General features: G+C 42.1%; 3 protein-coding genes across 6 annotated transcripts; 1 reads left to right on the top strand and 2 right to left on the bottom strand.

The window, feature by feature from the left end:
* Positions 1–31,136: 31,136 nt before the first annotated feature.
* LOC132885894 (uncharacterized) lies at positions 31,137–33,062 on the top strand. The gene is made up of 2 exons (XM_060920419.1): positions 31,137–31,358; positions 31,963–33,062. The coding sequence occupies exon 2, from the start codon at positions 31,978–31,980 to the stop codon at positions 33,055–33,057; it is 1,080 nt and encodes a 359-aa protein (XP_060776402.1). The 5' UTR covers positions 31,137–31,358; positions 31,963–31,977; the 3' UTR covers positions 33,058–33,062.
* Positions 33,063–51,810: 18,748 nt separating this feature from the next.
* LOC132885893 (C-C chemokine receptor type 4-like) lies at positions 51,811–59,794 on the bottom strand. Its single transcript, XM_060920417.1, has 3 exons — positions 59,743–59,794; positions 59,331–59,409; positions 51,811–53,790 (listed from the first exon to the last, which is right to left on the bottom strand). The coding sequence occupies exons 2-3, from the start codon at positions 59,381–59,383 to the stop codon at positions 52,776–52,778; spliced, it is 1,068 nt and encodes a 355-aa protein (XP_060776400.1). The 5' UTR covers positions 59,384–59,409; positions 59,743–59,794; the 3' UTR covers positions 51,811–52,775.
* Positions 59,795–79,261: 19,467 nt separating this feature from the next.
* On the bottom strand, positions 79,262–120,871 carry LOC132885891 (C-C chemokine receptor type 4-like). Of its 4 annotated transcripts, XM_060920416.1 has the most exons (9): positions 120,789–120,871; positions 120,122–120,180; positions 119,708–119,784; positions 96,739–96,979; positions 91,835–91,904; positions 89,883–90,116; positions 88,623–88,778; positions 81,518–81,610; positions 79,262–79,731 (listed from the first exon to the last, which is right to left on the bottom strand). In XM_060920416.1, exons 5-9 carry the CDS (start codon positions 91,874–91,876, stop codon positions 79,408–79,410), a joined length of 849 nt encoding a protein of 282 aa, XP_060776399.1. In that variant the 5' UTR covers positions 91,877–91,904; positions 96,739–96,979; positions 119,708–119,784; positions 120,122–120,180; positions 120,789–120,871; the 3' UTR covers positions 79,262–79,407. The 4 variants fall into 4 exon arrangements, with proteins under 4 accessions (XP_060776399.1, XP_060776396.1, XP_060776397.1 ...); XM_060920413.1 differs by lacking the exons at positions 79,262–79,731; positions 81,518–81,610; positions 88,623–88,778; ... (1 more) ...; positions 91,835–91,904; positions 96,739–96,979 and adding an exon at positions 105,398–106,798; XM_060920414.1 differs by lacking the exons at positions 79,262–79,731; positions 81,518–81,610; positions 88,623–88,778; ... (1 more) ...; positions 91,835–91,904; positions 96,739–96,979 and adding an exon at positions 105,398–106,798 and having other exon boundaries at positions 120,122–120,442; positions 120,789–120,848.
* Positions 120,872–144,179: the final 23,308 nt, after the last annotated feature.

Below are 144,179 nucleotides of genomic sequence, written 5' to 3'. Positions count from 1 at the left end.
CCCTTTTTGTGACCCGGGTGTTGTAAATGTCCTGTAGTGGGGGGAGGACAGCTCCACAGATGAACTGTGCCATTTTAATGACACACTGGAGAGCCTTTCTGTCCTGAGTTGTGCAGTTCCCGTACCACACAGTGATGGAATTTGTCAGGACGCTCTCCACTGTGCACCTGTAGAAGTTGCTGAGGAGTTTGGTGGACAGTCCAAATTTCCTCAGCTTCCTCAGGAAGAAGAGTCTCTGTTGAGCCTTCTTGATGGTCTGCTGTGTGTTGTGTGTCCAGGTGAGATCCTCACTGATGTGAGTTCTGAGTAATTTAAATGTTTTCACCCTCTCCACCTGTGTCCCATTGATGTGCAGCGAGGCGTGCTGGTCTCTCCTCCTCTTCCTCGGGTCAATAATCATCTCCTTGGTCTTCTCAGCATTCAAGGAGAGGTTATTTTCCTGGCACCAGGAGACCAGCTGAGCCACCTTCTCCCTGTAGGCGCTCTCATCTCTGCCGGTGATCAGCCCAATGACAGTGGTGTCATCAGTGAACTTGATGATGGAAGTGTTGCTCTGGGTGGGGGTGCAGTCGTAGGTGAAGAGCGTGTACAGGAGTGGACTGAGCACAGCCTTGGGGGGTCCCTGTGCTCACTGTCTTGGTGCTGGATGTTCTGGTGCCGACTCTGACAGCCAGGGGTCTGTTTGTGTGAGAGTCCAGGACCCAGCAGCAGAGGGAGGATGTCAGTCCAAGGGTGGAGAGCTTCTCTGTCAGTCTGCTGGGGATGACCGTGTTGAAGGCTGAACTGTAGTCCACAAACAGCATTCGAACATACAGGGAGTGCAGAATTATTAGGCAAGTTGTATTTTTGAGGATTAGTTTTATTATTGAAAAACAACTATGTTCTTGATGAACCCAAAAGACTCATAAATATCAAAGCTGAGTATTTTTGGAAGTTGGAGTAGGGCTTTCTTAGTTTTAGCTATCTTAGGAGGATATCTGTGTGTGCAGGTGACTATAACTGTGCATAATTATTAGGCAACTTAACAAAAAACAAACATATACCCATTTCACTCATTTATTTTCACCAGGGAAACCAATATAACAACTCAACATTCACTAATATACATTGCTGGCATTCAGAAACAAACAAACAAAAAAAACAAATCAGTGACTAATATAGCCGCCTTTCTTTACAAGGACACTCAAAAGCCTGCCATCCATGGATTCGGTCAGTGTTTTGATCTGTTTGCGATCAACATTGCGTGCAGCAGCAACCACAGCCTCCCAGACACTGTTCAGAGATGTGTACTGTTTCCCCTCCTTGTAGATCTCACATTTGATGAGGGACCACAGGTTTTCTATGGGGTTCAGATCAGGTGAACAAGGAGGCCACGTCATTAATCTTTCTTCCTTTAGACCCTTTCTGGCCAGCCATGCTGTGGAGTACTTGGATGCGTGTGATGGAGCATTGTCCTGCATGAAAATCATGTTTTTCTTGAAGGATGCTGACTTCTTCCTGTACCACTGCTTGAAGAAGGTGTCTTCCAAAAACTGACAATAGGACTGGGAGTTGAGCTTGACGCCATCCTCAACCCGAAAAGGTCCCACAAGCTCATCTTTGATGATACCAGCCCATACCAGTACCCCACCTCCACCTTGCTGGCGTCTGAGTCGGACTGGAGCTCTCTGCCCTTTGCTGATCCAGTCACGAGCCCATCCATCTGGCCCATCAAGACTCACTCTCATTTCATCTGTCCATAAGACCTTAGAAAAATCAGTCTTGTGATACTTCTTGGCCCAGTCTTGACGTTTCATCTTGTGTGTCTTGTTCAGTGGTGGTCGTTTTTCAGCCTTTGTTACCTTGGCCGTGTCCCTGAGTATTGCACACCTTGTGCTTTTTGACACTCCAGTGATGTTGCAGCTCTGAAATATGGCAAAACTGGTGGCGAGTGGCATCTTGGCAGCTTCACGCTTGACTTTCCTCAGTTCACGGGCAGTTAGTTTGCGCCTTTTTTTTTCAACGCGCTTCTTGCGACCCTGTTGACTATTTTGAATGAAGCGCTTGATTGTTCGATGGTCACGCTTCAAAAGCTGGGCAATTTTAAGAGTGCTCCATCCCTTTGCAATATATGTCACTATTTTTGACTTTTCTGAGTCCGTCAAATCCCTCTTCTGACCCATTTTGCCAAAGGAAAGGAAGTTGCCTAATAATTTTGCACACCTGATATAGGGTGTTGATGTCATTAGACCACACCCCTTTTCATTACAGAGATGCACATCACCTGGTATGCTTAATTGGTAGGAGGCTTTCAAGCCTATGCAGCTTGGAGTAGGCCAACATGCATAGAGAGGGTAATGTGGTCAACATACTCATTTGCCTAATAATTCTGCACTCCCTGTAGGTATCCCTGTGTTCCAGGTGTGACAAGGCTGTGTGGATGGCTGCACTGACGGCATCATCAGTTGAACGGTTCTGATGATATGCAAATTGAAGGGGGTCTATTGTGTCTGGGATGCCCTTTTTGATGTATGACATGACTATCTTCTCAAAACACTTCATTACAACTGAAGTGAGTGCAATTGGGCGATAGTCATTCAGGCATGTTATATTGTTTTTCTTTGGGAGGGGCACTATGGTGGTGGTCTTGAAGCATGTGGGCACAGACGACATGGAGGACAGGTTGAAAATGTCTGTGAAGACCTCTGCTAACTGTGTGGAGCAGGCCCTCAAAGCACGGTCGGGGATGTTGTCAGGGCCGGCTGCCTTTCGGGGGTTAGTCCTCCTGAAGACCTTGCTCACCTTGGTTATGGTCACAATAGGTGAAGAGCTCTGTGCTGCCTCTGTTGGTAGAATCCCTCTGTGTTGGTTGGTGTTGAGGGTGTCGAAGCGAGCATAGAACTCGTTCAGCTCATCTGGTGATGTGTTGTGGTTGGCTGTGACCCTGCTGTTCTTCTGCTGGAAATTGGTGATGTGTTGCAGGCCCTGCCACATGCATCTGGAGTCTGAGGTGTTGTAATAACCTTCTAGCTTCAGTCTGTACTGCCTCTTGGCTTCCCTGATGGATCTGCGTAGGTCATATCTGACCTTTTTATATCCATCTGCGTCCCCAGAGGCAAAAGCGGTGGAGCATGCATGTAGCATGGAGCGTACTTCACTGTTAATCCAAGGTTTTTGGTTAGGATATATTTTGCAGCGCTTGGTGGGGACAATGTCATTTAATACACGTACTGATGTAGCTGGTGACCACAGATGCATATTCCTCTAAATCCACAGAACAGTCTTCTCTCAAAGCAGCAGTCTTAAACACATCCCAGTTTGTAGAACTGAAGCAGTCCTGGAGCACTAGATCAGTCTCTTCATTCCAAACTTTAACAGTTTTACTCACTGGGGGGCTTGTTTGAGAAGGGCCTTGTAAGCTGGGTAGAGGAACACAGAGATGTGGTCAGAGTGTCCAAAGTGGGGGCGGGGCACAACCTTGTAGCCATTTCTCATGTTGCTGTAGACATGGTCCAGGATGATGATGTCCCTTGTCGGAAAGCTCACGTGTTGATGGTACTTTGGTAGCACAGTCCTGAGGTTGCAATGATTAAAATCCCCAGCCATGATGAACACAGCATCTGGGTGTGTGGTCTCATATTTGCCGATGATGTCATGTCCTAGCGCTGTAGTGCGGTCGGCCCGTGGGGGGATGTAAACAGCCAGCATAAACACAGCAGTGAACTCCCTCGGTAGATAAAAGGGTCTGCACTTCACCATCAGTACTTCAATGTCTGCACAACAGTACACAGATCTGTGACCTCCTCAACCCCTCTGAACACCTTTGGGATGAAGTGGAATGCTAATTGTTTGCCAGGTCTTCTTGCCCAAAATCAGTGCCCAAGTTCACCAATGTTCTTGTGGCTGAATGAGCAAATCCCCACAGTCACACTCCCATATCTTGTGGAAAGCCTTCCCAGAAGGGGGGAGGTAAATCTGGAAAGGGATGATCAACAAACACACATTGGTGCAATTGGTCAGGTGTCTACATACTTTTAGGCCATACAGAACCTTTTTCATGCCCTTCTCTTCTCATTCTCAGGCCATTTGCAGAATTACATAAAGACTTTGCGCTTTAGGAAATGTGTAACAGTCGTGCACTAATTGTGATTCCAAAGAGGTATGCTGGAAATGCCAATGCATCATCAAGTAATGGGATATTTTCCCTAAAATAAACAGACGATATGAAAAAACAAAACCTGGCAACTCAGGAACCTATTTTAACTTGCAGCTGAATGTTACATGTCCAAACTGACTTGGTGGAGCTATAAACCTTATAATGCTTTCCTCTTGTGCTCTATTAAATAACGATTTAAGACATAACTCTTCATGTGTTTATCACTTCTTTGTAAAGATATATGATTCAAAGATTAAAGGTTAAATTGCTGTCTAGAAAATTGCTAATTAATCAACAAAGCATCTTATTTATATGCCACAGCCTGTTCTTATTTAAAAATACACTCCAGCACACCTTGCAAGTTGAATGACATTTCAGGAGAATTCTCATGAACTGTTTTGGATACAAAGTTACAAATGTTTGGTTAGTGCACATTGCATTAATTGTGATTTAAATCCATAGGCGATCCAATGAAAATTACAGCAACACAAGTGGCATTCTTCACATACTCGCTTAAATATTGTTTTTCCATCTCGCGAACATCTACTAGATGGCATGTCAGAGCCAAAAATCCACGTCAGTCAGATTTCCAAGTGTTTTCATGATTTCAGAAATTTTAAGCACAATGGACCTCATTTATCAATCTAAGTGTTGCTTTCACACCCTACTGTTTTTTATATATATATCCAGTTGGACACAAATGGACTCTAAAAGTGTGAATACAACACTGGGGAATTTGCGGTGTAAATATTCTCATTTTAGAGACTGTGCCCCTAGACTTAATGACATGCAGATGCATAATACAACCAAGAAGAGAAACAACTTCACCCTTGAAACAAAAGCTCTAACATCACAAGTCCATTCAATGAATTATTTCTATTTGGCAGCCTGAACAGTAGCATCATATGAAGACAGAAAAATGCAGTATGGAAAGAAATCACTGCTGCGATCAACAATGTTGCTGTCAACAATTGAACTCTAGTTGATATTTTAATATTTAACTCATATATTCTTGTATAGCCTATACACAAGACATAATAGTATATGTCGCAAAATTTTAGGCTTGATGAAGAAAAAATGGCCAGATCTCAAACTCATCTCCAGAAATCATACAGTTGTGGAATTTATTGATTTTCCTCATTTTAATGATGCTTCAGAGCAGACCTGGGCATTTTACGGCCCGCGGCCCGCATCCGGCCCTTTGGTTCATTCTGACCGGCCCGTGTAAGGTTAATTAGAAATTACAAAATAAACGTATTTTCTAATTTTACCTCATGCGTGGACTGAATGTGCATTGCTTTTATTTTGAAGTTGTGTTCAACAAAAACGCAATGCACGCGACATGAACATGACATGAAATCCCATGAAACCTAATCCCGCGATAACTACTTCCGTAATTTGTCCAGACCAACCACAAACTTGTACGTCATCCTTCAAACGGTCCAGCCAATCACATAGTGTGACGTTGTTGCGAGCAGGTCACAAGAAGACTTTCGCCCCCAAAATGTCCGCAAAAGGAAAACTGACGGCCGCTGGACTGTGAATGGTCAGGAGTTGCTGGTAGGAAGTGACGGAGTAGGAAGTGTAGGATGGACGAACCTGAGCGCGGGTATGGTGAGGATGGGGGACCCAAGCATAAAAAATCAAAAGGGAATTCTTATCAAAGGATAATTATGGAGGATATGGATTCATCTGTGAGGAAGGAATCGTACAAGGTATTTTTCAGTTTTGTAAATGAGGGGGAATCTTTTGCAGGTTGGAGTCCCATCCAATTGACGAAACAGGTGCATAAAGAGTTGGGCGAAGTTGTACGTGCTAGTAAGACAAGGTCTGGGGCACTTCTGGTAGAGTGTGTGGATGAAGAACAACAATCGAGAGCAGTAAAGATAACCGAGTTTTGCGGTCAGAATGTAAAATGTGTGGTTGGCCGAGATAAGGAGCTGATTAGAGGAGTAATAACGGGAATCCCAGTAGGGATGTCCCGATCCGATCACGTGATCGGAAATCGGGCCCGATCACATGGTTTCAGACTCGATCGGAATCGGGCATTGCCTCCCGATCAGGGATCGGATATATATGTATATAATATATTCTCATTTTTAACACATCAATAGCTATGGGTTGGCACAGAGTGAGACCAGACCTCTTGTCTCAACACAGCAACATCAACGCGTGCAGCATGACATCACTTTGTAGTGGAGACGCTATTGGTTATTGGCTGCCTGTTGCCGGCAAAGTTGAACACGGAAGCAGTTCGAAGTGGAAAGCAAAGCATGAGATCATTATTTTTTTCGTTGGATGACAAAAGAAACGGGCTCAAACCTGAAAGGGTAGAAATGCTTGTTTTCATCAAGAAAAACGTTCATTTCCTTAATTGAAATTACTGTACACCACTGTGAGATGCGTTCTTAAAAGCAAATTACTGGCACTGTGGCACTTTTTTTTTTATTTGTTTACATTCCTGCCAGGTATTTTAAGATTATTTTTTTTAATTTGTTATTTATTGTTCAAACTGCCTCACGTAAGTGCTCTGTTTGCTAACGGAGTTGTTGGATGTTAAAATAAGGTGTTAAATAAAAAATGAGGAACATCCTGGATCCGTTTCTTTCCTCGTCTTTATTTTTTATGGATTATAAGAAGTATCGGATCGGGACTCGGTATCGGCAGATACTCAAAATCAAATGATCGGTATCGGATCGGAGGGCAAAAAAACCTGATCGGGACATCCCTAAATCCCAGTAGATGATTCAATGGAGGAAATTGGTTGCAAGCATAAGAAATGTCAAAGTAAAAGAGGCAAAGTGCCTGAAGATGAAGAGGGATGGTATATTGAAGGACAGCCTGTCCGTGTTACTAACTTTTGATGAAATGAGGCTCCCGCAAAAGGTCTTTATTGGTTTCATGTGTTATGATGTTAGGATGTATATCCCTCCTCCGCTGAGGTGCTTCAAGTGTCAAAGGTATGGGCATGTAGCGGCCGTATGTAATGGTAAAACGAGATGCAGCAAGTGTGGAGGTGAACACAAGTATGGAGAATGTGCACAGGGGGCAACTCAAAAATGCTGTAATTGTGGGGGCAATCATAGTGCAGCGTATGGAGGATGCAAGGTGTTTAAGCGAATGAGAGAAGTTCAGAGAATTAAAGTGGAGCAAGGAATGTCATACGCAGAAGCAGTAAAGCGAGTTCCCAGACTAGTGCCTACAACAAAGAGCAACAACAACAGGAAGGAGGTAGAGTGCACGACATGTAAAAAAATACAAGATGATTCTCTTATTGTTAAGAAACTTGATTTTGTGCTCTTTATGACTGATGTTATTAACGGAACTGCTCAGTATAGGAGCAGGACTGACAGGATTAAGATTATAGTTAAGTCTGCCAAAAAGTTATTGGATATTGAAGGTCTGGAATGGGAAACTGTTGTAGAAGCTCTTAATGAGCCAACTGCTGGTAATGACGTGAACACATCTCAATCGCAATCATGCTTAGAGCCATTAGTTACATTTTGATGGTGCTGCACATCCTTCAATGGAATGCAAGGAGTCTGATTGCTAATGGGCAAGAATTTAAGAGGTATATTGAGAAGCTGGAGGTGAGGCCTAATGTTATATGCATTCAAGAATCATGGCTGATCCCCAAGCTAGACTTTGTTATAAAGGGATTTATTGCAGTGAGGAGGGACAGGGACTCTGGCAAGGGTGGAGGGGTTATCACCTTCATTGAGAGGGGTCTTCAGTTTAGTGAGGTAAGGAAAGGGGAAGACCTGGAATACGTCATTATTGAAGTATGGTCTAAAGAAGGGAAAGTGTTGATTGTGAACTTTTATAACCCTTGTAGGCAGCTGGAATTAGGGTCACTTGAAGGAATTGGTAAGGAAATGTCTGGGAAAATAATTTGGTGTGGAGATTTTAATGCACATAGCACATTGTGGGGTGACAAGAATGATGTTAATGGTAATGTGCTGGAAGAATACATGGATGAAGGATTAGTTTGCCTAAATGATGGGTCAGCCACCAGGGTTGACATCTCTAGAGGGACAGAATCAGCAATAGATTTAACCATAGTGTCCAAGAATGTGGCTGACAAGTGTGAGTGGGTGGTTTTAAATGGGAGCACAATGGGGAGTGACCACTTCCCCATTAGGGTTCAGGTTGGGATAGAGGTGCAAAATGAAGGGGTTACAGGAGGGGGCAGATGGTTACTGGAAAGAGCTGATTGGGAGAAATATACAGAACTGAGTGATGAATTCTTATCATTGGTTGATGAAAATGGGAGTGTAGAAGAGTTGTGGGGGGAAATTAATTCAGGTATAGTGGCTGCTGCAGGGGGAGCTATCCCAAAGTCATTATATCATTATGTCATATCCCTAAACAGGATAGTGCCATGGTGGACAAAAGAATGTCAGAAGGAAGTTAAGGAGAGGAACAGAATGTTTAGGTTTTTGAAAAGGTCCCATAACTATCAGTGCTTGATTGAGTACAAAAAGGCACAAGCTTTAGTGAAAAGAGCAGTGAGAAAGGCAAAAAAGGAGTATTGGAATAATTTTTGTAACTCGGTGGGGCATACAACCCCCATTGAGAGAGTGTGGGGTACAATTAAGAAAATGAAAGGTATACAAAAAAGTTATGACTATCCCTTGATCAGGGATGGAGAGGAAGTGGCAGCTAGAAGTCATGACAAGGCAGAAGTTATTGCAAGAACTTTAGCCAAAGTGCATAGTTCTGAAAACCTGAGGCAGGAGGAGAAGAAAGGAAGGGAGGATACACTTTTACGACACACCGGTGTGAATGTCAGTGATGATCAGGCAGAAGGGAGGATGAATGCCCTGTTTACAAAAGCAGAACTAAATAAGGTGCTAAGGAAGGTAAAGAAGTCTGCCCCAGGGAAGGACACAATATGCTATAAAATGCTAAATAAGTTGAGTGACCAGGGAAAAGAAAAGCTACAGCTGCTGTTCAATAGAATATGGGTAGAGGGGGTAATTCCTAGGGAGTGGAAAGAATCTCTAGTAGTACCCATCAAGAAACCTGGGAAGGACCCTCATAATCTGAGTAGCTACCGACCAATAGCCTTAACCTCCCAGGTGGGAAAAACCATGGAAAAGATGATAACTGAAAGAATGAATTATTGGGCGGAGACTGAGGGAATTCTCCAAAGCTATCAGAGTGGTTTTAGGAGAGGAAGAAGCACCATGGACCCAGTCATTTGTTTAGAGGATGCTATTAGGAGAGCTCAAGTAAACAAAGAGTCAGTGGTTGCAGTGTTTTTTGATATTGAAAAAGCATATGATATGCTTTGGACAAGAGGCCTGGTAATGAAGTTGCAGCAATTGGGGCTGGGGGGCAGGATGCTTCAATGGGTAGAAGCATTCCTGACTGAAAGGCGATTAAGAGTCAAAATAAATGGGGAAGTTAGTTCCAGCTATATTGCAGAAAATGGCACTCCTCAGGGGAGCATAATTAGTCCCCTATTGTTCAACATCATGATTGACCAAATATTTTAAAATGTGCAGGGGCCTGATGGGGTAGCTTTATTTGCTGACGATGGAGCCATGTGGAAGAGGGGGAGGAATTTGAAATTCATTATGAAGAAAATGCAGGAAGCTGTAAATGAAGTCCATCAATGGGCAGTTCAGTGGGGATTTAGAATCTCAGTAGAGAAAACAAAAGTGATGATTTTCTCTAGGGGAAGTGTAAATCCTGAGCTAAAAATCCTCCTGTCAGGGAGTGAGTTGGAAAGAATGGATGTTTTTAAATATCTGGGGGTGTGGTTTGACAAGAAGTTGACCTGGGCCTTCCATATCCAGAAAATGGTGGATAAGTGCAAAAAAATTCTAAATGTCATGGGGAGCATCAAGGGGAGCACTGAGAGCAATTTATACTGGACTAATGAGGTCAGTATTTGACTATGGATGTATAGCCTATGGGTCGGCCTCTAAGTCAATGTTGCACAAGTTGGATCTAATGCATAATCAAGCCTTGAGAATATGCTGTGGAGCAGTCAAAACCTCACCAGTGAACGCAATTCAGGTTGAGGTGGGGGAAATGCCCTTACAGTTGTGAAGGGAGCAGCTTGCCCTGGCATACTGGGTTAATCTCGGGGGTCATGATGAGAGTCACATAGTACAGCCAGTCCTGACTCATTGTCAAGAGCGACTACATGAGGGAGGGAGGAGCTTTGGGTGGACTGTCAAGGACAGGGTCGAGAGCATGGGGTTAAGTGGACTTGATATCACCCCAACAGTGTCATACCCTATAGTTCCCCCTTGGACATTGGAAGAATTAAAAGTGGACTTTGGGCTGCTTGAGGAAAGGCAAGAGGGTGAAGTGGACAAATGGAGAGTGAGTGGGTACATATCAGAACACTACAACCAGTGTATGATTTTGTACACAGATGCCTCAAAGGGCACAGACCAAAGGGTGGGAGTGGCGCATGTGGTCCCTGAACTTGGGTTGGCCATATATAAGAGGCTGACAGACGATCTGGTGGTATACACAGCAGAACTGGTAGCCATATGGTTTGCCCTGCTTTGGTTAGAGGGTAATGACATGAGAAACAGGCAAATAGTTATAGCATCTGACTCTAGTTCAGCCCTTCAAAGTATTCAGCTCTCTCACTCAACAACCAGGGATGACATTCTATTTGAGATTCTTCAGCTGGCAAGTGCATTACTAAAGGCGGGTTTTAAGTGTTCTTTTTTATGGGTTCCTGCTCACATATGGCCCTTTTCCACTACCCTTTATCAGCTCACTTCAGCCCGACACGGCTCGCGTTTCGACTACCTTAGAGCAGCACGACTCAGCTCGCTTCAGCCTTACTCGGCACCCAAAACTCGCACGGTTTTGGAGTGGGGCTGAAGCGAGCCAAACCGAGCCGAGTGGGGCTAGGGGCATGAGGAGACACTCCCCTGTGCACTGATTGGTGAGGAGGAGTGTCCTCACATGCCCACATGCCCCGCGAGCACGCTGGGATCTGTAAACACCGTAAACCCAGAAGAGGAAGAATTACGAGAATTATGAAGCCTTATGCGCCTCGCCTCATCTATATGCTCTTGCCAGTATCTGTTGGCGTTGTCGGTGACAACAAGCCACAGCACCAAGACCAGCAACACTAACGACTCCATGTCCTCCATGTTTATTGTTTACTATCCGGGTCGTGAGACTACCGCTTAAAAGGTCACTGATATCACTGCGCCGCCTAACGACATCACGTGACGTCCACCCACTTTCACTAACTCCACCCAATGTGTCCACCCACTTCCAGCCAGCACGGTTCAGTGCGGTTGTAGTCGAAATGCAACTCCAACAGCCCCACTCAGCTCGACTCAGCCCAACTCAGCCGCGTTGGTAGTGGAAAAGCGGCAATCGGGGTTGAGGGGAATGAGATGGCAGATAAATATGCCAAAAGAGCAGCAAGCAAAGAGAATATAGATACGCACATAAAGTATTGCAAGGCATAAGTAAAGAGCATAATAACCAAAATTAACAGTAAATGGCAGCAGCTCTGGGAGAGTGGGCCCACTGGGAGGCATCTTTTTAACATTCAGCCTCAAGTCTCGAAAATTGTTGGTGATGGGGGTGCAAGGCAAGAAAAAGTGGTGTTGGCCAGTCTGAGAATGGGGCACACAAAGCTGAATAGCACGCTCGCTAAAATGAACAGGCACGCTGATGGTAACTGCGAATTCTGCATGGGAAGCCCAGAAACTGTAGAGCATGTCCTGATTCACTGTAGGAAATACCAGCAAGAGAGACAGGTTTTTATTGAACACGTAGAGGCCAATGATACAACATTCAGACTAAAAAATATTTTACAAAGAAGTAATGGGAAGATTTTATTTTTTTTGTTTACTTTTTTGAAAGAGACAGGTCTAATAAGATGCATTTAATTTTTTAGAAGAGGCAACTACTGTTCCACACTCCAGTCCAGCGGTGGCGGTAATACACCGAAGTCATTGTCAACCGCCATTCAAAAAGAAGAAGAAGAAGAAATGTCCGCAAAAAGAAGAACGGTAGATGCCGAATGCAGGGCTTTCAACAAAACATGGACTGCTAAGTATTTATTTACTGAAGTCAGAGATAAAGCCATGTGTTTAGTTTGCGGAGAGCAGATCCGAAAAACTGAAAAACACCAAATGAGGTGATTAGACTACAAATGTGGGCATCATTATTATAATATGATGTATCTTGTTTGATATTTGGAGTAGAAAGACAATATTGTGATGTCTTTATTGTGTTTTGGGGTGAATGTGACTGAAAAAAATGGTACAAATGTTCACATTTTGTTAACCATTGTTTTGGGAAATTTGATTGAATAAATGACATTTTTTGTAAGGCAATCTCGTTTTTTCCATACTCTTACCAGTCTTAGCAGCTTGTAAAAACAACGTTATTTATTGCTTTATATAAAGAAATACAATTAATATTATGCAGAATTTAGTTCAGCCTTTTGGTCCGGCCCTCCATAAAATTTTCTGTTTCTCATGTGGCCCCATGGAAAAAATAATTGCCCACCCCTGCTTCAGATCATTCAGAGTGAGGCAACAGTGTTGTTCAGCTTTCAGCTAGACAAACTAACCTGGAGCCCTACAGAGCCAGGCAACCTCTGTCTTTTTTCAGTCAGCATGAGTCCTCCATCTGCCAGGCTGCTACACCATCATCCTGGATGCCCTGGGAGATGAAAGTGACTTCATAGCCACTCATCATGCTCCATCTTATGGATCCATAGAGGTCTTCTAACAGAGCCAGATGTGCCATTGCCAAGATTTGATGACTGGCAAAACTGTTGTTGTGTGAAAATGTGGTTGAATAAGCATCTCATCGATCATCTTCCAAATCAGTTAGCCTACCCTTTGCTTTTAATTGCTTCATTTTTAATAAGCTGGAGCCTATCCCAGCTGACTATGGGCGAAAGGCGGGGTACACCCTGGACAAGTCGCCAGGTCATCACAGGGCTGACACATAGACACAGACAACCATTCACACCTACGGTCAATTTAGAGTCACCAGTTAACCTAACCTGCATGTCTTTGGACTGTGGGGGAAACCGGAGCACCCGGAGGAAACCCACGTGGACACGGGGAGAACATGCAAACTCCGCACAGAAAGGCCCTCGCCGGCCCCGGGGCTCGAACCCGGACCTTCTTGCTGTGAGGCGACAGCGCTAACCACTACACCACCGTGCCGCCGTGAACAAACTTATTTAATGTATTTATTTATTTGATTGTTGGTTTTGAATATGCCAAGTTAAATTTATTACCTGTATTTGCCATGAAATGGCCACAGCTGCTTAACTGGCAATAAACGAAAACAAACAAACAATTGCTTCGTTTTAATTGCTTGAAATTATGTCACTGGTAGCTTCTTTCATCTCAAAATAAAAGAGGAATTAATCTTACATCAAAAAAAATGTTAACCCTATTAATGGCAAACAGCCTGAAAATACCTATTTAACCTACATGACAGTCATTGTAGACCTTCATAAAATACAACCCCAATTCCAAAAAAGTTGGGACAAAGTACAAATTGTAAATAAAAACGGAATGCAATAATTTACAAATCTCAAAAACTGATATTGTATTCACAATAGAACATAGACAACATATCAAATGTCGAAAGTGAGACATTTTGAAATTTCATGCCAAATATTGGCTCATTTGAAATTTCATGACAGCAACACATCTCAAAAAAGTTGGGACAGGGGCAATAAGAGGCTGGAAAAGTTAAAGGTACAAAAAAGGAACAGCTGGAGGACCAAATTGCAACTCATTAGGTCAATTGGCAATAGGTCATTATGGGTATATCTTGGAGTGGCAGTGGCTCTCAGAAGTAAAGATGGGAAGAGGATCACCAATCCCCCTAATTCTGCACCGACAAATAGTGGAGCAATATCAGAAAGGAGTTCGACAGTGTAAAATTGCAAAGAGTTTGAACATATCATCATCTACAGTGCATAATATCATCAAAAGATTCAGAGAATCTGGAAGAATCTCTGTGCGTAAGGGTCAAGGCCGGAAAACCATACTGGGTGCCCATGATCTTCGGGCCATTAGACGGCACTGCATCACATACAGGCATGCTTCTGTATTGGAAAATCACAAAATGGGCTCAGGAATATTTCCAGAGAACATTATCTGTGAACACAATTCACCGTGCCATCCGCCGTTGCCAGCTAAAGCTCAAAGAAGAAGCCGTATCTAAACATGATCCAGAAGCGCAGACGTCTTCTCTGGGCCAAGGCTCATTTAAAATGGACTGTGGCAAAGTGGAAAACTGTTCTGTGGTCAGACGAATCAAAATTTGAAGCTCTTTATGGAAATCAGGGACGCTGTGTCATTCGGACTAAAGAGGAGAAGGACGACCCAAGTTGTTATCAGCGCTCAGTTCAGAAGCCTGCTTCTCTGATGGGATGGAGTTGCATTAGTGCATGTGGCATGGGCAGCTTACACATCTGGAAAGACACCATCAATGCTGAAAGGTATATCCAGGTTCTAGAGCAACATATGCTCCCATCCAGACGACGTCTCTTTCAGGGAAGACCTTGAATTTTCCAACATGACAATGCCAAACCACATACTGCATCAATTACAGCATCATGGCTGCGTAGAAGAAGGGTCCGGGTACTGAACTGGTCAGCCTGCAGTCCAGATCTTTCACCCATAGAAAACATTTGGCACATCATAAAATGGAAGATACGACAAAAAAGACCTAAGACAGTTGAGCAACTAGAATCCTACATTAGACAAGAATGGGTTAACATTCCTATCCCTAAATTTGAGCAACTTGTCTCCTCAGTCCCCAGACGTTTACAAACTGTTGTAAAGAGAAAAAGGGATGTCTCACAGTGGTAAACATGGCCTTGTCCCAACTTTTTTGAGATGTGTTGCTGTCATGAAATTTAAAATCACCTAATTTTTCTCTTTAAATGATACATTTTCTCAGTTTAATCATTTGACATGTCATCTATGTTCTATTCTGAATAAAATATGGAATTTTGAAACTTCCACATCATTGCATTCCGTTTTTATTTACAATTTGTATTTTGTCCCAACTTTTTTGGAATCAGGGTTGTATAATATTTTGCCATATACTACCTATTTTTAAGTGATGAATATATGGCTGCATATGCTTAGATACCAGTGAGAATATATGTAATAATAATAATAATAATAATAAAAAAATAATAATAATTCTCCACTCAGCCAGGTTTACTATACCACACTCCATGTCTACACTGACTCGAAAACTTGCATACATGAGTTGAGGCTTGATGTGAGATTTGGTCATAGCCTCTGTTCATGTCCACATTAATAAATGCCAAGCTTTGCATGGAAATGACTGTAGTCCTAGTTCTCTCTCTCCAAACAAAAACTACAGTCATAGCTTCAAAAGCTTTTTACGAATCTATACTGAAACACAAAACAGACCATTTGATAGGCGTGAAGGTTCTATGAGAAGTTTTTAAAATGCAAAAAATAACCGTAATAGGGAAGCCGGTTTGTGCTAATACTGAATAATAGTAGAATAGTATAGTAATTAAGTATGTGATTGAAGAGTCCAGAGGCAAAAGTAGTTTAGTTTTCTGGAAATATTGTATTTTTTTTTGTCCAATTTCCCTGATAGACTGGCCATTTCATATAGGGGCAATCTGAATTAATTAATTAATTAATTAATTAATTGTTATGATCTAAAAAAAATCCTCAATCTTTATTAAAACAAAACTAAAGAGATTTCTGAAATCGATTTTTCACGCACTGCTATGATGTGCTTATTTTGCTTGTGAGGGAGCAGAATTGGCAGGATTAGGTTTATTTTTATGCCAGCTCGTGATAAGTCACTTGTTCATCAATATCATCAAAGTTTTCCACGTTTTAATACTATAATTTCACAAAATAATGTAAGCTTATTGAGCGAACTGAGAAAGATCAAAATATCATGGGTGCAACCAGATATGATGGATGATGTCATGGGGAAGCCATGGCCTAATGGTTAGAGAAACCACTTTGAGCAAGGCACCAAACACCCAACTGCTGGGGGCTGCTCTGGGTATGTTGTATGTCGCTCTGGATAAGAGCATCTGCTAAATGCCATCAATGTAATGTAACGTAATCACGAGCTTCGGAACACTGATTTGCTGAAATGGAATTGTTGGCATCTGCAAAAAATGGGAGATAGATGGCACCATAATCAATGCTCCAATGGGTATTGCTTTAATTTTTTTCCAGCTTGGCACTTGTCAGATTTGAGGCTTAAACTATTAATCTGAGATATAATCCTACCTTGTTTAGTTGACCATATGGTACTATACTATCCCCATTGTTGATATTGGTCACTTCTGTGGACGAGGATAAACAGTGCTCGAAATCCATCTATTGTATTCTCTTGTACTCAAACCTTATACCCGAGTGGAGGGTGGTTAACTGGACTGAGTATGTAAAATAATGATACAATTCACTGGAAACTCAAAGTCTGTTCTCAACTTTACTGAACAACTTCAAAAGACTCCTCACATCAGACACAAGCAATCAATAACACTCCCTGGCAATGATCTCATACTAAGGCAACTCAGTAGAACACAGAGTGCTTATTCTAAATCCACCACATCCCCCTTTTTCTAGCACAGGACATGGCTGGCACCTTTAAATCATACTTATTCAATTTCCTTTTAAGTCTTTACCTGTAATTCACTAACATTAGCTACAAGCATCTTAGTAAGGCACCATACCATTTGCACTTTGCACTTTGTGAACACTGGTAATTTCATTCAAAAAACATTCATATGCGTACGGTGAACCTTAATAGATAATTAGAACATTTCTATGCATACTGTAAGCAAATAACAGCTCAAGAACATTCAGTCAAATACATGTCTCTCTCTCTCTATCTTTCTTTTCTTTTTTTTTACTTAGAGAGAAATAATGCAAAAAAAACCCTGTAAAAACTAAAACTCTTCCTGTGATATCTCCATGATGAAATTCTTGTATTTGATAGGGCATATAAGTGCTCCACCACTTCGAGTGTGGCACACTGAAGAGTTGTCTGCTATCGCTGGAGGTATCTTGTGGCAGCTGGTCAGCTGACAGTGTTTGGGGTGGTGCTTCCTCTGAATGTCCATCAGGATCCATGTCTCTGAACAGACTCTGGTGAATCTTTCTTAGGTGATGCCTGTTCCTTCTGAAGGTCTTTTCTGCAGGTGTCTGCACAGTGTAAGACCGCAGTTCTCCTCTCTTGCGTAGCACTACAGCAGGTTCCCACCCACGCCTTGTGTGCATGTGGACAGTGGAGCCCTGGACCAGCTCTGGCATGGGCTTGGTGTTGCGGTTGTTGTAGCGCTGCTGACGGAGCTGCAGCTCCTGTAGTCTGTTGTGTATATGCAGTGGAGTAGACTGCTGAAACACAGCACTGGAACATGGGAGTGTACTTCTCAAGACCCTTCCCATCAACATCTGTGCAGGAGATTCCTTTAGGCCTGTCACTGGTGTGTTTCTCACTGACAGTAGTACTAGATGTGGATCTGTACCTGTTTGCATTGCTTTTTTCAGGGCATATTTCACAGTCTTTACTGTCCTTTCTGCAAGTCCATTGGACTGTGGGTAGCCCGGACTGGAGTGTGAGAGTGTGAACCCCCAAGATGAGGCAAATGGCTTCATCTCATAACTGCTAAATGGCACACTGTCACCCACAATCTCTTTAGGGATACCATGCCTGGCAAAAACAGACTTCATCTTTTGTATCACTGTGTGTGCTGATTTATCAGGCAAGTTCAATACTTCTGGAAATTTTGTCAGGTAATCCACTAACAGAAGATATGACTGGCCCCTCAGTTCTAAGATATCTGTTCCTACCTTCATCCAAGGCAATTCAGGAATGTCATGTGTGATGAGTGGCTCCTTTTGATGCTGTGGTTGCAGCTGCTGGCATGGTGCACACTTTTTTCAATCATCAACTCTGTCACGTGTCATTCCAGGCCAGTAGAGAACTCTTCTTGCTTTGGCCTTTGTTCGCTGGATGCCTTGGTGAGCTATATGTAGCTTCTCTAGGATGACCTGCTTGAAGCTCTGAGGTATGATGATCTTGTCTCCAACCATCATGATGCCATTCTCCATGCTAATGATGTGTTGCATTGGCCAATAGCTGTGTAAGTTGTTGTCTATGCTGCGTCTCTTCCTTGGCCAGCCCTTTTCCATTGTCTCAAGTAGAGCCTGTAGCACGGGGTCTGCTGCAGTAGCTTCTTTCAGCTGACTGAGTGTCTCTGTGCTCAGTGCATCTGTGGTTTCCAGGCCATTCACAACCTTTTCATTGCAGAGGTTGTCAACATCTTCTGCCTCTCTGTTTCCAGTTGCACGAGGCAGTGAGTCTGCGATTGTACATGTGCTTGCCTGGTGTGTAGGAGATATTAAGATCATACTTTTGCAGTTGTAGGAGCATTCGCTGCAGTCGAGCTGGTGCCTTGCAAAGCTGTTTCCTTATGATAATTTCCAGGGGCTTGTGATCTGACTGCACTGCTACTGTCTTGCCATAGATGTATTGGTGGAATTTCTTTGCTGCAAAGACTATAGCAAGCAACTCCTTCTCTATCTGAACATATCTTTGCTCAGTCTCAGTGAGCGCTCTCGAGGCATAATGCAGAGGGCGGCCTCCTTGGAGAAGACAGGCTCCCAAGCCGTCTTTCGACGAGTCAGCTTGTATCGTCAGTGGCAGTCTGTGATCATAAAACTTCAGTACAGGCGCTTTTGTGAGGGTAGCCTTCAAGCTTTCCAGTGCAGCACTGTGATGTGGACTCCACTGCCTCACAGCATCTTTCCTCAGCAGCTGTCTGAGAGGTGCTGTTAGCGAAGCTTCGTGTGGTATGTACTGTGCTAGGTACTTGGTCATGCCAAGCAGTCGCTGCAGGCCAGGCTTGTCAACTGGAGGTGGCATGTTGGTGATTGCCCTTATCTTGGCGTCATCAGGTCTTTGTCCCTCTGGTGTGATGATGTGTCCCATGTACCTCATGATGTTGACCTTGTACTGGATCTTATCGCCATTAAACCTCACGTTGGCCTCTTTTGCTCTTTCCATTACTTTGCAGAGGATTTCATCGTGCTCTTCTTCTGATGATGCGGCAATAATCATGTCATCAGCAATCACGTGTACACCCAGGATGTCTCCAAAAGTCTCATGGTTCTTCTGCTGGAAGACTTCACTTGCAGACTTGATGCTGAATGGGAGCCACAGGAAATTATATTGGCCACATGGCATGTTGAATGTACACAGCTTTGACGATGGCTCATCGAGCTTGATCTGCCAGTATCCTTCCTTTTCATCCAGAATGGTTAAGATAGACTTCCCTGCCAGGTTACTTCACACGTCTTCAGGAGTGGGGATGGAATAGTGCTGACAGTTTATTGCTATGTTCAGGCCCCGAGGGTCCAAGCACACCCTCAGTGTACCGTTCTTCTTTTCTGTGATCACTAAACTGTTCACCCACTCTGTTGGCTCTGTAACAGGCATTATCACAGAACGTTGCACCAGGTCTTGTAATGTCTCTTTCAGCTTGTTGTGGATGGATAGGGGAACGTTTCTGCACCCATGGACCACAGGTGTGACTGATGGGTCAACATGTATGTGGTGGACCCCAGGGAACTCACCTAGCCCCTTGAAGACATCTGGATGCATCTCTAACAACTCCTCTCTGGTGACCGCAGACTTTGTGGCGACTGTCTCAATCCTTTACACCAGCTGCAGATCCTCACATGCAGCTCGGCCAAGGATTGGCATCTCTGATTGAGCTGACACATAGAACTGCAAGGTGGCTGCTGTTTTGGCGGTTCGGCATTTCAGTGATACAACGCCTTTTGGGATCAGACGAGCACCCCCGAATGCAACTAACACTGTGGATGTAGGCTTAAATTGAGCAGGACTTGACGTTTTCTGGACAACGGACAGAGGCAACACATTCGCCTCTGCACCTGTGTCGAGCTTGAACTTCACTGCTACACTGCCAATTGTGGCCTTTGTGTACCACGCACTGTCCTCTGCCTGATTTATGGCATTGACTTCAGCACTTGCTATTGTCCCTATGTATATGGAATCCACTTCACTCTTAATGTTGTGTACTGTCTTTGTTTTAGTTTTGCCGCCATTGCTGCTGTTTGCACGACATACTTTTGAAAAATGGTTGCTTTTCCCACAACTATGACATACCGCTCCGTAAGCTGGGCACTGACGTGGCTCGTGGTTTCTCCCACATCTTTGACAGTCTCCTGGAGCCCTTTTCTTGCTGCTCTTGTTACACTCACTCGATCGTGTCTGCCCTTTGCCTTTCTTAAAGTTTATGGCATCTACTGGAGCGTCGTGGACTACACTGGCTGCCTGCATTGCCTGTATGCGTGTCTTGGCTAATTCCATAGCCCTGCACATTTCTAAAGCTCTTTGCAGTGACAAGTCATTTTCCCGTAGCAGTCTTTCTTTAAGATGAGAATTTGGTATGCTAAACACTAGCTTGCCTCTCAGCACGTCACTTTCACTTGCACCAAACTCGCAATCTTTACTCTTCTGTCTCAGTTCTGTAATGAATTTGTCTACTGAAATACCTTCAGCCATCGGATGAGACCAGAATTGGTGCCGGTCAAATACAACGTTTTGCTGTGGGCTGCAGTAGTCTCGGAATGCTGTTAGCATGTTCTCCATCATTTCATTCTCTTCATCCACCAGGTTAACAGTGAGTGTATTGTACACTTCCAAAGTGTCGTTGCCTACGGTGTGAAGCAGAATGGTTATCTTGACATCTTCCTGCTTGTCTAACGCACCAGCTGCCGTCATGTAGAGCCGGAATCGCTGTTCCCATCTGCACCAATTCTCCGCCAGATTCCCTGTCAGAACTAGAGGAGAAGGTGGCTTGAACTGCTCCATGTTCCTCTAGCTAGCTGTTAGCGTGCACGATGATGAACTAGCAGTCTTAAATTCCTGTCAGACTTTCTATCGCTTGTTTTGGTTAACGTTACTCAGCTCCGCTTTCTGACACCATGTTGTATTCTCTTGTACTCAAACCTTATACCCGAGTGGAGGGTGGTTAACTGGACTGAGTATGTAAAATAATGATACAATTCACTGGAGACTCAAAGTCTGTTCTCAACTTTACCAAACAACTTCAAAAGACTCCTCACATCAGACACAAGCAATCAATAACACTCCCTGGCAATGATCTCATGCTAAGGCAACTCAGTAGAACACAGAGTGCTTATCCTAAATCCACCACACCATCCATCCATCCTTTATCTGTAGCCACTTATCCTGTACAGGGTTGCAGGCAAGCTGGAGCCTATCCCATGACTATCCTATGACTGGCAAGAGGTGGGGTACACCCTGGACAAGTCACCTGACACATAGAGACAAACAACCATTCACACTCTCATTCACACCTGCGGTCAATTTAGAGCCACCAATTAGCCTAACCTGCATGTCTTTGGACTGTGGGGGAAACTGGAGCACCCAGAGGAAACCCACACAGACATGGGGAGAACATGTAAAGAAAGGCCCTCGTTGGCCGCTGGGCTCAAACCCAGGACCTTCTTGCTGTGAGGCGACAGTGCTAACCACTATACCATCATGCCGCCCCAGTGCTTGAAATAACAACAGGAATTTTGCATACATGTACAAATGTAAAAAGCAAATATAATCCAGACTTTATTCTAACAGGTAATTACAGTCCAATTATGTAATTTCAACTTTTACACGAATATTATTGCTTGTGTTACTTGACCTTAGTGCAGCATTTGATACCGTTGATCATTCCATTCTCCTGGACAGACTAGAAAATGTAGTGGGAACTCTGGACAGCATGCACGCCAAGCAGACTCTTGCACGTGCCGTAAATGACTCACACCTGCACAGGATTAATGAGCAATCAGCGCGCCTATATAAAAACTGTGAAAACACACTTACTTTGCGAAGTATTGAGTTTCATTGCTGACACATTACCGAGCCTTATTTCCTTGTTTGGGTTCCTGATCCCTGATTTCCTGTTTCTTGTCTTTAATTCTGCTGAGTCTCTGATAGCCTGTTTGTACCTCGCTCGACCTATTGCCTGTTTCACCGTTTTACAATTTTGCCTGCCATTCTGGATTGTTTCTGTCTTCACTTGTATTAATAAACACACCTTCTGCAATTACATCCATCTCCCAACCATCTCTGACAGAATACTTCACACTCCCTGATAAAAAGAATACACATTCACCTGTTCATATGTCATGTTCAGGAACAAACTAATGTTAATGGTGCTAAAACGGCCACCATCAAATGGCACGGTTGGAGTCTTGTTCTCAGACTCGACTCGGATCAATAGTGGACTCGACTCTAAATTTTTTTTTAATGACTTGGACTTGACTTGGACTTAACTCGGACTTGAACACTGGGGATTCAAGACTGGACTCGGACTCAAGGATTAGTGACTTGACTACAACACTAGTTTGGACCATGACTGATTTTGGGCACATCTGCACAATTAACTGATGCTAACTCTAACTATATACACTTGTCTAACATTAGCTGAGTCAAACATGCGATATGCTGATCAAGATTAATAATGTGAGATGGATGGGTAGGGGCGGGGCTTTCCAGGGTATCAGTTAATATCAGAGAGATCAAAACACCGATGCAATCATTCCAGGTTCATATTTGATATGTTTGAGTGAGAACTCGTATTAACATACGCTTATATTAAACTGCCGAGCTCCTATGCAAAATGCGTCAAGGTTTGGCAGGTCTATGCATTGTGATGTTTCTCATCATTACCATTTTACTGATTAGATTAGATTAGATAAAACTTTATTGATCCCTTTGGGAGGGTTCCCTCAGGGAAATTAAGATTCCAGCATCATCATTACAGATAAACAGAGAAAAAAGAAATAGAGAAAACTTCTAGATAAATTAAAATAAATTAAGTCTTTACATATACAAATATAAAAGAATAAGATATGGGGAAGAGAGGAAGGGGGGAGGGTGGGAGAAGTTGGGTTAGGGTAAGTGTGTGTGTGTGTGTGGGTGGGTGGGGGAGCAGGAAAGATATTGCACTTTATATTGCACATTATATTGCACATTTGAGGGAGGCACGGTGGTGTAGTGGTTAGCGCTGTCGCCTCACAGCAAGAAGGTCCGGGTTCGAGCCCAGCGGCTGGCGAGGGCCTTTCTGTGCGGAGTTTGCATGTTCTCCCCGTGTCTGCGTGGGTTTCCTCCGGGTGCTCTGGTTTCCCCCACAGTCCAAAGACATGCAGGTTAGGTTAACTGGTGACTCTAAATTGACCGTAGGTGTGAATGTGAGTGTGAATGGTTGTCTGTGTCTATGTGTCAGCCCTGTGATGACCTGGCGACTTGTCCAGGGTGTACCCCGCCTTTCAGCTGGGATAGGCTCCAGCTTGCCTGCGACCCTGTAGAAGGATAAAGCGGCTAGAGATAATGAGATGAGATGAGAAGTCATTATATATGGTCAATCATAACATTTATTAACAAAACATATTAACAAAACAAAACAGATTACATTCATGTCTTTCCGCTCCTATATAGCTAATCTGAGACTTTGTCCTCCTCCTCCGCCCTCTGGCTTGTCGGGGTCAATCCGGAGTCCCCTCCCTTGAGCTGCTTCATGAAACTGTCACTCAGACCTATGTTGGAGAAGCTCTCCCCTGACGTGCTTCCTGAGGGGAATGGCCCTGCTGTGGGTGGCCCTGCTGAATGTGGTCTAGGTAGAGGGACCGATATCTGCAAAATAAAGATGTTAAAAGATATTTAAATTTTAGTTATCTCTAGTTTACCTGTATTTTTTTTAAATGTGACAAGAAACCATTAAACATTTAAAAGATGATTTTTTTTAAATTATATATGTCATCAAAATTTGTTATTTAAAAAAAGATAATTACACACAATCTAATTTATCATGAAGATATACACATGTGCAGAGTAGAATGTGTCATCTTGTCACTGGCTACTCCATTGTAATACACACCTGCTGCACCTGCCTCATCGGAGTGCTGTGGCAACGGGGTGGGTCATGCTGCCAGGACTGCTGCGAGGATTGCTGCCAGGTCTGCTGCCAGGACTGCTACGAGGGACGCTGCCAGGACTGTTGCGAGGCAATGCGAGGAGGCAACGAAGTGTCTGGGGCTTGTGGAGGGGGCATGATGGTCTTTGTGAATTCCAGCATCAGATTCTGGGCACCTACAGTGAAGTCCTCCCATCTCTCATCGGGCACCTTTGGGATCCTGGCCACGAGACGATTCCCCAGTGCTGTGCGTTCGTCTTGGGGTCCTGCAGAACTGGTGGCTAAAGCTGCTTCAGTCTGCTCAAGATCATGGAAAAATGTAAACAACATAATGATTATTAATGATTATTAACTCCATATACCATTAAATAAGAATACCATAAAAAGAAAAACTATACACATCAATTTAAAATACATTTTGTACAAATAAGCTGTATTCTTTTGGCCAAACAAATGCTCAAGTCTTATACGTTTTGGGAAATCTCCTCAGAGGGCCTGGGCCTCGATATGGATTCTAGAATGACATTGTCAATCTTCTTTGAGCGCTTCTTTTGGGCTTGAACATAGGCCCGGCTGGAGGTTGACCTGTCACTCGCTCGATCTTCTTCTTCACTGGTCGAAGCTCCCCTGCTTGTCCTGGACTCTGATGACGGCAGCTGGAGAAATGAAACACAAAGCAGAAAATAGTCATTAATCATGATCATTAATGAAATTATTAATTGTGATCGTTAATCATCATTAATCATGATCATTTATAATAATCCAAGCAACAATACATGGTAAATGCTTACTGTTCCTGTGTCAGACATGTATGATCTTGGGACGATGTGATCCCTCAAGAAACCAAAGTTCTATAGCTGCCATCTTTTCCTGGCTGTGAATGCCTCTAGTGCTTGCCCTGACTTTTTCTTGAATAGCTTTCCCACAGCCATCCTCTGGTTCTTGAACCATCCATTTACCTTGGCAACTGCAGTAAACAAAAACATAAAACAAAATATTTCGGTATTTTAAATTAAGAAATGCAAAGAAAAGAAAGTTAAAATTCACGTGCACAGCATTTGTAGACATTTACATACATGAACTTGGAAAAAAATGACAACATATACCAAGCAAAGCTTTAACCAATACACGTGCAAAGTATGTCTACACAAAACTTACAAATCCAATAATTTTTACTAAGAAAATGCCAAAACAGCACCATAATTAGTATTTAGCAGGTCAATACTCACCAGTTGCGTGTAGTTCAGTAGCAATGCCCTGTGCCAATTTCCGTTTGTGGGTGGCATTGCTGTACAGGTCCAAAGTCTTGTCGTAGAAACAAGGGTTGGCACGGGAAAAATCTACCAACCTCTCCTCGTCTGCTACACCTAAAAAGTACGACAAACTCCTGGCCTGCTGGCCACTGTCGTGGTCTTCATCCTCCTCCTCACTGCTCCTTGTCCTCTCTCTCTCCTCCCTCTCTGCCGCCCTCTCTCTCTCCCCCCTCTCTGTCACCCCCTCTCTCTCCTCCCTCTCTGATACCTTTTCTCTCCTCCTCTTCCCTTTTGCCTTCGGCATATTGAAACAATGCAATGCAAATAACTCAATTGGATTTTCTCTCAATAAGCACGACGTGTACAAATGGCTGTAGGCACCCCTGCAGCTTTATATACCCGAGTTTTCATGCGATTGATGCACTCTCGCCATAGGGCCAATGCACGGCCGACTTACTCGACATGCATGGAGGACATACAAAATATCTGAACGTGCGTTGGCCGCACTAATTACATATGTGGGGTGCACGTGTGGCGCACGACACACATACGGAGTCTGCAAGCGCGACATACGAAAAAATTTACATTTTGCCCAAACCTGACACCAGCAAATCGTACGAAAGACGCACGTTGGCCGTACGGAAGACGCATGAGGCCGTAAGTTTGTCTTGCAACCTGAAAAAAACGTAAGCGCCCGTAGAGTTTGTTTGACATGACAAAGAACCTCTGTGGCCGGTCTGCGGCCAGTCTACGGCTCGAAAATCAGCACGTCACACGCGCGCCCTCCGTGCGTTTCTTGCGTTTTTTGCACGTAGACCGGCCGTAGGAGCACGTACGGCCGGTTGTGACCAAGGCTTTAGGGATTAGGGTGTAGTGTGTTGGGCTTTAGGGCTTATTTGGATGTTGCGAATTTCAGAGACTCGTTCTTACCTTCCCGGTCAGTCTGTCCAAATGTCGCTGTGTCTGTCTGTCAATCAGTCAGCCACACGTCAGTGTGTGCCCACACCTCACACTTACTCAACTCGCAACAAACCTGACACACACTCCTCCCTCTCTTTCTCTCTCACACACACACACACACACACACACACACACACACACACACACACACACACACAGAGAACTGAAGTACAGGTAGTCATTGACTTACGACCTATGCAACTTACAACTGATCGACTTTACGACCATCTGGTTATGACTGGCAAGTGTTTCCCAGCTGAGCTAGCTGAGCGTACGACAGTTTCCACCCCGGCTCCCGGCAGCGCCTCTCGCCGCGTACAACAGTTTCTGCCCCAGCTCCCGGCAGCGCCTCTCGCCGCGTACAACAGTTTCCACCCCAGCTCCAGGCACACGCGCAGTCTCTCGCGCTCCCTCACGCACTCCGTCATACAGTTTCCGCCCCAGCTCCTGGTTTATGAAATGAGCAAATCCTCCCGCCAGCCCGAGCGCTGCAACAGCTGATGATGATGACGTAGACGACCCACAGCCAAGCACCAGTGATGCCAGCGGTCACTAAATTTTGTATTTTGCTATGTTTTACATTTGTATTTTGATATGTTTCAAACTAAAATGTTTTCTATTTTTCACACCTGTATTTCGTATTTTTTGTTTTGCACATATTAAATGAATTGTACTGTACGCAGTGTAGTATGCAGTGTTTGACTTAAACCAAATAATGAGCCAAGGTAATGAAATAAGAAAATGTTGATAAAATAAGACTTTACGATGATTACAATATCATTACACATCACATTATACTTACGTTCATTTAACACAGGCTGACTTACGACCAGATCGGTTTACGACCGGTCAGTCGTAACCAAACGCAGTCATAAGTCGATGACTACCTGTAGTGAGGTGTGTGTGTGTGTGTGTGTGTGTGTGTGTGTGTGTGTGTGTGTGTGTGTGTGTGTGTGAAGTCTCATAGGTCTCATCTATTTCTCCTCATCTCCTGTCCCATTTTTCTTCTGTCCTCATCTCCAACCTGAGGACACCACTCACACAACCTCACTCTGACTTCAATTTGACCTTTAACCCTGGAGGGACTCTTGCCCCAAGCCTGGGCTGAAAGTCGCTGAAGTGGACAGAGCAGGAAAAAAAAGGGGCAAAGCACATTAAGAACAAGATAAGCCACGTCAAACACACACACACACACACACACACACACACACACACACACACACACACACACACACACACACACACACACACACACTCTCTCTGTGCAGAGAGGACAGGGTAACACACTAAAACACAAAGTAGAATAAAGAAGCCCATACGTGTAATATGACAGAACCTGAAGAGACAATACAGAGGCAGTGAGAACACCAAGCATGCACACACACAGAGGAATAATCTACAGTTCCATTTAGTTTTGTTGAAGCTGTTCTTGCCTTCTTTCATGTGACTCTGAACCCAACCAGTACAACACACACACACACACACACACACACACACACACACACACACACACACACACACACACACACACACACGGGTAAACCCTACTGCAGTTGCACAGAGTGTAGGGTAAGTTTACACATGTTCTGCTTTAAAGTGAAATTCTCCATGTACAAACACTTTGTTTAATACTCATCTCATCTCATCTTCATCTGCTTATCCGGAACCGGGTTGTGGAGGCAGCAGTCTGAGCATGGAAGGCCAAATTTCCCTCTCCCCAGACACCTCGGCCAGCTCCTCAGGAAGAACACTGAGGCGTTCCCAGGCCAGCCAAGAGACATAGTCCCTCCAGTGTGTCCTGGGTCTTCCCCAGGGCCTCCTCCCGGGGGGACATGCCTGGAACACCTCCCTAGGGAGGCGTCCAGGAGGCATCCGAAAGAGATGCCTGAGCCACCTCAGCTGATTCCTCTTGATGTGGAGGAGCAGCGGCTCTACTCTGAGCTCCTCCCGAGTGATTGTGCTTCTCACCCTATCTCTAAGGGAGTGCCCAGCCACCCTGCGAAGGAAACTCATTTTGGCCACTTGTATCCACGATCTTGTTCTTTCGGTCATTACCCAAAGCTCATGACCATAGGTGAGAGTCGGAACGTAGATCAACCGGTAAATCGAGAGCTTCACCTTTTGGCTCAGCTCCTTCTTCATTACAATGGACCGGTAAAGCGACTGCATCACTGCGGAGGCTGCACCAATCCACCTGTCGATCTCGCGCTCCATCCTTCCCTCACTCGTGAACAAGATCCTGAGATACTTAAACTCCTCCACTTGAGGCAGGACTTCTCCACCAACCTGGAGAGGGCAAGCCACCCTTTTCTGGTCAAGAACCATGGCCTCGGACTTGGAGGTGCTGATTCTCATCCCAGCCACTTCACACTCTACTGCAAACCACCCCAGTGCATGCTGGAGGTCCTGGTTTGAAGAAGTCAACAGGACAACATCATCCGCAAAAAGCAGAGATGAAATCCTGTGGTTCCCAAACAGGACTCCCTCCGGCCCCTGGCTGCGTCTAGAAATTCTGTCCATAAAAATTATGAACAGAACTGGTGACAAAGGGCAGCCCTGCCAGAGTCCAACATGCACTGGGAACAGGTCTGACTTACTGCCAGCAATACGAACCAGACTCCTGCTCCGTTCGTACAGGGACTGGACAGCCCTTAGCAAAGAACCCTGAACCCCATACTCCTGAAGCACCCCCCACAAAATACCACGAGGGACACAGTCGAATGCCTTCTCCAGATCCACAAAGCACATGTGGACTGGTTGGGCAAACTCCCATGAACCCTCAATCACCCTATGAAGGGTATAGAGCTGGTCCAGTGTTCCATGACCAGAACGAAAACCGCATTGTTCCTCCTGGATCTGAGGTTTGACTGTCGGCCAAATTCTCCTCTCCAGTACCCTGGAGTAAACCTTCCCGGGGAAGCTGAGAAGTGTGATTCCCCTATAATTGGTGCACACTCTCCGGTCCCCTTTCTTGAAAAGAGGGACCACCACCCTGGTCTGCCACTCCAGAGGCACTGTCCCCAACCGCCATGCGATGTTGCAGAGGCGTATCAGCCAAGACAGCCCCACAACATCCAGAGACTTGAGATACTCAGGGCGGATCTCATCCACCCCTAGTGCCTTGCCACTGAGGAGCTTGCAAACCACATCAGTGACTTTGGCTTGGGTAATGGACGAGTCCACCTCTGAGTCATCAGCCTCCACTTCCTCAATGGAAGACGTGATGGTGGGATTGAGGAGATCCTCGAAGTATTCCTTCCACCACCCGACAATATCCCCAGTTGAGGTCAACAGCTCCCCACCCGCACTGTAAACAGTGTTGGCAGAGTACTGCTTCCCCCTCCTGAGGCGCCAGATGGTTTGCCAGAATTTCTTCGAGGCCAACCGATGGTCCTCCTCCATGGCCTCACCAAACTCCTCCCAGTTCCGAGTTTTTGCCTCTGCAACTGCCTGAGCTGCAGCACGCCTGGCCTGCCGATACCCGTCAGCTGCCTCAGGAGTCCCGGAGGCCAACATGGCCCAACAGAACTCCTTCTTCAGCTTGACGGCATCCATTACTTCTAGTGTCCACCACTGGGTTCGGGGATTGCCGCCATAACAGGCACTGGAGACCTTGCGGCCACAGCTCCGAACAACCACGTCAACAATGGAGGCAGAGAACATGGTCCACTCAATGCCCCCCGCCTCCCTCGGGAGCTGGGAGAGGCTATCCCGGAGGTGGAAGTTAAAGACCCTCTTGACAGAGTGCTCAGCCAGACGTTCCCAGCAGACCCTCACCATATGTTTGGGCCTGCCAGGTCTGTCCGGCTTCCTCCTCTGCCAGCGGATCCAACTCACCACCAGGTGGTGATCAGTTGACAGCTCAGCCCCTCTCTTCACCTGAGTGTCCAAGACATAGGGCCAGAGATCAGATAAAATGACAACAAAGTCAATCATTGACCTCCGACCTAAGGTGTCCTGGTGCCACGTGCACTTATGGACACCCCTATGCTCAAACATGGTGTTCGTTATGGACAAACCATGACTAGCACAGAAGTTCAATAACAAAACACCACTCGGGTTCAGATTGGGGAGGCCGTTCCTCCCAATCACGTCCCTCCAGGTGTCACTGTCGTCACCCACATGAGCGTTTAAGTCCCCCAGTAGAACAATGGAGTCCCCAGTCTGAGCACCTCTCATACCCCTTTTCCACCAAATCAGTTCCAGGGCTGGTTCGGGGCCAGTGCTGGTGCTGGTTCACAACTCGTTCAACTTGCGAACCAGCTGAGAACCAGTTTGCTTTTCCATAGCTCGGGGTGCTAAGGGGAGCCACGTCATTACGTCACTGTATACGTCAGCTACGTCGCTGCATTTGCATAAACCTTGGCGCGAACATCGAAGCAACAACAACACGGAGAAGAAGAAGAAGAAGCAACAACAACAACTATAATGGATGACTTCGCGCTTGTACAGCTGCTGCTTCTGTGTAAGAATATAATCCTGAATACTCCTAAACCTACTCTTGTAAATGCGCGGCCCAAGGGTGACTGTCGTGTAGTGTAGCAGTTTAGGGTTAACTTTAGGCCAGATATAATACGCGCTGCTCTGTACATTTTGTACTTTTCATATGTTCTGTTCCTGTTTCATATCCTGATTTTGTCTATGTTTTTGTGTGAAACATCTTGTTGAACTGTGCATAACTCTTGTGACCTTGATTGAGTGTGCAAAGCACATTCCATAATTTTCCACTGCTGATACTCCCTATGAAGAGTGTATATATAAAGCCCCGACGCAGCTGTGCGTGGGGGCACGACTGAGAATAAACCAGATTGATTTAACTCATGTGGTTCGCTCTCTTCTTGTCCTCGGAGATCTCCTGGTAACGCATCTGAACAGCACGCAGCGCAATCTTAACATTCTGGATTTACGGTGCTTCATTGGGATCAGAAAACGGCAGATCCAATATGTTTGTGTTGATCGACAGGTTTTGAGTGGGCAGTGATTACGTTCTAGGAGACAGGTAATAACCTAATAATGTTCTGACTCTTACTTGCACTGAATGTGAGATGGTTATGTTAGCCTTTGTTATGAGCTAACGTTAGTTGGTGTTACTGTATGTCCCTGCTGGAATCGTCACAAATTCACAAACATACTGGCGATTTTTAAGTCGCCGCTCATATCTACCACAGCGGTAGATATGAGGATGCTTAGCTCTGTAATGAACTTAACTTACTGAAGTGAATGTAAACAAACTGCATGGAAATACAAGTGAATGATTTATGGTTAACCTCATTTCTTTAACCCTTATGCCTCACTAAGGGCATTTTTGGCTTGTCAGTTGTTAATTTTCTTTATTATTTTTGACTGTGTTCATGCATATAGAAATATAATAAGGTCAATAGAATATAAAGTATGGCAAATGTGCTGTACATTAACTCCACAAGTAAATGTAACACTTATGTTTCCAACACTCACACATGCACATTAATTTCTCAATACACATCACACTCTAATCTAAGGGGAAAAAGAGGCACAAGGGTTAAGTACCATGATGAATATTTGTTTGAGTATTGATGACTCTCCACACAACATGTTTATTTACCTATACATTTTTCTCTTTACAGGTAATCTTGCGACTGATGGCAAGGTGGAGATCACATGTTGTCTGGGCACACCCAAGCTCTCGCTACTGGTGTGACACAATTGTTCCTGATTTCACCTCTCATCAGGTCATGCAGAATCTCCGTGTGTCCCGAGAGTTGTCTGAGTATATCTCCAGTCGGGTGAGGCATGTCTTGGGGAGAAGGAACACAAATTACCATTTGTGTGTCCCAAACCAGAAGCAGGTGGCTATTGCCATCTGGAAACTGGCCACTGGAGGTGAATACAGGACCATCAGCCATCTTTTTGGAGTAGGCGTGAGCACTGTCTTTAATTGCGTTCAGGATTTCTGTAACACAGTCATCAAGGTGCTGCTCCCTGCCCACATTACATGCCCTGATGCTGAGAGGTTAGCGGAAATGGCTGCTCTCTTTCAGAGTCATTGGAGAGTGCCACAGTGTGTTGGTGCAATAGATGGAAGCCACATTCCCATTATAGCACCAGAAGAGTATCCCCGAGACTACTACAACTGGAAGGGATGGCATTCGGTTGTTCTGCAAGCAGTTGTAGATGGCAGAGGTCTTTGCTGGGATGTGTGTTTTGGCTTTCCAGGGAGTGTGCATGACACAAGAGTCCTAAAACAGTCACATTTGTGGGAAGTCCTAAGTGATGGGGAATTTCTAGGTCAAAGCAAACTGACCATCTCTGGCTGTGAGGTTGGACATTACCTGATAGGTGATCCAGCCTACCCCATGCAGAACTGGCTGATGAAACCCTTTTCTGACACTGGCAGATTGACCCCTGAACAACACACCTACAATTACAGACTCAGCAGTGCACGATTGGTTGTGGAAATGGCATTTAGGAGATTGAAAGGATGGTGGAGGTGCCTACTAAAAAGAAATGACTACAAGCTGGAACTGTGCAAGAAAATGGCGCTGACCTGCTGTGTCCTTCATAACATCTGTGAGGAACATGGCGACAATTTCACTGAGGAGCACCAAGACAGACATGCCAACATCCAGCCTCCTCTTCAGGCATTACCTGAACATGGCAGTCAAAAAGGGGCTGACATTAGAGCTGCTTTAATGGCCTACTTTAACAGAGGGAACGAGTAATTTGTTTGGTTATTTTGCTACTTACTTCATGTCAATGTTGTTTAATTGTTCAGTTCGATAAGTTCATAGAAATGAGTCATTTATTTGTAAATAAAGTGACTGACAACATCTGTGTTTATAAAAGGTAGCTTGTTGAGTTCTTTCATTACTTGTTTTCACAAGCTCTAACCAGCTTTACTTGTACTTATTACACAGTTAAAATAATTTTACATCACTAGTGAAAACATATACAAGCAGACATGTCTCTTTAGAAAAAACATTTCTTTACATAGCGCGTAGAAACACAACATAACAAAGTGACATGAACAGTGCAAAGGTGCAAAACAAGAAAAGTGGTGTGATTTATTTTCTGGCTTGCACCTCCATTACAGACACCATGCGCCCCATTATACTGAGGAACGCACTGTTGTCTGCCTCCAGCTTGTGCAGCAAGGCATCGTTCATTTCCTTGCTGTGCTGCAGGAACCTCTCATCCGCCCACTCAAGGTAGTCCAGGAGCTCAGTGTTGCTGTCTCGCTTCCACTTAGCTGTGTACAAGAACAGAATAATGAGTTTAAAAGTTTTTATTAAGTCATAAGTAGATTAACACAGGTTCAGCAATACAATATAAGAAACATGTCAGCTCAGCAATAAGAGCATTAGTTAACTGTTTACGGTTGGTCGGGGATTTTATATGAATGACTGGTCACTTACTACAGCATGTATTTATATTATAAAGTCACACTATTAGGCATATATCCATGTTTGCATAGTATCCGGTGAGACAGACTACTGGATACTTAGCACAACAACTTGCCAGGTCTGGTCTGCTGCGATTGTCCTGAGCTGCTGGATGGTGCAGGAGAGCTGCAGTGGAGTAGAGACATCAGGTCCTCGTCCCTGATGGTGGACAACTCTATAAACCACATAAAAACAGCCAGTGTTGGGAAAGTTCACTTTCTACATGAACTATTTCAAAGTTCAGTTCACAAATTTTAAAATAAGCTAGTTCAGTTCATAGTTCATAATGAAAAAATTTGAACCAAGTTCATAGTTACAAAAATGAACTAGTGAATGAAACTATGCGTCAGATTTCATTATAACATTATACAAACAAACATTAACTGAAGTAACTAGTAATGGTCACTCACTAAAAAACTTTATGCAAGGCGAAAATATTTGAAAAGAAACTTACCAGGCTCTGATTGCGGCAGTGTGTCATCCACCATCGCCTCTAGCATCGCAGTCGCTGAATTTAAGGCTCCGGTGGCATTAGTTGCCGGTCTATCGCAGAGGACCGAGTCCAGAATAAGTGGAGGTTCTTCCTTGGCCGCCCGTTGCCGCTTCGACCGAGGTCCTTTTTTTGGTCCCTGTAGTCTTTCTTCAGTTTCTCTAATTTGTTGCTGATCTGCTCGAGAGTACGTTCGTACCCCGCCGCAGCCATCTCTTTTTGTATTTGGTGTAATACAGGCTTGATCCACGTAGCACCCTCCAGTTTCGCCTGGACTTCATCTGTGGACCATATCGCTAGGAGACAGGTTGTCTCCTCCACAGACCACTGTTGCTTTACTGCATCCATGATATCTCGTCGCTTATTTAAAAATGGCGCTCTCTCACGGTCTTGCTATTGTCGTTGGTCTTAACAACTTCGCCCCCCGCTGACATGAGCAGTTCTTTCCTCTAGCCCAGCAAAGAGCTGGTGCTACCCTGGAACCGGTTTTTCTGGCCCAGAGCCAGTTCTTTGTCAGTGGAAACAGAAAACTCGGTTCCAAACTAAGCACTGGCCCTGAAACAGCCCTGGAACTGATTTGGTGGAAAAGGGCTATCAGTACCTCTCCCAGGGACTCCAAGAAGGCCAAATACTCTATACTGCTATTCGGCTGGTAGGCACAAACAACAGCAAGAGCCCTCTCCCTGACCCGAAGGCGCAGAGAGGCGACCCTCTCGTTCACTGGGGTAAACTCCAACACATGGCGGCTGAGCTGTGGCGCTATAAGCAAGCCCACACCAGCCTGACACCACTCACCGTGGGTGACTCCAGAGAAGGGTGCCCAAGCTGTGCATGGAGGTGAGCCCGACTATCTCTAGCCAGTACCTCTCAACCTCCCGCACAAGCTCAGGCTCTTTCCCCCCCAGTGAAGTGACATTCCATGTCCCAACAGCTCGCTGCTGTGTTCGGGGATCAGGTCGTCGAGGACCCTGCCTTCAACTGCCGCCCAATCCACACTGCACCGGCCCCCTACTACTACCTCTGTGGGTGGTGAACCCACAGGAGGTCGGACCCACGTCACCGCTTTGGGCTGAGCCCAGCCGGGCCCCATGGGCAAAGGCCTGGCCACCAGGTGCTCGCATATGAGCCCCAACCCCAGGCCTGGCTCCAGGGTGGGGCCCCGGCTGCGCCATACCGGGAGACGTCACAGTCCTTGTTTTGTTAATTTCCATAAGGGGTTTGGTGAACTGCTCTTGGTCTGGCCTGTCACCTAGGACCTGTTTGCCTTGGGATACCCTAACAGGGGCGTAATGCCCTGATGACATAGCTCCTAGGATCATTCAAGCACACAAACCCCTTAGGGGGTGGAAGTAACGAATTACAAATACTCACGTTACTGTAATTAAGTAGATTTTTTGGGTACTTGTACTTTTATGAGTATTTTTTTCAAGTGTGTAATTTTACTCATACTTGAGTTTAATTTGCATCATGTAACTTTTAAAATCAAAAGTCGCTACAGAGTACACCCACAATTTGAATTAATATTCAAACCGTCAGATTTTTTTTTCAATGCAAATCTTTATTAAACACCTGTAAGGCCATCAGATCACAACCACACCAATTAATCTATGACATAATGTAAGGAAAGGCCAACTCCGCTGCTCCAGCAGGCACAGGTTTCTGGAGGTAACATACCTACACAGTGGAGTAGAGAGTGGACTGAGGATTTTGAGAGAAAGAAGCCAAAATGGAGACAGAAGTGAACAGTAAAAATGATGAAGAAAAGACGGAGGACGACTGCCCGTGGCCGTACCTGGAGGAATTTTTCATGTACAGAGGGAGAAAAGGAGACAGCGTCCAGATGCAGTGCAAACTTTGTTTGACCTCCGCGGTGATATCAGCTTACAAGACTTCATCGTCTAATCTCAAAATATACATTGCGGTAAGAGGTTTTACAACTATACTTGTATGATATTGCTTTCTTATTTTTCATGTGTTAAGGTTATTAATTTGGCTAAGAAAAGTCTGCAAAGCTGCCATTGGTTAGCCTGATAATAAGATGGAGCTAGCTAACATGTGGAGTCAGTGAACCGAATGTATTCATGTGTGTGCCATCTGTTTACACTCTTGCCTCATAATAGTCATATCATTGCAGTAATTTCACTGCATAAGGTAGCTGTTTTTGATTAAAAAAACCTGGCATACAGTGCTGAGCTGCATCTCAAATTAATATTCAGGTTCCCAGCTCTCTGTTGACATATAGCATGAGACTGATATATCAGTTGATCAATATAATTTATTATTTATCAATTTACCACTCTTTTATACTATGCTAAACAATCAAAGATTAGCTCAAATTGTTACTGTGGTTAAATGATTTTTTTTAAAATATGTTTTCCTTTGGTGTTAATCACAGTGATGTGATAAATGTTTGAACCTGATGTATGATAATATTTATCTCTACAGAGGAAACATCCATCGAAGATTGAGCAGTACCATGACATCACTGTGGCAGCAACATCTCGTCAACAAAAGACCACAGCCACACCAAACAAGCTCTCAGCAAATAAGCAAGCCAAATTACCAGACATGATGTTGAGAGCTGCAAACAAACGTGTTCCACAAGCAACTGTTGACAAGCTTGTCATCAATTTCATATGTGAGGCTCTACAGCCATTTTCAGTGGTAGAACAGCCCACTTTCAAAGAACTGGTTACCACATTACAACCTCAAGCCAAAGTCATCTCCAGACCCACAGTCCGTGCCAGAATCTGTGAAGCTGCTGATCACATGAAGAAGACTTTGGTTACAGCATTGGATAAAGTCAAATTTGTTGCTACCACTACTGATTGTTGGTCAGCTCATCAGAAAAGTTACCTTGGAGTCACATGCCATTGGATAGAGGAAGAGTCCCTGGAAAGAAGATCTGCAGCACTAGCGTGCAAAAGATTGAGAGGGTCTCACACATTTGACATGCTTGCTGGTGCGCTTGATGATGTCCATTGCCAATACAATATTAGAGGCAAAGTTGTAAGAACCACAACTGATAGTGGGTCCAACTTTGTCAAGGCCTTCCACATTTTTGGGGCACAAAATGATGCAGAAGAAGATGAAGAAGAAGCAGACTCAGATGCTCTTGACCTGACTGACCATATTGACTACCATGATGCAAGTGTGATCCTTGATGAAGACTCTGGTTTGGAATATCAACTCCCCCCTCATCAGCGATGTGCATGTCACCTGCTAAACCTTGTGGCAACAACCGATGCTGCCCTGGCAGAGAGCATGAATGACACCTACAAGAGGCTCTCCCATGCAACATTTGCAAAATGCCAGGCCATTTGGAACAAAACTGGCCGGTCTCATTTGGCAAATGAAGTGGGAGAGGAAAAGTGTAAGCTACAGATCATTCATCCCAATGCAACATGGTGGAATTCAACCTACCTTGCCATTGAAAGGATAATACGCATCATTGATGAGAAGGGGGAAGATGCCATCAGGAGCATTTGTGAGGAGTTCAAAGTGAAAATGTGAGTAAAATTGGACACCTACCATTATGTTTGCAAATGTTGTGCATTTTCCTTCATGAAAATGTGAAGTCTCTTAATAATTAATAAGAACACAAAACACATTATTCTCAGTTTAATTTTTTTTAAAACAAATTTAGCAGCACATTAGTAATGTGAAACATTAATTCATGAGCACAAACAATTTAGACAAACAATAATAAAACAATAAGGTTCTCACTTGAAACAGCTGCTCAAGTCCACCTGTCTTTATTCAGCAAATAGGGCTGCCAAACAAAACACTGTCAAATGTGGCACCATTTCTGCCATTTTTATAGTCATGGTGGGCTTTGTTGTTGTTTCTTACAGGTTGAGTCCTGCAAAAGTTGCATTCCTAAGGGAGTACTGTACCACCATGAAGCCACTGGTGAAAGCTTCAAACATCCTCCAGTCTGAGTTCACTTCCTTCATGGGATGGCTGCTGCCAGTGATCCAACAACTACTGTCCGAACTTAGCAGGCTGGAGACATCAAGCAAGACATGCCTGCTGCCACTCATCAGAGCCCTGCAAAATGGCCTTCAAAAGTGTTTTGGACCAATGATGGCGGATCCAGAGTTGGCTGCAGCTGCAGTCCTCTTGCCCAAGTTCAAGACTTCCTGGACTGACAGAGCAGATGTAATAGAGGCTGGTAAGGCCAGATTTTTTCAAAGATTCATATGATCCCATTTTTGTGTATTGTTATGTTTGAACACATGTATAAGTGAGTATACTTTATAACATCTCAGTCATGGCTCACCTAATAGGTTGTCAGTTATTGATCCCTTCGCAAAAAGTAGTATACTTAAAGTTCATTTTATTAAGTATGCTTCAGTATAAGTATAGCAAGTATACTACAGACCATGTACTTTTAGTGTACTTGAAAGTATACAAATTTAATACTTTTTTGGACTAAATTGGAACATTTCAAGTTTATAAAAGTATACTTTAAAGTTCATTTTAAGTTTGCAAAAGTACACTTTAAAGTATACAGCAAGTACACTCATCTATATACTATCAATGTACTTGGTATATCCCTCTTGTATGCTTAAAGTATACCACAAGTACACTTATTCATATACAGTACTGCCATTGTACTAGTTATACACTTCTTTTTTTAAAGACTTTTTTTGGGCTTTTTTCACCTTTATTGGATAGGACAGTGTAGAGACAGGAAATGAGCTAGAGAGAGACAGGGAGGGATTGGGAAATGACCTCGGGTCAGAATCCAACCCAGGTCGCCGGATTTATGGCATGGCGCCTTAGTCGACTGAGCCACGGCACCCCTTAGTTATGTACTTTGAGTCCCTATTTTTAGTTTATTATTGTATACTTTAAGTATACTGTTATAAACCTTGGTTATTTCACTAGTTTACTTGTTATACTTTAAGTTTGCTTGGCATATTACTTGTAGCTTACTATTTATATACTGGAAATATACTCCTTAAAGTATTCTTAAAGTTTACTCATACTGTATGTACACAAGAGTGATGCATTTACAAAATCACAAGACAGAATGTTGAAAACAAGTTTGATGTATTTTCAAACATTTCAAAAACAAAGACCTATGAAATCAAGTCCTTCCTTACTGGAGAAATTGATCAATAAAGTCAAGTCAAAAGTTTTTCTGTTTTTGTGTATGATTTTAAAGGGCTGATGACACGAACATGACTCTATGCAATTTCTTAAATAAACTATACAACATGGCAAACATGTTAGATTTCTGTTATAATTACGTGAAAAGAAGCTGTTGTTACGCGAATATCCAACTTTTAATTGCACAGCGCAAGAAAACTGGGTCCGTGGCTCGCAGCCATGTTGTGACGTCAGCGGAAGAACACGCTGCGGTTCACTGGCTGTCTACTCAATGGAAATGGCGCATGAAAACGCCGGTGAACTCTCTAGCTCTTCCTCTTCTGGGAGTCTAGAATTGTGTTGTGAGTGGGATAGATCGGAAGAATCAAGTGATGACGAACACGGGTGCATCCAACCGTACAGGTTTGAACCTGTTACTGTGCAATCTGAGAGCGACTCCGACTCCGAGATGGACAGCGGACAGGCAGACAGCCCAGCATTGAAAACCACAAGGTTGGATAACAAGGATTGGTAGGTCAACCCGTATTTGTTCAAAATGTTACGGAATCAATATTGTGTATTGTTGTCTTGCATGTGTAAACACTGCTTATATCATGTAAGCCGTATGCTACACTGAATACATAGTTCCTAATGGAGCATGCAAACGGCTAACATAATAAGCTTACGACTATGCCTGATCCGTGATACATTTAGGATAATATTGGCAGGCACATCTTCTAGTTTATGGCTTCTTAGTTTTATCCTTGAATGAAGCAAAATATTTGATAACCTACATCAGCGTAAGCAAATGACAATCTGTAGCCTACTTGTCTGGCTAAGTTAGCTTTCCCTCAGTGTTTGCTTTGAGAAACAAATTCTTTCAACTTGGCAATAAGAGACCACAATGCAAAGGCAAAATACTACAACTGCTACTACAAATCTGTCACATCAACAAACCAGCAAGTGAGGAGGAAGACTAGGCGATATGATGCCCATACCCATAGATCAGTTTTTTTTGTATTAGTACTAAGAAGATGTAAACAAACCATCCAACACCATCGAAGACAGTGCAAACTTTCACAAGCAAATACATGACTGATATCATGCCGACTTTATGATTACATTTATGATTATCATGAATGTGTACTCTATGATGTGTACTCTATGAGCGCTCTGGAGAGAGTCACTTCCAAGATGGCCGCGCAGACCGCATGGTTACTATTTTTAGCATCATGTCAGAGCACTCTATAGCTCTATGTACCTTTATCTTATGTCGTTTCTCAACACATGTTCTGACAGGAGGACTGTGTTTGGAGGAGTCGCCTTGTCCCAGGCGACTGCTGGATCCGGCATAGCTACGAGTAGACCCCCTCCGGAATACTGTAGGCACTGCTGATGGTAGCAACACACGTTTGTGCTGAACTGAACACCCAAGAGATCCTTTTAAGCTGGGAAGGGTGTCAAAACAATCCAAATCGAAGTGTTCAGAGCACAGGACCGATGCTGGTGAGGGCTCCCACTTGTCACGAGTGCGCCTGACTTGCTTCACCCACTTCGCATGCAGCTCGGGATCTCTGGGAAACTTGAATAAACTTACCCCATCCTTGTGGGTTTTGGAGCAAAAGCCGGCAACACAACGCGAAGGCATAATAACTATATATATATATATAATAATGTATAATAATAATACTAATAATGATAAACTGAACACCTCTCGCATCAACAAAAAACTGGTAAGTGAGGAGGAAGATTCTTTCGCTGATGTCATATAGCCCCTCCTCCTCTTTCGTCTCCTGGGTGCTGCAGCCCTGTCAAATTTGCCCAAATAGCCGCGTTTTTTATCATAACTTGTAAAATAGGCGCCTTCGTGAATTAATATATGGATCATCGGGAATTACTTTTTATGTTATAAAACATCGCCAAAGATGTCAAAAACGTGTCATCAGCCCTTTAAGGTACATAAAGATAATGCAATTGAGCACACATACTATATACTGTAAAGTTTTAAACTCCAGCATTATATTATATTAATATATAAATTAAATGTTAAGCATGAGTCAATGACTTGACCTTATTATGCACTTGGAGCAAGATATACTAAGCATTAGTACTTTGTGGCAGAAAAATGTAAAAAGTATACTAAAGTATAAGTTTTAGTATTAAAGTATAAGTGTAAGTCTTAGTATTAATGTACTTAGTCTTAGACTTTTGTTTATACTTTTCAGTATAAGCCAAGTATACTTCACTATACTATTCTTAAGTATATAAAATATAGTTTATAAAAAGTCAACTTCAAGTATACTTCCTCAGTTTTAGTAAAAAATAAGTATACTCATAGTACACTTGAATAAACTTCTTTTTGCTAAGGGATGGTCTGTCCTTAATACCAAAGAATCCTTTTTGATTTAGAATTAGCTGATTTAAGTTTGTGTGTTCAGGAATATTCACTGAAATTTAAATAACAAAATTGTGTTATCTACTTGCAATTACAGCCTTGATATACATCAAACAACATCTTGAAACGACGGCGCATGAGAGTGAGGATCAGCAAAGAGAGTCATCTGATGAAGATGATTTCTTCTCCAGACCAATCTTCAGAAGGAAGGAAGGAAGGAAGGAAGTCCAGTTGAGCTTCATGGTTATCTTGCTTGTGCCACAGACACCATGGAGCTGCTGCACTCCTTCCCAGCCATTAAGAAGCTCTCTCTCAAGTTGAACACAGCTCTGCCTGCCTCTGCTGCATGTGAACGACTTTTTAGCTGTGCTGGTCTACTCTGCACAGCCAAACGAAGCTGGATAGACTCTGTTAACTTAGAAAACCAGCTCCTACAGAAACTGAACAAAAGGTTCAGAAAGTGAAGTGTGACAGAAATGCTAGTTTGTCCACTCAGTTTGTCTAAGAGTTTGAGACACTTACCTGCCTGTTGTTCGCAGTGTATTGGGAAAATTTAAACTGTTCTATGCAGGTTCAAAAACATTTTTGTCATTCTTTTAACAAACAAAATTCCTGCTTTATATCTATGTGTTTACAAAACAAATTGCCTTAGTGTAATTTTTCTATATTGTTCATCTGAGAAATGTGCTTTGAATGTGGATATTTTATACAGGTGAATCGAATCGAATGTCAGCTACTGACGATGCAATAAAAGATCCATCGGTTAAAAAGTAATTAATACTCTGAGTAGTTTTTGAGAAGAGTACTTTGTACTTTTACTTAAGTATTTTTAACACTAGTACTTTTACTTGTAATTGAGTACAATTTAAGCAATGTAACAGTACTTGTACTTGAGTACAAATTTTCAGTACTCTTTCCACCTCTGCCCCTCCACCACAATAAGGTGGCAGTTCTAGGAGGGGTGTTTAATACTTTCCATCATGAAAATATGCATTGTATCATTACTATCCTGTACATTATTGACTTTTGCAAAACAAAGGTAAGTCGATATGTTTACACTTTTTTTATGCATGGTTATGTTGATATATACAGTATGTCTCTTACCGCGAGTTGGCCTAGTGGTTAGTGTGTTTGCCTCTCAATTGGGAGATTGTGAGTTCTACTTGCGGTTGGATCGTACCAAAGACATCATAAAAATGGTACCTACTGCCATCTGGCAAGGCACGCTGCAATACAGATGCGAAGTGGGGAAGTCAAACTCTCGCAGTTACCAGAGGACAAACCCCCATCACAACCCTAGCTGTATAGACGAGAGGCCGAGGGCTATGGAGATTGGCACCACCCAATGTGTCCAATTGCACGGCGTGGGAAGGACTTTAAACTTAGACTTATGTTTATGTATATAATTTACACTTCTGCGTTTCATGGTGGTAAGACAAACCTTGATTCTGTAATACTATAGCAAGCTACTAGTTCAGTTGGATAACTTACAATTAGGCATGTAATGATTCACCCAATTCACAATTAGATTTTCCCTGCAATATTTTTGAAAAAAAAAAAGAATTTTATTACCAATTTTTTTTGCAATATTTATTTTCCTATTACTTATCTCCTTACATATTTATTTTGTTAAATAAAAAAAAAAATCAAAATTTTTTTTCATTTTCCAAATAAGCAACAATAATTACTGACACACATTTGTAAAAGTTGGAGTAAAATATAATAGCCTATAAACTAAAATATTCCTTTTATTAAAAAATGAAAATGTTATTCAAGATAGACTGCCTTTCAGATTTTTCAAGTGTAGGTCATAAAAAGAATGTTCTCCGACACCCAATTATTTTTGTTTAGTGGACTGAAAGCTACTGAATTCGAATCACGGACTTCCAATTTTATTATTATTATTATTATTATTATTATTATTATTTTTTAAATAGAACAATTAATGAATTTTGGGCCATGTGACCCTAAATTCTCCTCTACTTTTTCCTGCTTCACCATGACCCAATTCAACATACTACGTCATGGTGGGCTTTCCCCGTTCACGCAAGGCATTGTGGGATACAAATTTGAAACAGGAGAGAAAAATGGAGGACATGAGTGTGCAAATGAAATGTGAAAGACCGACTACAGTAGTGGAAAGCGAGAAGAAAATACGTTATATATGAAGGAAAAAAACCCGCAGGACTAAACTAATAAATATTGGCGGTCAGCGAGCACCTCGGTGTGATCAACTGTTCATTTAGCGACAGAATGATGGAACTGTCAGTGCATGGTCAAAGGTAAACCTGTGCACACAGACTTTCTCTGTCTGCTTGACTGCGTGAAGAGTTCAGGGAACAGCCCCCTCCTGGCTCAGCTCTTATTTAACTGATCACTATCAGTGTGTTGATGTAAATGCTGATTTTTCTAGACATACTGATGTAAAGTTTGGTGTTCCACAAGGTTCTGTCTTGGGCCCACTGCTTTTTTTCTTTATATATGTTACCTCTGGGTGATATTATTTGTAAGCATGGTATTAGCTTCCACTGTTATGCTGATGACACACAGTTGTATGTTTCTGCAAAGATGAGAGTAACCAGCTTAATAGAATTGAGGAATGTGTTAAGGGCATTAGACATTGGATGCTTATTAATTTCCTTCTGCTTAACTCTGACAAGACAGAAGTACTTGTACTAGGACCACATGCAGCTAGAAGTAGGTTTTCTGATTACACAGTAACTCTGGATGGCCTTTCTGTTTCTTCGCGTGCAGCCGTAAAAGACCTCGGGGTGATCGTTGACCCCAGTCTTTCATTTGAAACTCATATCCATAACGTTACCCAGATAGCTTTCATCTCATCTCATCTCATCTCATCTCATCTCATCTCATCTCATCTCATCTCATCTCATTATCTCTAGCCACTTTATCCTGTTCTACAGGGTCGCAGGCAAGCTGGAGCCTATTCCAGCTGACTACGGGCGAAAGGCGGGGTACACCCTGGACAAGCTTTCTTTCATCTTAGAAATATTGCCAAGATAAGAAATTTAATGTCAATACACTACGCAGAAAAACTAGTTCATACTTTTGTTACCTCTAGGTTGGATTATTGTAATGCCTTACTGTCTGGATGTTCCAGTAAGTGCATAAACAAGCTCCAGTTAGTTCAAAATGCACCAGCAAGAGTCCTTACTAGAGCTAGAAGATATGACGACATCACCCCTGTCTTATCAACACTGCATTGGCTCCCAATCAAATTCCATACTGTTTATAAAATACTACTATTGACCTTTAAAGCACTTAATGGTCTTGTGCCACAATACCTGAGCAAACTTCTGGTCCTTTATGACCTGCCACGCCTACTTGGATCAAAAGGTGCAGGCTATCTGCTGGTACCTTGTATACTGAAGGCTACATTGGGGGCAGAGCCTTTTCTTTCAAAGCTCCACAGTTATGGAACAGCCTTCCAAGTAGTGTTCGGGACTCAGACACAATGTCAGTGTTTAAGTCTAGGTTGAAAACATATCTGCTTAGTCAAGCCTTTTGTTAATGGTGTTTATGAGGTAAAGGAGTAGATCTGAAGGGTCCTCAGGCATAGTGTTTTGGTAAACTGGGATGTATGGATGCTGTCAGTCCCCCACTCGCTTGCTCACTTGAGTTTGTTGACGGTGTAGTGGCTGGCTGCTTTATGTCCCGGGGTGCCCTCATGCCTGTGTTACCTTCTGGTTCTCCCCTTTTAGTTATGCTGTCATAGTTAGTTTTGCCCGAGTCCCTGCTTGCACTCAGCACAAAATTTATACTGTTCCTACTTATTCAGGTGACATTGGGCATACCTAACAACCTGTGCTTTCTCTCTCTCCCTCTTTCTTTCTCCCCTTCCCCCCAACTCTGTCTGTCCCTCTGAGTTACATGTCAATCCTGAGATCGAAATGCTGACCTCCTCTGCTCCTCGGACCTGCTTTATCCAGCCTGATGCCCTACGTCTGGCTGGAGTCTCATCACATCACTCCTGTGGAACTACAGTTTTTTTTTTTTGGTCAAATTTTTATTATTATTATTATTATTATAACAAAATTACAAATCACACAAAACAGGGGAGAAAGAGGGAGGGTAGGGGAGACACGACTCGACAAACACGCAGACACACAACAACAGAAAAGGCAAAAAAGAGACAAAAAGACAAAAAAAAAGAGGGGGCTCTAGTGTCCCATCAAGTCCTTGATAGAGTCAGCCAAGTTAAGCCAATAGTCCAATGTCTTTTCTGAAGCTCCATTGACTCTAGCTGTGGAGAGTTCCATGTATACAACATCCAGAAACGTGAGGCTCCAGTGCCGCATCGAGAGGTCGTGGGGGGGTTTCCACTGCGTCGCTACCATCTTTTTGGCAGCAGTAAGTCCCGCATAGATTGCCCGCTGAGTTACTCCAGTTACACAAAGAGAAGATAGGTCATTCAGGATCAAAACACCCTTGTGAACACGCACATTGACATTGAACAACCGAGACAAACAGGACGCAACATCACTCCAAAACTGAAAAACAGGGCCACAGTCCCAGAACATGTGGAGAAAGGTGCCGTGAGATTGTGTTGGGCAAAAAGTACATAAAGGACTATTGATTATTTTCATGTGGTGCATTCTAACAGGGGTCAGATAGGTTCTATGGATAAAGTTATAATGAATGTGTTGGTGATCAGGATTGCGTGACACCTCTGAGATGCTGGACCAAACGTCATACCAATCAAACTCTTCGCTTAAGTCAGGGCAGTCACGCATCCAGATCCTCTCTATAGGGAGGCTAATATGTTTGGGTATAATCAGGAAGTGATAAAGCCTGGATACCATACCTTTTGTTGATGACTGGCTAGTGAACAGTTTCCTCATAGGGTGAGTAGGCAAAGGACTTTGCCAGGGAACACCATGTGCTTTGAGCGTGGATCTTAGTTGTAAATAGAAAAAAAAGGAAGAACGTGGCAAACTGAACGCATTTTGTAAGTCAGAAAAAGGTAACAGACCAGAGTCACTGAAAATGTCTTTTAAATAGTGAACCCCTTGTTGTTCCCACTGTGGTGCGGTTACAGGGCTCCCACCAATCAAGAGTGACTTATTGTTGAATACAGGGGAATGCGAGTGCCAATTACAGTCTATGTGGGAAAACTTTTCCACTACCCGCCAGATTTTGATGAGATAAGAGATAATAGGCCCAAATCGAAGCTGACATTGCTTATTTGAGATATTAGAGAAGAGAACATCATGTAATGGCCATGGCTCTGTCTTAGCACTTTCTAAAGTGTGCCATGAAGTGGTCATGTCTGGATTAAACCAGGTAAGGAGAGGCCTTAAGACAAAAGACCAAAAATATAGTTTAAAATCAGGAACAGCCAATCCACCATTCTCCTTTTTCCTCTGTAGGGTGGCCATCTTAAGTCTCGGCCGCCTGCCTTTCCAGATGAATTTAGAAACCGCTGAATGTAACTTAGTCCAGTAGTCATTAGGGGGTGATAAAGGGAGCATAGAGCTGACAAAATTGATCCTAGGCAGGATATTCATTTTTACCATAGAGACACGGGCTTGGATAGACATAGGGAGAAGCACCCATTTTTCCATATCTTTCAAAACGTTGTTCTGGGCAACTAGGCAGTTATGTTTAACAATTTGATTTAGGGAGGGGAAAATCTCGATGCCTAGATATTTCAATTGCCTGACAGTTGGAATGCAAGAAGAGATGTTAGAATTGCTGACGGCTTCATTCAAGTGGAGTAGTGCAGATTTAGACCAATTGATTTTGACATTTGACCATATTCCTCACATATAGACAGAAGATGGGGGATGGATTGGGAGGGATTTTCTAGAAAGACCATGATATCATCTGCAAATAAAGAGAGGTGGTGACGAGTATTGTGCAGTGATATAGGAGATACCATCTGAGACTGACGAATAGCTTGGGCAAAGGGCTCTAAAGAGAGGACAAATAATGCAGGGCTCAGGGGACAGCCCTGTCGTGAGGATCTGGAGACAGAAAACAGAGAAGAAAAGGTACGCCCAGTTAAGACGCGTGCTGACGGGTTAGAGTACATAACTTTAATCATTCCAATGAAAGATTGGCCAAAGCCCATCATCTCCAAGACAGTCCATAGAAAAGGCCACTCAAGTCTGTCGAACGCCTTCATGGCATCTAGAGAGAGGAGTGACATTGGCATAACGCAGGACTCTGCAGCATCTACAATGTGCAGAAGGCGCCTAACGTTGTCTGCAGCCATTCTTGTTTTTATGAAACCAGTTTGGTCATGGTTGATTAAATTAGACATAAACGGCTCTAGACGCAGGGCTAAGAGCTTTGCAAGAATTTTAAGGTCTGAGTTTAAGAGGCTTAGAGGGCATTAGCTGGAACACTCTGATGGATCCTTATCTTTTTTCAGGAGCAATGAGATCAGAGCTGTATTAACATCCCTTGAGAGCTCCGCCTGTTCAATAGAGAACAGAATCATGTCAAGTAGGAAAGGCCCCAGTTGTTCCCAGAACGTTACGTAGAACTCAGGGGGGATCCCATCCAGGCCTGGGGATTTACCTTTTTGCATACTCTGTACCGCCTCCTTCAGATCATCTAGCGTGATCGGTTTGTCTAAGGCAGCTGAATCTTCTACTGTTAGCCGAGGCAAGTTAAGTTGTTCTAACCACGTGACGCATTGGGCTCTGTCTAGAGTAATTTCAGATTCATATAAGTTGGAGTAAAAACTCTGAAAAGTGAGATTGATTTCATCAGGGTCAGTCCTGATGACTCCGTCCTCAGATCTAATCACAGGTATATCTGCAAAGTGATCATTAGCCCTAATTCTCATGGCAAGTAGATGACTAGGTCTAGCACCTTGAAAATAGTAGCATTGCCTCGTCCTATGAATTAGAAATTCTGACTTCTGTTTTAGAATGTTATTAATTTCCTTTTTGACCAAAGACCGTTTTAGGTCTATTCGATCTGTGAAATTTACTTGCAGCAAGGAGTCTAATCTGGAAAACTCGGTCTCAAGGTTTTTAAGATGAAGCAACCTAGCTTTACGTTTGTTAGAACAATATAAAATAGCATTGATCCTAATGAAGCCTTTTATCGCATCCCACAATATCCTAGGGTCGTCAACAGAGGTGACATTAAGACTTGTAAATATCTCAAGCTCAGTGATAAACTGAGAAATGTAAGCTTCATCTCTCAATAATGAGGTGTTAAAACGCCATCTAACAGCATGTTGAGATAGTTTCCCAAGGGTGGTGGAGCATAGGACGCCTTTATGGTCAGAAAGTGCAATAGAAAGTAGCACTGATTTTTCGATGGAGTTGAAGAGATGAGGGGACACAAAGAGAAAGTCAATCCTAGAGAAAGATTTATGTCTACCAGAGTAAAAAGAGAAATCCTTGTGAGTGGGATTTACTACTCGCCAAACATCTATAAGTCCTAGATTGCTGGCCCAAAACCTCAGAGCATTTGTGGCCTGCGTCTGGTCCCCTGTAGCCCTCGCACCCAACCTGTCTACCACAGGGTCCCATACAGCATTAAAATCCGCACCAACAATGAAGGAGCAGTCTGTCAGCTCTAACATTTGACATGTGAGTGTATTATAAAAAAAATTTTCATAGCTATTGGGGGCATAAGCTGATATCAGAGCAATTTTTCTATTACCAAATTCTACAGTAGATATCACAATTCTGCCTGAATTATCCGACCACGTAGACAACACTTTAAGTGAGAGATTCCGTTTAACAACAATAGCCACTCCTTTTGTTTTTGTGTTGGCAGAAGATGATGCAATTGTGTGATAAAATCTATTAGCAAGACGGCTGTTGTCAGCCTGAAGTAAATGTGTCTCCTGTAAGAAAGCAATGTCGACGTTTCTCTTTTTCAATAAGCCTAGAGTGCTAGTCCTTTTATGGGGGGCATTTAAACCACCACAGTTCCAGACTCGCATTGTTAATTCACCCATTATCAAAACAAAGACGTATTGAAAGAGAGTGAGCACAGAGATGCGCTTCAACACCGCCCTTTACCTCATCAGGACAGGGCAGAAGCACGTTGTAAGCATTTCTTGTTGCATGGAACGCATAGAGCACAGACACACAAAAACAGACGAGACAGGTACACACAGGGGAATAATAAAGATGAGGGGAAACATATAAAGCCAAACGGCAAACACTCAAAGTAGGTCAGTGAACAGCAATGGAAACAGGCAGCAAAAAAAAAGACACCAGCCCAACAACAGTAAAAAAGAAAAATATTCTAGCTAAAAACCTGGTTTCAAGGCTAAACTCTATGAACATTTATGTGAAAGGACAAGCGCCAGCAAATCAATCATCCTCTCCGTTACCAGAAACCGCATCCGGAGCGCCGACCTCAGGGGCGGTCATCTCCTCCAGATGAAGAGGGGAAATAGCCCGATGTTGACGCACAAAGTCCTCAGCCTTCCTCGCAGATGTGAACGACCTGAATTGGCCGCCGTCTTTAATCTTCAGTGTCGCAGGGTAGAGTAGGAAGAACTCCAGGCCTTTATCGTGAGCTGAATCCATGGCGATGCGGAAAGCTTGGCGACGCTTCACCGTGAAGTTACTGTAATCGGCAGTGAATCGTACTAGACGATCCCCGACGTTCAGATTCACCCCTTGCACTGCCCGTAGGATAGCCTGCCTCGACGTGTATCAGAGTACGTTGAAAATCAGGGTCCTGGGGGTGGAAGCCGACTCACCCGCATGATTTCTGTAGATCCGATGGGCTCTCATGATCTCGATACGAACGCCTGCAAGATTAGGGAACCATGTCGGGAGAGACTCCGTCAGGTATTGGACTGCATTCGAGCCCTCCAGCCCCTCTGCTAATCCCATAACACGGATATTACATCTCCGATTTCTGTCCTCCATGTCTGCCAATTTTTCTTCCATGACTTGCAGAGATCGGGCTTGTTCATCCAGGGTCTCGGAGTTACTCTGCATGGTAGCTTTGAGAGTGTCAACCTCGGACCTGACGGCGTTAAGGTTTGCAGTTAGCGTTGCTAATTGCTCGTGGATAGCCGTTAGCTTCCGCTTGTTGTGTTCCCCCACACGTTGGATTTGGGCTAAGCGAGGTTCCAGTTTTTCTAACAGAGCCTCTGCAATGGCGTCAACATCTTGGCCCTTGGGCTTGTTTCTGTGAGTCATCTCACTTTAGAAGAGTTTATGCGCTCAAAAGTAGAATTCTATTCAAATATTTACCAGGCAAAACCACTATTTAAGGAAGTTGAGCCGGGAGCTAAGTCATCAAGCAGCCATCCCTGTCCAGGCGATCACGTGACTCCGGCTGAGGACTACAGTTGACTTGCTAACTTTAGGACCTGCAGTTGTCATGAACAGTTTTGCACTTAAGTTTCCATGAATGAACAGTTTCTAACATCGACAAAACAGACTTCATGTTAAAACTGTTAAAAATGTTTTAATCACACTATCTGTTATCTCTTTTGTGTCTAGTTCCTCTCAAGGTTTCTTCCTAATGTTGTCTGAGGGAGTTTTTCCTTGCCACCGTCACCACAGGCTTGCTCATTGGGGATAAACTAGGGATAGACTAGGGATAAAATTAGCTCATGTTTAAAGTCACTAAAATTCTGTAAAGCTGCTTTGGGACAATGTCTATTGTTAAATATGCTATAAAAATAAACTTGTCTTGACTACTATACAAGATACACAATATCCAATATATAAAGCCTGGTGAGGTGCCTCCTGAACTTCTTACCCACAAACACATAGAGAAATGGATTGAGGCAGCTGTGTGAGTATGCCACAGCTTCAGTGGCTTGCAGCATCGGCTGGATTCTTTTGCTGAGCTCACACCCTGGAGGCAGGATGCGCTTTAGTTCCAGTGCTTTGAGGAATACTGCAGTGTTGTACAGCATCCAACAGCAGAAGAAGACCATCATGACCACAACAACAAGAAAAATGGCCAGTTTCTTGGAAGTATGAAGGGTCTGAAGCCTTCGTAGCACCATCAAGTAACAATATCCCATAATGCTCAATGGAATTAACAGGCCCAAACATTCACGTTTATGAAAGCCGCACTTCTCACATCCTTGTGATTTTTCATATTCAAAAGATCATTTATTTTGAAATATGGTTTGTATTAGTACTCAAAAACTGTCTAGAATATTACAAAAGTATGCAATTTGAAATACAATTATAGTTTGTTTAGTCAGCCACATGGTGCTTCACTACCCCACTATTTACCCTGGTTTTGCACCACCTAACAGAATTTTAAGGACATGCATGAACAGCACTTCAAACAACCATGTGACAGCTATCTTGCATATGATTTATGTCTAGTTAAAAGCAAGTATAATCAAGACTTAATTACAGTCCAATTGTGTATTACACATCTTTTTTAAAGGCACACTATATGCACTATGGGTACAAAACATGGAAAATGAACAAGGGAGATAATAAAGCAGTGGATGTGTTCCATAACAGGCGTCTAAGAAGAATCCTCCGAATTTGATGGCAAGAACACGTCAGTACTAAGGAGTTCCTGGAAAGAGCAAATATGAAGCCACTAAGTGAGGATGTATAGTGCTACAGATGCAAAATGATTGGCCACATCCTAAGGCAAGATCGGGATGATAATAGCAATGTTGCAATTAGCTGTTTGCCAGAAGGTCAAAAGAAAAGAGGAAAAGCTAAGACCACATGGAGACGTACAGCTGAGAGAGGAAGGAAAGTCAGGCTGGGGCTCATGGGAGGAAATGAGGGTGTTAGTGGCCAACCAGGAAAGGTGGAGATGCTCTGTGAAGGTCCTATGTGCCACAAGGTGCGAGGAGGATGGGTAACACAAGGTAACACTGCATATGCATTTTCAGGTGAAAGGTACATGTTAAAAGTGCTATAGGTACAGCTAACATTTTTGAGAGTGTACAATGCATTTTAAAAAAGCATGTTTATCATCTTTACCTAAAAGCAGGGATACAGTATATAACACATGCAAATACAAAATGAAAGTCATTTATGCATATTCTGAGTTGTAAAAAAAAAAATGTTCCTCCATTCAGACACCAGCTGAGCGTTCATCTACACTTGTGGTATTCTGTGAATACACAGAGGCTGCAGCCCGGGTCATGTAGAGCTTCATACACTGCACATGGTTGCATGGTGTCTGGAGGAGAAGCCTGGCGAGCTGCCTCCTGAACTTTTCACCCACAAACACGTAGAGGAATGGATTGAGGCAGGTGTGTGAGTATGCCACAGCTTCAGTGACTTGCAGTATCAACTGGATCCTTTTGCTGAGTTCACACCCTGGAGGCAGGATGCGCTTTAGTTCCAGTGCTTTGAAGAATGCTGCAATGTTGTATGGTGTCCAACAGCAGAAGAAGACCACCATGACCGCTACAACAAGACGAACGGCCAGTCTCTTGGAATTACGAAGGGTCTGAAGCCTCCGTAGCACCATTGAGTAGCAAAATCCCACGATACTCAGTGGAATTAGCAGGCCCAAAATATTCATTTTTATGAAAGCTGCACTTCTCACATCATTGTGATTTCCCTGTTGTGGATAAGCACTGCAAACTATTTCCCTACTATAAGTTTTGACACCAAGATACAGTAGCTCAGGAAATGATGATGCAATAGCTATAATCCAGATGATCATGCTAGCTAAAATCCCATAAGCCTTTGTTCGGATTCTCAAGGCAAACACAGAATGGACGATTGCCAAGTATCGGTCAATGCTCATCAGCACAATAAAGTAAATGCCAGCATAAAAACCGATGTGGTACACACTGAGGACCAGAGTGCACATGACACCACCAAAAACCCAGGTATCTCGGGCATAGTGAGCCAGGAAGGGGAGAGAGAAGATTAGGAAGAGGTCAGCTATGGCCAAGTTCAGGAGAGACACGTCAGTCATGCTTTTCATCTGAGCACCTCTCAGGATCACCCACAGCACCAGCATATTTCCCAAGAAGCCCACCACGAAGAACAAGGAGTAGAGCACTGGGAGAAAATGGCTTGCATGGGTTCCAAGATCACATGGTTCAGGAGAATCAGAGTAATCATATGTTGTGCTGCAAACAGTAAGAAGAAAGTATGAAATATAAAATATAGCATGATTATTTCATTCAGAGTATCATCCCTTTGACTGCTGATCTTGGTGACCAAATTTATGTATAGATAAAAGGACGAACAATGCTTAAATTGAGCCATAAACATAGCAAATGAGTACAAGATCAACTTCTCCTTCAAACAATAGCATATCTATCTATCTATCTATCTATCTATCTATCTATCTATCTATCTATCTATCTATCTATCTATCTATCTATCTATCTATCTATCTATCTATCTATCTATCTATCTATCTATCTTCTAAAGGTCCTCTAAAATAATACTGTATTTTATACTCTATATTGGACTGACCTTCTATGTTAATTAACTCTATTTACCATAATGCCTTGTAGTTAAGAATATTTTTCACTGCTCTGATGTGTTATGACATACTGTAAATTCAGACCAATCATATTTATTTGTTCTCTGTATTTTTATTTGAATTTTATCAACCAATGATAATTTGTACATCATTAATGCCCGCGAAATCGCGAGCCCTCTCAACATTCTATCGCCTCGTGAGAGATGCTCATGTGAGTCCGTGTCAAGCCCTGGAAGAGAGAGGATCCCATTTTCTGCAGTGTGTCAGTACTGGTTTGGGGAGACTATACAGCTTGTAAATTTGACCTGTGTAAGTCGGTGATCATTCGAAGGGACTCCTTGCTGTTTGTCCCCTTTTTGTTTGCATTTTGAAGTGGTAAGGCTAACTTAGTTGTCCTGCTGTTAGCTACTGGGGTTAGCTGGCTAGCTAGCATGAGTTACTGCTACACCACTGGTGCCTAGCTGACTGCTGTTAGCTCTACATCACCGCTGAGGATCGTCATTCCCCCAAGGACTCCTCTCGTTTCTCTGGTGCTGGGCCCAGCAGAGAGCTGCTGCTGGGGATAACACCTGGCTAGGAGACCAGCCAAGGGTACCGCCTCTCGGGACTGCAGGGAGCCTTCCGATCTGTTCGATCGGTTTGCGAGCAATGTGAATTTACACTTACACTGACACCACCACACACACGTTACCGCCTCGACCGGTGATTGGATGGGCATTGCAGTGGTTGCTGTCTTGCCTGCAGCTCAGGGAGTTGCGAACTAGTGCACCAATGGGCCCCAACAGTGCTCTTGTTTGTTGATTGGATACTTTTATATATTTTTCTTTTTTTTCCTCTACTGTTTATGTAGCTTGTGTGGTTTTGATGGGCATTTTGGTTAAATCTCTGTTTGTCTTAACCCACTTAATGACGACTTAATAAGGTTTGATACCTGTAGGGCTGCAGCCATTTATTAGCTAACTTTTAAGGTGTTTGTTTTTGCCTACTTGTCTTGTTAACCTTACTTGTCTCTTTAATCTTGAGCGAGAGACTCCATTTAACGCTTTGAGTGAAAACTGTTTACACTCCTCTCTCTTGCAGGTTTTTTTTGTTTTACTAACTTTGGTCAATTCATTCCTCGCTTCTCAGGGAAGCATTTGTTATAGCAATATTTCCTATTATTATTATTATTATTATTATTATTGTTGTTGTTGTTGTTGTTGTTTATTAATAAATATCATTATTATTTAATTATATCTTGGGTGTATTGGCTGCTCATTTTTAAACAATATTTGAATGTGCTGACATTTACACACTGTAGATAGGCTATTAGCTTTGCATTCACCACTGGTTTAATGCACTCATACACTACTGTTTATTTTAAATTCTGAGGAAATACACCATACACTAGCTTCAAAGGTAAGAGTAGTATTTTCACAGTGGAGGCACCGCACGATTAAATTTATCATTCTTTAGATTTATTATTATTATTATTATTATTATTATTATTATTATTATTATTATATCTCTATTGTACTTGTAAATTTATGGCATCAGGAATCTCAGCCAGCTCATCATTCCACCGCTGAGAATTCAGGATCCTGTTGCACCATTATTTATTGTCATTTAGTGTAACTCTAAATAGCCTGTACTGTGCTGGGTGACAAAGGGGTTACATATGTTTATTAACTTAAGCAAAGCAGTGTATCATCATGTGAGTCATCTTTTTTATTTGCATTGTGTAATTTTTACATGTGCCAGGAAATGAGTACTTCAAATGTTTGTACTCAAGAAAAGATTGGCAATGTCAGACACTTGATCTAGACAGATTATTTGCATAATCTGACTGAAGAGAACGGGCATTGACTCCAGTGCTTGTTTATTGAATAATCGCTTCAACTGACTCAGTTTTATCTTTCGTTGTTATCTTAATTGTCAAAATTTGGAGTAAAAATAGCATGACATTGCTTTTTTTTAATATCAACTTTAATTTGCTCATTGAAAATTATTATTCACTTAAAATATAAAAAAACTAGTTTCAGAACATTTTATTCATTTATTCATTAATATTAACACATTCATTCTACTGCATAACTTTCATTCAATTCCATCATTTGTATAGGGCAGGTCAAATTCATGAAGTAGATAAATAGAGGAAGGATGTAAATTTTTTTGGGCAACACTTTTAACTGGTGCTTAAATGGGGCCTTTATAAGCTATGCCCAAAGACTTTATGAAAGGCTTATATCAAAACTTGAGACGATATTAGATATTTGATGTGAAGTTGATGAAATTATTTATTTTTTATCTTGAAGAAGAGAGAAAAGCATAAGCACTGATTACCATTATGGGCTTGTAAATATGTTACTGCTAATTTCTAATCCTTATTTTGGAATTTATTAGTTAAGAAAGTTGTATCTTTATATACATAGCTCTTCATAACAGTGCTATAATTGCATTCATAATGACCATTTTAGGTTTGTGGCTTTAAAATAATTAATTTAGTTGGAATCTGGACATGATAAATATGTTTGTTGTACTGTAGTAATTATTCAATCCTAGATTTGAATGAAACTAGCACTTCAAATAAAGCACATTAAATTCCATGCTCTTATTAAAAAGTAAATGCACTTCTGCACTGCTAAGATAAGTGGAAATATTGTAGAAAATTTCTTTATCGCTCATGATAGGGCTGTTAACCCTGCAAATAATGTCCTATAGGACTCAATGGAACTCTGTAGGACTTTCTATAGAACGTCCTATATATTCAGCATGGTTCTACAGGAGAATGTGAATTGTGTCCTATAGAACAAGAAGTTTCTATAGGCTTTTCTCAGCATTCTATAGAACTTGCCAAGTGTGTTCTTTAGGACAGAAAAGTTCTATTAAAACTCAAGTTCTATCAGAAATCTATATTTGAACGTTATTTATTGGCTTGGTGGTGTTGTGTCTACTCAAGAATATTTCCTTTATATGATGGTGGTGGCACCACTGTTGGGTAAACCATTCTAAAGGAACTGGAGATAGCCCAGAGGACCCCAGACCATATACAGCTTGCTGGCATGCAATATGATTTGTCTTTTTGAACTTTAGGCTGTAAGTCTGGCTAAAATGTCATGAACATATCATGAAATTTCAGTGCCTGAGCCAACTGGTTTCAACTTCACTCATCTGATCACCAAAATTATTTGGAGGAAGAAGTAGGAATTATTTTGAAATACAGTATAGATTTATTAACAAACAGGAGCTTACATGTGAGAGATGCACAAATCAAGAAATGATGCATGTTATTAAATCAAAATAAACAAAACAACAAAAAATTAGTTACAGTTGTAGGTTTACTTTTCTTTGGGAAAATATGGTCCTTTATTAAATTTATACATTTCGTACTAGTTCAAACTTCATACCCCATACGAAAAAGAACAGTAAAGAACTTCTAAGAATTTACCACTGTCTTAGTAGTAAATCCTTATAAATATAAGGATAAATCCTTATAAGTATTTATAAATAAATATATATGCCATGCAAGATTTACTCCTGAAAGTGGCCCATTTTGCATTTTCCTCATACAAATTTTTTATGAAAATCTAGTATGTATGAAGTGAACATTGTGCATGGTTTTTACAGATAATGTGTATGATGAATTACACCGTCTTTGTATGCTTCATGTAATGTTTGTAGTTTTAAATTATATTTTACAGTTTAAAATGTACATGCCTTTTATATGTAAATCCAACACAAACATATGTGGATTTACATATAAAAGGCATATACATTTTAAACTGTAAAATATAATTTAAAACTACAAACATTACATGAAGCATACAAAGACGGTGAAATTCATCATACACATTATCTGTAAAAACCATGCACAATGTTCACTTCATACATACTAGATTTTCATAAAAAATTTGTATGAGGAAAATGCAAAATGGGCCACTTTCAGGAGTAAATCATACATGGCATATATATTTATTTATAAATCCTTATAAGGATTTATCCTTATATTTATAAGGATTTACTACTAAGACAGTGGTAAATTCTTATAAGTTCTTTACTGTTCTTTTTCGTATGGGACCACCTGCAGTAATTGCATTTTAGTGGAAATAAACCACTGATGATGCAATTTCTTGATGATGAGTATAAATCCATTAGCAGGATGCATAATGACCTATCTTAAAATATCGAATAAGTTTCACTCCAAAACATACTGCAAGTATTTACTAGTATGTGTATATCGAGGTGAAAAATTTTAGGGACTGATCAACAGTGCAGCTTGCATGGAAGAATGCCAAAATAACCTGTTGCAATAGTAGCTGCAGAATTGCTGGGTATATGGAACTGGTCTACAGAACTGGTCTCAAGGATCTGCTCTCTAGGAATTTTTTCTATATAATGTGCCGATAGAACTTTTTTTCCTATAGAAAAATTATTATTAAAGTGCGACAGGATTTCCTGATTACAGATTTAGAACTTGTTCTATAGGATTCCTATAGAAGATTTTCACAGGGTTAATAAAAACTAAGTTATAAAGGTTCAAAAGATAAGGTGAAAACCAAATTAGAGACTGAACAGTGTCTATCAGTTGGCCCATAATGGTAAGCAGGGTCTGTCGATCATCTCTCCTTCATGAAAATATGTAGGAATATACAAAGAATCTTCTGGAATTGCTTTAATACAGATGTATACCAAGGTGTAGGTACTCTCAAAATAAAGTGTTAACTTTTTTTTTTAATCAGAATGATTCATGATTTACATTATATACAACACGGTATAGAATTCATACAAGTACTTCAATTAATGTTGTGCCATTATATACATAAAGGAATTGCCTGTTCACATTCATACTTGCATTATTACAAAAAATGTGTGAATTAATGCCAATGGTTTTGTTATTAATCATGTGTTATGAGCAAATATTTAAGAAAATATTGATATTGCATAAAGAGCAGAACTAATCATTTGGTTTCATGTAGAAGATTGATATTGTAGATCTCACGTTACCTCAAACCTACTCAAATTGTTTCACACAAAAGCCTGAGTCATTTATACTTGGCAAAACATTCTAAGACACAAAGCACAATAAAATTACAATTTGCACACATGAATACAAACAGTTTAACATCAACAAAGAACATCTGGTTTGTTTTAAAAGTGCATTCAACTGCCTTTAATATCTGGAATGTAATATGTCCTCACCTGGGTGCTTGGTCCTTCCAATCAGGACTAGTGCTGTTCCACACTGTTGCCATTCAGCATCAAACACTAAACAATTATGCTGGGGTAAAAGATACAAGAAAAAAATTTAATAAACCATCCAGGATGTTGAACATGCCTGAGTGGGCCACAGTTTTTTGTAACTTTAAGAAAGTATCAGTTCAAAAAGTCACGAGCCAAGAAACTGCTGAAGTGCAAAGTATGAAAATAAGTATGAAAGTCTTAGCTGTGCAGAAAAGCAAATGAAAAAAATGGACCTGAAGTTTAACACACACGCAACAGTTATGAAAATCAATAACACACAGCAATCAACATTTACAGTGCATCTAATAAATGATTCAAAATAATAGGTACAAGCAGCTGGGACAACACTGTCACTATATACAGTACTTACAAAACTCAATAATAGTCCTTTGCAGCTCAGAGTCAAAACTGAAATGAGATGCTGGTGTTTTGTTGATTCTGTTTTTCACACTTCTGTTTTTGTGGTGACTAATGAGGCTCCATGGAGATGTAGCGATGCAGTAATGATAAGCTTGTTTATTTTTCCACTGAGCTTTCCTGAGTTGCAAGGAAAACTTGTGGACATGAGATATGTGGTAATATTCTTCCTGTGGAGAGGTCAGCCAAATTTCCCAACATTCCAGGAGCAAATAAAAAGCAACGTGGCTTTGCGTAACAAAGTTATGCAGTTAATTGGTCTAATGTGATGAATACAAATTATACCATAGCACTGCTAAATTTTCAAACATGATTATCAGAAGGTGTTGAATGAATACATTTCTATAACAGCAGCTCTGGCAGTTCAGTCAGGACCACTTTAGTCAAAGAAACTTTATTTACATTTGCAACAAGTTATACACTGTTAGACACTTCAAAGGTTTTTACAGTAACTCAGTGACTTCCTGTAATTCAGATTTACAGTACCACTACTCTGTCACTTGTACAGTAACAGTACTGTACAACTCTAGATAAACAATACATTACTGTAACTCTTTCAATAATAATAATAATAATAATAATAATAATAATAATACGGTGGTGTAGTGGTTAGCAATGTCACCTCACAGCAAGAAGGTCCTGGGTTCGAGCCCAGCAGTTGGCGGGGTCCTTTCTGCGTGGAGTTTGCATGTTCTCCCTGTGTCTGTGTGGGTTTCCTCTGGGTGCTCTGGTTTCCCCCACAGTCCAAAGACATGCAGGTTAGGCTAACTGGTGGCTCTAAATTGACCGTAGGTGTGAATGGTTGTTTGCCTCTTTGTGTCGGCCCTGCGATGATCTGGTGACTTGTCCAGGGTGTACCCCGCCTCTCATCCATAGTCAGCTGGGATAGGCTCCAGCTTGCCTGCGAGCCTGTAGGACAGGATAAGCGGCTACAGATGATGGATGGATTATTATTATTATGGTGGGACGGTGGTGTAGTGGCTAGCAATGTTGCATCACAGCAAGAAGGTCCTGGGTTCAAGCCCAGCGGCTGGCTGGGTCCTTTCTGTGTGGAGTTTGCATGTTCTCCCCGTGTCTGCGTGGGTTTTCAGGTGCTCCGGTTTCCCCCACAATCCAAAGACATGCAGGTTAGGCTAATTGGTGGCTCTAAATTGACCATAGGTGTGAATGGTTGTTTGTCTCTATGTGTCAGCCCTGCAATGATCTGGTGACTTGTCCAGGGTGTACCCCGCCTCTTGCTCATAGTCAGCTGAGATAGGCTCCAGCTTGCCTGCGACCCTGTACAGAATAAGCGGCGACATTCTTAAAAATGCACATTAGGCCTACAGAAACTGATGAGCTATTATTTCTGAAGAGCACAAAAGTCACAAGACAAGTGACAAAAATCGCAAGATATTCAGCTATTCGGAGAACAGGCATTTGAATTTTAAAGTGTTCGAGCAGTTGTAGAAGACATCTCGAATATAATTATGCATTTCTTAAGAGCACAAAAGTCACAACACATTGCAAATTCTTAAAAATGCCTGTTAGGTCTACATAAATTGATATTGTTTCTTAAGAGTACAAAAATCACAAGATATTCACAGAACAGACATTTTAATTTTAAACAGAAGGAAACAGTGTTACAGAAGTTGTAGAACAAATCTTGTCTAGTACATATCATTTTCTCTTCAGAGCACAAAATAAATAAATAAATTAGGGATGAGCGAGTACAGCATTATCTGTATCTGTTAACCATATGAATTATCTGTATCTGGAGTGGGCAGGGCCTAACCCAGAAGTGGGCGGGATTTAACCCGGAAGTGGGTCTGGTTGTCTTGAAATGGGCGGGGCTTTAACCAGTATGTTATTTTAAGCATGCAATTGATATGGTTTGATCAGAAATTCCCATTCATCTCATTATCTCTAGCCACTTTATCCTGTTCTACAGGGTCGCAGGCAAGCTGGAGCCTATCCCAGTTGACTACGGGCGAAAGGCGGGGTACACCCTGGACAAGTCGCCAGGTCATCACAGGGCTGACACATAGACACAGACAACCATTCACACCTACGGTCAATTTAGAGCAGGGGTTCTCAACCTTTTGCAACCTGGGCCCCACCAAAGCTGGTTCATTGCAGTTGGGGACCCCTCTTCTCGCCCCGCCCCCATCCCCCCCAAACACACTCACCCGCAGTGACGCCACCCGACCTACAGCACCTTATATCGACCGATAGATAGATAGATAGATAGATAGATAGATAGATAGATAGCCCTGGGCTAGATTATTATTATTATTATTATTATTATTATCATTATTATTATTATTATTAGTAGTAGTAGTAGTAGTAGCAGCAGTAGTAGCATTATCCATTCCATAGAAATACATAGGCCTATTATCATTATTAGGCTATTGTTATAATTGGCAGTAGCACCACATTTCTAATCTGCTTTCTGGCATTATTATTATTATTATTATTATTATTATTATTATTATTATTATTATTATGGCCTATTATCATTACTAAGCTGTTGGCAGTAGTACAAGACTTATGTTCTTTCAGGCATTATTATTATTATTAGGCCTATTATTATTATTATTATTATTATTATTGCTGTTGTTGGTTATTATTATTATTATTATTATTATTATTATTATTATGCTATTATTATTAATAGGCATCATTATTATTATTATTATTATTATTATTATTATTATTATTATTAGTGTTATTAGGTATTTTATTAGGCTTATCATTAGCTGGCTATTGATATCATTGGGAATTGGGACCAGGCATGAATTTAGGTTTTACTTTTTACTGTGCCTTTGTGATCTGCATTTGCGTTAATGCGAGACCTGAGCCTGCTTTGCCTTACAAAGATCCTCGATTCTTGGCGAAATGTTTGACAAGCACAGTCTCAAGTCATCCTCAATTTGCGCACGATTGCGATATTTCGTTTTGAGCGCAGTCATTTTTGAAAATCCTGCCTCACACAAGTAGGTCGATGCGAATGGGATGAGCAGTTTCAAGGCTACATCACACAGTTGCAGGTACTCCTGCATCAATGCTGCCCAGAATGTCGAAAGAGGGCATGAGGTGAAGACTGCCTTAAGTCTACTGTCACTCTTCAGCTCAATAAGCTGTTCCTGCATGTCAACTGGAAGTTCGTCAGCAGTACACACAAATGGATCTCGAACCCATGCAAAAGAGCGATAATCCTCTGTGAAGTATGCCGCAAACTGTTTTCTCATTACCGACAGGTGCTCTGACGCTGCTTGAAAGACAGATGAGAAATCGTGGGAAGTGCCTGCATTACTGATAAAGTCTACAAGGCTTGGGAACATATCACAGTTCCCCCGACTGATGCGGCCACACCAGAGGTCAAGTTTTTGCTTGAAGGCATCCACTTTCTCTGCGAGAAGCAAAATGTGAGTTTCTCGGCCTTGCAAAGACAGGTTCAAGCCATTCAAGCGGTCAAATATATCGACCAAATAGGAGAGACACGCCAGCCACAAAGGGTCATCCAGATTTTTCGCCAGGTCTGAATTGATTTGTGTTAAAAACCGCTTCACCTCATCTCGCAGTTCATACAAACGTTGTAACACCCGCCCCCTGGACAGCCAGCGAACCTCAGTGTGCAGAAGCAGCTGTTCGTGCTCTGACCCCATCTCCTGACAGAGGACCTCAAACAAGCGAGAGTTTAGCGGCCGTGACTTGATGATGTTGATCATTTTTACTGATTGGTTCAGCACGGATTCCAACAGAGACGGCATTTTTTTTGCAGCGAGTGCTTCGCGATGAACCATGCAATGGGTCCATTTTACAAGTGGAGCTACCTGCTTAACGCGAGCAGCTAGACCTTGCTCACGGCCCGTCATTGCTCGTGCGCCATCCGTGCACAAGCCAACGCATCAGTCCCACGCCAACCCATTCTCGCGAATAAATGAATCAAGGACATTGAAGATGGCCTCTCCAGTTGTGTGTGACTGAAGAGGGCGGCAAAAAAGGACATCCTCCTCAATTAATTTATCCCTGACATAACTGACATATGTAAGAAGCTGTGCCTGTCCAGCAATATCGGTAGACTCATCCAACTGCAAGGCATAGTATGGACTATTTTTAATAAACTGTATTAATTGCTCTCTGATATCATTGGACATATCAGCAATTCTCCGAGCAACTGTGTCATTTGAAAGTGGCACGGTGCCTAATTTGGCTGCTGCACTATCCCCGAAGAATATTCTGCACATGTCCTGCGCAGCTGGCAAAACGAATTTCTCGGGATCAGTGTGCGGTTTGCCTAGCTTACCTATTCTTTTTGCCACCACATATGATGCCTCCAGGCACTGCTTAGATACAGTGCTGTGCACGGAAATTGTTGCCTGTTGCTGATGCAGGTCATCACGCTTTCTTTGAAAGTATTCAAGCGGTTTGTCCTTCAGGCCAGCATGCTTCGTTTCGAGGTGCCTTTTAAGTTTGCATGGCTTCATGCTTTCGTTTGCCAGCACCTCGGCACACACGACACACTGAGGACGAAGATCAGAGGTGACAGTAAAAACAAACTGCAGGTATGATTCATCGTACCTCCGAAGCTTTCTCGCAGCTGGTGGTAGACCTACGTCAGTTGTCTTGGGTTTTTTGACAAGAAATCTATCCATTTTGTTAAAGTATTTGTGAATAAACGTGTGTAATAAAGTTGTAACGATAAGTCTGTAGTAGGCTAAGTCTGTAGTAGGCTAAGGGGGCTAACCAGAGGGAATGTATGGGGCTTATCAGTGAGAAACACGATCGATATCTTTATTCGGGGATTTTATAGTTGCAAATTTTAACGAGGTGTGAATGGTGTACTTACTCGTGTGTGTGTGTGTGTGTGTGTGTGTGTGTTAGTGTGTGTGTGTGTGTGTGTGGGACAGTTGGATTTTTCACACGCAGGGTGAAAAAGGCAAAGGGGTAGTAGACTAGCAGTAAGAAAACAACAAAAACAACAAATTATTTGGGTAGAGCTGAAATGGGGAAAGCAAAAATACAGTGTGGGGTAGTAGTCTTTTAAAAGACTGTTTGGGTTTTGCGCTGTATCGATGGATTGATGATAGTAGACTAGCGAGAGTCGGCACGAGTTAACTCGGCAAGAAACCAGACTAGTGTGTGTGTGGCAAGCACTCACACGGTGGCCACGGTATGCAGACTCACTCACGTGACGTTGCGTCATGTTCACGTCACGGGCTTAAAATAACCTACACACAAGATTTTATGATAGATTGATGATAGATTTTATAATAGTATTGATTTGTATGTAATAGTCCAATGTCCTGCATTTTGACATGGGTAAATGTGTTGCATCTGCTTAGCTACTATAGCCTGTTAGCCCCAGATTTTTTTTTTCCTCCATACATGAAGCCTACTCGCGACCCCCCTGGAGTACCTCCGCACCCCACCAGGGGGGCGCGCCCCCCCGGTTGAGAACCACTGATTTAGAGTCACCAGTTAACCTAACCTGCATGTCTTTGGACTGTGGGGGAAACCGGAGCACCCGGAGGAAACCCACGCGGACACGGGGAGAACATGCAAACTCCACACAGAAAGGCCCTCGCCGGCCACGGGGCTCGAACCCGGACCTTCTTGCTGTGAGGCGACAGCACTAACCACTACGCCACCATGCCGCCCCTTGATCAGAAATTGTTATATTTATTGCTGATTAGAAAACTATTTACAGGACAGCATCAGCATTGAGCTTCAGATCAATGGTTTTGATCACAATAGCAAACGAACTATTTACAGAATAAGTTTTGCAACAATGAATACAACACATGCGGCTGCAATTATGAAATGAAATGTAATGAACAAGAGTTTTCATACTCAACATAACTTTCTTTTTTTAACTTTTAATTTTTTTATGATTAGTGTGATTTTTTTTTGGTTCTTTTTTATTTCCACATCAGGTGTGTGTGTGTGTGTGTGTGTGTGTGTGTGTGTGTGTGTGTGTGTAGCTTAATTTGTAATACTTATACCACTACTACCTTTATTTTTACATGAATTACAGCAAGAAAGTGTCAGACACTCAATGCGTGAAGTAAAAAAGAACGTTTTTAACCGACGGTTAAAAAAAGAAAAAAATCTCCGACAGGCAGAGACGCAACGTGAGTCGCTTTCTACCAAGCACCACGTCTGAACGGACCCACGTTTACCAGAACTCTACTGGTTATAAGTAAGTACAAACTGAAATAAAAACAAACTTGAAGCTGAAGAAACCTGAAATGTTTATGGAAAAGAGCCGGGAACCTGAGTCACTGAGGGAGAGACAGAGAGCTGTTCTCTGTGTGAGTGAGCAGAGCGGTGCGTGTAGGGGAGGGGCGCTGTGACGCTGTGTGAGGATTTTCATTCAGTCCGAGCACAGATATTGACTCGTATTACTCGTATAATACTCGTACTCGGCAAAAGTGCTTTATCCGTACCGGATACTCATTTCAGCCGAGTATCCAGCTCAACTCTAAAATAAATCACAAGATGGGGTGATCACCAGTGTAGTAGATGACCTGAGACCAGACAGCCAAAGCTCGTTCTTCTTTTTTCTCTCTGTTATTGCAACAGCTTACTGATATACAGTAAATTGGCAAGAAATACACATGCCTGTCTGTAGTCAGAGACTGTGTTCCTTTTCTGCTTGACCCAAAACCACACATCTACTGTGCATGTGGGACTTCCCAAGTGTCTTACCTAATCAGAGTTCTTCAAATTGTGGTGGAAAAGTGCAATAAAACTCTAGGCTGTGGAATGGAAACTTCTAATAAACACTTCAGAATCCTTAGCAGTTGTCTTTTCAGTTATTTATTATAGTAGATCATATAAAACAGAGATATAAAATAGGAAAGGGAAAAAAAGAAGGAGAAGAAGAAAAAGACACCACCTCATGTGATGTCGAGAGTGCAGTCTGAGTTGTGTCTTAGAAATGTTATCTATTATACTCTGAAGATATTTGCTTACTGCTCGCATCTATATGTGATTGGCTCAAGATTTTCTATGAAGCTTTGCTAAAGCGTGCACCTGGAATGCTCCGATATGTGCAGGCAGATGCATAGTTAGGGAGAACTCAGGCACCCTGCTTATCACCACCAAGGCCACAGAAAGGCGGTTATAGTATGAGAAAAACAACTTTCTCAGTACACTAGGCCACTTGAGCTCAACACACAGAAACACAGAGAATAGGAATGTTCATCCACTAAATTTCCCTCACATTTCCCCCCTTTGTGGCGGCACGGTGGTGTAGTGGTTAGCGCTGTCGCCTCACAGCAAGAAGGTCCGGGTTCGAGCCCCGTGGCTGGCGAGGGCCTTTCTGTGCGGAGTTTGCATGTTGTCCACGTGGGTTTCCTCCGGGTGCTCCGGTTTCCCCCACAGTCCAAAGACATGCAGGTTAGGTTAACTGGTGACTCTAAATTGACCGTAGGTGTGAATGGTTGTCTGTGTCTATGTGTCAGCCCTGTGATGACCTGGCGACTTGTCCAGGGTGTACCCCGCCTTTCGCCCGTAGTCAGCTGGGATAGGCTCCAGCTTGCCTGCGACCCTGTAGAACAGGATAAAGCGGCTACAGATAATGAGATGAGATTTCCCCCCTTTTTATCCGACAGGATAATAATTGCTAAAGAAAGAAATGTACACAATTTCAGTGGTAAGAGTTCCCAGAGAGATTCAATTTAACACATCATTGAGTGTACAGGGATAACGCTAAGGCTGTTTTGTAAGACATAGACATCTTAAGTTAATGCTAGCAAGCTATATACATAGATCAGGAAACAACAGAACAGGAAACAACCACAAATGAAAGTGTTTTAAGTTAGGGCTAATTTCATGTCAGCTGTGCTGATGTCATCAAACTGTGAGTTATAGTCTTCGAGTGGGTTTGGAGGCCAATCAGGCAAGTCGTCTGGGTCTATTTTCACCATCTGGTAACCAATATTTGTCAGCTGCCTCTGAAACACAGACATACAACATTGACAGAAAACAGGGAGCAAACATAGCATCACAATCACTAAACCCAGGACCGGTATGGTGGATGGAATCAGAGTCTTCCATCCACTAAACCAACTGTCTTCGACTCTGTGTCGGCCTGGGTTCCCTGTATCGACCACCACACAAATCCTCCCGTGAGCCCCAGCAGGTTCAGGATGCTCAGGCCCACGACTGGACCTAGCTTATAATGATTTACCCCATTCATTTTATGTTAACTATGTCTCCGAGTTAACCCTTGCTCTTCTTGACGTGTATTGGTGCTCAGAGGGCGCGCACGCCCTATCAGCCCTTGTCCCACCTCACCGGGGCTTGGAGAAACTCGGGACTTCTGAAACCAGTTTACTGACTAGATATTGAAATACTCTTCTCTATTGAGGGTGCAACAGCATAACTGTGCTGCCGCGCTCAGTTCCGCAGAACTTGCTCGCCACGTGGTTTGGATCAAGGTGGGAAAGCGGACATGTGGGGCACCTTCTAAATGATAATTGCTTACCTCTCCTCCTGAGTCTTGGGTTACCACTTGTCTCACCTTATGGTTGGGGTTCTGTGCTAAGATGTACTCAATTAACACTTCTTTCTCCTCATTGATGTCATTCAGATTTGTCCACTGGGATTGTCCTCCCGGAGCTGTCACCCTGACCTCTTCATCCATGATAAGGAGCCACAGCCCGTCTCCTAATGGGTTACATTTTCCAGTGTCCACTAATTCTCGGGTGCGTGCGTGATTGATGTGATACTCGCACTGTTCCATGTAGTGATGCCTTTCTTCCTCATGAGCTTTAGTCAGCATCTGGGTCACCTAGGCCTTCCTTTCCCTCCTGCTCAGCCGGTTCAGGAACCCTCCTGCAGTGGCTAGCGTGGATCCACGTCACTCTGCCCATGACCTTCACTGCCGTTGGGGTTGCGAGCAGGACCTGGAATGGGCCATTCCACCATGGCTTGTTCCACTTGGTTCGTCAGAAGTCCTTCACCACTATCCAATCCCCTGGTTGTAGATCGTGCAGAGGTTCCTCAGTGGGCTTGGGAAGTGCTTCTTTTACCTGTTTGTGGATAGATTTCAAAGCAGAGGACAGCATGGCACAGTAATTCAACATTGCATCATCACACAGTGTGGTGTCTGGCAGTGTTCCTTGGGCTGGCCCTATCCCCGTGTTGGGTACTCATCCAAACAGAATTTCAAATGGGCTTAACCCATGTTTAGGCCTAGTTTGCATCCTCATTTGTGTGAGTACTACAGGGAGGACCTTTGTCCATCCTAGCCCTGTTTCTGCACAAGCTTTGCTTAGTTCATTTAAGGGACCCATTTTCCCTCTCTACTGCTCCCACACTGGCAGGATGGTAGGCACAATGTTGTTTCAGGTCTATCCCTAGGAATGCTCCTATTTTCTTTAGGGCTGCATTAACAAAGGACGTTCCATTGTCACTTGAGATTTTGCTAGGTATACCCCACCTAGGAATTATGTCTCTCAGGAGTACTTTGACTATTGCTGCTGAGTCTTGTTTAGCTGTGGGGGAATACTTCAACCCATTTTGAAAACATGTCAACTATTACCAGGCAATACCTTTTCCCTTCACGAGCTGTCAGTTCAATAAAGTCCATTTGGGGGTGATCAAATGGTTTGTCTGGTATTGGGTGTGCTGCTTGAGTTAGTTTGATATGTTGACCTGCATTATGTTGTGCGCATATCAAGCATTGTTTGCAAAATTTCACAGCATAATTTGAAAACCCCTTTGTGAACCATCTCTGTTACTTCTGCTACCATCCCCCCTTTTGACACATGGGTGAGCCCATGGGCCAATTTTGCATAGAAAGGGAACATGTGTTTTGGTAGACAGGGACAGCCCGAGGGACAAACCTAGACCAAGTTTGCAAAGATACAGCCGGCCTGTTTCCAGACTCATCTCTCGTCCTGGGTGGCAGTGCTCTGAAGGTCCGCTAGCTGTAAACAAGGGGTAGAAACCTGAGGAAAAGCAAGGTTAGAGGGTGAACTGGAAGCTGAGGCTGCACACTTAGCTGCCGTGTCCGCCCTGGCATTTCCTTGAGACACAAGATCAGTATTGTTAGTATGGGCAGCACACTTACACACAGCAATGGCTCTAGGGAGTAGAATAGCATCCAACAACTCAGAGACCAGTTTATGATGTGCAATGGGAGATCCTGTGCTAGTGAGAAAATTTCTGTGTTTCCAAATAGTGCCAAAATCGTGCATAACGCCAAACGTGTACCGACTGTCCGTCAAAATATTGACAGATTGCCCTGCAGCCAATTTGCATGCCTCAATAAGGGCACAGAGCTCTGCGGCCTGCGCTGACAGGTTTGAGGGCAGACACGACGCCTTGAGGACCTCGTGATCTGAGACTACGGCAAAACCTACTTTGTTCTTTCCCGTCTCTGGAGGCTGAACCATCCACATAGAGGACCATGTCTGGATTTTCCAAAGGGTCGCTCTTTAAATCTGCCCTGGGGGAACAAAAATCGTTAGTGAGAGCAACACAGTCATGTGGCTCTCCATCATCCTCTGTAGGGAGAAGAGAGGCAGAATTCAGAACAGTACAACGTTTCACAATGATGTTAGGCATATCAAGTATGACAGTGTTATACTTCAACCATCTCTGTGCTGACAAATGTGACATCTTTTTCTCCAACAGAAGCATGGAGACAGCATGTGGGACCAAAGGGTGAGGTTAGAATGCTCCACAATATTTCTGGAAGCAGTTACCGCCTTTTCAGCTGCAGCAACTGCGCACAGGCAAACAGGAAGTCCAGCCGCCACTGGATCCAGCTTGCTGGAGAAGTAGGCTACAGGTCTCAATCTATCCCCGTGCTTCTGCAAAAGAACAGAGGTCATAAAACCCTTCTTTTCATCTACAGTTTGAACAAATGGTTTATTGGGGTCAGGCAATCCCAGAGTGGGTGTGGTCTGCAGAGTGCTCTTTAGGGACATCAGGCGTGCGCGGAACAACCGCAGCATTGACTGCTTGCAGATCTTGGACAAACCTCCACTCATTGGGCTGGGACGGTTTTCTTGCCTTCTTAACTGGAAAAATAGGAGTGCACACTAGAGAGTCCTGGCAAGGGACAATTACATCTGCCTTCAGTAGGGCTGAACGATCTATCATTTTCGACCGAAAATCGCGATCTCAGACAACCCGATTTTGGGATCGTCAAAGCCGCGGTTTTTCTCAGTGCTCCTAAACTACTGACCCATGTTTTGTTTCGTCAATAAATTGTCCTCATTTTTTACACTACAGACAAAAAATTACGTTCAGGAAAGCCTTGTGGCACTCAGTGTGAAAGAATTTTGTGAATATCTCCTTCCGTTTTCGTGTAAATCCCTGTTGTTTGAAGGGAGCACTGTGAGGAAAAACTGCGCTTTCTCTGTCTGTGTCTGAGCACGCGGGTGGGGGAGGGGCTGATCGCTCGCTCACTCTCACACACACAGGAGGGAGGGGCCCTGCAATAGCGACTGCTACAGCCACTGCATCACTCTTATTTCCCACAGGGGAATTGTTGGCTCTAGTTATAATTTATAATGCTTATGTACATTCTTTTACAAAAGTGCAATATTTTGATGCTGCTGAGCCATTGGTCAACCTTTTTTATGTCTGATATGTTGTAGATGGGAAAAGAAAAAGAAGCAAAAGTTTACTTAAGAAAGATGGCTCTCTTTTTATTTTTATTTTAAGTTATTATAACTTGTTCCTCAGGCACTCAATGTTAATAAACAGGCCTACATTTGAAATCTGTTGACCTCAGTTTTCATTCTTGCATTAGCTTTATGGAATTCATTGTATTAATTAATTTGCACTGAAACTTGATTTAAAGAAAAAAATCGTGGTTGAAATCGAAATCGCAATATCTGCCAGAAAAATCGCAATTCAATTTTTTCTTAAAATCGTCCAGCCCTAGCCTTCAGCAACGAATCAAAGACCAGTCTTATACCTGCGATTGCTTCTGGTTTGAGTGGGTACTGGGTCTGTTTAGGCCTGAAATCTGATTTGGGGGTGATCACCACTGGTTCAGCATTCTTTATTAGGCCTACATCATGTTTACCCTTCGCCCAAACGGAATTTGGAACTCCCACCAATTTGGGGTGCACCTCTGCTGGAGTTATGCCTGTGGAAACAGAGACAAACAGGCCACTATGGCCGGGGTCCCCAGGACCTTGGTCATCAGTGGCTAATATTACGCTGTGCTTAACATGCACACACATAGCATGACTTTGTTTGTAGACCCCAAGCTTTTGGCAAAACAACACACTAGGGTCCTCTGTTTGGGACCATTCATTGCCATTGACTGCACACTTCTTGACCCACTTCCCCACGTCTTTCCAATGGGTGGCTCGTGGCTTTGCTTATGAGACATGGAGTATAGAATTAATGATGTCAAAGAAATCATGCTGGTAGCAGCCGACCTCAGAGTCCTCTGACACGAGGCCGCGCATTACATGTTTGAGAACACTGCAATGAACATTGATGCAGCTGTTCAGACAACGAATAAAATGGACCTGCACAGCATAATAATGTTTAGACCAATATGTGGCAGATCACAGAATCCAGGGACACATGTCTGCCCGGGGGCATTTTGAGTTATTGATAGATTCAGAAAGTACAGTTTCTAAGCTTTCCAATGATGCCTTCCATGTGGAAATCTGACAATATTTGAAGAATGTGTGGCCTTTTGAAAGTGTATACTTCTTAAAACAGAAAAGGGAGAAAATTGCCCTCAAAGTTTTCCATCTCAGCTACTCTGGGTGTAGGGCGGGCACATAATGCTGCTCATTTGCATGATATTAAGGAAAGCCCTACCCCCTACGAGCTAGCACAATGCTACTTTCATGTAAACAAAGATCACCACGTCAATTTTCCTTCCATGCAAAGTATGCCCAACACAATTATGAAGTACAAAAATAAGTCCTAAAGTATACTTTAACGTTTTGTGGTTGAAAAATTACTCACACCATAAGAAAGAAAGCTAGCACGATGATGACACAACTAACACAACACTAGTTTCATGTAAAGCCTCGGTCACAACCGGCCGTATGTGCTCCTACAGCCGGTCTACACGCAAAAAACGCAAGAAACACATGGAGAGCGCGCATGAAACGCACGAGAGCGCGAGTGTGATGTGCTGATTTTTGAGCCGCAGACCGGCCGCAGAGGTTCTTTGTCATGTCAAACAAACTCTACGGGCGCTTACGTTTTTTTCAGGTTGCAAGACAAACTTACGGCCAACGCGCGTCTTTCTCCGTGAACAACAAAAAAAAAAACACAGCGATTTGGGAAACGCCAAAAAATCGTACGTCCGGTTGTGACCTAGGCTTAACCAAACCACAACACTCTCCGTTACATGCAAAAATAACCACACAGCCTTAGATTAATTACCCCATCAGAAAGAGAAACGGCGCCTTGCACACACCAATGCCTCCGATGGAATGTAATCCTAGAACGGTCCATGTATCATCCAATCATTCAAGTATTCCATTCAATCTGGAAAACGAGGTTGCGTTTTTTTTTTTGCTAGAAATGGTGATCTCCGATGTGTGTCAGCTCCTCTGCGCTCTGTTTAGTAACTCATTCCATAGTGAAATCACACGCCTGTATGCAGGTTAAGTAGCCATGCGCTCAACTCGGATCATACAGCTGATTTGCGGAAAAAAAAAACAAAAGACTTAAAATCATCATGTGAATGGCCCATATGGTAATTTACCCACGCCCCCCAGCAGGCTACAGTCCTGACAAAAACGAGACAATTTGCAACAAAAAATGTATGCTTTTCCAACAAAACAATCTATTATCTGAAATACTGATTGCATTCTTCAAGATCTCAACTTGCACATGATGGAAAAAAACAAAAATCACAAATTTCTGAAAAAAATGCTTCTTTTGCGATTATCTCAGATTCGTTTCGGCCGACATGTGTCCCTGGATTCGGTGAGGGGTCACATATGTAGTTTTGAGGGTCAATCTTTCACGTGCATGGGGGTCTGCAAATCACGTCTTTTCAAACTCTACATCTTGCCCTTGGTGAACATGTGTTGTGCAATGCAAATCTTCCTCTTTCATATAATCTGTGTCAACTGATGAGGTGTTCAAGTGTGTGAGCTGTACAAGGTGTTTGGGAGTTTGTGCGAGTTGATCTGAGCAGAGCCCCCCCCCAAGGGAAGTCATGGCCTAATGGTTAGAGAAACAGCTTTGGGACCAAAAGGTTGCTGGTTTGATTCCCCAGACTAGCAGGATTGACTTAAGTGCCCTTGAGCAAGGCACCTAACCCCCAACCGCTCCGGCAAGAGTGGTGGCGTACCTTGTATCTGATTAGCCAAAGAAAAACTGATGATGTGATCATCAGTTCAGGCATTGAACCCGACCAACTGAACTGAACTGAACTGAACTGAGCAGAGCCACCAGACATACACATACAGGAGGCTTCCAAGACCATACTGCACACCGCACATTTCACTTACTTCAATAGTTAGTCCATCTGAAGTGGACGTGAGATTTACTCCTAATTTGCACATTAAATCGCGTGCTAACAAATTTACTGGACATGTATGTGAGATGAGGAATGAGTGGGACGTAACTATTCCTCCCTTGCTTTTACACGGGAGGTTGACTGAGAAAGTTTCGGTTACAGGTCGTCCTGAGATGCCCATAGTCTGAATAGTCAATGGTCAATTTCACTGGTAACAGTGACAATAAAGGGTTCATTCATTCATTCATTCAATAGAATTTGAGCTGAGCGGTGGGTCCACTGGAAGTACCCCATGTATGACTGAGTGTCCCGCTCCAGAATCTACTAAAAAAAAATCAACACATGCCCACATACAGTGAGGGGCATACAAGGGAGTTTAGAGAAGGGAGTAGTTGTGTATTTTAACAAACTTAATGCAACTTCAGGTGTATCTATCTGGACTGGTGTATTGGGCATTTCTGTGTAGTCTTGCTGTTGCATGCAGGTGCTGCTACTAATGTGTTTAACGTTATGTGAATGTTCCTGTCTATGTGTATGTGCATCATCAGGTGTGTGTGTGTGTGTGTGTGTGTGTGTGTTACCTCCCCTGTTCTCTGTGTGGGGCCCGTTTCTGGAGTCCGCCCGTCAGTCTGCTTTGCTGTACTCCTTACGGGGCCTCTGTTTGCTACTGTGCTACTGTGGAGACAATCTCGAGCAATGTGTCCCTTCTGATTGCAGTTGTAGCAGGTTGCGCCTTTTATCCAGGATGGGTCACCCCAGGTCATCCTGCCTCGGCCCCTACCTCGACCTCTTCCTCTTTGTCCAGGCTGAGCAGTCTGGAGAAGAGTGAGAGTGGTGGCGTGTAGATCTTGGTCTCTTTTTGTTGACTTTGTCTTCTCCTTCTCTTTCAGCAGCCTTTCTGCATGCACAGCATACTGTTCGATCTTGGTGAGGCTGGCAGTTTCCCACAGGAGACAGAGCTGCTTTACTGACTTGGCCACTGCTGGATTCAGACCGTTCATGAAACTGTTCTGCAGGTGCGCTTCCCAGACCTCAGGAATGCCTTCCACTTCAGCCAGGGTCACGGGTCTGGTCAGGCCACTGTGTTTCTCGTGCGCCGCGGTGAGACGAGCGAGAAACGCTGACACCACTTCACCATCTTCTTGCTTACACATACTGATCTTAGTCACGTCTATGTTCAAGGGAAAAGCTTCGATCAGACAAGCACAGAAAGCAGTGAGGGTATTTCTGTACTCACTATTGCCATCCGCTGGTCAGCTTCTGGCCACTCTCTGGAAACCTTGTTCCAATCTATACCCATCTTGGTCATGATTAGGCGGTGAAGTCCATGGGTGATCGGTCGGAATTCTCTGCAAAGCATCAACAGTTCATTACCAAATCTCGTTCCTCCTACCTCTCTCACATTGGGAAGAGAAGCCATGCTTTCCTTCATGTCAGCTGTCGTCCAGGGTCTGTGGACTAGAAACATGCCATCAGCTCCAGCCACTTCCACCACTGGAAGATGAAGGACTTCAGACTTTAGGTTATGGCCTTGTGGACCCACTGGTGAGCATGTGGTCAGGTCCAGGAGGGTGTCTCTTCCGTCACCATATGCAAGACTGGATCTCGTGTGTGATGGAGAAGCGAGGAGAAGCGCTGACGCTTGAGGTAGCTGGTAGGCTGGGAGAGATTCCAGAGGCTCAGTTTTTTTCTTTGTCTCGACTTCTTCCCCTTTCTGTGGGTGAAGCGCTTGTGGGAGTGATGCTCCGCCTTGCTGAGGAGGCAGTGTGTGTCGGGGTGGTGGGGCAGACTCCAGGTCAGGGTCCATCTGAAATCTCAAACACTGAGAAGAGGGTGAGAGCCCTGCCTGTCGTTTCTCGCTTTTGTACTCTCTCTTAAGTGTTTCTTCTTTCCATGCAGAAAACGCCCTCCAGTCCCCTAAGAATTTAACATTATCTGCAGACTCTTCTTTTTCCTTCCGTTTCAACTTTTCTTCTAACTGTTCTATCTGCCTGGGACTAAAACTACCCTTCTCAGGGAATCGTAAGTCCTTTACCCATATATCAAACTGTGCTAAGCAATCCTCGCCATACGAGGTCTTCATAAACTGGATGTTTGGGCTGTCATAGGAACACCCAATTCTTATTATAGCACATGTAGCCTCAGCCTTACTTGCTTCTTCCTTTTCTTTCCCTAACTTGCCATTTCTGTTCCCCATTGTACACTGTTACTATATCAAAAGGTTATGACAACAATGGCTGAGTTTTTATCAGGATCACAAGAAGAACAAGTTGGACTATGTCCAAAATGCGACACAATAATCCTTAGGTATGTTCTTATTAGTAAACAATTTATGACATTTACCTTAAGCTAAAAGTAGGTATCATTTAGCACAACGACCTCAAAGACAACTCATGCATGTGTACAAGATCTATTTCTCTGTTTCAGAATTTGGAGGAGGACAGTACTCTGTTAATTCATCAATATTTTGCGTGCACACCGGTGTGTCTTGGCGACTTTGTGATCGAACCTCTCTATCCCGTTCCTACAATGGGCCAGTTGTTCACACAGAACAAAGGGAGCAAGATTAAATTCTTTCCCAGTTATGAATCGCTGAACGTGAATCCGTCGAAACACTCACCCGTACTTCCCTCTCTCAAGTAGGTGAGCCATTACCCAGTCGTCACTTAGGCAGAGTTTCTCTTACACAACCCAATAAACTACTCGCGGTTTATTGTCTCAAAATTGTGTTTTATCCATTTCAGCAAACATATTGATGGTACCACAGCTTAGCAGTCCTCCTGGGCTCGGACAAACTTCTGTCCGTCTCTTATATCAGTCTTCCTTGACTGGGACAATCTCTGTCCATCTCTTATCAGTCTTCATTGACTGGGACAATCTCTGTCCATCTCTTATATCAGTCTTCATTGACTAGGACAAATTTCTGTCTGCCTCTTGTATCAGTCTTTAAATACTGTTCCCACTAATTTCTTGACACAAGAATGCAAAGTTATCACTTACTGGTTCGGTGAGCCCTGACGGTCTGGTCTCTCGTCCGAGTTCTCAGCTCCGCACCGTGATCTTGGGAGTGTCCCGCCGTCCGAGGATCAGACGAGTAGGGCCCACCCAGGGATGCCAAATTGTAATGGAAAGTTCTAATAAACACTTCAGAATGCTTAGCAGTTGTCTTTTCAGTTATTTATTATAGTAGCTCATATAAAACAGAGATATAAAATAGGAAAGTGAAAAAAGGAGAAGAAGAAGAAAAAAGACACCACCTCAAGTGATGTCGAGAGTGCACTCTGAGTTGTGTCTTAGAAATGTTATCTATTGTACTCTGAAGATATTTGCTTACTGCTCGCATCTGTACGTGATTGGCTCAAGATTTTCTATGAAACTTTGCTAAAGCGTGCACCTGGAATGTTCTGATATGTGCAGGCAGATGCGTAGTTACTATTCTATTAACTAATATTCTATTAGTATTATTATGCGTAGTTAGTATTCTATTAACTTTACGGTCACATTACAGCTTTTGGACCAACATATGCATAAAAACTTTTAGGCAAATTTCTGCCCTTTTCTCAAATATGCACAAAATGCATAATGGTTATTACTGTAGGACCAAAAATGTTATTTGGCTTAATTATGTATTTAACAAGTTGTCAACAAAGTACAAAGTAGTACAACAAAGTATTATGAAAATATGCATAATATGCTTAACAGTCTTGACACATACAGTATCACACCAGTATGGAAAAAGTGCGCAACAGAGTTGGGTGATAAGGCAAAATCTTTCCTATTCAGAAATCCCTTTAACTAGCTACTGCTAGTGAATATTATGCAACTTACGGCATTATTGGACATTACATACAAAGAAACATAAAGGCACTTTTGACAGTGGAGGACTTATAAAATATATCTTTAATTTTACCAACCAGCCTTTTTCCACCTTTCTGGCAGCCAACAGTTTCAGTTCATGGCAATACAACTAAGTTACCTCAAATTCTTTTACTGAACATATGATTGCGGTTCTAGGCTTTTGGCTGGACAAAACAAGATCAAGCACCTTGGAATCTGGGGACTGTGGACTTCTTTTCAATATATTCTCATCTCATCCTCTCTAGCCGCTTTATCCTGTTCTACAGGGTCGCAGGCAAGCTGGAGCCTATCCCAGCTGACTACGGGCGAAAGGCGGGGTACACCCTGAACAAGTCACCAGGTCATCACAGGGCTGACACGTAGACACAGACAACCATTCACACTCACAACTATGGTCAATTTAGAGTCACCAGTTAACCTAACCTGCATCTCTTTGGACTGTGGGGGAAACCGGAGCACCCGGAGGAAATCCACGCAGACACGGGGAGAACATGCAAACTCCGCACAGAAAGGCCCTCGCCGGCCACAGGGCTCGAACCCGGACCTTCTTGCTGTGAGGCGACAGCGCTGACCACTACACCACCATGCCGCCCTCAAGTAAATTTAATTTTCTTAATACTTCATACTACACATACATATATAGCTACTCACTGAAACCAGTGGCTTCATGGAAGGAAAGAAAAGGCGTTGCATGTTACGGTATACTCTTGGAAATTGTCACCAGCGATGTTAACTGTATAATTGTGGTAACCCCACAAATACTAGGAAACACATTTAGAGAAAACTACAAACTCTGGCAAAATCTGTTGCAAAATTAGTCTAATAGTATTTCACATTGTGGTTTGAGGAATATTTGTAGTTTATATTGCCTCTTGGAACATACAAAGGCCCAACATCCAAAAGAGGCTTAATCTTTACATGCTTCTCACCATTATGCTTCCGTAGCATGGCATAAGACCATTTTTTGACAAAAGGGGCTAGCTATTTGCTTTGCTGTACAGGCATTATATGCTGTGTAGCTGCTTTCTGGAACAAGTTTAAACTGAAGTCAAACCTTTCCCCACAAATACAAGGAAACATGTTTGGAGAAAACCATAAACTCTTGCTCCCACAAAAATCAAAATCGGTGCAATAACATTTCATAATGTGGTTTGAGGAATATTAGTTTTGTTTATATATTGTCTCTACGAGCATACAAAGGTCCAATATCCAATAGAAGCTCAATGTACATGCTCCACAGCATTGTGCTTTCATAACATAGCACATGGCCATTTCTTGGCCAAAAGGAGCAATCGTAGTGTGTTACTACTGCGAGCCTTGAAGTCTGCCATACAGATTTTGGACTTTGGGGGACATCTTGTGCTGCGCAAGCTGCACGATGATTTTCTGTAGCACTTCAAAAGTGAAACGAAGGGGTTTGGGATATGCTAGGTTGAGCACATATATCAAACCTAGAAGCAGGACACAGCCTGAGGTGACTGAGGTCAGTTCATTCAACACCTCCACACCCTCAATGACGATGCCTATATCTTCAGGTTGCTCCCATACTCCTTCCCCCTCTTTCCAAATGACAAAAACTGTCATGGTGAGCTGCTCCAGGTCATTCTCAGCAAGTCTGGCTCCAGAGTCCTATAGAAGGGTACAGTACATGACATAATCACAAAACACCACTGGCATCACTTCATGCTGTTATACAGTAACTATGCACTTGGTATGGGATAAAAACGGCACTGGCCTGAGTCATACTCTGTCATAACTTAATTATTCTGATGCATCATCTTGATCATAACATAATCTACCACCACAGTTTTTGAAAGGCTTTTTTCCAAGGCTTCACAATTATTGAAGATAGTGGCTACATAATTATGACTATATTTCACTGAATGATGGCTCATGATTGGCCAAGTCTGGTATTAAGATGTTGCAAAAAGGTCAAGGTGAAGTAATTTAAAGGATAAGGCAATTTTTGTACAAAATCACCACAAATAGATAGATAAATATATAAAGTAATCGATCATGGACTTTATAGAGAAAGAACAGGCCGCATAACAGTATCTTTTAACTTTTAATAATATGGGCTTGCGCTGAGCTCAGCGAAGATGCGTTCCACCATATTGATCTACTGTGTGACGTCATGCGGCCCACCACTGAAAAGAACTCTTCAGTGCTTCATGGTAATAAGGTAAAAAACCAGTACAATCTCCTTCAAAGTTTCACCAAATGGTTTTATTTATGCAACTTAAAGCTCATAATACTGTATAACTTTGGTCGAGTAAAAACACGGAGCAAAAACATGGCTGAATCCTGAATGACTCCTATTTATTTAAATAGGGGACTACATAGGCGGTAAAATGTAGTTTCTTTTTCCCTGCCATGGAAGCGCACTTGTATACCGAGGAGGAAAGCAATTTGCATTACAGCCGTGAGGCGGTGTTCTGTAAAGTTATCCTACCTCTTGGATTTGTCCTACCAAGCCTACTGCGCATGCGCGAAATCCAGGAGGGTAGGAAAATTCAACAGTAGTTTTGTCCTACCGATCAGCTGGGCTGATAGAAAATCGGTGAGTATTTAACGCATTTGCCGATTTTTATGTTTTGTGCGTATTGGTCGAGTCTTTGGCCGAGTCAAATAATTTGTAATGACTTGTTTTGAATACTAAAACGGTCTGTATGAGAACTTGCTAATTGTAATGACGTCATGTGTTCTGCGCATGCGCAGTAGGCTTCGCGCATGCGCAGTAGGCTTGGTAGGACATCGGCTCGGTTTTCCCTTTCGGGCGCTCTTGTTTTCTGTTAGAATTTGGTAAATAAATAAATAAATAAATAAATATTATTTACCAGCTTACCGGGTCCATGAACATAAATCTGACAGCTGACAAGGTCGGGATAAAACGAATCGAATACAAGCCACCAGCCGGGACTCCTACTGTCATCACAGTGATCTGTTTGTAAACACTGTTTTCATGGGCTCAGTGACGTCACAGATCAGAGGGAGGTGCATTAACGAAAGATTCTGATTGGTTTATAGTTGCCCACAATCTCAAAATGGCTGACTCCTCCAACTTCGACTCCTCTGTGTCAATTCATGATTTTAAAGTTAAAAATATTTTTTCATGTTCGATATATAATGGAAATAATTAACGGAATTGATTACGTATATGTTTTTCTCCTATTACACACCTGGTTTTGTGGAAAAATGGCGTTACCCTTTAAGGGTACTTTGTGTCTTTTATTGTTGAGTTCATTTTGATGATTTTGCCACTTCCCAGTGTTTTGTTTGATGTATGAAAGTGTAAGACAGTGTGTTATAACAGTTGTAATCTCCCTTTTACTGCATTAGATTTAAATCAAGGATATTTATGTGTTTGTCCCTTTTGGCAAGATGTGCTGACATGCAGATTGCTGTTGAAACTTACAACATATTCCTTGATCAGGTCATCTGCATCTTCTCCCAGGAAGATGATGAGGGCTTTCAGGACACACTCTCTCTGAAGATGAATGTCATCAGTCTACAACAACATACTCTTGATTAATTTTACCTTTTCAAACCTCTGAAAAAAAGATGCCCTTACACTTACAGTTAAATTCCTACATTTGCTAATCAGACATTTTTGACACTAGTGTTTCAAAAAAAAAAAGAGAGAGAGAGAGAGAATGTGAGCTCAATGGTATACAGTGGTGCTTGAAAGTTTGTGAACCCTTTAGAATTTTCTATATTTCTGCATAAATATGACCTAAAACATCATCGGATTTTCACACAAGTCCTAAAAGTAGAGAAAGAGAACCCAGTTAAACAAATGAGACAGAAATATTATACTTGCTCGTTTATTTATTGAAGAAAATGATCCAATATTACATATCTGTGAGTGGCAAAAGTATGTGAACCTTTGCTTTCAGTATCTTGTGTGACCCCCTTGTGGAGCGATAACTGCAACTAAACGTTTCCGGTAACTGTTGATCAGTCCTGCACACCGGCTTGGAGGAATTTTAGCCCATTCCTCCATACAGAACAGCTTCAACTCTGGGATGTTGGTGGGTTTCCTCACATGAACTGCTCGCTTCAGGTCCTTCCACAACATTTTGATTGGATTAAAGTCAGGACTTTGACTTGGCCATTCCAAAACATTAACTTTATTCTTCTTTAACCATTCTTTGGTAGAACAACTTGTGTGCTCAGGGCCGTTGTCTTGCTGCATGGCCCACCTTCTCTTGAGATTCAGTTCATGGACAGATGTCCTGACATTTTCCTTTAGAATTCACTGGTATAATTCAGAATTCATTGTTCCATCAATGATGGCAAGCCATCCTGGCCCAGATGCAGCAAAACAGGCCCAAACCATGATACTACCACCACCATGTTTCACAGATGGGATAAGGTTCTTATGCTGGAATGCAGTGTTTTCCTTTCTCCAAACATAACGCTTCTCATTTAAATCAAAAATTCTATTTTGGTCTCATCCGTCCACAAAACATTTGTCCAATAGCCTTCTGGCTTGTCCACATGATCTTTAACAGACTGTAGACAAGCAGAAATGTTCTTTTTGGAGAGCAGTGGCTTTCTCCTTGCAGCCCTGCCATGCACACCATTGTTGTTTAGTGTTTTCCTGATGGTGGACTCATGAACATTAACATTAGCCAATGTGAGAGAGGCCTTCAGTTGCTTAGAAGTTACCCTGGGGTCCTTTGTGACCTCGCTGACTATTACACGCCTTGCTCTTGGAGTGATCTTTGTTGGTCGCCCACTCCTGGGGAGGGTAACAATGGTCTTGAGTTTCCTCCATTTGTACACAGTCTGTCTGTCTGTGGATTGGTGGAGTCCAAACTCTTTAGAGATGGTTTTGCAATGTTTTCCAGCCTGATGAGCATCAGCAACACTTTTTCTGAGGTCCTCAGAAATCTCCTTTGTTCGTGCCATGATACACTTCCACAAACATGTGTTGTGAAGATCAGACTTTGATAGATCCTTGTTTTTTATATAAAACAGGGTGCCCACTCACACCTGATTGTCATCCCATTGATTGAAAACACCTGACTCTAATTTCACCTTCAAATAACTGCTAATCCTAGAGGTTCACATACTTTTGCCACTCACAGATATGTAATATTGGATCATTTTCCTCAATAAATAAATGACCAAGTATAATATATTTGTCTCATTTGTTTAACTGGGTTCTCTTTATCTACCTTTAGGACTTGTGTGAAAATCCGATGATGTTTTAGGTCATATTTATGCAGAAATATAGAAAATTCTAAAGGGTTCACAAACTTTCAAGCACCACTGTAGCTTTTGAGTGGCTGAAAACATGCCCTGCGTACTATATAAAAGACACTGTTGGTACACTGGCTGCCCATTGACTGTAAATAAAGATGGATGCCATGTCTCCACTCCCTCCACTGTACAAATATGAAGCCATATTATTCCAGAGCCGTACTTCCAAGTTCCCACCCATACAGCCGTCGAGCAGAGCTCAGCTGTCAGTCATGACAATGAAAATGGACACTTGAACACAAATCAGTGTGATAAGAACTATTTAAAATGCAGTGTTGGGAAGGTTACTTTTAAAATGTAATCCCCTACAAATTACAGATTACATGCTCCAAAATGTAATTTGTACCGTAATCCATTAGGTTACTTAAGGTGAGTAACGTAATCTGATTACTTTGGATTACTTGACATTGCCATCTTTTTAAAGACTACATGAATGTGTTGAAAACTGCCCAACACATTAGAGGCACTTCACTTATATTGAGGAGACAGAAGAAGGGATGCCTGCGCAGAGTGTGCAGCATTCTCAAAGACTCCTCTCTTCTGGCAAACAGACTCTTCTAGATCCTTCCCTCCAAGAGACGCTTCAGGAGCCTACCCACCAAAACCACCAGATACAGAAAGAGCTTTTTCTCCACAGCAGTCACCCTACTGAACTTTGTTTAAAGATGATCTTCCCCTTCCTCCTTCCACACTGGTCATTCCAATTCTGCATTTCACTGCTGTATATCTGCTCATTCCTCCTAATTCTTTAGAATCTGCATTTACTGTATGCCATTTGTTTGCAGTAGAGGGTATGTTACGGGAGGGGATGGTGGAGGTGGCGGATAATTATTTCAATGTTTTAGAATTTCCATCAAAATATATATGGCAAACATATACTGTTTGAAACCTTAGACCCTCAGGAATCTATTTATACCCACCAATAGTGATATTGTTTTGTGCATTAACAAAATGTGGGGTGTGCAACAAAAGGTTTATCATATGTTTCATTTGTTGAAAGACAATAAAAAAGCCCAATTTTTCCTTAACGATTTCTTTATTTCCAACACTTGAAAGTGGAAGAGTATTAGATAGACTTATGCCGCTTTTCCACTACAAACGCGGCTGAGCCGTGCCGTGCCGAGTCGAGCTGAGTCAGGCTGAGCGGGGCTGTTGGAGTTGCATTTTGACTACAACCGCGCTGAACCGTGCTGGCTGGAAGTGGGTGGACACATTGGGTGGAGTTAGCGAAAGTGGGTGGACGTCAGGTTAAGCAGCGCAAACAGTGACATCAGTGACAGTGGCGGAACAAGTCAGAGCCGGGCCGGGGGCGGGGCAAATGACCAGGCCCTTTATTAAAGCTTATCATAACATCATTTTAGGCTACAAAATGTCCGCAGCTGCGGTGTTTACCAATTTCAACACTACCGGGTGCAACTATGTTGTTTAGTACATCAAGTCCTTCAAACGAACATGTAACTCAGAAACAAAAAACATTAGGATACTGTACATGGCTCATAATAAAACATCAATAGCCTATACTGCGCACATTATTTGAAGGGCATACGAATGAGCGCTCAGAGGTTGCAACGGTGACAGGAAGAGTCAGAAATAAAAGGAGGGCGGTGCAAACCTCACTGAATGCACTGTGTTTACCAATTTCAACACTACGGGGTGCAACTATGTTATTTTGTACATTAAGTCCTTCAAACGAACATGTAACTCAGAAACAAAAAAACATTAGGCGACATACTGTACATGGCTCATAATAAAACATCAATAGCCTACTGCGCGCATTATTTGAAGGGCATACGACGAGCCTTGCGCTCCGCGAACTCGTCCACGATGCTCTGTATGTCACTGATTCAGTGATCTTTTAAGCGGTAGTCTCACGACCCGGAGAGTAAACAATAAACATGGAGGACATGGAGTCGTTAGTGTTGCTGGTCTTGGTGCTGTGGCTTGTTGTCACCGACAACGCGGACAGATACTGGCAAGAGCGTATAGATGAGGCGAGGCGCATAAGGCTTCAGAAATTCTCGTAATTCATAATTATTCTCCTTCCGGGTTTGCGGTGTTTACAGATCCCAGCGCGCTCGCGGGGCGTGTGTGGGCATGTGAGGACACTCCTCCTCACCAATCAGCGCACAGGGGAGTGTCTGCTCACGCCCCCAACCTCACTCGGCACGGTTTGGCTCGCTTCAGCCCCACTCCAAAACAGTGCGAGTTTTAGGGGCTAAGCAGGGCTGAAGCGAGCTGAATCGTGCTGGTTTTTGGTAGTCGAAACGCGAGCCGTGTCGGGCTGAAGCGAGCTGAAGCGAGCTGAAGTGAGCTGAAAAAGGGTAGTGGAAAAGGGCCAATAGTGTTTTTATAAAACAATTATCAAAAATGAAACTTATTTTTCCATTTACTGTCAGTATTCTTTTAATGACTAAACTGAGCTTATTAAATATCCTATTAAACATCCTATTAAACTTGATGTGACAATAACAAAAATGCCCTGTGCCAAGTGACTATGCAGGGCTGCCAAAGCCTGAAACTGCCAAAGCCTGCTCCAAAGCCTGAAACTGACTTCATCAAACTTTAAAGGCTGTCTGATACAACTTTATATATTCACAGCGCGCCTTTTGGCGGATGCCACCTGAATCGCGCAGAACAAAAAAAAAAAAACAGTTTAAATCGGGAAGCTGCGCACATTGTGCACAAATGTGCGCAGCTTCCCGATTTAAACTGTTTTTTTTTTTTGTTCTGCGCGATTCAGGCGGCATCCGGTACTTCCCTTTTCACATTTTAGGCTATTCCCTAAATTTTAGGGAATAGCCTAAAATGTGAAAAGGGAAGTACCGCTGTGTAATCCATTTATTTCAACAAAGTAACTGTATTCCGATTACCACTTATTAAAACAGTAACTGTAACGGATTACAGTTACTCATGATTTGTACTCTGATTACGTAACGCCGGTACATGTAATCCGTTACTCCCCAACACTGTTAAAATGACAGAAACCCTCTTTGGAAAAAAGAAAATTGATGTGTACTTTGATTTTTTAGTTTGGCCCATGACGCATCTATTAAGACAGCAGGTTGTATGATCTATGCTGAAGCTAGCCACCAGAGGGAGGACATTTTGGGTTCACTTTTGGGGAACTGACATGTGGTCAATCTTTATATATGCCAATGATTTACCCATGTTAATGTATCAGTAAGGATACAGATAAACCGTGACATCCATCTTAGCTACAGTGGTGCTTGAAAGTTTGCAGACCCTTTAGAATTTTTTATATTTTTGCATAATATGACCTAAAACATCATCAGATTTTCACACAAGTCCTAAAAGCAGATAAAGAGAACCCAGTTAAACAAATGAGACAAACAATATTATACTTGGTCATTTATTGAGGAAAATGATCCAATATTACATGTCTGTGAGTGGCAAAAGTACTGTTTGTGAACCTTTGCTTTCAGTATCTGGTGTGACCCCCTTGTGCAGCAATAACTACAACTAAACGTTTCCAGTAACTGTTGATCAGTCCTGCACACTGGCTTGGAGGAATTTTTACCCCATTCCTCCACACAGAACAGCTTCAACTCTGGGATTTTGGTGGGTTTCCTCACATGAACTGCTCGCTTCAGGTCCTTCCACAACATCTCATCTCATTATCTCTAGCCGCTTTATCCTGTTCTACAGGGTCGCAGGCGAGCTGGAGCCTATCCCAGCTGACTACGGGCGAAAGGCGGGGTACACCCTGGACAAGTCGCCAGGTCATCACAGGGCTGACACATAGACACAGACAACCATTCACACTCACATTCACACCTACGGTCAATTTAGAGTCACCAGTTAACCTAAGCTGCATGTCTTTGGACTGTGGGGGAAACCGGAGCACCCGAAGGAAACCCACGCGGACATGGGGAGAACATGCAAACTCCGCACAGAAAGGCCCTTGCCGGCCACGGGGCTCGAACCCGGACCTTCTTGCTGTGAGGCGACAGCGCTAACCACTACACCACCGTGCCACCCCCTTCCACAACATTTCGATTGGATTAAGGTCAGGACTTTGACTTGGCCATTCCAAAACATTATTCTTCTTTAACCATTCTTTGGTAGAATGACTTGTGTGCTTAGGGTTGTTCTCTTGCTGCATGACCCACCTTCTCTTGAGGTTCAGTTCATGGACAGATTTCCTGACATTTGCCTTTAGAATTTGCTGTTATAATTCAGAATTCATTGTTCCATCAATGATGGCAAGCCATCTTGGCCCAGATGCAGCAAAACAGGCCCAAACCATGATACTACCACCACCATGTTTCACAGATGGGATAAGGTTCTTATGCTGGAATGCAGTGTTTTCCTTTCTCCAAACATAACACTTCTCATTTAAACCAAAAAGTTCTATTTTGGTCTCATCCTTCCACAAAACATTTTTCCAGTAGCCTTCTGGCTTGTCCACGTGATCTTTATCAAACTGCAGATGAGCAGCAATGTTCTTTTTGGAGAGCAGTGTCTTTTTCCTTGCAACCCTGCCATGCACACCATTGTTGTTCAGCGTTCTCCTGATGGTGGACTTATGAACATTCACATTAGCCAATGTGAGAGAGGCCTTCAGTTGCTTAGAAGTTACCCTGGGGTCCTTTGTGACCTCACCGACTATTACACGCCTTGCTCTTGGAGTGATCTTTGTTGGTCAACCACTCCTGGGGAGGGTAACAATGGTCTTGAATTTCCTCCCTTTGTACACAATCTGTCTGACTGTGGATTGGTGGAGTCCAAACTCTTTAGAGATGGTTTTGTAACCTTTTCCAGTCTGATGAGCATCAACAACGCTTTTTCTGAGGTCCTCAGAAATCTCCTTTGTTCGTGCCATGATACACTTCCACAAACATGTGTTGTGAAGATCAGACTTTGATAGAGCCCTGTTCTTTAAATAAAATGGGGTGCCCACTCACACCTTATTGCCATCCCATTGATTGAAAACACCTGACACTAATTTCACCTTCAAATTAACTGCTAATCCTAGAGGTTCATATACTTTTGCCATTCACAGATATGTAAAATTGGATCATTTTCCTCAATAAATAAATGACCAAGTACAATATTTTTGTCTCATTTGTTTAACTGGGTTCTTTTTATCTACTTTTAGGACTTGTGTGAAAATCTGATGTTGTTTTAGGTCATATTTATGCAGAAATATAGAAAATTCTAAAGGGTTCACAAACTTTTAAGCACCACTGGACCAAGAAAAATCAGAGTCTCCTCTGATGATACAGATCTACCTTGTCCAAAGTCTCCATAATGTCTGCTGTCTTTTGGCGTGTTGCTCCTCCTTTGGCACGGATGACTCTAATCAGCTGACTGGAGTGCAGGTCTAACTGTGCCATGAACTTCTCTTCAAGAGGAACAGCCATGAGCCTCAGGAACTCTGCATTGATCTACAACAAATGACATGCAGTATCCTGAATCAAAGGAAATGCAACAGGTCTCAGGCATGCGATTGGCAAAGAACAAAAAAGCAGGAAAACATAGAGCTGGATTAATCCGGAAGAATCACATCCCTGGGTCTGTAAACAATCTCAATTTTAACAAATTAACCACTAAGGCATGCCTGTAAAATTGCCAAAATGTCAATATACCAAAAAGTATTACAAATATAGAAACTCAACTATAAATTCTGTCATGTTGAACTTAATCTCAACTACATCAAATTATGACCAATTCTTATAAGCTCACTATATCAAAACCAAGACACTTCAGTTCTCTTTCTTTTGGAACAGTGCAGGCCATCTGTCCTTGAAGTCCTTAATGCTGGGTTCTTGGTTTACCACCTCCTGTCGTCTGTAGGCAAATGTGCGAGCCATTTTGTCTGCTATGACCTTTTCGCTGTTCCTTATCCCAGTCTGTGTCAGAAGTTCAAGTCTCTTTTTCAAGGCTTTCCAGAGTCTCACCAATAGGGAAGGATGGATAAAAGTTAGCTTCAACTCGTTTCGGCCTTTTCACTTTTTTTGCAGGGAAAGCATCTGTAGTAGCTTTGGATTTCAGGGAATTTACTGACAGCTCTGGACATCCTTGCAATTTGAGCAGAGTCCTGTAGTTTCCCATTTTGTACTTCAGTCTCTGTTTCCAACCATAGCCACTGAATGAGCCAGGTTCTCTCAAACAAGGGTGCTTCTTGATTTAAGGCCTCTGCAACTACGCAGAAATGTGCATCCTCTGGATAAGCCTTGTATGTGTAAATTTCTTCTGCTAGTCTATTCAGAATATCAGACTTGATTCTGGAGATGACAGTCAAGTTTTTGGCTTGCATGGTACTCAGAATTCCCCTTCTCTAGTTGGAGCTCTGTGTCATTTGAAAATCTGGGAATCTGAAAGTCTTCTGGCCACTGTTGTTTTTGAGATGACACAGACTCAGGGGATGAGAGGATTATTGTGTCATTTGATGCTAACGAACCACTGTCATCAGACTCAAGTGAAAGAGAATGAGATGATGTGGTCTCAGTGGCACTAATCCAAAGTGGATTTGTTTGCTGGTGGATTACCTTGATTGTCCCCAAATCCTGAAGTTCAGTGGTAGAATTTAGATTGAAGAAGTCGTTTCCAAAATCTTGGTCCATGTATTGGAGTCTGATGTTGCCATTCAGCCCAAAGGTTGTCTTTACTGTATCTTGCTGAGAAGGTGACTCTGGTATGCCATTTGGGAGAGTTAATTTTTCAGTGTTGCTCTCCCCCAAAATCACCTTCAGTCTAGCAGGCGTTGAACCAGCCATGGTAGTCTGAGAAAAGAGCACAAGCAGAGTTAGTAAGGTTCAAGATGTGAGGCAAATTGAAGGGATCTGTTCTCACAGGACAGCCACGTGACCAACATATGACCTTACAGACCATGATACATCACTGTAGATTAAACTAGCCAACAGTATATAAAGTAGTTAAAATGAGTTCAACCTTAAACATACACATTAATACAGTAGTAATATTAATCCATCAACATCAGATATAGTAAATCAATGACAGGGAACATTTTATTGCACAATGGATAATTTTCCTTTTAATACTTAAAGTAACTTTCGCTGACAGCATTTACCGGTAAATACTTTTATTCAAGTAAAGGCTCTGAATACTTATTTCACCACTGTTAACTGCTAAGTGAGTTTAGAGGTTAAATGATAAAATAGGGTTAAAGGGCACCTATTATGGAAAACTGACTTTTTAAGGGTATTTACACCAACATTTGGGTCTCTGGTAGGGCTACTAACAAACCAAGTTGGAAATAAATTAACCCAGCCAATTGACAAAAAGCGCCGAAGCCTACCGTTAGACTCCAAGTAATGTTACACACGGTTGACCCTGAGGTGGTAGGGTTTGAATAGAACCATGTGCATGGCCTCGATGAGCATGGTGGCAAGCTAACAAGCCACCCTGCTTAGCTGTTAATGTGCTCATAAACAGCTACACTAGTACACAACATAAATACACAACTCTCAGTCACGCGTGAAAGTAAACCATGAGTCCCGCTTGCGAATTACTAACCTAATGTTAGTTAGCTACTGTACCTGTTTGCTAGCAAACCAGCAAATTGCATCAAAAATGTTATGCTGACTAATTTAAAACTTGCTACCATTAGCTTAACAATAGCCAGTTCAATTCGTAAGAAAACTTAAACAACACAATTTAACCAATTAAGTTAGATAACTGTATATCTAAAATAATACATTATTTGATCACAAATATTTTGTCTAGCATTAAACTTGCGTTCTTTCCTGAGTCAACAAGAGAAAATGGCGGTTTAACGGCTCAACTACCGAGGGAAAAATCCGAAAAAGGCATCATGATGCCAGACGCACAAAAATGAAACCTGAAGAAACCTAACTCGCACACTTTGACTTGAATAAGAAAAGCAGGTTAATCGGTCAAGGTGTAATTTCAAGTTGATATCTAGCCCACAAAAGTACACTGCCATGACTAAAGCAGAAAACTGAATGAGACTCATGAAAAACATTACATTACTTCAACTACTACACAAATACACTTTTTAGAGTGTTTCACCGAAAACTCTAATGCTACCCCTATTTCAATAAAGGTTAAAGGAACATGCCAACGTTTTGGGAAATTAGCTTATTTGCAGTGTACCCCAGAGTTAGATAAAAGGATGTTTTCCCTTCTCTTCTCTGTGTGCACAATGGCCAGTCTGACACCATTAGTGTAGCTTAGCATAATCACCAGAAGTGAATGTTAGCAAATAGCTCCCCTATAGGTCCTGGGAGCTATAGGCAAACTGTCTCCATTCACTTCCAGTGATTATGCTAAGCTTGGTTAATGGTGTCAGACTGGGCATTGCATGCACAGAGAAGAGAATAGTATGTATCCTTTTATCTAACTCTGGGGTAGACTGCAAATGAGCTAATTTCCCAAAAAATCAGCATGTTCCTTTAAAAGACACACAGTACTCTAAATACTATTAAAAAAATTCTCTAAATTATAAACCATTGCTTACCAAGCATGACCAGTCTTGGCATGACAGGTAGGTCCATGTCATTCTGGATCGATGTTGATGTTACACATGCCTGTAAAATGCAAACCATTTTGTAAATTCAAAGCATAAATAATGTTATGAGGTAAAGGAGTAGATCTGGTCCTCAGACATGGAGTGTTTTGGTAAACTGGGATGTATGGATGCTGTCAGTCTCCCACTTGCTTGCTCACTTGAGTTTGTTGACTGTGTAGTGGCTGCTGCTTTATGTCCCGGGGCTTCCTCATGCCTGTCCCTCATGCTTTGTTACATAAATAAATTAATACGTTAATTTCTTCTAGCTATCCCCTTTTAGTTATGCTGTCACAGTTAGTTTTGCCAGAGTCCCTGCTTGCACTCAACGCAAAATGCACTGTTCCTACTCATCAGGTGACATTGGGCATACCTAACAACCTGTGTTCACCCCCCCGGTCTGTCCCTCTGAGCTACATGTCAATTCTGAGATCGAGATGCTGATCCCTTCTGCTCCTCGGACCTGCCTGATCCATCCTGATGCCCTATGTCTGGCTGGAGTGTCATCACATCGCTCCTGTGGAGGACGGCCCCGTATGGACAGTTGAAAGTCACATTTGGAAGATGCTCTGGACACTTACAGTAATGCTCTTATGGCTGAGGACTGCAGTTGTCATGAACAGTTTTGCACTCAAGTTTCCATCAACTGAAGAGTTATAACATCAACTAAACAGACTTCATGTTAAAACTGTTAATGTTATAATCATTTTGTCTGTTGTCACCCAAATGAGGATGGGTTCCCTTTTGAGTTTGGTTCCTCTCAAGGTTTCTTCCTCATGTTGTCTGAGGGAGTTTTTCCTTGCCACTGTCACCACGGGCTTGCTCATTGGGGATAGATTGGGGACAGTGGCGTAGCCAGGATTTTTCACATGGGGTGGCCAAAGGGGGGCCAAGGATATACAAGGGGTGGCCATGCTGTGACTAAATTAAGGGGGGGGGGGGTTTCCGGGGTCCTCCCCCGGGAAATTTTGAATTAGCTAGATTTGATTTCCTGTATTCTGATGTATCTGGTGGCATATCTGGTGCCTAACTCATGAACAAAACCCATGTGAACCAAGAGGTCAGAAATTAATGTATTAATTTATTTATGTAACATAAAGCATCTACAAAACAAAGAAACATCCAACTTGTTTACTCTAGTTAAGCATCAGGATTTTAACGATCACTACTAAAATACAAAAGTAAAAACTAAAAGATCACCTGTCCCAGGCACCTGGGAAGTAGCAAGAATATTAGTCAGGCTTGAATAAAGAGTGCTTTGCTCAGGAAAAGGAAAATACTTGTACACTTAACTCATACATACAACATATGTAAACACTTACAACATGTTGTGATATTGTCCATTGTAAGTACTGTACAAACTAAATGTGTTGAGTTACAAAATGTGTTTGTGTGTGTGTGCGCATGCGTGTGTGTGAGTGAAAGTGTTACACTGATGTAACACAACATAGACGAGGTGTAGTGCATGAGTGGTGTGTGTGTGAGAGAGAGAGAGGGGGAAAGTATGTGCACTGCATGTACGGTAGATATACGGTAGATGAGCTGTAGTATACGAATTGTGTGTGTGTGTGTGTGTGTGTGTGTGTGTGTGTGTGTGTGTGTGTGTGTGTGAAGATATGTTACATGTAAATACAAAAATGAAGTGCATAAGTTGTGTGTGTGAGAGAGAGAGTGTATGTTCAGAGTGCATGAGTGTTGTGTGTGTTGTATGTGAATATAGAAATGTAGTGCATGGGTGGTGTGTGGGTGAGTGTGTTCAGAGTGCATGAGTGGTGTGTGTGTTGAGTGCACGAGTGTTGTGTATACCAGTGAGTGTGTTACATGTAAATATAGAAATGTAGTGCATCATGCATGAGTGGTGTGTGTGTGTAAGAGAGGGTGTGTGTTGAGAGTGCATGAGTTGTATCTTATAGTGAGTGAGAGAAAGACAGTGTGTGTTAAGAGAGTGAAGTATGTGTTCATATACGAGTGAGAAAGAGAGAGAGTGTTAAGACAGTGCATGAATGTTACATTTAAATATAAAAATTTAATACATGAGTTGTGTGTCTGTGTTGAGTGTATGATGTTACATGTAAATAGAGAAATGTAGTGCACAAATTGTGTGTGAGAGTGAGATAGACAGTGTGTTAAGAGAGTGCATAAGTGTTGTGTATGAGTGAGTGCGTTACATGTAAATATAGAAATGTGGTGCATGAGAGGGGTAGGGGGAGAGCGTGTGTTGAGAGAATGCATGAGTGTTGTGTATGTATGAGTGCGACAATTATTAATCAATGTGTACTCCCACCAGTAACACACAACATCTCTATATTTTCATGTAACAGACAAACATTAACTTTAAAAGTTGTATTCTGCGGTTAGAGTGAGCAAAGTGATTCATAGACAGCTAACTCGCTGACGTAATTTTCTCTTTTGAGTCGGACAATCGAAAACCACCGACGTTTTGCTTTCTATCTATCTAGTATCTATCTATGGTGGTGTTTACATTAGACCGTATCAGCGGATCATCAGATTAACATTTTTAAAACGATTCGCGTGCACACAGCAACGCCAATACACGATTCGTGTGCACACAGCAACGCCAATACACGGATACACTAATCACATGACTAATTAGACGGCACGTCACATGATCCCAGTGCATATCGGGAATGCGCAAGTCACTCACCACTTGCAAGTGGAAGGATGGCAAGCGAACACCTTCTCCAGCAGATAAACACACCTGGCTGTGATGTTCATGTTCTCACTGAGTTTAAGCGCCTGAAGGAGGTAAATAAGTTGAAATGTGTAAATAAACCTCAGTGCGGCTCAGCGCTTCCTCCTGCGCTCCAAATCACTCCGCCCTGAACAGCAAGTGCCCTCTGGAGGGTGCGCACTCCGGCCCTGCGCGGCTCACAGAGCGCGCGAGTGAAGCGCACGAGCAGTGATTCGGGACTGAGCCGCTGTGTGTGTGATCCCAATGCCAGCGAATCAGGAAGGTGGATGTCACAGTGACGTTGTCCAATGACGACGTCAGCTAGAGCTCAGCACAGCGTTTCATCATTCCTCAATGTTTACACAGCACCGGATCAGATACGAACTGGGTTGAATACGTGGGCCCTGGCGGATTCAAGTTGTTCCGCCTGTGGAGTCGTTTCCCAGCGTTTTAATGTGAACGGACAGTGCATTCGCGACGAAAACGAGACGGATACGGTCTAATGTAAACACCACCTATGTGTGCACACAGCACAAATCCCACTGTAGCCAGATATCTATAAAGACGCATATCTATACGGTTGCATTTACATGTAAACGAAGGTTTCAGTCACTGAAAACGGATACTTTCGAAAACCCTGGGCAAAGTGGATATTTCTGGAAACTCTGGAGATTTCTGGAAACTCTGAATTGTCTGAGGACAGAATTGTAACTGTATGTCTACAAAGTGAGAAAACTTGAAGAGAGTATAGGAGATGAATAATTTACATCCTAAATTAATCGCACATTCATGTAGTTCGTAGGTTGTTGTGTTGTCGGACTAGAGCATGACTATCTGATACCACCTGCTGCTTGAACGCATGAAATGTTTATGTGCTACGGTAATATGCATCCCCGCAGAAACCAAATAGGCGGAACAAAAATCCAGCAGGCGGAACTAACATTTCGTGGGACATATCGGTTTTATAAATTTTATTGTCCGGCCCTGGGGTGGCCAGGGCGTGGCCAAGGCGTGCCCTGGGGTGGCCACGGCCCCCCCGGCCACCCCTTAGCTCCGACCCGATTGGGGATAAAATTAGCTTATGTTTAAAGTCATTCAAATTCTGTAAAGCTGCTTTGTGACAATGTCTATTGTTACAAGCGCTATAGAAATAAACTTGACTTGACATTACAAAGCAAGGTTACACTACTTTTTAAGAGCAACTTTTTAAAAAAGATAGGCCTGATTCTTCTGAGATGGTTTCTACCAGTGGGTCTATCTTTTGAGTCACTCTTCAAATAGCCAAAATTGACTTCATTTATATTTCATAAAATTCAAGATTATTTGTCTACTTGCATCTGCCAAAATGAAGATAGACTCATCATTTTCAAGGAAGTGCTTCATCATCATCATCATCATCATCATCATCATCATCAGCAGCAGCAGCTTCACAGGAGTACTGCTCCCATTCTAGTCTGGTTGCTTTGCATAGCCAAAGTCCCAGTAGCACTCTCCATCTCCCTAAATAGACTCTGAATGTTTCTGTTCTCTTCCTGTTTTTGAAAATACTTGATGATCCACTTCCCTTTGTTTTTAAGTGCCTCTCCAAGACAATCTGATATGTCAATGTCTGTTAGAGTTTGGAAATGTGTGCACAGCCCTCTTTTTGTGAAAAGGAAAGGCCACTGCTTTTCAATCTTGAGAATACGGGGAGGAGGGCAAGTGTTTATCATGTAGCGCTCATAAATGTATGTCAAAGCCAGTGAATTATTAACATCTGGCAACTCTGCAACTCTGAGTCCAGCAGACTGAAATATGACTATCATATTTGCTCTTTTCTCTTCCAAAGACTCAACTGTTTCTCCCTCTGGGATCGATATTGGGTGTCAGTTAATGCAACCAAAACTGTCTGTCTGTTTTGCATTTCACTGACTGTTTTGGTAGCAGAGCCAGCATTCCCACCTTCTGTTGTTCTTGGTTTCCAAATTCGATCACAAGTGTTGTTGCGGTTTACATGTTCAGTTTTCGTTTTTAACTGATTAACAAGTGAGAAGTAGCTGATGCCGAGCTGTCCTCCATCTATTGTGTCAGTAAAGGTCAAAGTATACTTAGAAACTATCATTTTTGCCACCTCCATACAGGCAGCCCTGTTAGGGTTCGGACAATGTTCATGCATGGCACCCACCACAGTTCTGTCCATGACTCTTCTGTCTGCTGGATTAGCCCTTCCCCTCTTGATATGCTCCGTGAGAGTGTGGCAGGCATCTTGTCCCATGGGGTATTGAAGTCTTTAATCCATGAGGTCTGTGTTGTAATCAAAGGGGAGATGGGTGGCATGTGAGGTGTGTGGGCATGTGCTTCTGTCATAGTTATGTCCACTGATGAGAAGGGCCATGCTGGTTCATTTGGGACAGTGTCATTTTGTTCTGAAGACAAAAAAAACATATACAGGTTTTTATTATTTATAGTATGTGCATATTATTAATGATGACAAACAAATTATTGGTGACACAAATCATATTGAGCAAGAATACAAGCTGAAACCTTTGGGGAGAAGGTGTAGGGTGTTAAGCTACCGTATAAGACAAATGGACACATTCTCTATGGTTTCACTATCAATCAAGCCACTGAACAACAAGAGATGAGAAGTGGTGTGGGTGTCTCTGTATGTCTCTGTAAGTAAATTGCCTTAAGGTTTCTCTCTCTTAAAGGCCAACTAAGATGACAATTACCCTACCAGTTTTTCTTCTTTTAAACAAACAAACAGTGGTTTTCAACCATGTAATAGCCCATTTTCTGACCGTTTACGATAGTAAATGACTTTTTATTTAGCCAATTACTTTTAGTATATTTTACACGCTATTGCTGCTCGGTTGATGATCAGAAATGTTCCTAAGCTCCCGACAGGTGATGTCACTCACAGTACACCCTGCCATAATTGAAAGAAGTGAGAACAGTGAGGATTGTTGAAGTTTGTATTTTTTAAGATTATTTGAGGTAATAGTTGGATCCAGGTGTTGTGTTGGAGGATGCAACAATGGCAGAAGTGGAAAAAAAAAAAAAAACTAGCCTGCATCAATTCCCAAAGGACAAAAACACAAGAAGGCAATAGATAAATGCTATTTGCCATACATCCTTTCTGTTGAAGACTGTGATTTGTATAAAGCCTAGACCTAGGTGACAGAATACCTGTATATGGTCTTCCGGTTACAAGTAAACGACACTGTTGTGCAAGTTCACACTTTTTTTGAACTAGTTCAAGTTCAGTTCAAACATGTTAAAAGTGAACTGGTCACGTTCATAGTTCACAGTTTTAATTCTGAACTAGTTCAAAGTTCAGTTCATTTTACTTTTAGGCGGAATATGAAAATAAAGACTAAAATCATATGCTACATTCTAGCTCAAAACTACTCACATATTATAGATATTATATTCTATCACACAAAATGGAAGTTATTGTACATACTATATATGGGAAAAGGACAAAATATTTTGATTTCTTTACTGACTCAACCACTGCACCAAAACGTTACACGTGACTTCAAACAAATGCTTTCAGTTTCAACTAACAATAACTTCTAATAAACTAGTCTGATGAATGAGGATTTCTCAACTTTGCTTAGTGGTTGTAAATCTTCCACAGTGTAGTCAATAATCAGTTTATCTACCTGCTGCTGGGAGACAGTGGTACTCTTGAAGGCTGCAGGCAGTGTGACTTGGATTTTGGGATTTTGGCAGGGGATCTTCTTGCCCTTTCCCTTCTGATCCTCGAGGACTTGCATATATGCTTTGAAACTGGACAGATGCTTCAACTCAATGTATCGTTTCAAATTTGAGAACGACGTTGTCGATGTTCTTACTTGTTTTTTTCAGGAAAGGTGGACAGAGCTTACACAGAAAGGTAAGGTTTTTACTGTCTGAGTCTTTGTGTGAAATTGTGTAAAATTGCTGTAAATAACCATGAGGAGAATCCGTCTCATCTGTGTTCTCCGTGCCGCTACTTGAACTTTCACTGGCCATGTTGCTGTGAGTGTGCGCCGGCTGTGGTGCGCGCGCTGTCTGCTGCCTGTAGCTAGGGAATGCTGGGTTACGCCTACTCTGCTCTGCTGCATCATGGGTAACGTAGTATGGAGCCAAATCATAGAGCCATCCACTATCTCCAGCTTCACACTACGTTATCCATGATGCATTGCATACACGCGGCACCTCAGGGCAGTGAGTGACAACAACATCAGACTGACAGTGAAGTAGTAGAACGTAAAATATCTTGCAAGTAGACGTGCCACTCGATTCATCAGGTTTCATGTTTCGTTCATCTTCATGTTTGTCGTTCATGTTGCATAATTTGAACGAATTCACGTTCAAGTTCTTTCATTACAAAGTTGTTGCGTTCAGTTCAAAGTTCATGGAAAAACGAGCGTGTTCAATGAACGCTTTCTTTTGAACGCGTTCATGCACAACACTAGTAAACGACTATGCTTATTTCAGTATGATTATATATCTAACGTTTCCATTAATTTGTTGCTTTAAATACATCATAAATGTTTTCTAATAATTATTGGAAATATACTAACAACAGCTTGTACCATTAATGAGCAATTTTATTGAGAATATCTGAAGAAAAACTCTTACCAGTCATTTCGACCCAGTCACTGCTGCTGCGATTCTGACCCATCGTTCCCAGAGGACTTTTCTGTGTTCCTTTCTTAATAATAACCAGTTAAATTTGTATACTGCCTCTCTTAGGATGTAATTCCAATGGTGTAGCAACCACAGTCCCACCAAAAGGCACACAAAAATATGTCCCACACCGCCTGCACAGCCGCTGCCGGGCAACATCGCTCTGAACACCGCGCCGTAGATCCACAAAGCGAGCACAGAAGTACCGCCATGCAGGGCGCTGTTGTCCAAAACCACCGAGCAACATCGCTCAGAACACTGTGCCAAGCATAAAAGCACCGCCGCGCAGAGCGCTGGACAACCCTGATGTTAAAAGAGCAACAAGCTCACTGCAGCCCAAAGCGAGGAGTAGAGGCATCACTCACGGCGCACCAAAGCTGCCTTCTTTAGAAATCACACACGGCTCGAATTGATATGGTAATGTTTGTATATCGTGATCATCATCGCTATTCATGTCATTGTCTAAAATACTCAAGGAAATCAGTGAAGAAATGTCGCTGGCACTATCATCCATTTTGTCGAATATGGCTGTGTACTGTAAGTGATGTCACACCTGACAGAAACCATTCGGAAAGCAGCTCGAGTGTTTCCGGCAATATTTCCGCCTTTTTCCGTACAAGTGTGATATAATGCATAGTTTCAGCCTCATTTTATAGGTAAAGTGTTTGGGTTTGTCTGTAAGTCAGGGTTGCATCTCATTAATACACTATTTCAGATGTGTAGTGAAAAAAATCGACATTGTCACCTTAGTAGACCTTTAAGGCCATTTAGCGGGAGATTAATAGCTGGGTTTTCAAGTAGGCTGAAGGTGGGCAGAGCCAAACAGCACAGGTGAAATTAAATTCCTGCGACAAGTCCTTTAATGGAGGATGGCTGCCTTTTGCAGGTTTTGAAACAGTGAACTATAAGGGCACTGGGAGGTGAAGTGAACAACATTTGATTATATCATTACAATGGCACCTGTTAAAGGGTGGGGCATATCAGGCAGTAAGCAAACAGTCAGTTCTTGAAGGTGATATGTTGGAAGCAGAAAAAAATGGACAAGCATAAGGATCTTAGCATCTTTGACAAGCGTCAAAATGCGATGGCTAGATGACTGGGTCAACACATCTCCAAAATTGTAGGTCATGGGGGTGTTCTCAGTATGCAGTGATTATTATCTATCAAAAGTGAAGAACAATTGGTGAACCGCAGAAGAGCTACTGTAGCACAAATGGCTGAAAATGTTAAGGCTGGCTATGACAGAAAGGTGTCAGAACACCCAGTGCATCACAACTTGCTTTGTATGGGGCCGAGTAACTGCAGACTGGTCAAAGCGCCCATACTGACTGCTATCCACCAAAAAAAAAATGCCTACAGTAAGCACGTGAGTATCAGAACTAGACCATGGAGCAATGGAAGAAGGTGGCCTGGACTGGTGAATTGCTTTTTCTTTTATATCTCGCTAGCCGGGTGCATGTACCTCGCTTGTTTGGGGAAGAAATGGCACCAGGATGCACTATGGGAAGAAGACTTGCAGCAGAGGCAGTGCGATGCACTGGACCATGTTCTGCTGGGAAATCGTAGGTCCCAGCATTCATGAGGATGTTACTTTGACATGTATCACCCATATAAACATGGTTGCAGACTAAGTATACCCTTTCATGGCAACAATATTCCCTAATAGCACTGGCCTCTTGCAGCAGGATAATGCACCCTGCCATGCTGAAAAAGTGTCCAGTATATAACTTGAAAATGTCATGTTAAATAATGCATTATTATATATGCAATGGTCTTATGAATAGATACTATGATGGAAATATTGACCGGCAGTATAGCTACAAAGAAGGTGGCACAAAAGGAAGTGAAGTACAGTGGCTATAAAGTGTACACACCACGTTAAAATGATAGGTTTTTCTGATGTAAAAAAAATGAGATCACGATAAATAATTTCAAACCTTTTCCACCTTTAATGTGACCTATAACCTGTACAATTCAGTTGAAAAACAAACATCTGTTAGGGAGAAAAACATAAATAAAAAACATACAATAAACTGGTTGGATAAGTGTGCACACCCTTAAACTAATACTTTGTTGAAGCATGTTTTGATTTGATTTACAACCCCGATTCCAAAAAAGTTGGGACAAAGTACAAATTGTAAATAAAAACGGAATGCAATAATCTGCAAATCTCAAAAACCGATATTGTATTCACAATAGAACATAGACAACATATCAGATGTCGAAAGTGAGACATTTTGAAATTTCAAGCCAAATATTGGCTCATTTGAAATTTCATGACAGCAACACATCTCAAAAAAGTTGGGACAGGGGCAATAAGAGGCTGGAAAAGTTAAAGGTACAAAAAAGGAACAGCTGGAGGACCAAATTGAAACTCGTTAGGTCAATTGGCAAAAGGTCATTAACATGACTGGGTATAAAAAGAGCATCTTGGAGTGGCAGCGGCTCTCAGAAGTAAAGATGGGAAGAGGATCACCAATCCCCCTAATTCTGCGTCGACAAATAGTAGAGCAATATCAGAAAGGAGTTCAACAGTGTAAAATTGCAAAGAGTTTGAACATATCATCATCTACAGTGCATAATATCATCAAAAGATTCAGAGAATCTGGAAGAATCTCTGTGCGTAAGGGTCAAGGTCGGAAAACCATACTGGGTGCCCGTGATCTTCAGGCCCTTAGACGGCACTGCATCACATACAGGCATGCTTCTGTATTGGAAATCACAAAATGGACTCAGGAATATTTCCAGAGAACATTATCTGTGAACACAATTCACCGTGCCATCTGCTGTTGCCAGCTAAAACTCTATAGTTCAAAGAAGAAGCCGTATCTAAACATGATCCAGAAGCGCAGACGTCTTCTCTGGGCCAAGACTCATTTAAAATGGACTGTGGCAAAGTGGAAAACTGTTCTGTGGTCAGACGAATCAAAATTTGAAGCTCTTTATGGAAATCAGGGATGCCGTGTCATTCGGACTAAAGAGGAGAAGGACGACCCAAGTTGTTATCAGCGCTCAGTTCAGAAGCCTGCATCTCTGATGGTATGGGGTTGCATTAGTGCGTGTGGCATGGGCAGCTTACACATCTGGAAAGATACCATCAATGCTGAAAGGTATATCCAGGTTCTAGAGCAACATAGGCTCCCATCCAGACGACGTCTCTTTCAGGGAAGACCTTGCATTTTCCAACATGACAATGCCAAACCACATACTGCATCAATTACAGCATCATGGCTGTGTAGAAGAAGGGTCCGGGTACTGAACTGGCCAGTCTGCAGTCCAGATCTTTCACCCATAGAAAACATTTGGCGCATCATAAAACGGAAGATACGACAAAAAAGACCTAAGACAGTTGAGCAACTAGAATCCTACATTAGACAAGAATGGGTTAACATTCCTATCCCTAAACTTGAGCAACTTGTCTCCTCAGTCCCCAGACGTTTACAGACTGTTGTAAAGAGAAAAGGGGATGTCTCACAGTGGTAAACATGGCCTTGTTCCAACTTTTTTGAGATGTGGTGTTGTCATGAAATTTAAAATCACCTAATTTTTCTCTTTAAATGATACATTTTCTCAGTTTAAACATTTGATATGTCATCTATGTTCTGAATAAAATATGGAATTTTTGAAACTTCCACCTCATTGCATTCCGTTTTTATTTACAATTTGTACTTTGTCCCAACTTTTTTGGAATCGGGGTTGTAATTACAGCCTTCAGTCTTTTTGGGTAGGAGTCTATCAGCCTGCCACATCTAGACTTGGCAATATTTGCCCACTCTTCCTTGCAAAAGCACTCCAAATCTGTCAGATTGCAAGGGCATCTTTTGTGCACAGCCCTCTTCAGGTCACCCCACAGTTTTTCAATTGGATTTAGGTCTGGGCTCTGGCTGGGCCATTCCAAAACTTTTTTGGGGTCATTGTCATGCTTAAAGATGAAATTCCTCTTCATCTTCAGCTTTCTAGCAGACACCTGAAGGTTTTTGGCCAAAATTGTCTGGTATTTAGAACTGTTCGTAATTCCCTCCACCTTGACTAAAGCCCCTGTTCCAGCTGAAGAAAAACAACCCCAAAAAATGATGCTGCCACCACCATGCTTCACCGTGGATATGGTGTTCTTTTGGTGATGCGCAGTGTTTTTGTGCCAAACATACCTTTTGGAATTGTGGCCAAAAAGTTCAACCTTGGTTTCATTAAGCCATAACACATTTTCTCACATGCTTTTGGGAGAGTTAATGTATTTTTTTTTTTTTGCAAAATTTAGCAGGGCCTGGATGTTTTTCTTTGACCCTACCCCATAGTCCAGACATATGGAGAATATGGAAGATTGTTGTCACATGTAGTACACAACCAGTACTTGCCAGAAATTCCTGCAGCTCCTTCAGTGTTGCTGTAGGCCTCTTGGCAGCCTCCCTGACCAGTTTTCATCTTGTCTTTTCATCAATTTTGGAGGGATGTCCAGTTCTCGGTAATGTCACAGTTGTCCCATATTTTCTCCACTTCTTGATGACTGTCTTCACTGTGCTCCATGGTATATCTAATGCTGTGGAAATTTTTGTACCCTTCTCCTGACTGATCCCTTTCAACAATGAGATCCCTTTGATGTAATCTAAAACCTGATTGGGTGAAATTTATGGGAATACAAACCTGATGAGACAAAACAGTTCTACTCTCAATAAGGAATGAAATAAACTAAATCCTCATGCAGGTACGTGCCCACATTTTTCACTTTTTTTTTGGATGGCATGAGAGAGCTGTCTTGCATACGAGTATGTCTCATTAAAAGCAAGCATAATCCAGACTTAATTACAGTCCAGTTGTGTATTATACATTCCAAGTCTACCTGGTCTCAATTCTCCCCACTTTCCCTGACTCTTTTGAAATCTTAATCTCGGGGACTAAAGCAACATCCAATAGATGGCATGTCAAGCCAAATCATTCCTGTGTGTCAGATTTCGAAGTTGAACTTTTAAAATATTTAACAATTTTTCATAAACAGCAATGTCAAACACAATATTCCACTTTCCACTGTAGTTGTGATTTTTGGCATGAACTAGGTCTCTGATCAAAACCTATGACTTTACATTTGCAGGGTTCCCCTGGGTTTTGAAAAATATTCTCTCCTTTTTTCCTTGAAAAATCAAGTCGAATAAGTATTATTCACTTTTTCTGAGTCTGTATATTTTTTTAAGTTACTGACTTATCAAAGTAGACTTAATACAGGCTAATACCAACCAAACTGGCACAATTCAAATGTGTACAGATAGATAGGCCTCTCCATTACATATAAAATTTGGGCTCCACTCAGGCCTCTAATAAGAATGTCTGTCTTGATTTTGGGCACCCTGTGGCACCATCAAGCTAAAATAAACCTCTTTAGTTTGAGCTTGCTTTAGGTTACTTTAGCATGGAATTATTCAAAAGAGGTATGAGGATTCCCTTTAGCCTTTACTTCAACACAAAACTTGATATAAATTGAACAGAGTCAAGAAGAATCCTGGAACAACCAACAGTGAAGGAATCCAAATTAGTTTTTTTTTTTTTAACCGACCCCTGTATTACTGACACTATCCGATGTGCTCAGGGATGGTAGGGGCTCTGCGTGTGCCTCCCCTGTGGCTGTTTCAGCCCTTAAATCATCTTCAGTGCTTGAAGAAGCCCACCCAAAAAAACTTTGTCAGCTTAGACTGCACCAATGTTCACACAGAAATAAATACACCACCACACCTGGCCGATTAAAGCGCATTGCAATGGGTCAAGAGCTTGGCGCTCATTTGGTCATTATGTGGAGTCGACTTTTATTGGTCACAAGCATGTGCATATAGTTTACACTCTGGCTTCCCGCCTTCTCTTCACTGCGGTTGGATTTCAGCAAATGGAGGGATTTGTGGAGCAATTTCTAGAAAAGATCACTTATGATAATGATAAACATGACAAATACATTTGTCACTGTGACCGCTAGTAATTTTCTCTTCGTCACTGATGGATGATGTTCGTCAGTGATGAGCATGATGAGCGCCAGCGGGAACCCTGCATTGGAAAGTTTTTACTAGTCTAGACTCTAGAGGAACCAGAAGACTGGTACAAAAGAGAATTTATTTTGAAAAAAAAATGGTTAGTGTTAGTACTCAATAACTGCCTAGAATAATAAAAAAGTATGCACTTTGAGACACAATTATAATTTGTTTAATCAGCTACATGGTGCTACACTGCCCCACTATTTACTCTGGTTTTGCACCAACTGACACCTAGCAGAATTCTAAGGACGTGGACGAACAACACATCAAACGACCACGTGACCACAATCTTGCATGTGTGTATGCACCAGTATGTCTTGTGTATTATACATCTTTTTTAAAAGGTACACTATATATACATTTTCAGCTGAAAGATTAAAAGTGAAAAAGGTAATACTTTGAGAGTGTACAATGTATTTAAAAAAGCATGTTATGATAATCTTTACCTAAAAGCAGGGAAGTGTAACACATGCAAATACAAAATGAAAGTTTCTGCATTTATGCATATTCTGGGTTGTTAATTTTTTTTTTTAATGTTCCGCCAATCAGACACCAGCTGAACATTCATCCACACTTGCGTTCTTTGAATGCACAGAGTTTGCAGCCCGGATCGCATAGCGCTTCATACACTGCACATGGATGCATGGTGTCTGGAGAAGGAGCCTGGCGAGCTGCCTCCTGAACTTTTCACCCACAAACACATAGAGAAATGGATTGAGGCAGCTGTGTGAGTATGCCAGAGCTTCAGTGACTTGCAGCATCAGCTGGATCCTTTTGCTGAGCTCACACCCTGAAGGCAGGATGCGCTTTATTTCCAGTGCTTTGAGGAATGCTGCAATGTTGTATGGTGCCCAACAGCAGAAAAAGACCACCATGACCGCAACAACAAGACGAATGGCCAGTTTCTTGGAATTACGAAGGGTCTGAAGCTTCTGTAGCACCATCGTATAGCAAAATCCGACGATACCCAGCGGAATTAGCAGGCCCAAAACATTCATTTTTATGAAACCTGTACTTCTCACATCATTGTGATTTTCATCTTTTGGATAACCACTGCAAAATTTTTTAGTCTCATCGACTCCAAGATACAGTAGCTCAGGAAATGATGATGCAATAGCTGTAATCCAAATTCCCATGCTCGCTAAAATCCCACAAGCCTTTGTTCGGATTCTCAAGGCAAACACAGCATGGACAATAGCCAAGTATCTGTCGATGCTCATCAGCACAATAAAGTAAATGCCAGCGTAAAATCCAATGCAATACACGCCAAGGACCAACGTGCACATGGCACCACCAAAAACCCAGTCACTTTGGGCATAGTGAGCCAGGAAGGGGAGAGAGATGATTAGTAGGAGGTCAGCAATGGCCAGGTTCAGGAGAGACACGTCAGTCATGCTTTTCACCTGAGCACCTCTCAGGATCACCCACAGCACCAGCATATTTCCCAGGAAGCCCACCACGAAGAACAGGGAGTAGAGCACTGGGAGAAAATGGCTTGCATGGGTTCCATAATCACATGGTTCCTCAATATTTGAGTAATCAAAGGGTGTTGTGCTGCAAACAATAAGGAGGGGGTTACTACATGAGAATTGCAGGAGAATTGTGTACACAGGTATTCAGATTTCAGACATAACTTCTGACTTAAAGCATAGCCATGGCCTCACTTTCATTCATAAATGCCTTGAGACCTCAAGAATGGCACAGGAATAGTTTTAAGCATTAACAATAAATCTAATAATATAGTAATTTTTACGATTAAAGTGATTCATATAGGTAGCGATCTGAGTGAATGACCTTGACGTCCGTAACGTCACAACAGGAAGTCTCTCGGTCTCATCGCCACTTCCGCTATACTAAAACACAGAGCTGACTGCAATTCCGATCCTCCATTTTGAGCTAATTTATCGCCATGCCATGTAGATGTGCTGCTGGCGGCTGCAGCAACATGACAAAAGGTGGATTTACATTGCATTCATGGCCCAAGAATGTTCAAACGGCAAAGATTTGGACACGTTTTGTGAGAAGTTCACGGGCACTATGAAGTGGTCTCTCCTCTGCTCTGCACATTTTACTGCAGACTCATACGAGACCTCTGATCTGTTGAGGAGCGTTGGCTATAAGCCCGTATTGAAAGAGGGTGCAGTATCAACAATTAAAGAAAAAAGAAAACTACAAGAAAACGAAAGTATTTTATTATTTTTTTTAAAAAAAAGGAAAGTGAGTTCAGTTGCATCAATCCTCCTGGAGTGAGCCGAGGGTTGTTGCTAAAACCCGGGACGGAACGGGACGGGAAACAATTGGCCTTCAAGAAGCGAGAACACAGACGGGTAAGCGCCGACTCTCATTTGGATAAAAAAAACAACATGTTGTTTACTTTCATTTAGATTAATACATGTAACTTGTATTGTGTGTTTAAGTTACCAGTATAAGATTATTTAATTTGCTTCAGAATGTGATTGTCTCAGTTCATCTGATTATTTAATGAGCCTTTTATGTTTTATCAGTGAAAATGCATGCATGTACATGTATGTTGCATTAGAAGAACAAGAAAGAAGAAGAAACTGTTATAACACCTATCCTGTTTTAATGAGAGTAAACCCACAATCAGTGAAGTCAAATCAGTCTTAATTGAGCAAGTCGGTAACGGTATTTCTTACTTTCACCATGAATTATTTATATGACTTTGGTCTATAGCTGTCAAAGGCCTCGGCCTTAAAACCGGTTCCTGCTGTGACATCACGCACAGGGCTGGCTGGCTCAGCGGGGCAGCTTGAATGCCAACTTTGCGGTCGATTTTAACTCTCAAAAATGTACAGTGGTGCTTGAAAGTTTGTGAACCCTTTAGAATTTTCTATATTTCTGCATAAATATGACCTAAAACACCATCAGATTTTCACACGAGTCCTAAAAGTAGATAAAGAGAACCCAGTTAAACAAATGAGACAAAAATATTATACTTGTTCATTTATTTATTGAGGAAAATGATCCAATATTACATATCTGTGAGTGGCAAAAGTATGTGAACCTCTAGGATTAGCCGTTAATTTGAAGGTGAAATTAGAGTCAGGTGTTTTCAATCAATGGGATGACAATCAGGTGTGAGTGGGCACCCTGTTTTATTTAAAGAACAGGGATCTATCAAAGTCTGATCTTCACAACACATGTTTGTGGAAGTGCATCATGGCACGAACAAAGGAGATTTCTGAGGACCTCAGAAAAATTATTGTTGATGCTCATTAGGCTGGAAAAGCTTACAAAACCATCTCTAAAGAGTTTGGACTCCACCAATCCACAGTCAGACAGATTGTGTACAAATGGAGGAAATTCAAGACCATTGTTACCCTCCCCAGGAGTGGTCGACCAGCAAAGATCACTCCAAGAGCAAGGCATGTAATAGTCAGTGAGGTCACAAAGGACCCCAGGGTAACTTCTAAGCAACTGAAGGCCTTTCTCCCATTGGCTAATGCTAATGTTCATGAGTCCATCATCAGAAGAACACTGAACAACAATGGTGTGCATGGCAGGGTTGCAAGGAGAAAGCCACTGCTCTCCAAAAAGAACATTGCTGCTCATCTGCAGTTTGCTAAAGGTCATGTGGACAAGTCAGAAGGCTATTGGAAAGATGTTTTGTGGACATATGAGACCAACATGGAAATTTTGGTTTAAATGAGAAGCATTATGTTTGGAGGAAGGAAAACACTGCATTCCAGCATAATAACCTTATCCTATCTGTGAAACATGGTGGTGGTAGTGTCATGGTTTGGGCCTGTTTTACTGCATCTGGGCCAGAACGGCTTGCCATCATTGATGGAACAATGAATTCTGAATGATACCAGCGAATTCTAAAGGAAAATGTCAGGACATCTGTCCATGAACTGAATCTCAAGAGAAGGTGGGTCATGCAGCAAGACAACGACCCTAAGCACACAAGTCGTTCTACCAAAGAATGGTTAAAGAAGAATAAAGTTTATGTTTTGGAATGGCCAAGTCAAAGTCCTGACCTTAATCCAATCAAAATGTTGTGGAAGGACCTGAAGCGAGCAGTTCATGTGAGGAAACCCACCAACATCCCAGAGTTGAAGCTGTTGTGTACAGAAGAATGGGCTAAAATTCCTCCAAGCCGGTGTGCAGGACTGATCAACAGTTACCGGAAACGTTTAGTTGCAGTTATTGCTGCACAGGGGGATCACATCAGATACTGAAAGCAAAGGTTCACATACTTTTGCCACTCACAGATATGTAATATTGGATCATTTTCCTCAGTAAATAAATGACCAAGTATAATATTTTTGTCTCATTTGTTTAACTGGGTTCTCTTTATCTACTTTTAGGACTTGTGTGAAAATCCGATGATGTTTTATGTCATATTTATGCAGAAATATAGAAAATTCTAAAGGGTTCACAAACTTTCAAGCACCACTGTACATTTTTTTAAATTCCCATTTATGTAGCATACAACAGCCAAGGATGGAGATACTATCTACTCAGAAATTTATTTAAAAATAAAGGGTCTGCATATCTCCTTTAAGTTAAAGTACTGAAGTATTTGCTTTTAAAAATACTTAAGTAATAAAAGTACATTTTCTGTCAATGCATTGCTGTATTATTGCCACAATGCTTACAAAAACTAATGCCTCTGAAACAACGGACTGGATTTACTGACTAACTTGTTGAACCTGAAGAATACATGTAAATGCCTGGTAGAACGTTACAAAATGAAACACAACTAAACTGAAAGAGCCATTGTTATTTTCTTTTTTTTAATTGTAACACTCCTCCCCACCCCCCAAAGCAGCATGGTAGTGTTCTGACCCAGTTCTGGCTGTGTGTGCACACATGTATGTGTATGTTAACCCTTTGATGCAAAACATATGCACACCCCTTCTAATGCACAACATGGGTCAAAAATGACCCGCATTCATTTTCCAGGTTATTTCATGCTGACTGAGTTTTTCTTTGCTCTATCTTTTGAAATCAATTTATTTTATGATTGAATATTCCAAGTATTCTTTAAATATCTTGTTTTTAATTACCACAAATCATTCATTTAATTTTTTCTTTCCTACTTTATGAACAAAAATATTTTTATATTACTACACATGGGTCATCCAAGTGTGATTTAAAATTAAATGTCTTAATACTATAATAATAATAATTTGTTTCAAGTAATTACTTTAGCAGTGAATGGGGCCAGTTATTTATTTATTAACTATGTAGTTAGCTAAGCCAACTACAATAAAATTAGCTAACTAAAGTAGAATATGTCAACAGCTAGGCAGCTAATAGTAATTACTTGTAACTTTCTGACAAGTAATCTACTCACTCTTAAGGTGACCTATCTCATCTCATGATCTCTAGCCGCTTTATCCTTCTACAGGGTCGCAGGCAAGCTGGAGCCTATCCCAGCTGACTATGGGCGAAAGGCGGGGTACACCCTGGACAAGTCGCCAGGTCATCACAGGGCTGACACATAGACACAGACAACCATTCACACTCACATTCACACCTACGGTCAATTTAGAGTCACCAGTTAACCTAACCTGCATGTCTTTGGACTGTGGGGGAAACCGGAGCACCCGGAGGAAACCCACGCGGACACGGGGAGAACATGCAAACTCCGCACAGAAAGGCCCTCGCCGGCCCCGTGGCTCGAACCCAGGATCTTCTTGCTGTGAGGCGACAGCGCTAACCACTACACCACCGTGCCGCTAAGGTGACCTAAACATAATCAATTTTTTTCTAAGGTAATGTTAGAACAATTGAAAAACATTACTTGCATGTATGAGATGGGCAAAGGGCGCTGTGCTGAGCTGTGAAATGTCTGACACAAGCACAATTCACAGTTCCCACCAAACGCTGTAGTAAATGCATGTGGGTCGGTTCTGACCCATGTGTGTAAACTTGATGTTGAATTACAAAAGACGTGCTTGTTCATAACTTAAGAAAGGAAAAAAAATGATGATTTGTGCTAAACAAAAGCAAGATATTTACTGCATATTTGGAAAAGTAAATGACAAAATGAATTTATTTCAAAAGTATATCATAGAAACACTCAGCCATACATGAAATAACCTGGAAAATGAATGCAGATCGTTTTTGACCCATATTGTGCATTAGAAGGGTAGTGATACAAAAAGGGCTTTTATTCAAAAAGTAAGAAAGGAAAAAATAAAATAAGGATGTATGATGATCAAAAACAAGTTAATTGAGGAATACCTTGAATACTGAATGATGGAATTAATTTATTGCAAAGATATAGAAGATAAAAACTCAGCCGGGTCACTTTTGACCCATGTTTTGCATCAAAGGGTTAATCAGGAAGACAGTGGAATAGCTGTAAATGCAGCTTGCTCAGAAAATAAAAATGGACAATCCAACCTGATTAAAACCCAGGTCCACACCGCTAGCTTAATAACTGCCCAAAGAGCAATACTGCTTTAAGAAAGACAAAAAATTCAAGGCTATCATCTGACATCAAAACAACAACAAAAAAAATTCCAACAATTTGCTGTGACTGACTAGTACAATTCTGTCCATCTCACAGGTCTCATAAGTGTCTGTATTCATGCACATATGAATCTGCCTGTGGAATCATGGTGGTTTAACATTAAGCTAGCTAGTCAGTGAAGCTCCACTGTACATGCTAGCAAAATATTTTCAAACTTGAAATCATATTAGGTAGCTAACGTCAATAGAAAAGAAAGATTTCTACATTTTGTTTATTTGGCAAGATTATGCTCAAACATTTCTGAAAGGACTTCAGATAAGTTAACATTGTTCATGTTCGCATAACTCCGTTTTTACATGCTAACTAACAGTGTCCAAGTTAACTTGCTATGTGTTAACATTAGCCGTGGACAAGGCTGTGGCAACTTGGCGGGCAAAGCCACAGAAAGTCATTTGACTAACCAGACTGGATAGCTATTGCAACATTATTGCTAGCTCTAAAAACACATAAAACTTCATTGCAAGCTTTCTCTTGGAATAAAATGTTTACATGCTTCATGCTTCCACAGGTCGGACAGCAAATTTTTGTCGGCTGTGATGTGCTCCATTTTAGGCAAACAAAGCAAACGTTTAAAATGAAACAACTCTTTATTCCTTTCAGAAAACTGATACATGGGTTCTAGCAATAGCCATAAGTGCGTGCATTCCCCAAAATTACCACCTCCTTCCATTCTGCCATCAACTGATCGTGTTAAATAATGCTGCGGAGAAATGATTGAACTTGATTTCATCCAGTCTATGGATGTGACATGACCCTACTGATAGGCTGTCTCAGTGTCACCTGCAAAAAAAACAATCACGTTTTAGAAAAGAAAAAAATCCACTTTCAAAGCCACTTCATAGTAATGAGTAACCAAGACCTTGATAGAAATGTAGTGGAGTAAAAAGTGCGATATTTTGTCTTTCAAATGTCATGAAGTTAAAGTCATAAGTTGCCAAAAAAAATAATACCCAAGTAAAGTATAGATACTCAAGTAAATGTACTTCGTTACTGTCCACCTCTGTCCTAAACATACTGTTAAAGCTACACTGGAGTGATTTAAAGGGAAACATTTAAATGTCTTGGAATGACCTCGTCAAAGCCCAGACTTCAATCCAATTGAGAATCTGTGGCATAACTTGAAGATTGCTGTACGCCAACGTAACCCATCTAACTTGAAGGAGTTGGAGCAGTTTGCCTTGAGGAATGGGCAAAAATCTCAGTGGCTAGATGTGCTAAGCTAATAGAGACATACTCCAAGAGACTTGCAGCTGTAATTGCAGCAAAAGGTGTCTCTACAAAGTATTGACTTTGGGGGTGAATACTTAGGGCCCGTTTACACGAGGACACTGTCGGGTAAAAACGACTAAATATTTTATCAGAAGTGCCTTTCGTTTACACGAGAACGGCGTTTCCGAGGCTGAAAAACGGATAAAATTGAAAACGCCTTCCAAAGTGGATAAGTTTAAAAACGGCCCCCGTTGCGTATCCGTCTAAACTACCCAATACGCGAAACTCCGCTCGGATCTGCTCACGTCGGGTACGCGTTTACGTCATACATGTGTCATATACTGTACATGCCAGCCCGGGAAGTAAGAAAGTAAGTAAAAAAGTAAGAGCATGTCTGATTACATCGATCTAACGGACCTTCAAGCTGCTCTGTGTTTTAATGCAGTAGATGTGTTTTCCTGCTCACCCGCCCGGCTGGAGCTCCTCAGTTTGGTGTCACCAAGTTACACGCACGCGCCGCCTATTCAAGCCGCTCGTGAAACCATAAACCCGAGACTGAAAACAAAACTAGCAGCCGAACGGGTTTATTTTGCTGAGATGGACACTGCCTTTTCTCTTCTTCACCGAAACAAGAGTGAGTGTTACTTAATAAAGACAGATTAAAAGAGTTTCGGTTTGCTCCTGCTCCTCCCTCGAGCACTACAGTACCTCAGCCGGACCGGTGTTCTGTAAAGTTATCCTAGCAAGTTCTCATACAGACCGTTTTATTATTCAAAACAAGTCATTACAAATTATTTGACTCGGCCAAAGACTCGACCAATACGCACAAAACATAAAAATCGGCAAATGCGTGAAATTCTCACCGATTTTCTATCAGCCCAGCTGATCGGTGGGACAAAACTACTGTTGAATTTTCCTACCCTCCTGGATTTCGCGCATGCGTAGTAGGCTTGGTAGGATAACTTGACAGAACAGCGGCGCAGATGTGCAGATCAGACAAGACGGAAGACATTGCGCATGCGTGCAGACATAGCGGAGACATTTATGCGTCACCGTATAGACGCAGATTTCCTCCTTGAAAACGGTCGCGTAGACGCGGAAAAAAGTGAGAACGAAAACGGACTTTTGCGTTTTTGTTTTATACCGTCCCCGTGTAAAGTGGGCCTTAGACACACTCCAGATATCTGTTTTTTCATCTTAACTATTGCTTGTGTCACAATAAAATAAAAAAATGCACCTTTAAAGTGGTAGGCATGTTATGTAAATCAAATGGTGCTAACCCCCCAAAATCCATTTTAATTCCAGCTTGTAATATGACAAAACAGGACAAACACCAAGAGGGATGAATACTTTTGCAAGACACTAATTGTTGTGCTTCAAGTGAGTGGTAAGCTTAGCAGATGAGTACTTTGTCACCTCACCCCCGCCTCCCTTTTTTTTTTAAAGGAGAATATGTTGAATTAACCAACACATTGGCATTATTTTATTAATTTCACAACTCAAAATGAGGAATTAAAATATGATAAAATCGATTATATCTCATGCACACGTTACAATTTTGATTTAATATTTAGTGGCTACATGAAGCTGTGAACCACTTGTGCATGAAAGTGCAGAAATAAGCTGACAAATAATGGGGGAGGAAGCCTCATTGTTAAGACTAGAGAATTGAAGAAAAGGCTTAACTTAAAATGTGAGGTGACAATTTTCTGCACATTTTCATTAAGAATAGAGCAGAGAGCTTTTTTTTTAAATCATTTTGGGTCAGGCGGCACGGTGGTGTAGTGGTTAGCGCTGTCGCCTCACAGCAAGAAGGTCCGGGTTCGAGCCCCGTGGCCGGCGAGGGCCTTTCTGTGTGGAGTTTGCATGTTCTCCCCGTGTCCGCGTGGGTTTCCTCCGGGTGCTCCGGTTTCCCCCACAGTCCAAAGACATGCAGGTTAGGTTAACTGGTGACTCTAAATTGACCGTAGGTGTGAATGTGAGTGTGAATGGTTGTCTGTGTCTATGTGTCAGCCCTGTGATGACCTGGCGACTTGTCCAGGGTGTACCCCGCCTTTCGCCCGTAGTCAGCTGGGATAGGCTCCAGCTTGCCTGCGACCCTGTAGAGCAGGATAAAGCGGCTAGAGATAATGAGATGAGATGAGATTTTGGGTCAACTTCTGAGTAGTGTTAATGCAATTTTGCAACCCTTATCAGTGGTCGAAATACTTTTTTCCAGTGTTCCGCAATATTGCAGAATGTCAAAATTTTGTTCTGCAATTTGGAAATATTTTCTGCAAATACACAAACCTCCATACTACACCCTTCTCAACCTAATAATGCCTATATTTACATCATATCTAGCTTTACAACTCATAGCATTACTGTAATTCTTTATTCTCTCACTCTATTTTTAAATTCAATCTTCACAGATCCTTCTCTGCAGCAAAGTTATCATTCCATGATACCTCCACAGGTCTTTCATCCCCCTCGCCCTGACACTACGGGCTACTACAACTTGAAGTATACCAACTAATTCATAAATGTACTAGTTATCACACCCACACATTATCCTTCCACACAACATACTAATAAAGCTATCACCACAATAAAAAATAGAACACAACTATTCTCCAAGAAACAAAACATTCATTTTCATGTTACACATCATGTTACATTTTGTCAAGATTAAGTTTCTAGCTTGAACAATAGATTGTTACCCAAAATGTACTTCATTCACAGTGTTCGCATCTGCAACCTGTAGTTTTAAATTGAAAGCAAGGTTTCAATTCTACACTCTGTTACATCTTACGATGATGCAAAGAATTGATGCCATTAAGGAATAAAACCCAGCTGGCAAATGGAAAGACGTTTGGGTTCATTGTGTTTGCCTGGCTTCTAAAGTGCAAAGTCATGAACTGAACTGAGGACTACTGCAGGGGCTTCACTGCTCTAAACTAACAACAGAGAACTGGGTACAAACTAATCATGGCAGAACTGAGAGCTACAGAACTGAACCTATGAGCTTTGTCTTACAGGGCAACTGTTTTACTTTGTGCTAGTCTGCACAACACAGGCAAGACAGCACTAGTAAAAACAATAGAACATGTACACAAAACATGTATTAGTGTAGCTTGGTATGAGAAAACAAAATATTCAAAAGTATCTATGAATAAAGGTAAAATACTGTTGCTGTCTTCAAAAGGGATATAATATCAGTATAATTTTGCATGATTCAGCAATACAATATATACAAACCTATACAATTTGCCTATATATATATATATATATATATATATATATATATATATATATATATATATATATATATGCAAGATAAGAACTAGTCAGAGTCTTCGCTTTTGCTTTTTGTTGTCCCCCTCACGGACGCGCGATCTGTCGCTGTTGTTGTTGGAGTCACACTGGCTGCCGGTGTCATGGTCAGACCGTGACACCGCCATGCATCTCCCAGAATTCAATGCGGCACAACAAACATGGCTCCCAAGAGGAGGATTGTTTCTTCGGGGCAAGAGTCCGACAAAAACGTCAAGAAAACAAAGACGATTTTGTCGTATCTTGGCAAAACCGGTGTCACAGTCTGAATTTACCACCAGTCTGAATTTACCAGGTAAATTTATACTGTAGCAGCCACGGTCTAACCTTACCACAGTATAAATTTACTAACTTGGTATAATTGGGCCTAGTCTGAATTTACCAGCCCAATATGATATGGGATTTACGTTCATACTTGATCCACAAAAAAGTTATTTTCACTTTATCTTGATGAATGAATGACCCGTGTTTTAGTTTCAGTTTATGCACTAAGTAGGCTGATCCGGACCAGCCAGCAGCCAGGAATGATGAACTTTGTTTCCTCATCCCTATTCAACAGCTTGTCTACTGATAATCAAATCTCACAATTGTAGTCACAATTTGTGTTCTATTAGTCCGCAAATGTGTTGAAATGCTCGGTACAAAATCACAGCAAGAAATGGTAAATTTAGACTTCCTGGAAGTTGACCGGGAAAAAAAAAATCGGTCTGCGCATGCGCATGGTAAATTTATACCAGCGGAAACTGCCGAACACTGCTGAGGTAGTTGTCGGCTCCTCCCATTACATAAATATTGCTCAACTTTGACCTGGAAAATGGCGTCAGGTTCGCGTGGCGCAGATTTCAGTTTATTTACAGCGCCGCGAGTTTAGTAAATTGAGAACCATTGAATCCCGAGCCTGATTTTTTCATTCTGCAAAATTGCAGGTAGTTTAATTTTTCTTCTGCAATCTTGAAAATCATTCTGCAAAATGCAGACTGCAGATGGGTATTTCGAACACTGCTTATCTTGCAAGTGATTACTTGAGAAAGCTGTACAACATACATAGGGGTTCATAACAAATGTTGAAAATGCAACTGTGATTGTCATCTTCAGAATTGCTTTCGTAATAAACGAATATGCAATAAAACAAAAATCTGTGATTTGTTAATTCATGTGAACCTCTTATTTAACCAACAAATGTACAAAAACAAGCTTTTCAATCATTTTACTGACCAACTTAATTGTATTTTGTAAATATAAATGAAGTTAGAATTTGATGCTCACAATACACTCAAAAAAAAAAAGTTGGGACAGAGGCAAAATAAGACTGAAATGTTCATAGGATATTCAAGTCATTAGGGGAAGTCATGGCCTAATGGTTAGAGAAACAGCTTTGGGACCAAAAGGTTGCTGGTTCAATTCCCCAGACTAGCAGGATTGACTTAAGTGCCCTTGAGCAAGGCACCTAACCCCCAACTGCTCCGGCAAGAGTGGTGGTGTACCTTGTGTCTGATTAGCCAAAGAAAAACTGATGATGTGATCATCAGTTCAGGCACTGAACCCGACCAACTGAACTGAACTGAACTGAAAGTCACACCATTTTGGAAGATTCCACAATCATCAGGTTAATTGGTAACATGACTGGAGATATGAGCATCAGAGGCGATTCTAGAGTCTGTTGTGGCCCCAAGCAAAAATTTCCAGGGGGCCTTTCTGACCAGTGTTCATCACCAATATGTTATAAATAATCTGACACCAACGAAAAATGTATGAAACCAAAGTTTTTTAAATTCCAAATGTGAAAATACAATGGTAAAGAACAATAAAAACAATAAAAAACAAAATAAATAAGCCCTCGGGCCCTGACTCTCGAGGGGCCCCTGGGCCAGGGGGCCCCAAGCAGTTGCCTGCCTTGCCTGTTCACAAGCTGCACGTCTGATGAGCATGCACCAAAAGCTCAGTCTTTCGCAAGCAAGGATGGGCCATGACTCAACCCTTTGTGTCAAAATACTCAGTTCAGGAAGAACAAGACTGCAGTGGTGTTTCACAATCTACAGTAATAAATATTGTGAAAAGGTTTGGGGAATTTGGAGACACCTTAGGGTGTAAAGAGAAAGGTCAGAAACCACTGCTGAATATGTGTGATCTTTGAGCCCTCAGGCAGCACTACTTGAGAAACCGTCATGCTAATGTGATTAATGTAGTCACATGGGCTTGGGAGTACTTCAGAAAACTGCTGTCGCTTAACAAAATCGGCTGCTGCATCCAGAAATGCAACTTGAAACTGTATTACCCAAGGAGGAAGCCATTCATCAATTCTATGCAGAAACACCACCAATTTCTTTGGGCCTGAACTCCTCTTAGATGGACGGAAGTGGAAACGTGTGCTGTGGTCAGATAAGTCCACATTTCAGGTTGTTTTTGGAAAAAACAGACGTCGAATTCTCTGTGCCAAAGGTAAACATGACCATCCAGTTTATTATCAGAGAAAGCTTCAAAAGCCAGCATCTGTGATAGTATGGAGGTGCATCAGTGCCCATGACATGAGTTGACATGTGTGTTAAGGTACCATTGACATGGAGATGTATACTGGGATTTTAGAGAGATACGTACATGTTGCCATTAAAGTGACGTCTCTTTCTGGGAAGTCCATGCTTATTTGAGCAGGACAATGCCAGGCCTCGTTCTCTATGGGCTACAACAGCCTGGTTTCGTAGACAGAGTGCATGTGCTTGACTGGCCTGCTGCCAGTCCAGATCTGTCTCCTACTGAGAATGTATGGTACATCATGAAGAGGAGAATCAGATAACTGCGACCAAGGACTGTTGAGCAGCTGAAGTCTTGTATTAAGCAAGAATGGGCCAAAATTCCAGTTGCAAAACTGCAACAATTAGTATCATCAGATCCCATTAGATTAAAAAGTGTTATTAAAAGGAAAGATGATGTAACACAATGGTAATAATGCCTCGATCCCAATTTTTTTGAGTGCTTTGCAGGCATCAAATTAAAACTTCATTAATATTTACAAAATACAATTAAGTTGGTCAGTGAAACTGTTGAAAATCTTTTCTTTGTACTTTTGTCAATTAAATAAAGGTTCACGTGAAATGAACAAATCAGATTTTTGTTTTGATTGTATTTTGAAAAATATCCCAAATTTTCTAGAAATGGGGTATGTAATTTAAACATTTTAAAATGATTCACACTAGGTTCATGCTATACATTTAAACACTGTAGAAGTCAATACAAAATTGTTTACTTGTGACATTAGTAAAGAATGCAACTTCACATTCATACTCACTTTATTCCAAAATTCATTATTAGTCATGCATTAAAAAGCCATTATGGAGGAAATTATTTTTTTTAATTTAATTTTTTTTTTTTGAGAAGGAACACAACAGTTGAAGTGCAATATGAGTGCCTTTAATATTTGGAATGTAATATGTTCTCACCTGGATATGTTAACTTCCCTGAAACCACTGCTGTTGTTCAACATAGTTGCCATTCAGCATCAAAAACTAAAGTTGTACTTGGAGATAAAGATACAGAAAAAAGGTCAAGGTAAACTTTATTATCCCCCAGGGGGAAACTCAAGTGGTCCATATTGCACATCTCCTCAAACATACCAAAGACATATAAACAGACAGACAATAGACATACCACATTAAAATAAATCTATGATAAAAGGTGTGATGTAAGATAAAAACAATAAGAAATAAAAACAAAAGATAAAAACTGTGCGCTACATAAAGTAAATAAAATACATAAAAGGAAATTTGTACAGATGAGTGAACTAAAGTGCAACAGATGTTTTTGGTTTGTTATTGTATAGTCTTATTGCTGTGGGTACAAATGATTTGTGGTACCTCGCTGTCCTGATTGGCCTCTGCAGAAATCTGTTATTAGACCTGGTGCTTCTTAAAAACTTTGGGAACAGAGGATGTGTTGGGTCAGTTAAAATTTGATCCATCTGTCTTAAAATAAGCTCATTGTACAGCTTGACTGCAGATGTCTGGTCCACACCAATAACCCGGCTGGCTAATTTAATGATACGCTGCAATTTTTTGTGGTCCTGTACGTGCATATTTCCATAGACACAGATTAGCCCAAATGATAAAATACTCTGTAAAAGTGATTTATAAAACAATTGGAGAATACTGCAGTCTAATCTAAAATCTTTGAGTTTCCTAAGAAAGAACATCATCAAGAAAGAAAAAGGAAAACAAAATCAGAAATTTGTAACAGTGGGTAACACACCTGTGACAAAGAACACAGTTGTTTTGCACACCACGTTTCTATGCCATTTGGTTAACATACAAGCTCAAAAATGAGTCAGTAAACTGCTGAACTGCAAAGCCCATACTTATAAATATGTGCTAGCTGTGAAACCAAAACATAGAAGACTCATAGATGAATAAATGCACACGGCAAATAATAAAATCAATAAGACACAGTAATTCACATTTACATCAGAAATAATTAAAACGATAGACAGTTATCTGGACCAACACTGCTGCCATATTGTATACTCACAAAATTCAGTAATAGACTTGTCCTTTCTGCTTTAAAGTCAAAACTGAAATGAAATGCTGATGCTTGTGATCTCTGGTTTTCACACTTCTGTTTTTGTCATGATTATGGGGCTCTCTGGAGTCATGCATGACGTTTGGCACATAGTCAACCAGTAGGTACTGTTCTTGAATACAAAAAACATTGAGGCTGTGATCATGTTTCCACATACTGAGCTGACTGACTTCTGAGAAAATTAGGACTGAGAAGATGATGGGTGATTTAAACTTTAAATGACAGTTTCAGTTGTGACTAAAAAGCAAAGTGGCTTTGCATAACAAATTAAAACTACTATGTGATTTAATAGAAATTATCTCTCAGATCTGATTGGTCATAAAGTCTTTGTTATTTTTTATTATTATTATTAAGAAAGCAGCGCTTTGTGGTTTCATGGTAACACAAGCTGCATTTTTGTCTTACAAAATTTTTTGTCTTATTTAGAGAATGAGAAGGAGAGAGGCAGAGAGAAATGAAAAATTAATGAGTAAAAGTTTATAGCCAGGGGCGCTTTATCAACACCCGTGGCCCAGGGGCTAGGCCCCTCATAGGCTACCTGTCAACCCTACCCTTACCGTTGGCCAGGAAAACACTCTTATTTTATTTGCAATACATGTCAAGCATTTACAGTGTAAGCGCGTAATTAGCCTAGAAGCCTACGATAGGTTACGTTTGGCTCAGCGTAGCTGCGCAAGGCCCACGCTCACATCGCTCAACACATCCGACCACAGAGGGAGAGAAGAACGTGCGCATTATCATTACAGAGCCGGTTGTGATTATTACCACGGACAGGACAGTGATACTGCGTAATTTTCACGCAGGGGCATGGCCAGAGATAACCACACAAGCGCGCGTGCGCTATAATGTAGACCTATGTGTTGTAAACATAAAACACACACACCTACAGACAAGTCCTTTGAAAAAATAAAATACATAAAAATAGCTCGGCGGCATGAAAACAAACATTCACTGCAAGTCAAGGTACTTGGCTCGGCAACCACATGAAACGTAAACACCATGGACAGCGGCCAAACTCATAACTCTACAGACCGAAATACACGAAACCAAGTCCTACTAGGGTCTATTTTACCAATCTATGTTCAAGCATCATGCAAGTCTTCCTTCTCCTTGAATAAGACCGTGCATTCAACTGCCTTTTTGACATGACTGCATCGAAATACCACTTGCAACAATATTTCATGCACTCCATCAAGAAAAAAGTTAAACATGATGAACACAGGCATACTGTTTTGAGCATACGATTTTTTAAAAAGAAACTAGCTACATCAAAGTCCTTCAATAAACCCATCCTTTAGCGCAAATAAGCTTAACCTAGTTCAAAGCATGACGCTAGCAGTAGCTGCATAAGGCAAAATCATGTGGGCCTTTCGTCAACAACAAGCCACAGTGGGCAAACATTAATAATCAAGCGTCCTTACCTTAAAACGTTGTCTTGACCACAGAACTTCTCAAGTATTTCACTTAAATCCACACGGGTTAACAACACACCCAACACAGCTAGCGAGAAATGTGGATCTGCGCTAGCTTTGTATTGCTATTCCCCTCAGTATGCTTACTCTGTCTGCTGCCCGAACTGTGAAAATTATTGGCTACAATCTTTATCAATTTCTTCACTAGATGCCGTTTTAGACATTTTATTATCCCCATCGAAATATGCTATTATACTAACAGGATTATAACTCAAATCACACGACACGTATTCAAATCACAACTGATTTATTTTACTGTTGGACAGATCATAGCATATCTAGCCTAGCTACACATACCCTAGCTGCTGGTAGGCTGATAACTGATAAGTAGCTGATATTCTGAACAGATTGGTGATCCTTACCTTAAAAAAGTCTGTGACTTTAGGCAACGATTCTATCATTATCTGCATCTCTCTTTTTTTTCCTTTTATGCGCCCCGCTAACATGTGAACGCTTCATCTTTCAAAGCCTCTAAATTTGTGTCTCTGTAGTCTGCAGTCTTTGGCGCGCTTTCGTGTGTGACGTTACATTTTGTTACATTTTATTCTGGTACAGTTGTGGGTGTTCGTTTTGTGAACCACATCCACCATGTCTCTTACAGCAGGCTACTGTGCGCTCATTTATTTCTAACCTTATTTCTATCCGTACGTTAATGTAGGCCCACGATTCCGACAGTTTATTATTTTATTAATATTACAAGGCCCCTGATTGGCTGTGGCCCAGGGGCTTGAGCCACCCGAAGCCCCCCCCCCCCCCCCCCCTTAAAGCGCCGGTGTTTATAGCTGTTACAATGTAAGTGATAACAAGAACATTACAGCAAGAACAATGCTGTGTAGTGATCACAACAATAAACAGAAGATTCAAGAACATTACTGGCCGAGCACAAGCTTCACTCTCACAGGTGCTGCACCAGAGAAAAATAATTGTAAAAAATACAAAAACATAAATAGTGAAAATAAATACAAACCCCATTTCCAGAAAATTTGGGATATTTTCCAAAATACAATAAAAACTAAAATCTGTGATTTGTTCGTTCACGTGAAACTTTATTTAACTGACAAAAGTACAAAAAAAGATTTTCAGTAGTTTCACTGACCAACTAAATTGCATTTTGTAAATATAAACAAAGTTAGAATTTGATGCCTGCAACACACTCAAAAAAAGTTGGGACAGAGGCATTGTGTTACATCACCGTTCCTTTTAATAACACTTTTTAATCGTATGGGATGGTCACGGTTATCTGAGTCTCCTCTTTATGATGCACCATACATTATCAACAGGAGACAGATCTAGGCCAGTCAAGCACACTCACTCTGTGTCTACTGTAGTGCACTGAAACTGTTATTTTATATTCTTTACTGATTTCATGATCAGTATGTCTAGTTAAATTCATTTGCTTTACAGAAGTGCTTCAGTTAATTCAGAATTTTATTATTATAAGTTTGAAATATGATTTGCCTGAATGCCAGACCATGACAAAAGGAAATCACTGGTGTTACCCTTTAGGAGGAAAGCCTTTCCCTTTAAGAAAAAAACACAATAGTGCACTGTGTGTAGGCAGGAAAAAATGTGCTTGTATTAAACTGTGGGCATTTTGGTATTAAAAGTTGCAAAAAATGAAGATGGACGTCTTTTTGACAGTTCATTCTGGGGGTGCAACACTACGAAGCCATGCTGTTGTAGCCCGTGCAGAATGAGGCCTAGCATTGTCCTGCCGAAATAAGCATGGAATTCCTGGGAAAAGACATTGCCTTGATGTCTCTTGTTGTCTCTATATATCTCTCTAAAATCCCAATATATGCCTTTGCATTAATGGTACCTTCACACACACAGACATCTCACCCATGCTGTGGGCACTGATGCACCCCCATACCATCACAAATGATAACAGGTCTTAAGGTGTGCAACATTATGGGGTTGTCATTGTCGTCATTTTTCATTTCAAAATTTGCCACACATTCTCTATTAGTGGCAGAGGGGGCAGGCACCCTCTTCTTCCACAGCCATGTCTTTGTAATGCATGTGAGTTTGCATCGTCTTGTTGAAATATCCATGGAAAAGATTTAATCTTGAAGGTAGCATATGTTGCTCCAAAATCTCATGTACTTTTCTACATTAATGCGGTCATCACAGAAGTGTAAGTTACCTTTACCAAGGGCACTGACCAGGCCTGGAATTTTGTCATTTTAGGGGCAAGGCCACTTGGCCTTTTGTGCTATCAATTTTTTGAGGGCACGAAGACCAAAAGCCAGGGCACCAAGGCCATAAAATAAAACAATGATTTTAAGTTCACGTCTATAATGAATTTAATTTAAGGATGAATTACTCTTCTATTGGAGTCTCAGTCGAAACTATCAAGCAGGTCAAGAAACATCTCCTACACTATTATGTCTGAAGATAAGAAAATATTGAACACATCTAAACTTATCAATCCATCACTCACTTCAAAAATTGTAAAACTTACTAAACCTATATCCTCCCATAATTTTTGTTCAATTGACACCGAATGTGCAAGAGCATCTTCAGACTGTACTACTACGCAGATTTTTGATTCATCAAAATTGAGCCTGGAGTACATCAAAATGTTTGACGGTAAATGGAACATATACTAGCATGCAGGCTACTGATTAACCCATAAGAGCCCAGACCGATTTCTCAATTAAGGAAAATTATTGAGGAAATAAAATGAACTAAATAGACAACAAAGAAAACATTTCCGACCTTTTATTTTTTAAAATAGCACTTTCATGTCTCAAGATCTGAAATGTTAAATTGCAAATTTGCAGAACACTGCAACACTATTACACTGTTAACCCGAAAGTTCATTCTATGCAAACAGTTTGAGTAAATACCGCTTTTAAAGATTAGTTTTATTGCATTACTTAAAGAGTATGAGTATATGAAGAGTATATGAGACAGTCATTGGGTGTACTAATTTTTGTAATTTAAACAAACTTAAAAGAAAGGGTTGTTTACTCCCTAAAAACATGACTGTAAGGCACTGAGAACAGGCAAATGGAGCCTGTTCATTGGTTCTGAGCGGCTATGACCCGAAATGTGACACCTGTAAGCCAATGCCCAGGGTAGTAAAGTTCAGCGAATTGTTGAAGCGTGACCACAGGCTGTATGCAAATCATTCAGGGCTCGCTGAAAGCATGAAAGGTCGTAGAATTATTTGTTTTTACAGAATTTAGCTAGAGCAAACGATGTATTTTCTGCAAATTTTCAAAAATGACGTTCGACTCAAAGCGACTTTGATGAAATTTCACTGTACCGTTTTCTCCGGGATATTTAAATATGTTGCTGACGTCGCCTGTGAAACATTCAGGTACCCTCGGAAACTTCAGAATCTGACGATTTTGCCAGTCTTTTCAGCTTTTGGATGAAAGTGTTTATAAATTCGAATCATTTAAAAATAAGTAGCATTTTGAGCCCGCCGGCGGGCTCTGGGATCCAGAGGGTTAAATATATGGCCTAAATATTTATGGAGTGTGCACGATAAACTGATTCCCTGAATTTCACTTTTGGTGTGTTGTTAGATAGCTAACAAACAAACTACAATATCTTGTTGCCTCTTGAATCATAATTAAGCTACCACTCACCTCTTGAAAAAAGCGTACATTGTTTTGCAGTTTTTAGCTGCATCTTCAAAGTTTTTTTTACGGCACCTCTCCCTCCGCTCCTTGCTTGGCATAATTATTACTGGGGGGTAAATGAATAAAAGTAAATGTTGTAATGATGCCAAAAACAATGAGATAAAATCTCTTGCGATGGTGATCTCGTCAAGATGGCAGCAGTTACACTTCGGTTAAACAGCAAAAAGAAACATACAATACTAGTAACAAAACAATGCTTACTGCATAGATTAAAAAAGTGGCTATGAACAGACAACAGCTCATATCACATATCATATTACAGCAGGAACAAGCAGTAGTAACATCACCTCGTGTGCGAGAGAGCGAGCAGCCCCTCCCTCATGTGTGAGAAGGCCAAGTGTACTATGGTGACTCGGTGTTGCTCTTTGTTTGTTTTCTGTTTATGCTGTTTTGTGTTCTCCCGGAATCGTGCAATGGACTAATTCGTTATGACAGAACGGAACTCCTCCACATTCGAGACATTATGCCAGTTCCACAGTCAATTGTCTTGGATCTACCACCAAATCTCTCCCGTGGGTGACTGAAACACCCGCCGAGGAAGAGAGGCAAAAGAGGAGGGGCGCTAGCTCGGCTGAGACGCCGGGGCCACAGACTACCTTTGCCGAGCCTCATCCTACCCAACGTCCGCTCGTTAGCAAACAAGAAAGATGAGCTCACCTCCCTTATCCTCTCCCAACGGGACTTCAGAGACTGTGCTGCCATATGTCTGACAGAAACCTGGCTGACTGCAAACATCCCTGACGCGGCGCTTCATCAGGAGGGATTCACGTTACACCGAGCTGATCGCACTAGAGACTCCGAGAAGCAGCGCGGCGGAGGTGTCGGTATCCACATCAACCAGAACTGGTGTACTGATACCAAAACCCTTTCGTCTGGCTGCTCATCCGGTCTGGAGCATCTCGTGGTGAGGTGTATCCCCTTCTACTCGCCAAGGGAAGTCTCTTCCATCATCCTGTGTGCAGCCTATATTCCCCCGAGCGCGGTGGCAGCTTCAGCCTCAGAGCAACTAGCCGATCACGTCCACACCGCGGAAAACTCCATCCCGGACTCGGTTATTCTGGTGCTTGGGGACTTCAACCATGTCTCCATGAAGAAAACACTTCCCAGATACAAACCACAAATTCACATCCCCACCAGGCTGGACAAAACACTCAACCAGTGCTACTCCTCCATACTGGAGGCGTACCAGGCTCTAGTTAGAGCCCCAATTGGTGAATCTGATCACAACACAATATTTCTTGTTCCTAAGTACAGACAGAGACTTAAGACCTCGAAACCAAAGATTATGAGGGTCAAGAGGAGCTCTCTTGTGGCTATAGATATTCTACGAGACTGTTTTGATATCACTGACTGGGGCATGTTTGCTGCTGACTCGAACAATATTGACTTTTTCACTGACTGCATTATGTCTTACATCTGTTTCTGTGAGTCTGTGTGCATCCCCTCAAAGACTATTATCATCTACAATAACAACAAACCCTGGTTTAACCGAGAAGTTAAGCGCCTCTGTAAGGAAAAAAATGACACTTATAAGAGTGGGGACAAAGAGCAATACAAACTTCTCAAATACAGACTACAGAAAGCCGTAAACACAGCAAAACACAACTACAGAAACAAACTTGAAAATAAACTGCAAGACAACAACATTAAGGGGGTCTGGCGGGGCCTCCAGAAAATCACAGACTATAAGGTGAAACACCATATCCTGGACTGTGACCCCTCCTTACCAGAGCGGCTTAATGACTTTTTCTGCCGCTTTGATGACACCAGCGTCCAGACAAGTGCCCTACCTCACCTGCTGGGTGTGGGGCACACATACTCTCCCCTTTCCATCACAGAGCACGATGTGCGCAGACTGCTACGACGCCAGAACACTAACAAGGCAGCCGGTGTTCTGTAAAGTTATCCTACCTCTTGGATTTATCCTACCAAGCCTACTGCGCATGCGCAGAACACATGATGTCATATCTTGGAATTTGGACCGAGTTTTGTCCTACCGATCAGCTGGGCTGATAGAAAATCGGTGAGTATTTCACGCATTTGTAATGCATAATGTAGGCATATTTGCAATTCAGAAATGCATAAAATACAGTATTTATAAACAAAGGAAACGATGCCCCGTCATAACTTTGACTGCACAGTGCCCACTGCGTGACAGAATTAGCAAGTTCTCATACAGACCGTTTTATTATTCAAAACAAGCCATTACAAATTATTTGCCTTGGCCAAAGACTCGACCAATACGCACAAAACATAAAAATCGGCAAATGCGTGAAATACGCACCGATTTTCTATCAGCCCAGCTGATCGGTAGGACAAAACTCGGTCCAAATTCCAAGATATGACGTCATGTGTTCTGCGCATGTGCAGTAGGCTTGGTAGGACAAATCCAAGAGGTAGGATAACTTTACAGAACACCGGCCCTGATGGTGTGACACCAGCTACACTTAAGAACTGTGCTAACGAACTTGATCCTATTCTCAGCTATATTGTTAACTGGTCTCTGAACAGTACTACTGTCAGGCCTGTTTCAAGCTATTTGGGCCCTAGGCAAAGGGGGATCTGGGGCCCATAATTATCCCCCCTCGACGAAAGGCCTTATGGCCGCCTACCCACTGAAGACTTAATCAATAAACATCACACATATTGTAATAATTCTTATGATTTTTACTTAATAAATGAACTCTTTACATTATTATAAATAATTATCAAACCCAATTAAACACAAGAATAGACAAAATACACACACACACACACACACATATATATATATATATATATATATATATATATAAATCAAATATGAAAATAAGACAAAGTAACATAAAATTTGCAAATAACACAATACTAAATATGTTGTAGCCATTAGCCGTGCTGATTGCAGCAGGGCTTCCTTGCAGAAAGTTCAGGTTTCTTAGCTGAATTACTGCATTAATATCCGACCAAGGTCACAAACGTAGCCTATTTATGTAAAAAAGAGCTTTCTTGTGAGCCATCCCCTGTCCTACTCCGTTCATGCTCACGACACACTAGCTACTTCTGATGAAAGCCATGCAGCTCGCTGAAACTAACTCTGACTATGACATTTTGATGAACACAATAAGTTAATCTGGGAGAAGTTGACAGTCTTTCACCTATTTGTGTGGCACATATTAGAATTTTTAGCCAGTCCTTGCAAGTTTCTAAGCCTGTTGTGCATGACAACGTTTACATCACTGTTATAAACACTGTCTACAAGATAACTACCATTAACGTAAGCTAGCTACCAAATTTGCTTGTCGACCCGCTTGGTATTAAAGGTGGGGTACGAGATTTTGGAATAACAGTTCCCGCAAGCCATATTTTGAAAAGAAACAAGCCCGCCCTCGCCATGCTCCCTCCTCCCGCGTCCCCCCCCCCCCCCCCCCCCCCCCCCCGAGTCTCCCTACCTTGGAAATCCTTGGAAAAATAGCTCAAACTCTCTCATTTAAACTGTGTTTTCAGCCCCAATTTTCACTCCACACACATAATTTTCTCAAAAGTAGTAGCCACACTTGTCCTGATTCACACAATGTGTCTACCTACACGACAGGACTTGCAGTTTTTGAATGAGAAGCCTGAAAGTGAGGAGAGGACAGGCGCGCAGCCCCATAGACTCCCATTATAAACTTGGCAGAAAAGTCACTCGTTTTTAATTCGCTCTAGTGACCTCATTTTTTACACTACAGACAAAAAAATTACATCAGTGTGTTCAGGAGAGCCTTGTGGCGCTCACTGTGAAAGAATTTTGTGAATATCTCCTTCCGTTTTCGTGTAAATCCCCGTTGTTTGGAGGGACCTTTTTCTGTGCATTTCTGTCTCTCCCTCCTCAGCTGCTCTCTCTCTCTCTCTCTCTCTCACACACACACACACACACACACACACACACAGAAGGGCCGGGCTGCTCACGGGCTTCAGTCTGATTGACGTGTCAGTATCCAATCATTTTGAGGTGGTACCTCGATAGGATTGGATGGCGTTTTTCCTTTATTTTACACTGTAGACTGGATTAAAATATTTCATTTTTGGGTCAAACCTTCTATTGTACTGCTTGCAACCAGTGGCGCCTCCAGAAATATTTCATAGGGGTGGCCAGATGGTGACACTTAAAATCTTGGGGTGGCACACCAAAACTAAAAGCCATAATTTCAGGATATCATTATACTGTTGTAGTAAACCGGCCAGTAGAAAACTATCAGAAAGACTTAAGGAAATGCCTACTGATATACTTTGATTTATTGTGTTATATTTAATGTTACTAATGATCTAATGTGCACAGACTAATAACAGTACAGTTAACATTTTGAGTTCCACAATAATTATGTTTCATTGTGTAATGAATATATAAGGCATAAGGTGTACATTTATTGTAAACAAAACAACTACTGGAGACAGAAGCAATCATATATTTGCTTTATTTAATAGGAATTTCCCAACAGGAAAAGTTTTCCTCTACTCCGTCCTCCTCCTTCTCCTTCTCCTCCTAAGCCTCTGTTGCTCCCCTGCCGTCTCTTTCTCTCCTGTTCTAATATTCTTCTTAAAATAAGAAGAGATGTCTGTGGACTTTCTCTTCATTGTCTGAAAATGACTGACATACCATACAATCAGCAGCTAACGTTAGCTACGCAACTCAGTTATACATGTCAAAAATCCGTCAAAAAGCTGCTGTAACAGCACTATTTAGCACTTAAAAAGCACACGTTACGACGCATACGTCCCCCTCTTCTTTTACTAAAGAATATTTTGACTTATTTACTTACTGGTAGTCTTCTCCGTCTTCTCTCTTAACTCCTTTTGAGGTCATTATTTACCTGTGTAGGTACAAGCGGCGGTCACGCGCACACGCTGAGCCGTTGCTGTAGGAGCGCGCAAAAGCGGCGGGGGGGAGGGGAGGGGCTGCTGTGAGTGAGGGAAGATGATCTTCCCTCACTCACCGAAGATCAAGAGCGTCTTGCCTGGCTGGCTGTGCATTTGGGATGAACTGCATAACTGAGGCTACTACAATCTATACTGGCCAGTGGGGTGGCCAGTAAATTTGTAGGGGTGGCCACTGCCCCCCCTGGCCACCCCCTGGTGGCGCCACTGCTTGCAACATGGGTGTGAGGAGCTTTTCAAGCAATATGGTAAAAAAATACTCCTGAAAAAAATCTCATACCCCACCTTTAATGAGTGTGTACAGTACATTCTCACTTACCAGTGTCTTGTTTTTTTCTGTCTTCCTCTTCCCTTTTCTTCTTTCTCTTCTGGCTCCCTGAGGGGTAATTTCGCTTCATATTTGATTTTGTTTTTTTTTGCCGCGGAGCTCTGCAACCACTTGACTGGACGGAGATGGGCATTGAGGGGTTGACAACAGACTGTCATTGCACTTTTCGGCCAAAGCATGTAGGGAGGCGCTGTTGTGTATTAGGGGGCCCCGCTTGGAACCAGTGTTGCCAGATACTGCTGACGTTTTCCAGCCCAAAATATCTTCAAATCCGCCAAAATGCACTTAAAACCGCCCAATCTGGCAACACTGCTTGGAACTAGGGTATTTCAACAAGTGTCATTAGGCGCTGCACTGCCGCGCTCAAAAAGTTGTCATTGCTATTGAATACATAACCAGTCGTTCGGCAGCGGGGGCCCTTCGAGGGCTGGGGCCCTAGGCAATTGCCAAGTCTGCCTACCTTGTTGCAATGGGTCTGACTACTGTTTTAAATCGGCTATGATCATTCGTGTGCCCAAAAAAAAAACAATATTACCTGTCTTAATGATTATAGGCCTGTCGCTCTCACTTCTGTTGTCATGAAAGTGTTTGAACGCTTAGTCTGTAGATTCCTGTCACACATTACACTGGACCCTCACCAATTTGCCTACAGGGCAAATAGGGGAGTGGATGATGCTGTTTCACTTTGTACCCACTTCATTCTACAGCATCTTGACTGTAAGTCCACCTACAGTATGTTCGAGTCCTGTTCATTGATTTTAGTTCAGCTTTCAACACTATCCTGCCTATCAGACTGTATAACTCTCTCCTGTCCATGGGTGTAAACCCCTCACTTTGTCAGTGGCTACTCAATTTTTTATTTAACAGAACACAGTGTGTTAGAACCCAGAACAACATTTCATCAACCAAGACTCTGAACACCGGCGCGCCACAAGGTTGTGTGTTGTCACCGCTGTTATTCTCCCTATACACCAACAACTGTATATCTAATTCTCCATCTGTCAAACTTCTAAAATTTGCAGACGACACCACTGTTATAGGCCTCATACGTGATGGGGACGAAACATCATATCGCGATGAGGTCAAACATCTAGCGCAGTGGTGTGCAGTCAATAACCTTATACTCAACATATCCAAAACCAAATTACTCATAGTGGACTTCAGGAAAAAGGCAGGCCAGCACATCCCCATCTGTATTAATGGCCAGGTAGTGGAGTGGGTCTCCTCTTTTCGTTTTTTAGGCACTACCATTCATCAGTCCCTGTCATGGACCCTGAACACCAGTCTCATTATTTCAAAAGCTCACCAAAGATTACACTTCCTCCGATAGTTGAGGAAATTTGGGGTCAGTCAAGCAGGCATGTTACACTTTTACTGTGCTACTATCGAGAGCGTGCTCACCTTCTCCATCCTGGTCTGGTATGGCAGTACCACCAGCCAAGATAAACAACAGCTGGAGAGGGTGGTACGCAGGGCCTCCAAAATCATTGGTCATAGTCTCCCCACCTTAGACTCACATTACAACACCAGAATTTCCAGGAAAGCCAAGAACATCATCTCTGACCATACTCATCCAGCACACCATCTATTCACACTCCTACCATCAGGGAGAAGGTACCGCAGCATCCTATGTAACACCTCACGTTTTAGGGACAGTACCTACCCACAAGCCATCCGCCACTTGAATATGCACTAGCACTTTACAGTTACTCCACTACCTGGCCTACCTACCTCCCTTGCTTATTTTGCACAATGTACCACCAGCTGTACTCTATATATCCAATGCACTTTTCAATGTTGTTGTTTTTTTGTATGTTGTCATTCCCTGTTATTATGTGCCCCCTTGTCTTTCTGTCTTGTCCCCCCTTAGTTTTTTGTTTGGTCTGATTGTATTGTTGGGATTTGTGAGCACACCAAAGTACATTCCTAGCAACTTTATTTTTATACTGTTGATATGGCTACAATAAACTTGAAACTTGACCTTACGCTTAAAGCTCGACAAAGGAAAAACTTGACAGCAAGCTAATTAGCATTTGTTAGCGGCGACAGTCAGTACTCAGCACGTTAAAAGTGGGTCAACGTTGTAACAACATAACATTACTGTACAAGCAATGCTTATTTAACGGTAGCAAACTTAAGCCCTACATGTTGAAATCCCTATTTTATTTGTTCGTTAATTTATCACAGTCTTACCTCAGTCAACTTCTTCCCTCCTTCTGTGAAAATTCAACGTCTCAGACATGGACACAAGTGGGTGGGGGATGCGTTGGATTAAGTCTCCTGATTGGCTGGTGATAGATTGGTGTCATTATAGCACATCGGAGCGGTTCATGCCAGGCTCGAGTCCGATCCACCACTGATGAGTTGCCCAATAAGAATCTAGAATGTCACCAAAAGATGCATTTTTTTTCTCAATAGATGCAGGTGATGTTAAAGCCTATTGGCAGTCACGAGGCGGACTACAAAACCGCAAAACCACAGGGCATCAAGGCCACTGTGGCCTTACGGCAGATATTTTTTTTCCAAGGGCACAAGGCCAAATTGAGAGGGCACGAGGACCATGGCCCTCGTGAAATTCCTGCCCTGGCACTTACACAACCCATGACAGATCCTGGCTTTTGGCCTCCTTGCTGGTAACAGTCTGGATGGTCCTTTTTGTCTTTGGTCCAAAGCACACAGCATCCATTTCTTTCAAAAAAGACATGGAATACTGATTTTTCTGAACACAATACACGTTTCCACTGTGTGATGGTCCATCCCAGATGTCTCCTAGCCCAGAGAAGTCAACGACACTTCAGGATACAGTTGAAGTAAAGCCTCACTCACAACCCGCCGTAAGTGTTTTGGACACGCACGGTTTGGTAGCTCACAGCCGTGCCGCAGGGTAGCAGTGAACCCCAAGGAAAGTTTGGGGGAGGAGTACGGGCTAAGTACAGGTACTTGTCAAGTAGAGGTTGCACACCTGACTTCCTGGAGGCGTGGGAAAAATTGCGCCGTTAGCCTGTGGAAAGCGTGTATCTGATGCATGTGATCAGTGTGTGTTCAATGAGTGTGGAGTGTGTGTGACTTGCATTTTACCAGTTTCCTGCACCACAAGTTCGGGCCGCACTTGTGAAGCATGTGTGATGCATGTGATTAGCACGTTACAATCACTCATAACTTGTGCATGATGCAAGCCAGGAGTGGGTATAAAACCAGCGTGTCTGCAGCATTCTGCAACTATCTTTCAACTGAAGAACATTGGATATTTTGTGGGAAAAATGTAAAAATTTTCAGTTTAAAGTTTAGAAAATGGGACCCAAGAAGAAGCGAGCAAAAGTGAAGTAACCCAGCCTGAAACAGCAGAGGGGGAGGAGGAAGAGTTTGATGATGATGGTAGCAGCAGGGTGCGAGCCCCACATGAACAGGGAGAAGTTTGCCTTCAAGCTGGCAGAAGGCACAGCACCCTGCCAGAGGGATTTTCACAGGTAAATACACATGCTTTAAACATTCATTTCAGTATCTATATGCTTATGTAGTTGATATTATATATGCTGATTTTCATGTATGTTTCAGCTAACAATGCCCAGAAGTGAGGACACTGCAATCCCATCATTGCTGTCAGGCCATTGTGCTATGCTCAGTGATGAGGACAAGGACATCCCGACACCCCGTCCCACCACTCAGCAGGAGTAGGAGCAGGACAGTAGCTCGGAGTCAGAGTCAAAGTGTGTTTCAGTGCTCAAAATGTTGGGCTATTTAGTTGGGAATTTTTACAATGTAATAAAATGCATTATTCCCTTATACTCATGTTTTATTCGTTGATGTTTGCATGGTAAATTAACATATACTCAAATAAAAACAGCAAATGAGGTGGTCTTCTTCTTTTCTACAATGCTACATGTTACATGTTCGGTTCCTTGGTTCCTCCCCAATATATATATATATATATATATATATATATATATATATATATATATATATATATATATATATATATATACACACACCCACCCACCCAGAGTCTTGCCCCTTGTGTTGCGTGCAGGTTGCGTGCACTGCATGCACGCCACACATAGGGGTAGAAAGTGAGATGTACTTCTGTCTTGCAGGCCGCACAAATAGCAAGTGTGGAATACTTGTGTAGTACTTCTGAGGCACGTCACTCATACAATGACCATGCGTCACTTGTGCATCTTACTGTCATCGCAAAAAGCCCCTACTAGCCATGCTGCTGACTTGGTTCAGGTGTACAAAAGGAGTACAGGTCCCATACATAGTGTATGCATTCTTGATTTGTCGCAAGACCCATAGAATTTGCATGTGCAGGACCAAAAGTCTCCACAGGCAGTCTGTGACCTTCTACGGCGCTGAACACACGCAAGTCTCAACCACAGTTTTGCCAATTGTTTTTACCGTAGACCGCCCGTAGCAGCACGTACGGCGGGGTGTGAGTGAGGCTTAAGTTTTCTTTTTTGCACAGTAAAGTTTTAACTGGCATTCATGGATGTAACTCTGTACTGTTGTGCTTGACAAAGGTTTGCAAAAGTAATCCGAAGCCCATGTGGTTATATCAGCTGTGGATGAATGACGGTTCTTGATACAGTGCCATCGGAGGGATCGGAGATCATGGGTGTTCAGCTTAAGCTTGCATCCTTGCCATTTACGCACCGAAATTCCTCCAGATTCATTGAACTGTTTAATGATATTATGCACCATAGAGGGTGAAATATCCAAATCTCTTCCTATCCTTCTTTGAGGAACACTGCTTTAAAACATTTCAAATTTTTTTCTCACACGTTTATTGACAAACTGAAGAGCCTCAGCCCATCTTTGTTCCTTAAAGACTAGGTCCTTCCTGGATACTGATTTTTGTACCAAATCATGATTACAGTCACCTGTTGACATCACTTGTTCATCATTATTTAATTGTTTTACCTCATTACTAGCCCCAAATTGCCCTCGTCCCAACTGTTTTGGAATGTGTTGCAGGCCTGAAATGCAGGAATGGATGTATATTAATAAGTGAAATTAAGTTGATGAGACAAAACATCTTGGGTTCATACTGTCTGCAATGAAATACCAGTCAAAGTAAAGCTAGAAGTCACTGCTTTTATTTTTAATTTGCATTTTCCACATTGTCTAATTTTTTTTCTGATTTTGGGTTGTAAAACAAAAAGTCAGCATCAAACTGATCAGGTTGATCAGTCACGGACGTAAGACACATGGTTTAGACATCGTATCCAAAACAGTCATGGGATACACCTTTCAGCTTAGTTGGTAATAACGTAACTGGATTCAATGTGTTACATCAATAAATAGTACTATTGACTTTTGACATTTTGAAGTGTTAACACATACACATTTGCATAAATGAAATTTGCAAGCTGATGTCAACATTTGGTGCTCCTGATGTGAGACATAAACAACCAATTAATGCATTGCTACACAATCAATGCAAGACATTTAGCTAAGAAAATTAACGGTGTTTTGGTGTCCAATTTCACATTGTTCCTGACTCTTAGAACATAGGAACAGATCAAGGTTTCTTTGTAGTGCTTGAGAAGAAAAAGTTGAAGAATCACAAAACCCCTCTGGCATAATGAACCACTGACAGTGTTTGCCCTTAAATGTAAATGCAAACCTATACTGGCTGTCTTTGTGCATAGGGAGAAAAAAACTGCAATTTGGAGGAATATTTAATAAAATAATGAGAAGGATTTGGAACTACTGGATGGATGTGCAGTAGCATTTACTCCCCACGTGAGTCTTTCTTGAGAGCACAGCAAAAGTTTGATTTTCTGATTGCAAGAATTGGGCTGTTCACTAGACTAGCTCAACAGGGGACCTCTTTCAATCAAAAAAGTGACAATGTCATCCAGTTCTTGCTCCACTTCTAAAGAAACAGTATATTGGGCTGTAAGTGGTTGAAAAGATGACTTTGGATGTACTTTAGTGGTTTAGCATTTTTCATACAGCCAAATTCATATGGTTATTTTGCCCATAAAGAGTCTCAGGAATGTCTCTTATAAAGAATATTCCTCTGTTATTTGCTCTGAACTCACATCTATATTTTTTTCCTTAGATGCAAGATGCATTCAGCATGCTTGGTGTGAACCACCAACTCTGTGTATGATTTTGTTTTCTCAGTCACTGCAAGATATACTTGCCATTTTTGCAACGTGTTTATCAAGTCCTGTAGCAGTATACCATCTGAACATATTACCCCAGCCTTCAGCGAAAGGGGTTCAACAAAGTTCTCAAAAGTTTTACCTTTTTCCTGTGTGACCATTTACTTTAGTCCAGGTACCTGTAGTGAGCTGGAAAATCAGCTCTCAAACAAGTCATGAACAAATTCCACTTTGTAGTCCATTGTTGCCCCATTCTGTCCAGATTTTGATTCCAGTTCAATTGTCAGCCAGTTGAATTTACACAGTCCTTTTGCACCTCCATCCATCCATTATCTGTTGCCGCTTATCCTGTTCTACAGGGTCGCAGGCAAGCTGGAGCCTATCCCAGCTGGCTATGGGCGAGAGGTGGGGTACACCCTGGACAAGTCACCAGATCATCGCAGGGCTGACACAAAGAGACAAACAACCATTCACACTCACATTCACACCTACGGTCAATTTAGAGCCACCAACTAACCTAACCTGCATGTCTTTGGACTGTGGGGGAAACCAGAGCACCTGGAGGAAACCCACGCAGACACGGGGAGAACATGCAAACTCCGCACAGAAAGGCCCTTGCTGGCTGCTGGGCTCGAACCCAGGACCTTCTTGCTGTGAGGTGACCGTGCTAACCACTACACCACCATGCTGCCCCCTTTTGCACATTTTCTTTGAATATTTAGTCTTTAAAATTCTTAGAATATTTAGAATATTTGAGGCGGCACGGTGGTGTAGTGGTAAGCACTGTTGCCTCACAGCAAGAAGGTACTGGGATTGAGCCCAGTAGCTGATGGGGGCCTTTCTGTGTGGAGTTTGCATGTTCTCCCTGTGTCTGTGTGGGTTTCCTCTGGGTGCTCTGGTTTCCCCCACAGTCCAAAGACATGCAGGTTAGGCTAATTGGTGGCTCTAAATTGACTGTAGGTGTGAATGTGAATGGTTGTTTGTCTCATTGTGTCAGCCCTGCGATGACTTGGTGACTTGTCCAGGGTGTACCTCGCCTCTCGCCCATAGTCAGCTGGGATAGGTTCCAGCTTGCCCGTGACCCTGCACAGGATAAGCGGTTACAGATAATGGAAAAATGAAATTTAGAATATTTGTTCTTAAAATTCATCCCTGCTTATAGTTGGAGAAGTCTTTGTCCTGCCAGGCATACTCATGTTTGTAAAATCTGACTACAGTGGTATCATAGGTCTGGAACAGTAGGGTGAGACTGATGTGGGGTGTAGAGAAGAACAGAGAGCAGGCAAGACATACTATCAGCAGCTGCTGCTTTAACCCCAGGAGCTATGAACGAGGACAGCACAGCCCACCATGGTTCCACACAGCAGCAGCCTCTGTCTCTTAGATAACATTAATTAATTTCATTTCCCCCCCTCTTCTGACCTCTTCAGACTTCTCCCTATCTCTATCTCCCACTTTCTAAACCTATTCCAGTTAAGTTTCTTCCCATACTTACTTTTTACTTTATTAATTTCTTTCCCAATTTACTGTTTACCTTCCATTCCACTATGCTTCTACATTCCACCAACATCTATACACTTAACCAGCTGGAGGAAAAACACCACAGGTTAATTTTTTTTCCAAATTTCTTTATTGAATTTTTGCAGACAGTACAGAAAAAAGCATCTATTTCAGATTGTGCCGAAGTATCTGCGTTAGAGTGAAGTACGGTACAAAAAAAAAGACAAAAAGAGAACCCCAACATGAATCCCACTATCCCTCCCGACAACCCATGTCAGATGTAGTCACAACAAACGACTACACAACATATAACATAAGTAAATAATTGCAGTACAATAAAACAAAACACATAAAAAAACCCAAAACAAACAAAACCCCCCCCCGTGAAAACAGGGGGATAGAGGAGAGACGAAAATAAAGTATGTATGTGTGTGTGGGGGGAGGGGGGTATTCTCTCTTTCCAACTGTTAAGAAGCATCCTCGGCATCATCAGGAGTAACATTAAGGCTATTAGTAATACAGTATAAGCCAGCAGTGGGTCCCAAGTTTTATGAAATGCTGTCAAAGATCCCTTCTGAGAAAAGCTTAACTTCTCTAATTTTAGACATTGTAAAATTTCCCATATCCAACTATTGTGAGTTGGTGGAGAAACTTGTTTCCATTTGAGAAGAATGGCACGCCTGGCAAGCAAGGTGGTGAAGGCCAGGACACGCTGTGTAGAAACAGGGAGATTTTTAGACAGGGGGAGACCAAAAAGAGCAGTCAGGGGATTTGGTTCTAAATTTGTGTTGAGAGCCTGTTTGAGAGTTTGAAATATCTCATCTCATCTCATTATCTCTAGCCACTTTATCCTGTTCTACAGGGTCGCAGGCAAGCTGGAGCCTATCCCAGCTGACTATGGGCGAAAAGCGGGGTACACCATGGACAAGTCGCCAGGTCATCACAGGGCTGACACATAGACACAGACAACCATTCACACTCACATCTACAGTCAATTTAGAGTCACCAGTTAACCTAACCTGCATGTCTTTGGACTGTGGGGGAAACCGGAGCACCCGGAGGAAACCCACGTGGACACGGGGAGAACATGCAAACTCCGCACAGAAAGGCCCTCGCTGGCCATGGGGCTCGAACCTGGACCTTCTTGCTGTGAGGCGACAGTGCACCACTACACTACACCACCGTGCCGCCCGAGTTTGAAATATATTGGACCAAAAGTTGGTCAGCCTCGGGCACGTCCAGAACATGTGTACATGGTCGACTGGGGACTGTTTACAGCGGTTACAGGCATCACTGCGATTTAGATATATCTTTGCTAATTTAGCATTAGTAAAATGGGCTCTGTGAAGCACCTTCCACTGTAATAGACCGTGCCTAGCACAAATTGACGAAGAATGATTCAGTTTTAAGATGTCTCTCCACTGGACATCAGTAATGTCTACTCCCAAATCCTTCTCCCACGCATTTTTAGGTGATACAATGGGGACTGAGTTCAGAAGTGCAATCTTATTATAAATGCCAGATATCAGTCGCTTTTGTTGCAAGTTGAGAGACAGTAATTGGTCAATTTCAGCTTCAGGGGGCCAGTTTGGGAAATGTGGGAACTGTTTTTGGATAAAGTGTCTCACTTGAAGATACCGAAAAAAATGGCTATTGGGTAGGTTGTATTTATCTGACAGAGATGCAAAGGACGTGAAAACACCTTCTTCATACAGGTCATTAAGTGTTCTGAGGCCCTTATCTGACCATAGACGAAATGTAGGGTCAGAGCAAGAAGGGAGAAATGCATGATTATTCAAAACTGGAGCACAAGTCGAAGCTCTATGTAAGCCGTGCTGTTTCCTGAACTGGATCCAAATTTTAATTGTATTTGTGACGACCGGATTGGGTGAGACATTACGGGCACTTATGGGGAGCTGGGAACAGATCGTAGAGTGTAAGGAGCAAGAAGAGGATGATATATATCTCAGTGTGAGCCCAAGGTGGACAGGTGTCTACACCCTCCCCATGGAGCCAATATATAAGTTTATTGATGTTGCAGGCCCAAAAATAGCAGCGAAAATTTGGCAATGCTAGTCCCCCTTCAAGTTTAGAAAGTTGAAGAATGTTTTTTTTTTTTAATATGGGCTGGTTTATTATGCCAAATGAAAGCATTGAGTTGTTGGTCGAGGTTAACAAAAAAGGATTTACTAAGACAAATTGGGATGTGTTGAAAAAGATACAGAAATTTCGGAAGAATAACCATCTTAATGAGATTAACTCGGCCTGCAAGGGACAAGGGGAGGGCAGCCCATCTAGACAAGTCCGACTTGCATTTATCTAATAGGGGCTGAAAATTCTTCTGAAAGAGTTCCCTGAAGGGGCTGGTAATAAACACCCCCAAATACTTGAATCCTTCTTCAGCTATTTTGAAAGGAAATAGAGAATGTGGGAGGGATCTCGCCAAATTATTAACAAAAAATAGCTCACTTTTCTGAATGTTCAATTTATACCCTGATAGATGCCCAAACTGATCCAGAGTTGACAAAATTGAGGGGAGGGAGGATGTAGGATTTGAAATAAATAAGAGAAGGTCATCAGCATATAAAGAGAGTTTACTAAACCAAAATGAGAAATGCCTTCAAACTCATTCTGGTTTCTAAGCCAGATAGTTAGCAGCTCGATGTCTATATTGAACAACAAAGGAGGAAGTGGACAGCCCTGTCGGGTCCCACGTTTGAGAGGGAAGTATGCTGAATGAATGCCATTAGTATTTACAGAAGCACAGGGGGTGGCATATAGAAGTTTAACCCAAGAAATAAAGTTAGAATCAAAGCCAAATTTCTCTAAGATGAAAAATAGAAATCCCCACTCCACCTGATCGAAAGCTTTCTCTGCGTCAAGTGCCACTACGATTTCAGGAGTGTTTGATGCGGGTGAGAATATGATGTTCAACAGCCTTCTGGTGTTAAAGAATGGATGTCTCCCCAATGTGAAGCCTGTCTGGTCTAATGAGATTATTGATGGCATCACACTCTGGAGACGGAGGGCAAGAACCTTTGTGAGAATCTTATAATCTATGTTTAAAAGTGAGACAGGTCTATAGTTCCCACAAGAGGTAGGATCCCTGTCTTTCTTCAGAAGCAGTGAAATAGATGCCTCATACAAGGTCACTGGTAGTCTGCCTTCAATAAAGGAATCATTGAACATTCTCACAAGGATAGGAGCTAGTAACATCGAGTATGCCTTAAAGAACTCTGTTGTAAAACCGTCAGGACCGGGAGGTTTCCTGTTTTGCATAGAATTGATTGCTTCATGTACCTCCAACAAAGTGATGGGTCTACCCAGTTCTCTAGCGATGTTTACGTCAATCTGAGAATACGTTAACCGGTCTAAAGGATTAGGGGTCGCTGCTGTAGTTGGGTTGTATTCAGAAGTATACAGCACAATATAGAAATCAGAAAAAGATTTACTGATAACTACTGGATCAGAAGTGTGGCTACCATCAGGTAGCTTAATTTGAGAGATCAATCTAGAAGCACTAGCTGCACAGGCCTGCTGTGCCAGGAGTCTCCCTGCCTTATCTCCTTGCTCAAAAAAAGTTTTGTTTTGATTGTCGCAGCTGTCTCTCCACTATGCGTGTCATTAACAGGTCATGTTCCAAATGTAGTAGTAACCGTTTCTTATAGAGGGTGGGGGATGGAGAGGTGGAGTAAGTTCCATCGAGCTTTAGAAGTTCCTCTGCAATTTCCACCAGCCTAGCCTGTTCAGCCCTTCTCATTTGGGAAATATAAGATATTACCTGTCCACGAATAGTGGCTTTAAGCGCTTCCCACAGAATGCTACTGCTGACATCAGGGGTGTCATTAAACTCTATGTAAGAACGAATTTGAGTCGCAACAAAATCTTTAAACTTATTGTCTGACAGCAAGTGTGAACTGAACCTCCATCGTGAACATGGAGTTGTCTCCCGTGGAAAACTAATGTCAACTGTGGTACGGGTAGGGGCATGATCAGAGATAGTTATTGGGTGGTACTCACATGCATTCACGCAGTCTAGGAGATTATTATCAAGTAGAAAGAAATCAATTCGGGAGAATGTGTGGTGTACATGGGGAAAAAAGGAAAAAAACTCTATCATGTTTTTTTTTTAAACCTCCAGGAATCAGAGATTCCCAACTGCAACGCGTACGATTTTACTACGTTCGTTGATTTGGACAGTGTGATGTGCATAGGGGAAGATCTGTCAAGAGTCACATCCTGCACCAAATTGAAGTCCCCACCCATGATAATGCGGTGACTATCTGCATTTGGAATTTTTGCAAAAAGTCTCGTAAAGAATTGGTCATCGTCCCAGGTCGGCGCATAAACTGAAATTAAGATCACTAGTATATTCTGAAGCATGCCCGAAACTATGACATAGCGGCTGTCAGTATCTAGAATTACATTTGTTGGTTCAAAGAGGACCCTTTTATGAATAATAATGGCTGCCCCTCTAACCTTATCTGTAAATTTTGAATGGAATAAGTGGCTCATCCACGCTCTTTTAATATGTGGGGTGTCAGATGTTTTGAGATGTGTTTCTTGCAAAAACATCATGTCCCCTTTAAGGTACTGTAACTGTGTCAAAATCTTACCAATTTTAATCCAGTTGTTCATGCCCTTAGTATTCCAGGAAATCAGATGCAGTCCATTCACAGCATTAGCTATAGATCTGACAATAACACGTTAAATTGACATTGCATGACCTATATTCTGCACTGTAATGAAGGAAGAGAGAGTGGGGAGGAAGAGTTGAAAAGAGAAAGAGAGAAGAAAAACAAAACAAAGAAAAAAAAAAGGGGGGAACAAAAACAAAGACAAAACATTGACAACATTTGTGACCACCCTGAGGGCTACACCCATATAAAGAAACATCATCTGAGCACTCCAGCTCACAGCTAACACCTAAACTAAGCTTCCGGGGTCTCCTCCCTTGCATTAACAATAATTGACCCCTTAAGTCACAGAGAGAAAACGTCAAAAAACAAGTCGAGTACTGTATTCCAGACCAGGTATGCAAACAACTAGCACTTAAGGTAAATAAGCACCAAGATTTCTTAAAGTAGGCAGGCCATTAACGTGTTCCTATACATTAAATGAGATTAAAAAAATACCTGTATGTAAGAAACACTGATGTCCATCATGGGTTAGAAATGATTAGGTTCTGACAGATAGAAAAGAGAATTTAAAATAAAACTGTAAGGAAAACATGTAATAACCAACTGCAATCGGCATGTAAACAAGCTTCCTGTATTTATCACGAGAGCGGGTTGAAGATAATCTTAATTTCCAAAATAGTGTAAACGAGAGGGAAGAAAAATGAAAAAGAGGGAATTCAGAAATATTAGCGGATACCGGAT

The sequence above is a fragment of the Neoarius graeffei genome, chromosome 5 (genome assembly GCF_027579695.1).
Source record: "Neoarius graeffei isolate fNeoGra1 chromosome 5, fNeoGra1.pri, whole genome shotgun sequence".
Classification (NCBI taxonomy): Eukaryota; Metazoa; Chordata; class Actinopteri; order Siluriformes; family Ariidae; genus Neoarius; species Neoarius graeffei.
Note: the sequence above shows the minus strand (reverse complement) of the source record. Positions and strands in the feature narration are given on the sequence as shown.

What these genes read in the sequence shown, in the direction of transcription:
- LOC132885894 (XM_060920419.1), top strand. Translation starts at nt 31,978, where the DNA reads ATGGCAAGGTGGAGATCACATGTTGTCTGGGCACACCCAAGCTCTCGC.
- LOC132885893 (XM_060920417.1), bottom strand. Translation starts at nt 59,383, where the DNA reads ATGGCAACAGTGTGGAACAGCACTAGTCCTGATTGGAAGGACCAAGCA. An exon ending in TGGAAGGACCAAGCACCCAG is followed by an intron (nt 53,791 to 59,330) that starts GTGAGGACATAT and finishes TACTGTTTGCAG; the next exon opens with CACAACATATGATTACTCTG.
- LOC132885891 (XM_060920413.1), bottom strand. Translation starts at nt 119,760, where the DNA reads ATGGCAACTATGTTGAACAACAGCAGTGGTTTCAGGGAAGTTAACATA. An exon ending in AGGGAAGTTAACATATCCAG is followed by an intron (nt 106,799 to 119,707) that starts GTGAGAACATAT and finishes TATTGTTTGCAG; the next exon opens with CACAACACCCTTTGATTACT.